Source organism: Ranitomeya imitator, chromosome 2 (genome assembly GCF_032444005.1).
Source record: "Ranitomeya imitator isolate aRanImi1 chromosome 2, aRanImi1.pri, whole genome shotgun sequence".
NCBI classification, from domain to species: domain Eukaryota; kingdom Metazoa; phylum Chordata; class Amphibia; order Anura; family Dendrobatidae; genus Ranitomeya; species Ranitomeya imitator.
Window position 1 is genome coordinate 67,469,106 of NC_091283.1, and position 127,311 is coordinate 67,596,416.

Below are 127,311 nucleotides of genomic sequence, written 5' to 3' on the forward strand. Positions count from 1 at the left end.
AACTTAAAAAAATGGACATTGAAATGTGGGTATTGCCAGCTGTACTTGTACATAAAACTTACACACTTTGGCTACGTTCACATTAGCGTTTTGCGTGTTTGCGTCGGGCGGCGCAGCGGCGACGCATGTGTCATGCGCCCCTATATTTAATATGGGGGACGCATGGACATGCATTGTGCTGCGTTGTGCGACGCATGCGTTCTTTTTGCCGCAAGCGTCGGGCGCAGAAAATGCAACAAGTTGCATTTTTCTTGCGTCCAAATTTCGGCAAAAAAGGACGCATGCGTCGCAAAACGCAGCGTTTTTGCGTGCGTTTTGATTTGCGTTGTGCGTTGCGTCGCCGACGCAGCGGCGCACAACGCAAATGTGAACGTAGCCTTTGCTGCACTTCCAGCGAAGAGTCCTATACCCGGGAAAGGCTCATTGTGCAGACTTCAAAAGGAATAAAACGTATTTACAATCCGCACCCAGCGATCACTACGCAAAGTAACAGTACAATACCATAGTCAGAAGGTAAAAAGTCATCAAAATAAATACGTGAAACCCTGTCCAGTGTGTGAACGTAACAGAACTGACGGCACGACGCCTCCGTCCAGCATCGACGACGTCAGTGACACAGGCACTTCACATGTAAACAGTCTACAACTGAAAGAGAGGTTTTGGCACCAACTCAGACTATAAAAATAAGCATTCAAAAAAATTACAAGTATATATACAAATATAAAACCAGAAAAAAAAAAGGAGTCAGTATCATCTTGGAGCAGTCAGAAAATGAAAATAAGGGATACCCCCCCAAAAAAAGAATATAAATTACTAAAAGTGCAATACATAATCCAATGTCTAAAACAGGATCCCATTGGTTTGTATTAGGGCGGACAGAAAAACTCTGCAGTAGCAGAAAACGACAAGAGCTAAACGTGTTACAGCCAAGGTCGTATTTAAAGAGGAATGCCCACTCCTAAACACCATTTGTATCTCCAAATCTACATTATAGACAGTTTAAGGGGAATCCTTCCTAATTTTCATGCTATGCAATGTGAGATATACGGGAAGAGACCCTGATTCCAGCGATGTGTCACTTATTTGGCTGCTTGTTCCAGCTTGGATAAAACCATTGTTTTCTCTGCAGCAGATCTAGCAGTTCTCTGAATGCTGAGCTCTGTATACACCCCCTACCCTGCACAGAGAAATCCATCAGTGGTGAGGGTGGGCTTATTCAGAGGACTACATTTCGGAAGGTTTACTAGTCCCTCTAGTGATAATTTTCTGCTGATAAAACAGTGATTTAAAAAAAAAAAAAAATACAGCAAGCAGCTCAGTAAGTGACATATTGCCGGAATCAGGGTCTCTGTCTCTAAATTAGGTGGCAAAATCCTTTCTTGACAGATTCCCTTTAAGAAAAAAACCTGTTTAGTTTCCATCCAGCCACCACTAGAGGGAAGTGAGGAGCTTCCAACAAACTGCCCATACATTGAACTCAATGGTAAGACTGTATAGAGTAACAAAGTTCAGCTCCCCCTGGTGGTGGCTGTAGGTAGCTATTTTTTTTTTTTTTATATATATAACCTAACATTTGTACACAGGTTTTAGAAAACTGTTAGAAAAAGAGTTCCAGATGTGATAAAGTTATATTACGGATAACCTGTGAGAAGGGTTAAAACCAAACACTGCCACCAACTCAGGTAAGGTAAAAAAAAATAGCATGACAGAAGTATTTTCAAAATAGCACATGCTATTTTCTACTGATTGGTAGTCATAGGGGTGGAGCCAATCCTCTGAAGAGTCATGCTGGCCAGTCCTCTTTGTGACTTGATTGACGCCGTGCTGGTACATGATTAAAAGCCATCACCAGCATTCAGTGCTGGCACAGTAAAGCAGGGCGTACGCTGCCCACATTATGTTACATTGGCCAGAATAGGAGACATCATTGCCAGCCTAAGACTATCACAGAGGACAGGATGATGGCAGAATAAAAGTGTAAACCCTCCTGGAAGAGCCCTCTCATCATTCCTAACAGCGTGGTGTTACGGAGGTGGGCATTTACGGCTTTCTTTCTCAGACTGATGGCATTGCAGGCAGACATCATTAGAGCCACGACCATTTCTGCAACGCACAATGGAGTCGCTGGGAAGGAGCGAGCAGCGGCCAGGACAGTTCTGACTCGCCTCTGATCTATCGGCTATACTAATCTATTCTTACATAACCCTTCCAGTGCGTAACGTCAGGCTATAGCTGCAGGGTAAGGCTACTTTCACACTAGCGTCGGAATCTCCCCGTCGCATTGCGTCGGGCAGAGATTCCGACGCTAGCGTTTGACGCACTGCACAACGGGTGCAGCGGATGCATTTCTCCGGCGCATCCGCTGCCCCATTGCGCGGTTGGAAAAAGCGGTCCGTCAGGAGCAAAAAACGTTACATGTAACGTTTTTTGCTCCCGGCGGTCCGCCACAACACGGCGCAACCGTCGCACGACGGTTGCGACGTGTGGCAAAGCGTCGCTAATGTTAATCTATGGGGCAAAAACGCATCCTGCAAACAACTTTGCAGGATGCGTTTTTTGCCATAAACGAGGCATTGCGAAGTCTGGCAAAAAACGCCAGTGTGAAAGTAGCCGAATATGTCACAGAAGGCCGGTTATAGTCCATGGCAATGCAAATACCTTAGAGGCAACCTCAGTTGTTACGTGGGACAGTATTGCCGGCAGGACTAAGCGGGAACCAGGTGTAGGATGAGTGTATACTGCCTGCGGAGCATTGATCATCGAGCACGGTAATATTCTTTACTACTGCAGGACACATGACCAAGGTAAATGACAGCGCCTCATCTAGGATACGCACATACCTGCAGAGTGGGTATGCTAGGGAGAGGACACCATTTATTTCAGCTGCTTGTCCAAAACCAGAAATTACCCAACGTAGTCAGTCTGCACAAGAAGGCGATAAAGGGGTCGTCCAGTGCTTTAATATTGGTGGCCTATCCTATCGACACCTCCGGTCAAATAGTTCATCAGTCGCGGAGATGAACAACACAGCGCCATCAACTGTATAGTGGCCGCGGTGGGGTACTGCACATCCACTGATGAATATAGACAGGCGAGGATGTGCAGTACCCGGCCTCTATAAAGATGACCCCATCCGGTAGTAGCCAGCATTGGGAAAAGCGGATTCGTAACGGTGCCAGGAACCAAGACCATCAGGAACTCTTTAAAAGGGTCGTCCAGCAGACAATTTAGATTTTTGGGAGAGTTAGTTGGCAAAGAACTTAGATCAGTTAAAAAAAAAAAAATAAAGTATCCACATCTCCCATCTGATGCTTATCCAATCCTTGCAAATCTCGACACCCAAAAAGTGACCTGCCTCCGCCAGTGACTGGTGAAAGCGAGGCCGGGGATCGCTTCTTTGATGGATTGATTTCTTGACTTTTGCATTGTCCATGTTACTAAACCTTGCCCGGCTCTGTGTCCATGAAATCACATCCACAGGCATTCACAGATGTGCAGTCAGTGGTATTTCACAAGTAAAAACACCAATAAAAACAGGTTGAGAAATTAAAAATATTAAAAAAAAAAACCCCTTCACCGTAATTGAGTATATTGAGTGAGGGGACAGTAGCTGTGCGCAGTTCACATGTCAGGGCTAACGTCACTCAGGACAAGTCTTGCCAGTACATCCACCACTGAGGCTTTAGGACGAGCCTGAAGAAGGTGCGTGCTCGTCATCCATGGCAGCTCACACTGATGAAAGCTGGGAAGTTCTCAATAAGGGAAGTTCTAAGAGTGCTTGTACGGTGACCCCAACTTTCACCAGTCCCCTCTCTTCTAAGATATGGTGGGGTAAACACAGCCGGTCCTGGAAGAGACGAGAGGAAGAGATGATTTACTACAAACCTGAGAACGTCCGCCACGTGTAGGTAGGAAGGGAACATATACAACTCACTTGTGGAACGCCCAGTTTCTTACATGCCTCCAGAAAGTTTTCTACATTACGCCTGCATTTTGCCATGCTGAGCTTAGGCTAGGAAAAAAAGAAAAAAAACCTGATATTTTTACACATCGGACAGAATTGGTGATTACACAGGAAATCCGGCACATTTATATAGTCATAATCCATCAACTTCTGGCTTAACCTCAACATGGTATTATCCAAACATCAGACAAGAACACTTTTGGTCTTGCGGTGACGCGTTATCCGTCCCACAAGACATTTCCGCAGCAGAAAGCGAGCAGCAATGCCGCACACTTTACCCTCTGCAGGAACCAAAAAAGGTGAAATCCGCAGCAATATCGGAAGCTTAAAGTTGCACCGGTCAAATTTACACTCTGGATTTTCTCAGTGACAAGTCAATGAGATTTCAGGAAAGGTCATGCATAATATTTACGGGTCCGCAGGTAGGAATATGCTCCGTAGAAGTGGACTCTTTAGAACATGCGCACGGGTTTAGATTTTGGTGCAGAAAAATCTACTGTGAATAGTCAATTGTTAGTGCTTTTGTTTGTTTTTTGTAAGCATTTTGATGAGTTTGTGTGCTTTTTTTAATTATTTTTTTTAAGTCATTTGAATTGGACAAAAAAAAAAAGCTGCAAAAACACCGAAATGACTGACAAGCTGCAAATTTTAAGAAATGCAATGATTGTTCAAATCCACAATGAAAAAGTAGGCAGAGTGTGCGGGGGACTGTCATTTCTCATATCAGATTTTAAATGTGGATAATGAAGAGGAGTGACATGTTAGGGATATTTGGCTTTCGGGCAAAATTAATGAAAAACGTAAAAAGTTCCCCCTCCTGTGTTATTTTATCATGCCAATCGGGCATTTAAGTAGCAGCACGCAGTGATGATTTCCTCATCTCAAACTATTTATTGAAACAAAAGCCAACAAATGTCAATGTCTCAATAACTTGTCATGTGGCCTTGCAGATCAATTACAGCTCGACAATGACATCTCCTGCTGGTCACACGTGGAGTTACTGTCTGCTGAGGCATGGCGTCCCACTCGGGCTGGCCACTGAAGTTCTGGGGTACAGAGGTACGAGCCTTTTAATCTTTATGTTAATGACTTCTTCCCGGCTCCGGGGTGTGCGCTGCCTGGAAGAAAGAAATCTCTGCCTCCTGTATTCATTATCATAGCACCACCGTCCTATGCACATCATAGAGCCATGCAGTTGTGGTGCTGGAATCTCGCACCTGCATCCTGCACTCGCGTAGTTATGGATACCTTTTCTGCCCTTGGGTGGCGGTAAAGGTACTAATGATGACTATGCAAGGAGGAAGGAAGTGGAGAGAGCACCTTATCGCCGGAGGTCACTGGAGCAGAAGTCGCAGTGGACGCCTGCGCAGAAGACACTGCCCACAGAAGGGTGGAGTGCAGGGCGCAGGCGCGAGATTCCGGAACAACTAAACATCACATTGCACTGTGACGTGCATGGGAGGGGGGTGCTATGATAATGAAGGCAGGAGGCAGAGTTATCTTCCAGGCACCGCATGTGGGGGTGACAGATTCTGTTTATTACAAATTCACCCCTCAAAATGTATTAGTCGACTAATGGATCAAACACCTGTAGTGAATTTTGCCATTAAGCTCCTTGTTAGAGAACAGCGAGATGCGCAAAAAGTTCTGAAACACTGAACAGTTGGACATGTGCCTCCAAAAGTTTAGAGGCGGTCACATTAAGTTCATCTGAAAAGGTTAGAGGGCGTTTTAGGTTCACTCTGAAATTTTGCCCGAAACCCAAACTTTGTGTGACTAGTGTACTTTATGAATGTTGAACGCACTCTAAACTACAATCCACGCTATATTCTGCGCTCGTTTCTGGCTTGAGATGATTATGTCCGGGGTACGCCAGGACACACAACCTACAGCCAGGAACCAGAATTGAACAGATCTATAAGATGGTACAAATCATGGCCAACAATTGGGAGTAACGAGGTTTTCTCCACAGCACCAACGCTGGATTCAATTATGGAGTTAAACAATTTAATGTGGTCGGTGGCAGACGGCCATTAGTATTTTTCAGTATTTCTGAAGGTTTGTTTCTATTTTTTGAAGACAGTGCCAATCTGGACATCCACTAAGGACATCCGCGAAACTAAATACAATTTCTGTATAAATAATTTAGAAATCGTCCCAGAGACTTCACAGTTGTTGGATTTCAGAATAAATTTACAGCTGTATCCCAAGAAACAATTGCCGTAAAAGAAATCTTAAAAGCATGACTTCATGAATGACATCTCCTCCCTACATTGTAAAACAATTAGATTTTATGATAAGACAATAAAAACGGTTTTGCATTTTCTTTTTCCTCATTTGCAGATTTATTCCCAGAGAAGGGATTGTCTTAGGATCTCTCTTGGGGAAAGTCACCCCTCTTTGCCCTATCTATATAAAAACATGTCTGTATCGATGATGATATCAGAATGGTTGCCATGGCGAAGATTATGTCATAATGATTGCCATGGCGACGATATCATAATAGGCTTCAATGGTGACTTATGTCATAATGGTTGCCATGGCGACAATGATGTCATAATAGGTTGTAATGGTGATGGTTATGTCATAATAGTTGCCATCGTGACGATGAGGATGTCATAATGGGTTGCATTGGCGACGATGAGGTCATAATAGGTTGCCATGGGGAAGATGATGTCATAATGGGTACATGGGCTCGGAACTGTGGGATGGAGGATTTATGATTGGTATATGGGCACGGGACTATGGGATGGAGGATAATCATTACAATTTGTTATAACTAACCACAGTTAGTTACTATGCCCGGGCAACGCCGGGCTCTTCAGCTAGTTCAAAATAAAACCAAACCATATGTAAAAAAAAAAAAAAAAAAAAAAATACACATTTGGTATCGCTGCATTCAGAATTGCACAATCAAAATATAAAAAGGATAAATATGATCAGTAAACTGTGTAGCCAGAAAAAAAAATAAAGCCAGAATTACATTTTTTGGTCGCCGCAACATAGCAATAGAATTAAAGAGGCGATTAAACATTGTATCTACACCTAATAAGTAACAAAAACGTCAGCTCGGTACGCAAAAAATACACCCTCAACCAGCCCCAGAGTCATTTTTTTATTTATTTATTTTTAAACAAACTTTGGATTTTTTTTCACCACTTAAAACAGGATTTTTGGTTGCTTACCGTAAAATCTGTTTCTCGGAGCCTTCATTGGGGGACACAGGAACCATGGGTGTATGCTGCTGCCACTAGGAGGCTGACACTATGCAAATAAAAAAGTTAGCTCCTCCTCTGCAGTATACACCCTACCGACAGGAAGTAGGATATTCAGTTAGTGAGAAAGCAGTAGGAGAAGCAACGTGTAAAAGAGGAATAATAATAATAATAAACTTTATTTACATAGCGCCAACAAATTCTACGGCGCTCCATAGACAGTTTCAAACACTCGAAGAGTATTCAAAGAACTCAAACGTAAACAGTAAACAGAGCTGTTCAACTTGGGAGGGTGCTGTGTCCCCCAATGAAGGCTCCGAGAAACAGATTTTACGGTAAGCAACCAAAAATCCTGTTTTCTCTATCGCCTTTCATTGGGGGACACAGGAACCATGGGACGTCCCAAAGCAGTCCCTGGGGTGGGAAAAACAGACTTCCATCAGGTCCGAGGACTCACCACTGCCGCCTGCAGGATCCTTCTGCCCAGGCTGGAGTCCGCCGTAGTTCGGCGAAACGTGTGGATGGAAGACCAGGTGCCGCTTGCAAAGCCGTCAGCGATAACCCTGTGACGTACCGCACTGGAAGCGCCGACTGCCCGGGTAGAGTGAGCCTTTATCTCAGGAGGGGGCACTCTTGTTCTTGACCCGGTAAAGCTTCCAAAATTGCCGATCTGATAGAGCGAGCAATAGTCGCCATTGCCGATCTGATAGAGCGAGCAATAGTCGCCTTGGAAGTCGGCAGGCCTCTACGCACGCCATCAGGGATGGCAAAAAGAGAATCCATCTTTCGGAAAGCGGCTGTGCTAGCCAGGGAGATCCTCACTGCCCTGACGAGGCCCAGCCTGTTCAACGATCACTCCAGAGGATGAATCGGAGCTGGACAAAAGGAAAGGTATAACGATGTCCTCGTTGAGGTGGAAAGATGAAAACCACCTCGAGAAAGGAAGGAAGGCAGAGGCCTGGGACCACCTTGTCCTGGTTTAAAATCAAAAAAGGAGGTCGGCAAGAAGCGGCCGCCAACTCAAAAACGCGGCGGATCAAAAAGATGGACCTGAGAAAAGCCACCTTCCGAGATAGAACTGACAGGGAAAACTCCCTGAGAGGCTCAAAGGGGGGAACCCCTAAGCACAACCAATCCAACCTTTAAATCCCATGAATCCACAGAGGCCCTGTACGGAGGGACAGCGTGGGCTACTCCTTGAAGGGAGGTCTTAACCTGTGGCTGAGAAGATAACGTCTTCTGAAAGGGAAGAAGAGCGCAGGAACCTGGTCCTTTAGGGAACTAAGAGTGAAGCCCGAATCCAGCCCTGCCTCAAGGAAAACCAAATGGAAGGCAGGGAAAAAGGACATAGGTGAAAAGTGGTTGGACTCGCATCAACGAAAGTAAGCCTTCCAGGTACGATAGTAGATCCTGGAAGAAGACAAAGGCTTCCCAGCCTGGATTATAGAGTGACTCATCTGGGCCGAAAGGCCGGACGCTCTTAGAACTGTGGAGTCCACAGCCACGCCGTTAAACTGAGCGACCGATAATTCGGGTGGCAGATCGGACCCCGAGACAGCAGATCGGGTCCGCCCGGAAGACACCAGGGGTGTCCGCGGAAGATTGGCGATGTCTGCAAACTAAGACCTCCTGGGCCAATCCGGGACGATCAGAATGACCGGCACCCATCCAGCCTTGATCTTTTTCGACAGCTTGGAGAGCAAGGGAAGGCGTGGGAACCGATAGGGGAGCCCGAACTGCGACCGAGGAATGGCCAGAGAGACAACACCACTGAGAGGATCACAGGACCCTAGGCCGACCCGAGGGACCTCCTGTTCAATGGGGACGCCATGAGGTCCACCTCTGGAGTCCCCCATCGAAGAGCAATCCGATAGGAAACCTCCTGAAGTACCATTCCCCTGCCGCGAGGCCCTCGCGGCCGAGGAAGTCGGCGGCCTAAATGTCCACGCCGGGGACATGCACAGCGGAGCTCACCAGGACCGTTGCCTCTGTCCAAAGGAGGGTCCTGGAATCTCGGCCGAGGCCAGCGAACGCCGAGTCCACCCCTGGTGGTAGACATATGCACTGCTGTGTCATTGTCTGTCTGGATTCGAATTGGCAGGCTGCTGAGAATCCTTACCCAGTGAAGGAAAGACAGAAAAGATGATCCGGGACTCGAGGACATTGATCGGCAAAGGAGGCTCCTGCACCGACCAACAACCCTGAAAGAACAGGAGACAAAGCCCCGCGCCTCCGCGAGCGGACGGGCGTCCGTCGTCACCACCTGCCAGGGAACTGGAAGGAAGGATATGCTGTGAAGGATCTACTCTGGGATAAGAGAAGTGACCTCGGCCACCAGTCGAGGAACCATTTGACCTGGGAGAAAGCCGGATCGGACGATGCAGGGAGAAGACAGACCTGTACCCTGCGATAAAATAGCCTGCTGAAGAAGTCTTGAAAGAAACGGGCGAAGGGCAAACTGCTTCCGATGTTGCAACCAAACCTCCTTAGGGCCGAGAACCCTGGAGCAAGCGAACTTCCTGACAAAGGAGGGATATCCTGTCCTCGGGAAGGAAGACTCTGGTCCGACAAGTGTCGAAGAACATGCCCAGAGATACGAGACGCTGAACAAGACGGAACTTCTTCCTGTTGATGAGCCACCCGCAACGGTTAGAATGTCGGAAAAGATGGATAGACTTTCGGGAGCCTGAAACCGAAATTCCTGAGCCTCCATGAAAGTGATTACTGAACGAGGGAATATCATCCTGAAGTGCCTCCGACGAAACTTCCTGTACAGCAAATGGAGATCCGGACTGGGACGAACCTTGCTGTCCTCTGTCAGTACAGAAAGATTCGAAGAGAAGCCTGTGAACCGATGAACCATTCCTGTTCTGGGACGGGAACGTTTACCCCAGATTTAAGGAGGGAAACAATGGCTGTAAAGAAACCCGGGACTAGAGCGGGGTCTCTTGGAGGTTGGGATTTGAAGAAAACGATCCCAGGACCGTGAAATGAAGATTTTGTATCTAGAGGATACAAGTGCCCTGGCCCATGCGCCCTCTACTGAGGAGACCCAGACGTCCCTGAGGAACAGCAGACGGTTGCCCGGTCTGAGAAACGGGCTGGGGTCTAGTCGTGGGTCATGCCTAGGTGGAACTTCCAGTCCTGGACCTGGAGAATCCACCTTAGGAGTAGCAGGCACGCCAGAAAAGAGTGAGTCGAAGAATACCTTCTTCCATCTAACGTGCCAGTGGCCTCTGCTGTTGCGAAGAGGAATCTGATGCCGCAAAACTACGAAAAAGGTCAAAAAGACCGAAGTAGCCGCCTAAGGGGAAGTAGGCGAGGTCTGGAGAAGGGGACTGGTGCCGCCAGTGTCGTCCTTAATAAATTTGGTCCAGCTTGGAACCGAAAAGGACGTGAACCCTGAAAAGGCAGGCTCGTAAGGGACTTCTTTGATGACTCTTGAGCCAAACAGTGCGACAGCTGGCAACAACATTACTGGACGCCTGTGCGGCAGAAGACGCGACGTCCAGGACACAAATTATTCCCCGGCGTGAGAAATCTGGGAGGCAAGTTCCGCCAGCCGACCTGATGGAGCTCCAGCTTGAATGCCCCAACGGAGTTGTTTAGCCCCTCGGATACAGACTTCGAAACCCAAGTGGAAGCCCAAGCTGGGCATTGGGATGATTCGGCAGTTTTGAGAGCCGACTTCACGAAGGATTCCATGATCCTATCGATGGAATCTTTCAGAGCCGCCCACCGGACAGCGTAAGGACTGTGTTGGTGGCAAGTTTAGCAGCCGACGGATCCACAGGGGGAGAGGTCGTTCTCTAACGCCTCTCATTCCGGTTGGCAATGAGATCCGGAGGAAAGAGATATGAGACTCCAAGACGCTTGTCTCTTTGAGAACGTCTGGTCGAATTCGCTCTTTCTCTGGACAGAAGCTCCTTGAATTCAGGATGAGGAGCAAATACCTTGGGAGGTAGAATGGACCGTCTAAACGAAACCGCCTGATCTGCGGGTTTCGTAGAGGAATCTTTGATGCCACAGGTCTGATTGGTCGCTCCAATGAGGCTTTGAACCATATCCCTCATGTTAGCGATTTGGTTCGAATCTGGCCCCAAATTATCCTCCGAAGGCGTATCAGAGAAAGCCTCGCCTGACTCAGGGGAGGAGAATCGGGAGGACGCCGACTGCAGAGGAGGACCGAGTGTCGAGATGGAGCGAGAAGAGGACTCAGACTGGCATTCCTGTCTGGACCTTTTTCAGCTAGCCTTGGAGGGCTCGGACGGAGCTTTCAGCGACCCGGTGGCTACTGCGGGGGTCTGCAGGGGTAACCGATCCAGCACGGACACCAGGGTTGAGACACCCATGTTAGATTGGCCACCGATTGAGACGGAGAGGAGGCCCAGCCTGGGACTGGGGAATCACTCTCGGGCGGATCGGCCGGGGGATCCTGGGCGGTGGGCACAATCGGGTTGCTGCAGGAGTAGGAAAACGAGAATGGCCCCCTTTTTTGCCCGAGTGGATAGAGGGCAGGGGGGGGTGGGGGCAGAGGGGAGTGTCAGTCTGCAGAGCAGAGCTACTCACGGTAGACGAAAAACGGGATCCGGAGGACGCTGTTCGGCTTGATAGGATGGGCCTCCGGTAAGAAGTCGTCTTTTAGGCAGGAGGGTGATATGAGCTCCTGCCGCAAATTGGACCGATCTGCGGATGTGACCGCGGTATGGGCTCCTGAGATGTGGTGACGGATGTCTGTCATGGAGGAGAGGTGCATGTAAAGGAGTCCCAAGATGGCGCCAGTGGGCGGAGAGAAGGCGGGCCGCAGTGAAAATGTCGGGCGGGAGAAAAGCCTGCCCGATGAGAGAAGAAAGGGGGCGGAGTCCGGCACCGGAAGTAGGCCCAGGCAGAAGCCGGGGCCTAAATTAGCGATCGGTGCCGGCATGGAAGGACCGCAGCGGTGAACAGTGCGTCGCAGAAAGCGATAGGTGAGCGGCCGCCTACAGCGGCGGGAGTAGCGCAGCCGCCGGTCCAAAGCGGTGAGGCGGTCTGGCAAGCCGACACGCTGAGGGAGGATGCGCGGCGCTGTAAGCGGCCAGAGGGACGCAGCTGCAGGGGGCCCGATTAGCGATGCGGCGGCCGCGCTGAAAAGAAATGAACAGCCGCATACAGCGGCCGGAGCAGGGGAGCCACTGAGGGCCGCGCTGAAGCTGGGGCTGGATAGAGGGCAGGGGGGGGAAGCCTGCAGGACCCGAGGCGGGAATGTCCCCCCCTGAGCACGGCCACGCAGATAGCGTGCCCGGACAAGAAGCGGCGCAGTGTTCCGTAAAGGCAGCCGCGCCGGAACAGGGGACAGGGAGGCCGTATCCACGGAAGTGGCGCGGCTGAAAAGAGATGCGATTCGAATCAGAAAACCCCTAAATAGGAACCCCCTTTTTAGGATCCAGGGAAGCCACAGGGTGGGGAGGGAAAATACTCACCTAAACATCCCCCGCCGGTACTAACCTGGAAGGAATGAGACGTCCACGGAGCTGATGGACGTCCTCGTCTCCTCCGACCGACAGGCTCTGGTGGGCGAGTGGGTGGGGGACGGAGCCAGGACCTGACTTCTAAGCACGCTTGTGTGCTAGGATCTTGGTCCTGGTGAGGGATCTATGAGGATACGGGGTGGCAGTACACGCCGTACTCATAGTCCGTATTGTGGGACTACAGGTGTGACTGTTCACCCTGTATCCCTCCGGAAAACCTGAAAGAAAACGACGCACATTGAGGTAAATAAGGGTCTAATGAAAGACCCGTGTCCACCTCCTACTGACACTAAGCTAAACTGAATATCCTACTTCCTGTCGGTAGGGTGTATACTGCAGAGGAGGAGCTAACTTTTTTATTTGCATAGTGTCAGCCTCCTAGTGGCAGCAGCATACACCCATGGTTCCTGTGTCCCCCAATGAAAGGCGATAGAGAAATAAAAACAAAAACCTACACATATTTGGTACCTACAAACTCAGGATGACCTGGAGAATTATAATATCATAATGGCAGGTCAGTTTTAGCATTTACTGAACATGGTTAAAAAAACCATTTTTTTTTTGCAATTTCACAGCACTTGGGACTTTTTTCTCCCCGTTCCCCAGTAGATTTTATGGTAACATCAATGGTGTTGTTCAAATGTAAAATTTGTCCTGCCAAAAATAAGCGCTCACATGACCATATTGATGGAAAAATAAATAAGATATGGCTCTGGGAAAAAGGGGAGCAAAAATAATAAAAAAAAAAAGAAAAAGGGAAAATGGTCTGGGGTGAAGGGATTAGTAAGGGGTAAATTGTAACTGTGTTTCTACAAGCATTTTTACAAATTTCAGATGATGAAAATTCCTCTTTAACCCCTTCATGACCTTGGGATTTTTCATTTTTCCGTGTTCGTTTTTCACTCCCCTCCTTCCCAGAGCGATAACTTTTTTATTTTTCCGTCAATATAGCCATGTGAGGGCTTATTTTTTGCGGGATGAGTTGTACTTTTGAACGACATTATTGGTTTTAGCATGTCGTGTACTAGAAAACGGGAAAAAAATTCCAAGTGCGGTGAAATTGCAAAAAAAGTGCAATCCCACACTTGTTTTTTGTTTGGCTTTTTTGCTAGGTTCACTAAATGCTAAAACTGACCTGCCATTATGAGTCTCCAGGTCAGTACGAGTTCATAGACACTTAACATGACTAGGTTATTTTTTATCTAAGTGGTGAAAAAAAATTCCAAACTTTGCTAAAAAAAAAAAAAAAAAAAAAAAAAATGGCGCCATTTTCCGATAGTCGTAGCGTCTCTATTTTTCGTGATCTGGGGTCGGTTGAGGGCTTAATTTTTGTGTGCCGAGATGACGTTTTTAATGATAGCATTTCGGTGCAGATACGTTCTTTTGATCACCCGTTATTGCATTTTAATGCAATGTCGCGGCGACCTAAAAACGTAATTCTGGCGTTTCAAATTTTTTATCGCTACGCCGTTTAGCGATCAGGTTAATGCTTTTTTTAATTGATAGATCGGGCGATTCTGAGCGCGGCGATACCAAATATGTGTAGATTTGATTTTTTTTTTATTGATTTATTTTGATAGGGGCGATTTAAACTTTTATATTTTTTTAAATTTTTTTCACATTTTTTTTTAACTTTTTTACTTTTGCAATGCTTCAATAGCCTCCATGGGAGGCTAGAAGCAGGCACAACTCGATTGGCTCTGCTACATAGCAGCGATCTGCTGATCGCTGTTATGTAGCAGAAATGGAGGTGTGCTGTGAGCGCCGACCACAGGGTGGCGCTCACAGCCACCGGTGATCAGTAACAATAGAGGTCTCTAGGACCTCTATGGTTACCATCCTGACGCATCGCCGACCCCCGATCATGTGACGGGGGTCGGCGATGAGGTCATTTCCGGCCGCCTGGCCGGAAGCGGTAGTTAAATGCCGCTGTCTGTGTTTGACAGCGGCATTTAACTAGTTAATAGGTGCGGGCAGATCGCGATTCTGCCCGCGCCTATTACGGGCACATGTCAGCTGTTCAAAACAGCTGACATGTCCCGGCTTTGATGCGGGCTCACCGCCGGAGCCCTGCATCAAAGCAGGGGAGCCGACATCGGACGTACTATCCCGTCCGAGGTCAGAAAGGGGTTAATTATGATGATCGTAGTGATAAAATGAAAAGCACAGTGTTCAGGATTTTATGGATGGCGGAGAACGGACTCTTACTTCTGACAGTCCATCCCTGTAGGTGGGACAGGAGGCAGGATTATCACACACAGTCCTTGGGGTCCGTGCACATAACAGTCAATTGTGGACACATTCACCGTGGCAAGTGACAAAAGGGGGCTCTGCTATGTCACCATTTATACTGACTGATAGGAGGGGAACTAAGCCTTATGGCGCTTCCTTAGTTCTAAGTCTTAGGTCTAAAACAACCAGCACTGAGACAGTAAGTGGTTCCTGCCCACATAATAACGTGGATGTATGTGTACAGGTAGGTGCTCTCTTTTATGGTCCCTGCAATCAAAGACCAAGAATAAAAGAGTCAAGCTCATCAAATGAAAATTTTCAAGAAAAGTATTCTAAAAAATGGCCTAACCATTCCCGGAAACAGAAAAAGCCTGAGAACAACTTCTGCTGAATGTAGTAGAAGAAAAAGAATCTGTCACGTAAGAAAAGATTTATCCAGAATCCTACATGACCCGATGACACCGGTGCCGGCCATGATGAGACACTGGACGTGCTGCGTTACATACAGGAACTCATATCTGCCGTTAGAGGAAGGAAGGAAGGAAGGAAGAAAAGAGGCCGAAGGGTCCTAACTGTGCCACACCGTACCGACACTACCGGACCCAGCTATAAATGATAGGAGAATCACCAGCGATAACACAGGGAGGACGGATGGCAGGGGACAAAGGAAGCATCTCACTTATTTATCATTTCTAATACCCTTTGTTTAATCATTTCTCGCATTTTTTTTTTCTCTTTGCATTTTTTCTCTCTTTTAAGATTTGTGTTTGCAGTCATGGAATAAAAACATTCTTGTTGAGTCCAACTGAAACAGCATCCTACAAGGTGAATGGGATAGGATCATTCAGGTCAAAGGGTATTTTTTAGACTGTGGAAAGACGCAAAAATGCTCTCATCACATGCCACAAATAAACTGCAAAAAAAGAAACAAAGTGGCACAAATGTAGAAACGAATCAGAACCAAAATACCAGAGATGATTTTGCTTTTCTTAGTGCATGTGATCAGTGATTAATAAGGAATTGACAATCATCATAACAACGCGAGTCCTTACCACTGCTGGTGATGGAACGTGAATACTTGCAACTGAACGCGGTCGTATATGATTGGCAAGATGGCACAATACTACGCCGTCCATGAGGGCTCCTCCAATGTCTTCTGGCAGGATGACCTTCAGTCTGGACTCCAGATTCTGTGGAAATAATGCAATTCTATAAATGGAGGTCCGTGACCTGCCGGTATCTATGTATATGGGGGACGGAGAGAGCGCAAACTCGTACTAACACTTACCAAGAACCAGTTGTTGTTGTACAGAAAGAACGGTTTGTAGCATTAACGTGGCGAAAATTCACACAGATATGGTTTACCAATATATATTAAAAAAAAAAAAAAAAAAAAAAAAAATCAAGAAGAGGTTTGCTATACCCTTAGCTGTAAAAATGCAAAATTAATGCAAATAGTAATTCATTACACTGGCTGCAGCTTTGCAGCGCTGGAGTCCTGGGTTCTAATCCCACCAAGGACCTTTTGGAAGGGGTTTGTATGTTCTCCCCCATGTTTGCACAAGTTTCCTCCCAAACTCCACAGACATACTGATAGGGAATTTAGATTTTGAGCCCCAATGGGGACAGTGATAATGTCTGTAAAGAGCTGTGGGATTAATGGTGCTCTATAAGTGAGCATAATAAATAATGTACTTGCAATGTTTGCTTCCTGCTGTAATTATGTCCTGTACATTGAGCCCATGCTTCGCTTCCTAAAAAAAAAAAAAAAATCACATCCTTGATATGTCAGTGACAAATCAAACTGGATTATCTAGTGTCAGTGATCTAGTGAGGAGGATGGGGGGGGATCTGTTCAAATAAATAATGGGTGTCTTAGGGTACGTTTACCGATACATCACCAATCAGAAAACTTTTACTGATCGGCGGTCATTTAAAAAAAGTCCGTTCACACAGGCAGGCCAAAGTGAACCATAGTTTTCGGCGCTGCTACCATAATTTTGGGTAGTAAGTGCCATTAACACACCGAGAGTGAAGATGTTTTGTGCGGCACCTGATGATGGAGCGTTTTGCTTGCTCATCGGGTGATCAGCAGCCCGTTTATATGGAAACCATAGTGAAACAAGGCAGAGTCATGATTATCTGGCAGTGTAAATGCCCCTTTAGGGATCAGACATTTCACACCCATCTTGTGACAAGGTGATTAAAGTCCACTAGGGCTCCAAAGGGAATATGTCAGTAGGATCAACCCTCCTAATCCACCTATATGGGCACGGAGGTCATAGGACGTTGGATAAAATGATACCTTGATATCCGTGATCAGATGTCTTATTCCAGAGAAATCCACATTTTTCTTATATGTAAATCAGAAGCAACAGCCTTAATATCTCAATGTAAGTCTATGATGGACAGGACAAGGCTCTCAGACTCACACAAAGGCAAACACTGGAGCGACCGGCAGGTCACAACCTGCTGGAGACCGACAAGAGTGGCGCTGATAGAAGAAGACGGCAGCGGGTAAGTATGAGACTAGGAGGCCGGGAACTTAAATTAGAAGCACCACTCCAGCGCTGCAATAAGAAAAAATACTCACCGGCGTGGGGCTTTAAAGGGAACCTGTCAACAGAAAAAATTATATTAACCTGCAGATTAAAACCATATCTGCAGGTTAATACCATTTTTTTTTCTGATGACAGGTTCCCTTTAAGTAATACATGGAGCTAGGATTCTTGGTCGAATGACAGGACATTTAGCAATTTAAACACACGCAGTGTTACTTTTATCATTACTGGGCTGCCTAAATATTTCTTGCATCCTTTTCTGCAAAACATAAAGCCTTTCTTTTAATTCGGTTATTTACTTTTGTAGTGTAAACGTTCTAATAAGAATAATATATATTTTTATTTTATTGTTTTCTAGGTTTTTCTTGAACAGTACGGGAGAGTTTTACTGTGTTTTCTTGAGAATAAACGTTTGGTTCCAGGAAATTATAGAAGGAAGGAATATGGAAAAAAAAGGTTTGTGCTTCATGACTATTTAAACAATGAGACAGAGCTCTGAGAATAAACAGTGGTGACGGAGTAAAACTTACTAACGAGTTACTTTCCTAGCCGCTAGGGATGCCTATAAAATCGAGAACGCCTGGGTCGTGATGGAAATAATTAAAAATTGGCCAAAGCAGCAGAAGAGCCAGGGAGGGCGACCAAGGGTCAGGCCATGACAGCGGTCGCAGCTGTATCAGATTGTGAGAATTGCCGGCAACACGTGTGTTACATGACAGCGCCCTTCAGCCTGTCGCAGTCAGAATACATGGCGGCCCCAGGTCAGACGTGGCGTGACAATAGACCATTAACCATTTATCAGTGTGTGACATACAATTGGCATCTGTCTTTCTAAACTGGACTATGTGATCTCCTATTATTACAATGTGCAACTGTCCTCATTTATTAAAGGGAACCCGTCACCCCCAAAATCGCAGGTGAGGTAAGCCCACCGTCATCTGGGGCTTATCTACAGCATTCTGTAATGCTGTATATAAGCCCCCGATGTTACCTGAAAGAGGAGAAAAAGAGGTTAGATTATACTCACCCTGGGGCGGTCCCGCTGCGGTCCGATCAAATGGGCCTCTCAGGTCCGCTCCGGTGCCTCCTATTTCATTCCATGACGTCCTCTTCTGGTCTTCACGCCGCAGCTCCGGCGCAGGCGTACTTTGTCTGCCTTGTTGAGGGCAGAGCAAAGTACTGCAGTGCGCAGGCACCGGAAAGGTCAGAGAGGCCCAGCGCCTGCGCACTGCAGTACTTTGCTCTGCCCTCAACAGGGCAGATAAAGTACGCCTGCGCCGGAGCCGCAGCGTGAAGACAAGAAAAGGACGTCATGGAATGAAGATGGGAGGCCCCGGACCTGAGATGCCCACCGCAGCGGGACCGCCCCTGGGTGAGTATAATCTAACCTCTTTTTCTCCTCTTTCAGGTTACATCGGGGGCTTATCTACAGCATTACAGAATGCTGTAGATAAGCATCTGATGACGGTGAGCTTACCTCACCCGCGATTTTGGGGGTGACAGGTTCCCTTTAAGACACAGGAAAAAAAAGCAGCAAAAAAAAAAAAAAAAACGTTGTCATGCTCAGGGAGAGCAGACATGTCTGTGCATTACCAAGACAGCCCACTCAAGTAATACCTAGCCTTGCTGCCAGTTTTTCCATTAGATTACAGCTGATGGTCACAGCAGTGGTAAGTCTAAGGGTATGTGCACACGTTCTGGATTTTTTCACGTTTTTTCGGCAGTTTTCCGCGGCAAAAACGCTTAAAAACCGCATCCCATCATTTTGAATGCATTCTGCAATTTTTGTGCACATGCTGCGTATTTTTCCGCAATAAAAACGCATTGCGGAAAAATACGCGGCATGTTCATTAATTTTGGGGATTTTTCGTGGATTTCCCGCTATTTAATGCATTGGAAAGCTCTGGAAAAAAAGCAAAAAATCCACGTGAAAACAGCAAGTAAAACGTGAGGAAAAACGCATGGGGATTTTAGGCAGAAAATCTCTGGTTTTGTTCAGGAAATTTCTGCATAAAATCCTGATGTGTGCACATAGCCTTATAGTCAACTGGCTGATGGAGGATACTTTGGGAAAAAAAAAAAAGCATGCTATTTTTCAGAGCTAAAAACAGGCATAGATAGAGAAGCAACAGATTTTTCTTTATAAATTTTTCTTTTCAGATGCACTGTTGATTTTGACCCAAAAAATTCTACAAGTATCAATTGTTAGATCAGCACCAATCACAGTACGAGGACCCCCACCAATTGATTAAACGAGGGACTTCGGTTTCCCCATCTCCCATGGCAGAAAGACTACATACAGTAGAAGCTGCGTGGAGCGATCGGTCGCACCCCTTCAACTCCATTTATTTTCTAAAGGACACATTGCGCGCCATTTTTGTCAGAGCCATACACTTCATATCTAGTAGCAGGGCGTATTTGTACAGGCAGCTCCATTCTTCTTCTTACTGCAGTCTTGCTGCCACGGGAGAACAAGAAACAGAAGTCTGGAAATCAGGCGAAGAATGGTGGAGGTAGAAACTTTTTGGTTGTCCTGTTTTGCGGAATCCTCCTGACACATGGCGCACACTCCCATTAGACTATGGTATTTTGGCGTTTTCTACTCCTGAAGTGGCAGCTTAGCCCCCCAGGCTCACATACATTTCGCAGCTGCTTTATCTGCTCCCTTTCTTCTCTTAGATGTTCCATTTTTCTTCGCATTGTGAAACCTGGATCTAATGACCCGCCTTCTTGACGAGAAGAGCGACTAAAAGCTGAAATAAAAAGGAACAAATGTCATATGAAGCTGTGATATGTGTATTTTAATATGCAAAAAAAAAAAAAACACAACTCAAAAATATCAAACAACTGAAAGGGGTTATCCTACAAAAGGAAAAAAATGTATCACCTATTCTCAAAAACATAACAAATGTACAATTATTGGGCCCCAGAAGAACGCTGGTACTAAGCCCACCACGGCTCCTCACCGCATAGACAAAGCAGCGGAGCACAGGCACATTCCTGGCTATTAAATCATCAGGATGTTAAAATTAAAGAATGGCCATAATTGTGCTATTATACTGATTTAATAGATACCTGTAGGGAAGAAAACGACAAGTTAAAGACTTTCCTAAAATATCCTTTCCAAGCCTTGTGGCGGGACTGTGGGAAGGTCTTCGGCTCTGCCGCGCCCCTTCTGTGTTTGAGTCTTTTTGTTTTTACATGTTGGCGCTAGCTCTGCCCCTGCCGTGCTTCAATGATGGTCTTCATCAAGATGAACGTGTGAAAGCCCCACCCACGACAAGGGTGGCGTTAGCGCGAATTCTAAAAAAAAGGAGGCTGGTACAAATGCAGAGGGGCTGCGGCAGAGCCGAAAACCCGCCACACAGTCCCGCCCCAATGCACAAAAAGGATATTCGAAACTTCTAAAGTGCATTAAACGAGAACCAGGAGACGGACTTCTTCCCTACAGGTATCTATTAAATCAGTAAGAGCGCCATTATGGCCATACCTTTATTTTAAACACAATTATGATGACAGTTCTCTAAGGAGCCAACAGAAACAGCCACACACCGCAGTCAAACACTACAAAATGAGGCAGGGCACATGTGTCACCTCCAAAGCATTCACTGCCACTCCTATCTGTGGTCAGGCATTGAAAACAGTGAAAACTAACCAAGGGTGGAGACCTGGAAATCAGAGAACATGCTCTTCTCCCATTTGTGTACACGTCCCATAAGGTCCAGTTGTCAGGATTTCCTTCGTATTGCACAAGTGGGAAAACCTGTAGCAATTTCTGAAACCTTGATAATTCCATTGCCTGTGCAATATTAGGGCAATCCTGGTGCATATCAATGGTTCGGACAGCAGGAATCAGGCACCCGGTTCACCTTAATTGGCTATGGACAACTTTGCATCGTTTAATTGTTCATTTGCTTCTTAATTGTAAACAGAGGACTTGTCCATTACACCCCAAAAAATGTTGTTAAATACCTTTTAAGAATCCTCGAGGTTCCCAGATTCTGCTGTGTTTTTTCCACACATTGTGCGGCTTTGCGCCACTGCAGAAATTTGCGCACTATGTGAAATCTCTGCCTATAGTGCAACTGTGAGTTCCTTCATAGTCTTCTCTGGGGGCGGTTGTTTTCACAAGCTCGTCAGCATCTGAAACTGTTCGATCAACGTGCGAGGAAGGGGTGTAGGCGCCTGCCCCAAGAGAAGACTCTGAACACACACCACTTGCACTACGAGAAGAGATTTCATATATTGCACTCAAGTAGCAACAAATGTGAATAGAATATATCTCTGCAATAAAGCAAAGCAGCAAAAGACAGAAAAAGAATGTCAGAATCAAGGGAGCTCGGTTTATTACAAGGTATTTAACGCAAAATTGAAAGAAAAATGCTCTTGGTCGAACCTTTAGGCCATGTGCACACGCTGCGGATTCCGTTGCGGAATTTTCAGCAGCGGATTTGATTAAATCCGCAGTGCAAAAAGTACTGCGGATTTATCGCGGTTTTTTTGTGCGGTTTCCACTGCGGTTTTAGACACCTGCGGATTTTTAATATGGAGCAGGTGCCAAACCGATGCGGATTCCGCACAAAGAATGGACATGCTGCGGAAAATAAACCGCAGCGTTTCCGCGCGTTTTTTTCCGCAGCATGTGCACAGCAGCTTTTGTTTTCCATAGGTTAACATTGTACTGTACACCATATGGAAAACTGCTGCGAATCCGCAGCGTCAAAACCGCTGCAGATCTGCAGCAAAAAACGCAATGTGTGCACATACCCTGATGCGTTTGAGAAAATATCAGAATTTGAGAAAAAGGTTTATATCCTTAAACTAGTTATTGCATGTTGTACTAATTAATTTATAAATAAAATTTTCACAGGTCTACTTTAAGGCTATGTGCACACATCCGGAATTGCCGTGGAAATTTCCGCGGCAATTCTGGAACTCCCTGTTGCGGGATAAAGGCATGCGGCATTGGCATGCGTTTTCCCGCTAAACACTAGCGTTTTACAAGCATAATTAGCTTGCAGAATGCTAGCGTTTTCCAAGCGATCTGTAGCATTCCCAATAATGCCAAGCGGCAATGACCCCAGATGACGTAGCATCACGCAAGACTGCTACGTCATCACAGGTCATTGCCGCAAAGCATTACTGGGAACGCGGGCATTTTACAGGTATATGGTTCCCCGGGCCTGAAGGAGAGTCTCCTCTCCTCCACCCTGGGTATCAACCGCACATGATCCGCTTACTTCCCGCATGGTGAGCATAGCCACATGCGGAAAGCAAGCGGATCAATGCATTCCTATGTGTGCGGAATTCCCGCGATTCCCCAAATTAATGAAGATTCTGCGCTTTTATCGGAATGTGATTCCGCTGTGGAAAAAAAAACGCAACATGTGCAGGTTTTTTTTTTTCACGGTTTTATCTAGTTTTTATAGCAAAAAACAAAAAAACAAAAAAAAAAAACGTGAACATTTCTGAATGTGTGCACATAGCCTAAATCAGCATGACTTTCGAAACTTTTTTGTTGAGAAATTTCTGGAACAACGTTTATAACCCTTCCAAGTTCCCATTTTTCCCTCAAAATTTACATAACTTTTTTCTTTTTTTTTTTTTTTAGAGATTACATCACTTCTTAAGTTACTTTGAAGAAACACAATTCAGAAAGGTAAGAAGGTGGATCCAGGGAACTTCCGTCCGGTAAGTCTGACATTAGTAGTGTGCAAAGTTTTCGAATGCAGTATATGAGAGAACCTGCAGAGAATAATACAATAACTGACAACCGGCATGGAGTCATGAAACATGGGTTGTGTCTAACCAACAGATTGGGTTACAATGACAAGGCCGGTACAAATCTGGATGTAGGTAATGCGGCTGATGTGGTTTATCTGGACTTTGAAAAGGCATTTGATACTGTTCCATATAACAACCTTATACTGAAGGACTGGGGGAATCTATATGAAGATGAGTAACAAAGTGACTAAATGACAGCAAGAGAGTTGTCAAATGTTACGTTCTCTAAATGGGATATAGTCATCAGTGGGGACCGCAGGGATCTGCGCTGGGAGCAGTGGGGACCGCAGGGATCTGCGCTGGGAGCAGTGGGGACCGCAGGGATCTGCGCTGGGAGCAGTGGGGACCGCAGGGATCTGCGCTGGGAGCAGTGGGGACCGCAGGGATCTGCGCCGGGAGCAGTGGGGACCGCAGGGATCTGCGCTGGGAGCAGTGGGGACCGCAGGGATCTGCGCTGGGAGCAGTGGGGACCGCAGGGATCTGCGCTGGGAGCAGTGGGGACCGCAGGGATCTGCGCTGGGAGCAGTGGGGACCGCAGGGATCTGCGCCGGGAGCAGTGGGGACCGCAGGGATCTGCGCTGGGAGCAGTGGGGACCGCAGGGATCTGCGCCGGGAGCAGTGGGGACCGCAGGGATCTGCGCCGGGAGCAGTGGGGACCGCAGGGATCTGCGCCGGGAGCAGTGGGGACCGCAGGGATCTGCGCCGGGAGCAGTGGGGACCGCAGGGATCTGCGCTGGGACAGATTCTTTTTAACCTCTTTCTCAATGACATTGGGGATGGGATTGAGAGTAAAGTGTCAGTCTTTGCCGACGACACCAAACAATTTAGGCAGACGCGCTCTTTAACCAGGTACATTACTGGCCAAGAATAACTGGCTTTCAACCAGTTTAAAAAAGAAGCTCCATGAAAAGCTCTTGCTTACCAGATCTTGGCTTCAATCCAAACGGCGTTGGCGAGTTACTATGCGACCTTTCACAATCCTATCATTCAATGAACACAACATATAAAAATAAATAAAGTCACAATTTAGGATTGAAAAAAATATATTAAAAAAGTTTTAACTCTTAGTTACAAGCTACATTACGGCAACACCTGGTAAGGATTTAACTTATGACTAGTGATGAACGAATGAGCTCGAATTAGGTGTCATCTGAGCATGCTCATGTGCAGATTGTCTTCAGTGTGCTTGTATACCATGTTCGAGTCGCAGTGGCTGTTTGACAGGCAATCTCTGCATTTGTTGTAGCTGTCGAACAGCCGCAAGACATGCAGTCACGGTGATTCGAACATATATTGTTGGCGTGCTCGAATGCTATTAGTACATGAGCATGCTCAGATAACACCTTATCGGAGCATGCTCGCTCATCACTACTTCTGACCAAATACAAGAGGATTCGTTTTTTTCTATCGGCTGATTATCGCAGGACCTGCATCCCTAAACTCTGATGATTAGCAGCATCTCATCAGTCATTAAAAAGCCATTTTAGAACTTCAAGTCCAGCCATTTAAAAAGGATACATCACTTGCTCAGTTACACCCCTGGTAAAAATCCTGACCTCTCCCGACTGCGCCGCTTTTTTCAATTTGCGCCGTGTTACTCCACTGCAGAGATATTGCACTCCAAAATCAACAAAAGAGAAAGTGATCAATATGTACGATAACACGATATCAGGCTGCGCTGCCGTAATGGAGAATCCTCAGGACCAAGGTGAGTTGACTGGTTTTTATTTTCACAATGCTTTTCAAATGTGAATACAGGCAATCTCTGTGTTACTTCTTCAGAGTCTTCTCTAGGGGCGGGCCTTTTCACCCCTTCCTTCCAAATGCTACCAATCACAGTTCGGCAGCTCATCTATCAGTCTGTCGTTGCAGAGCTGTGATTGGCAGCGTCTGAGATGGAGGGGTGAAAAAGCACGCCCCCCCAGAGAAGATTCTGAAGAAATTCTTAGTTGGCCTGCAGAGCAGAGATTTCACATTGTGCGCAACAAGTGATAAGATCTCTGCAATGGAGCGACGCTGTACAAAATGGTAAAGGGTGAAAGAATGGGGGGAACTCAAGGATTTTTACAAGGTACTCAACTCATTTTTTTCTTTTAGCAAATGACGGGTCCACTTTAGTAAGGAAGCTACACGCTAATCTCAAGCCTTGCCCAAAGAATCTATAATAGATGTGCCCCTACAGCTTTACAGAATGCCCGCATGTCTACTATTACTTGCTTTCTAAGCAATCCTTGGTACACAGACAACGATTATGAAGAGCAGCTAACAGGCAAGGCAGATGAAGATGAGGTTTCTCTGCTAGACCGATTAATTCCATTTTGGCTGGGATCTATGTCTACAACAGCACAACAGACTACAAAAGCTGAATCCACTGTCATTCTACCCTCTGTATAAGTAGTAGTTCAGTACCGTGTGCTTGATTCTGCTAAACCTCTGCCGTCACATTGTCTTAACATGCAAGCTCCGATCAACAGAGCATGCACGCTTATTGCCATTGCCGACTATCGAGGACGCCATGGCAAACGCACTATGAATGAGAATGAAGAAGGGGTTGGGGGGGGGACTGACCGCACTAGCACGTCGGGTTGTAGCAAAGAGACAATGCAAATCGTAAATAAACTGCATTAACAAAGCGCTGGTATTATTGAAAATGACAAAGGCGACCATGCGACATAACAGACTGAATAGAAAATCAAAAGGAAAGAAAGCACAAGATGTACCTCTGATGAGACAGGAGATGAGGGTGACACATTTGCACTATCACTGTTTTGCTAAAAATGAAATGAGAAAAAAAAAAAAAAAAAGTTAAAATGAAATAATTCTGTATACAAACCTTACAGGTAGAAACCCCTGATTTCATACGGACTTGTATCTAGCCATCAGTTCAGGTAACATTTCAGAATAGGCTGCTGTGTGGATACATGAGGATTAACACCATCTCCGGACATTATACGATTTCTCCTACATTTCTTCACAAGTTGAGACAATCCCCATTTTTAAAAGAAAACTGTACTTTCGACAAACTTTGCATAAATCAGTAGTACGGGCGTCGATAAGAAACTTTGTAATGCATCTTATCAGAGAAGCCATGTTCTTTCTTCATTTATCAGACCCTTCTTCCCTCCCTCCTGAACTCGTCCACGGTGAAATAGTAGCTCAAGTCCTCCTTGCTCAGAGGAGATGGACTACAGGTGTGATGTGACACAGCCCACTATCCTCTATGGAGAACGGAGGGATGAGGAGTGAGGAGCAAACAGAAAAAAAAAAACACATTGTGCAGAGCTTTGTAATAAGTGTTTAACCTCACAGCAGAGCTGGATACAGATCAAGACACCTCAGCTCTGCTGTAGAACGTCCCCTATCTGTGCTGTGCTCTCTATGGGAGGAATCACTGCAGCTCATCTCCTGCCCCCCAAGCAAACAGTGGAATGGAAGTCACAGATCGAGAAAACTGGGGAGAATACAGGACAGAAGTCACATGATGGCCAGAACCATTGTAATCCCTCATGTATACACACTGGACAGATTATTCTGAAAAGTTTCTTGAAAAGTAGCGTTACCCTTTAAGTCTGAACTATTGGGTGGTGATCGCTAGGAGATCTTCCATATTATATATGCAGATTAACGCTATATTTGCAGGTAAATAACGTTTTCGGAGGAGTCAGGTTCCTTTTAAAAACGGTTTAAAGACCATTTAAAGAAATGGTTGCATATTCAGTTTGAGACCACTTAAAAAGGCCTCCTTAAAGAGGTTGTCCGGTCGAAAATTAAAAAGGTCTGCAGTCACTGTAGACTTTTGAATCCCCCCTTCCCCAGTGCACGCGCTGCAAGGATTCACCGGTGTCTGAGCAGGGAACGCCAGTGAAAAATGCTACATGCATACTCCTGGGCAGAAGCCATTTATGCATATCACATACGGCAGGGGTCCCCAACTCCAGTCCTCAAGGCCCACCAACAGGTCATGTTTTCAGGATTTCCTTTGCATTGCACAGGTGATGCAATTATTACCTGGGCAAGACTAAGGAAATCCTGAAAACATGACATGTTGGTGGGCCTTGAGGACTGGAGTTGGGGACCCCTGACATACGGCACTGCTGTTCCTGACTCAGAAATCAGCGAATCCTTGCAGCGCACAGTGTGTTCGCTGGTGGGAGTCACAAGTCTGCAGACACACAGTGACTGCAAGCTTTTCATTATAGACCAGACAGCCCCTTTAAATCTGAAGTTAAATGGGGATCCTGACACTCAAACCCCCACCGTGTAGGAAGAGACGGCATGCACTAGCGATAACACGAGGTGGATACCCTGATTTACACAGATATTAGTCTGGGCGTAACCTTTAAAAACACAATAGAGAAATGTCTGTGTATTAAAAGGAAAAGCAAGTATAGAAGAAGCAATGGATTAAGTGATCGAGCACATGCATTTCATGTGGATCTAGTGCGAAAATCAGAACAGGCAGAATATGGAGGAAAAAAAAAAAGACCGTCCTTGGCGTCTCACCTCATCATTGTCATTTCCGGTTGAACACTTTCGAGAAGATTTGTACTGTGGAAAAAAAAAAAAATAAATGACAGAATTAGATATATTGTTCAAAAGGTCAGAGACGTGGTTGTTATAAGATACATAAACTTAGAGATGTTTTGTGAATAATACTGCATTGTCTATTCACACATTCCATTCTCAAAATTGACAAGAGGATGTTTTTTTCCTGAATAAAAATGTTTTCTGATGTCTATGCCCATTAATTTTCAATTTTAGATTAATCTCCCAAAACAGTGTTTGTGGGAATTTTGTGTGTTCCAAATTTTAAATGTATTTTTTCGAAACATTACCTTTAATGGGTGGCCCAAGCTTGGGGTTCAAGTCTGCAGTCATTCCATGTGACTGCAAACTAGTGTAATCTCACAGTGCACGCTGTCAGGATTCTTCGGTATCGGCAGCGGGTGGGCGCGTAACCACAAGTATGCGATTTGCATATACGGTCATGTGCCAACTAGACGTGCAGGACCTTGCTCAATACAGGGGAGCTGAGAGGGGACGGACATTTCTAGCTGCAATCCTGAGAATCCTGACAGCGGTTCTGTGCACGCTGCGAGCACTCACCTGTCTGCAGACACAGACTTGAGTCCCAAGCCTTGGCAACTCTTAACATTGATATGTGCCAAAAACGTATTACCTCCATTTCTCTAGGATCACATGACATCTTAGGCCGGGTTCACATTTGCGCCTGTGTGCACAGCGTACGATCCACATCGATCTGCATGAGGACATATCTTTAACATAGTGTACACAGTGAAATGTTTTTGCATGCGTTCGCTTGTGGATGCGTAGCTTTGAGGTGCAAGAGCAACATTTGCATGCGGACGATTACATCAAAACAATGCATTAGTGACTATGGGAACGCATTGGTACGCAATGACGAACTTTAGACTGCGCATGTCCAGAAAATTACGTCACCGCCCCCACCATGCGCATAAAAACCGCAAACGCAAGGCAAAATGCATTTAAACGCAGCGTTTTTGTTTGCGTCATGCGCAAGATCATGTGCAGGTGTGAGCATGCTTTTGTATGAGTTTGCGTATGCAGACGATACGCTGTGGACACATACGCAAATGTGAACTTAGCCTTTTTCGCTCCTTAAACTGTGGCGCATTTTATGGAATCCTGAAAAGTTTTACATATCACTATTAAGTACAGCTGATAGATGTTTGACCAATCAAAATAATAACAGACTAATCTAATTAAAATCTGCCTCATCCGCCAGTAAACGGATCCAAATTTGTTAGACAATCACTATGATTTAAGTTTGTAAATGGATGTCCGAAAGACAACATCATTGCATGCAACGGGGACCTTCTTCAGGACAGAAGAGAAGAGGAAATGAGAACAAGGCTATAAATGTCTGGATTCACACTTCTCATGGTCCGTGTATAGATTTCAGTAATATCCTTATAAACACAAACAATGCTGCTAGTTTGGGTTTGTAGAGGCGCTGCGGGAGCGAAAATCACGGGCTGTACACAAACGGTGAAACGCAAGTATATGAAGACGGACTCAAATCCGTGTGTATAAATCCAGAGTGCAAGACCCCAACAATCCTGATAGACACCGCTGTACACATCCTGATGAGCCGCATGTCCGGTTACCTTGAAGTACTCTCTCCTGGTCTGTTTGGATCGCCGCCTCTCCTCTGCTTGCCACACTGCGCACTCTGCGGACGGCCATCCTTGCTCATTAATCCGGTCCTTCTCCCCATCCTACAAAAATATAATATATACACACACTGGTCAAAAAATAAAGAGAACACTCAAACACATCCTAGATCTGAATGAATGAAGTATTCTCATTGAATACTTTGTTCTGTACAAAGTTGAATGTGCTGACCACAAAATCACACAAAAATCATCAACGGAAATAAAATGTAGTAACAATCGGAGGCCTGGATTTGGAACGATACTCAAAATATAAGTGGAAAATCAAATTACAGGCCTGTCCAACTTCAGTGGAAATGCCTCAAGACAAGGAAATGATGCTCAGTAGTGTGTGTGGCCTTCCCGTGCCTATATGATCTCCCTACAATGCCTGGGCATGCTCCTGATGAGTCGGTGGATGGTCTCATGAGGGATCTCCTCCCAGACCTGGACTAAAGCATCTGCCAACTCCTGGACAGTCTGTGGTGCAACGTGACATTGGTGGATGGAGCGAGACATGATGTCCCAGATGTGCTCAATCGGATTCAGGTCGGGGGAACGGGCGGGCCAGTCCATAGCTTCAATGCCTTCATCTTGCAGGAACTGCTGACACACTCCAGCCACATGAGGTCTGGCATTGCCCTGCATTAGGAGGAACCCAGGCCAACCGCACCAGCATATGGTCTCACAAGGGGTCTGAGGATCTCATCTCGGTACCTAATGGCTGTCAGGCTATCTCTGGCAAGCACATGGTGGGCTGTGCGGCCCTCCAAAGAAATGCCACCCCACACCATTACTGACCCACTGCCAAACCGGTCATGCTGAAAGATGTTGCAGGCAGCAGAACGTTCTCCACGGCGTCACCAGACTCTGTCTCATCTTTCACATGTGCTCAGTGTGAACCTGCTTTCATCTGTGAAGAGCACAGGGCGCCAGTGGTGAATTTGCCAATCCTGGTGTTCTGTGGCAAATGCAAAGCATCTTGCATGGTGCTGGGCTGTAAGCACAACTCTCATCTGTGGACGTCAGGCACTCAGACCACCCTCATGGAGTCGGTTTCAATGTTTGTGCAGACACATGCACATTTGTGGCCTGCTTGAGGTTATTTTGCAGGGCTCTGGCAGTGCTCCTCCTGTTCCTCCTTGCACAAAGGCTGAGCTAGCGGTCCTGCTGCTGGGTTGTTGTCCTCCTATGGCTCCCTCCACGTCTCCTGGTGTACTGGCCTGTCTCCTGGTAGGGCCTCCAGCCTCTGGACACTATGCTGACAGACAGCAAACCTTCCTGCCACAGCTCACATTGATGTGCCATCCTGGATGAGCTGCACTACCTAAGCCACTTGTGTGGGTTGTAGAGTCCGTCTCATGCTACCATGAGTGTGAAAGCACAACCAACATTCAAAAGTGACCAAAACATGAACCAGAAAGCATTGGTACTGAGATGTGGTCTGTGGTCCCAACCTGCAGAACCACTCCTTTATTGATTGTGTCTTGATAATTGCCAATAATTTCCATCTGTTGTCTATTCCATTTGCACAAAAGCATGTGAAATTGATTGTCAATCAGTGTTGCTTCCTAAGTGGACAGTTTGATTTCACAGAAGTTTGATTTACTTGGAGTTATATTCTGTTAAGTGTTCCCTTTATTTTTTGAGCAAAATATATACACATACATATTATATACATGTACATACACACACACACACACGTATAGTATAGTATATAGTGTAAGTCAGGAGCAGACGACCGTATTTTCAATCTGAGTGCAACCCAACAAAACATCGGGACTGATGCTATTCTATGACATACAGGTCCTTCTCAAAAAATTAGCATATAGTGTTAAATTTCATTATTTACCATAATGTAATGATTACAATTAAACTTTCATATATTATAGATTCATTATCCACCAACTGAAATTTGTCAGGTCTTTTATTGTTTTAATACTGATGATTTTGGCATACAACTCCTGATAACCCAAAAAACCTGTCTCAATAAATTAGCATATCAAGAAAAGGTTCTCTAAACGACCTATTACCCTAATCTTCTGAATCAACTAATTAACTCTAAACACATGCAAAAGATACCTGAGGCTTTTATAAACTCCCTGCCTGGTTCATTACTCAAAACCCCCATCATGGGTAAGACTAGCGACCTGACAGATGTCAAGAAGGCCATCATTGACACCCTCAAGCAAGAGGGTAAGACCCAGAAAGAAATTTCTCAACAAATAGGCTGTTCCCAGAGTGCTGTATCAAGGCACCTCAATGGTAAGTCTGTTGGAAGGAAACAATGTGGCAGAAAACGCTGTACAACGAGAAGAGGAGACCGGACCCTGAGGAAGATTGTGGAGAAGGACCGATTCCAGACCTTGGGGAACCTGAGGAAGCAGTGGACTGAGTCTGGTGTGGAAACATCCAGAGCCACCGTGCACAGGCGTGTGCAGGAAATGGGCTACAGGTGCCGCATTCCCCAGGTAAAGCCACTTTTGAACCATAAACAGCGGCAGAGGCGCCTGACCTGGGCTACAGAGAAGCAGCACTGGACTGTTGCTAAGTGGTCTCAAGTACTTTTTTCTGATGAAAGCAAATTTTGCATGTCATTCGGAAATCAAGGTGCCAGAGTCTGGAGGAAGACTGGGGAGAAGGAAATGCCAAAATGCCTGAAGTCCAGTGTCAAGTACCCACAGTCAGTGATGGTGTGGGGTGCCATGTCAGCTGCTGGTGTTGGTCCACTGTGTTTCATCAAGGGCAGGGTTAATGCAGCTAGCTATCAGGAGATTTTGGAGCACTTCATGCTTCCATCGGCTGAAATGCTTTATGGTGATGAAGATTTCATTTTTCAGCACGACCTGGCACCTGCTCACAGTGCCAAAACCACTGGTAAATGGTTTACTGACCATGGTATTACTGTGCTCAATTGGCCTGCCAACTCTCCTGACCTGAACCCCATAGAGAATCTGTGGGATATTGTGAAGAGAAAGTTGAGAGACGCAAGACCCAACACTCTGGATGAGCTTAAGGCCGCTATTGAAGCATCCTGGGCCTCCATAACATCTCAGCAGTGTCACAGGCTGATTGCCTCCATGCCACGCCGCATTGAAGCAGTCATTTCTGCCAAAGGATTCCCGACCAAGTATTGAGTGCATAACTGAACATTATTATTTGATGGTTTTTTGGTTTGTTATTAAAAAACACTTTTATTTGATTGGATGGGTGAAATATGCTAATTTATTGAGACAGGTTTTTTGGGTTATCAGGAGTTGTATGCCAAAATCATGAGTATTAAAACAATAAAAGACCTGACAAATTTCAGTTGGTGGATAATGAATCTATAATATATGAAAGTTTAATTGTAATCATTACATTATGGTAAATAATGAAATTTAACACTATATGCTAATTTTTTGAGAAGGACCTGTATAGGAGCCCACTTTCCCTAGAGCTCAGGCACAATGCAGTATCAAGCCTCCATATTGTACAGAGCAGGATTAGGACCCCACTGTCATTCACTGCGGTATTACTGTATGCCTCCGTCCCCTGCAGGGCTCCAGTGCGCACCTCCTTCACATCTGAGCAGCGCAAAAGTAGAAACTTTTATTTCTTAACTCGTATCTAAATTTTAGCTCCTCAGATTCATAAAGGAAGAAAACTACTAAGAAGTGTATTAAGAATTAAAAGGTTTTACCTGCCAATTGCATGGAGATAATTGGGAGTGATCCCCTGAAGAACAACTGAAAATATAGAAACAGGGTGTAAATGTATACATCTGGTAAAGTCAGAATACCTATAGACGACAGAAAAAAACGCATCATAAACCGTTGCACAATTAGATGAAGCAGATTTAGAATGCAAAACCGCCTGCAATTATCTGGGATTTTCCACCGATAACATCTGTTCTATGAGCAATACAATTGAACAAATCAGTATTAGAAGCCATAATAGCAGTGAACAATTATACTAGACTTTCAGGTATACGGTGTGCCTTACACCACTGGCAGACACAGAGAGTAGTCTGCAATCCAATAACTCATAATGCACAGCTGCTCCTGCTTTGGAGGTGGCAGTGGCCCCTCTTCCCTCTTGGGCCCCTGAGCGGCGGTGCAGGTTGCACCAGTGATATGTCCGCCCCAGCCTCACACAGCAGACTGCCTGCCACATGGAGAGCAGCAGCATGAGAAAACATCGCTTCACATGGCACAATACTGCCACCTGCTGGTGAATACAGGTATCCGCAGAATGCATTTTTCTTAATTAGGCTGCTTTGATACATTGCAGCCGCAGCGCGAGGGGTTTCATTTTTGTTTTATTTGTAGCGATTGTGGTAGAACTGCATCAGTTTCCATCATTTTTTATTTATTTATTTTTTTAACTGTTGATGATGCGGCACTGCCACAATTGCGGCAAAAATATGCACCGTGGAGGAGGCATTGTGAATGCAGCCTAAGGATATTCCTAGTATGTTTCTGAAAAGTTGAGCGGAAGAAGAGGGCTACATGCATAGCTGTAATGTTATAAGGACACAGTCCATAACCCACCCAGCAACATTTACAGCAACAAGCTTCATAAGTTCCAGGATCTTTACATGTGTTGCCCAAGCCTAGGCCGTCACTGAGATTGGTTGGGTCTGACACCCATTCATCTCTGGTGACAGCTAGATGTAAGCGTCAATGGAGCCGAGCAGCGTCGCTCTGTAGACTGCGCCACGGCCGACGACGGCCGCCGCGCTCCTACAGAAATTAATAGCACCGGATCTGCATTTCTCCGATGGATCTGCACGGTTCTGGCTCCATTCACCGCTTACCTCTGGCCGCTCTGGAGTTGGAAATAGCAGATTTGAAATGGAAAAAAAAAAAAACGGTAAAAGTGACAAATACCCGACTGGTCACTTTATTAGAGACATTTGCCTTTTTCACTAGCGGAATTCTCCTGAATGGAATTAGGACACGAGACCCCGGAGATCATCACAACAATGGAAAGAGCGAGTGCGTGAGTTAGGGTTAGCGTGAAACCACGTCAGACTGGGAAAACTGAGTGATCAGACGGGACTCGGGTCATGTGCTCTAGAGCAGAGGTCCCCAACTCCAGTCCTCAAGGCCCACCAACAGGTCATGTTTTCAGGATTTCCTTTGCATTGCACAGGTGATGCAATTATTACCTGGGCAAGACTAAGGAAATCCTGAAAACATGAAATGTTGGTGGGCCTTGAGGACTGGAGTTGGGGACCCCTGCTCTAGAGTAGCCGCAAGCATCGTTTCCAGAATTGATCCAATGAGGCAAACTGCGCCAAATGCAACGCTCTACAGCGCAGATCACTAATCCTTAGCAAAGATGGGCTTTATCAGGTGGCCAGTGCCATGGCCATCTATGGAGACAGAGGCTGAGAGGGCAATAACTGGAGCACTGAGCAGTGGCAATACATTGCTTGGCCAGGGGAACTATCATGAGGGTCACAATTTGGCACAAGAATCATGAATTGATGGCTCAGGCTGGAGGATGTGGAATAATTGTGAGGGGAATGTTTTTCTTGGCGCATCCTGTGTCCTCCAATACCTGTGGATGGTTATATCATGTCAGCACCTCCAACATGAGGCAAGCAGGGCTGTGGAGTCAGAGTTGGAGTCGATATAAAATGGACCGACTACTGAAATATATAATAAATAGGGTAGAGTAGTACAATGCAGGATGTGCTGTAAATGTTTTCAGAAGAATTTTGGAAAGTTATGAAATGTCCTATAAATGTCTGTTCTGTTCCTGATCTAAGGATCTCGGCTTGTACTTGAGATCTTGAGATGAATCTGTGCTGCACTTTATGTACATGCCCAGTATTGACCAGTGCTGTGGAGTCGTAGATGAGATGAATCTGTGCTGCACTTTATGTACATGCTCAGTAGTGACCAGTGCTGTGGAGTCTAGTGGAGATGAATCTGTGCTGCACTTTATGTACATGTTCAGTAGTGACCAGTGCTGTGGAGTCTAGTGGAGATGAATCTGTGCTGCACTTTATGTACATGCTCAGTAGTGACCAGTGCTGTGGAGTCTAGTGGAGATGAATCTGTGCTGCACTTTATGTACATGCTCAGTAGTGACCAGTGCTGTGGAGTTATAGTGGAGATGAATCTGTGCTTAATGCACATGCTCAGTAGTGCGGCAGTGGGGTGGAGTCAGAGTTCTGATATGTCCTATAAATGTCTGTTCTGTTCCTGATCCAAGGATCTCTGCTTGTACTAGAGATGAATCTGTGCTGCACTTTATTCACATGCTCAGTAGTGACAAGTGCTGTGGAGTCAGAAGTTGAGGCATTGGAGTAGGTTTTTTGGCTTACTAACTCCACATCCCTGGCGGTAAGGCAAGACGCTATGCAGTCATGGAGCAATATTCCTGCAGGACAACTTCAGCATTTGCTGGGTGCTGTGGCGCACACCTGTAATGCTAGCTACTATGGGAGGCTTGGGCTGTTGGATCACTTGAGCTTGTCAGTTCTGGTCCATTCTGTGCTATGTGGATCAGGGGTCTTCTCTGTCCTCAGCATCAATATGGTGACTCTGAGCCAGCTGCTGGGAGACACTATGTTGATGGGGGATGGGATGTCCTTGATCAAAAAATAAAAAAAAAGGGGTTCTTAACATGTATCAGAGCACTAAAGAAAACTAAACAAACTTCAGCTTTTAGTAAACTCTACACCACGGTGAATTACTGCGGTTCTGGAAGTCTAACATGCAGCTGGAGTCTCTAAAAAAGTGCCTTATCATTGTGAGCATATACAAAACATAACGTACAATAACAAATTATACTGTGGCACTGGGTTAGCCAGAAAAATCGATGTGAATACTTTTCTGCCCAATAATGACAAAAGTATTCTCGGAGTGATTCCTTTATTGGCTAACCAGAAAATAATATGTTTGCAGCTTGGAGAGCACAGAGGCTCCTTCTTCAGGCAGGATTATAAATAAGTTAACAAAAAAGTCACAATCTGTGGAAGAATTCCTCAATATCACTACAAAACTGAGCCATATCAAGCTCTTTTGTGGGACAGAATGTTAGTCCCTTTGTTAGTCCCACGCCTGTGGGAAAACTTTTCTCTGGACCTGGACATTGTATGACAGACTTAAAACTCTTAATACTAAAAATTTGGGAATTCAAACAGATAAAGAAGTTTTATTCTTTGACACTAGGACTCAAGTTAACACCTGGATTTATGATTCACTACATGGATACAATTCACATCTCCACCAGACGGACTCCAGATAACCAAGATCATCATTCCCACTGCCTCTTCATTTGTAAGAAAATGCCCGATTTGATTTCCTTGGCTTATTTTTAGGAGGCTTCGCCTCTCCCACCTCATGAACTAATGTCCTGCTGTAATATCCCTTAAATATTGTGCTTTTTTCTTATTAATCTATTTGTAATCCTGCCTGAAAAAGGAACCTCTGTGCTCTGAAAGCTGCAGACATATTTTCTGGTTAGCCAATAAAGGAATTGCTCAGAGAGTACTTTTGTGATCATTGGGCAGAAAAGTATACAAAACATACAAAGAGAACGGAAGCTAAAGGTACCTTCATGCTGAGCAACTTTACAACGAGAACGACAACGATCCGTGACGTTGCAGCGTCCTGGATAGCGATCTCGCTGTGTTTGACAGGATCCTGCTGCGACATCGCTGGTCGGAGCTAGAAGTCCAGAACTTTATTTGGTCGTCAGGTTGGTGTGATTCGTCATGTTTGACAGCAAAAGCAACGATGCCAGCAATGTTTTTTCATGGAGCGAACAACCAGCGAGAACAATAAGTGCGTCACTGGATCGCTCCTGCATCGTTCTGGAGCTGCTGTGTTTGACATCTACAGCGACCTAACAGCGACGCTCCAGCGATCTAGTTTAGGTCGGATCGTTGTCTATATCGCTGCAGCGTCGCTGAATGTGATGGTACCTTAAGAAATCCCCTGTGAGACGGCATGCAATAAAAAGCGATGGTTATAAGATAACAGCAATTTGGAAGTAGGGGCCACACTCACACGCTTCGGACGAAACTGACATTTGGAAGAAGTCAGAGGACAGCACTTCTCACTTCTTTCAGATGTCAGTTTCATCCAAAAGCAATAAAAGTAGAGCTCAACATAAGCGGCAGCTGACAGAGTCACACGAGTCCTGGTGCCGCCATCACTGGCATGGCACCGGATCGGAGTACATACTGTTTTTTTCTTTTAGATGGGGGAATATTGTAATTGAGAGGGAATTGGCCGAGTAATGGACCACCCCTTTAAATCCGTCAGAACAAGACACAGTGGCTCTCCTTTTTGGCACATATCATGGGGCATCCCATCCACCAAGTCCTTTATTATGGCCAAATGCCCCAATTGCACATATAAGTTGTCTTCGTAAGACCGCCAGGTAAAATGAAGGTGATGTAAAATGGCACAATAATGCGTTCAACACCGGAGTTCACCCCTAGTAAATCGCTAAGCATTAGATACCTTGACACCCGCCCCGCGGCTCTCGTCCTCTGGAAGAGCTTTTCACTGAATGACGTTCTATAACTTAATGGCCTCCGTCTGTTCCACAAGAATCAATCAAACCAACCAAACCCAAAGACGAAGAAGGCAGGAGGAGAGAGTTAGGAAAGTGGAGAGTTGTTAGTTTTGTCAGGAAAGGGAAGAAACAGATTAAGATTAAATGTCTATTCTACAGACAGCGGAGAGCAGAAGAAGTCAGAGTAGTGTTAAATAGTTATTAAGGGTAATGAGACTTTTAGGGGGAAAATTCTTGCATTTTTCTAATACTAAAATGCATCCATTTTTTATTACTAATTGTTCAGGCTGGAATAAAACATTTCCATCAGTTTTGCTTGTGCAGCTTCTATACAGCACAATACACAGCAAGCTGCAGAATGCCACGAGCAGATCCATTACACTGTGACAACGCCGGTCTGTACCCTTATCTCTCCTCTCCTGGACGGTTCTTTAAACAGATTTATGAGCACAGCAAATCTCAGCTCTGATCTGAACATAAATCAGCCTATGAAACCAATCAGGAGAGAAGAGATCGGGGATGGAGACAGGGATCTGCTAGTGAAAGGAATTCTGCAGCTTGTCACGTGATACATATGCAGGAGAAAACAATATGTTCAAACCAAACTCACAAGCCCCCAAAAGTATCCGTAGCCTTTACAGACCTGCGAAGATGGCATGCAGTGCCAATATTGGAGTTCTAAACCATAAAAAAATAAAAAAATATTGATCATTGGGGGGGGTCCGACCACTGCTACCCCCAGGGATACAAGAACAGATCTCTGGATTCAGACCCCATCTTGAACAGAGGAGAAACCTCACATGGGACTGCAGGAGAAAGCAGGGTACAAAACCCCATTCTCAAAATTACTGGGGTTTCCCAGGTGTAGGACCCCCAGTGATCAGTAAGTTATAGGGGAAGGATATAACTTACGGTTTTGAGAATCACTCAATAAAGCTCAACTCCAAATGTATCTTACCCCTACTTTACTGAATAAATGTGAGGAGTATCTGGGTATGGGGCTGTTAACATCACGACATTGTCATCTACGGATCGAGCACATGTGAGAACTACAGAAAGAGACTGGGCATAATTGTACTACGCCCAACCATTAGGGGCTACAGCTCGGCCAAGCGGCATCATTAAATACCTGTTTTGTGGTTTTAAAACGTACCTCGCACTAAATGTGAACAGGCTCCTTGCACATGTTAGAGTAACAACCACCTCGAGGAAAACGCGCCTCGGGGTTGCGGGCCCACCTCTTGGCACAGAGTAATAGGTAAGCAATAATATGGTTGACATGCAGTGCACACGGTTTTAGCATTTTCATGGCTGCTGTGTGTGGTCAGCACGGAGATCCATGCCTTGATCTCCATATATTCACAGGCCCTGCGCAGTTATATACGTGTATATTTAGTACGGCTATTGCAATATTCACAGCTATAGTATATGCATATCCTCATGACTCTTGCTGCCCCTCGGTGTGCCCCTTTATGCTCCAGTCTTCACCTTTCATCCTGATTTTTATCATACCCTTCTTGATATATTCTGCAGTGTTTTCTGTCATTTAGTAAATTGATATTTTTTTGTATATTTTAGGGAGTGGGGGGGTCTATGGGCCCCGTATTTTCCTTGACTTCCCATGTTCAGATGACTGTAATAGTAATTATTAGGCATTTACAAGATCCTGTATTATTTTAGTGGTGTAAGCAGGCAGAGGGGGTGCCGACACTCAATGGTTGGCATAGGGCACTATTCCCAGAATCAAGGCAGTGCGACATGGTGTGTTCTCCTTACTATGTCGATTTGCGTGACCTCTTGATGATCTGCGACTGCTGACATCTCACTTGCACATGCATGAAGCAATACAAGTTCTAAATGCATGCTAATTCTGATTATGCAGTCCTATAATATAATAAAATGGCTTTAAAAAGGGAGTCTGACACCAGGTCGCCTGATCGGAGATACATTCCAACCCAAGAATTCCAGAGTGGAAAGATTTAACGGATCCTCTGCAGCTTACTTATGTCATACTCTAGTTTGGCCAGCAGATGTCGCCATTGCTCCCCTGGCTTTGCATGTGGTTTATTATTTCTGTGAATAAAGATTGTACTTTCTTTTTTTAACCATTTGTGGTCACGCCCGGGCGTCACTGGTTGGTAGATTACATACGTTATGTGGCCGGCAATATCAGTCCTTGGTGGTGGCATTATGTGGTTCCGATATTACGGTTTGCAGCTTTGGTGTGGGTACATAAATGTAAAAATAGCTCTATAAAGCACAGGCTATTGATCACACACATCCTGCAGTGTAAAAGGGCGTGCTACCTGTTGTGCTTTTCTTGCTGTAGTAATTGTGCTGCTATTTTCCTCAGGTCTGTTACTTCCTTTATTTCATCCTCTTCTTCCTCTTCTAACAACTGCTCCTTCTGAATCCTGACATGAAAAAAAACACAAGAAAATCACGCTCCCGGACAGGATTGGTTGATTCGCGTCGCTGCAGCGGAAATAATGTTTTGCAAATATACAGAAATGCAAAGCCCATAAAATGTGTTATACAGGTTATACAGACTCCATGGAGGTCTCTGAAAAAGGAAGATCAAATATACATGTGCAAACAAAAGCCTGCAAACCCCTGGGGGGTAAAGGCGGTAGTCTCAGCAAAAACTGCACAGGGGTAAGGAACGGACCACCCCGAGAGTCTGGCACCCAAAGCAAGAGGACCCCACAGCCAGCCAGGAATGTAAATGGTTTACGCATACGCTTTGGCTGGCCTTGCCCAGCAGGGCTAATGGTTTACCATGGCAGGCACTGCCATCCTGCTGCTCCTCTTCATAGGAGATCATTACTTTCAATGTAGGCGATTTTTTTTTTAGTTCCTGAAGGGGTCAAGTACTATGTAGAAAGTGGAAACAAAAATCCTAATCCAGAAATCGGTTAAAAAAAAAAAAAAAAAAAATAAGTTGTCAGTGTTGCCACATCCATAGAAGAATGATTTATCCAGATGTTTAGTTACTGGTTATAAATCCATAAAATAAAAGCTCCAGAAAAGTCACTTTTTGGTCACCACTCCTCCCATTAAAACATTGTACGTACTCCAAAATGGTACAAAAAAAAAAAAATTACAGCTCTACTACATAGATGGAGGAGCACACAGCAGATAATGATGCACGACAAAGAACCCGTTTGTTTTGTCAGCACCATTATGGGGGTTCGGACGTAAGCCCCGACGGGACAACAAACAGGTTCCAGAACACTGTGAAAGCCCCTACAGGAGACGTCAGGGAAAAGGACGGACGAGCAGTCGGAATTTCAATGCCCGATCCTTTTGTCTTCAGCAGAGATAAGCTGCAGTCAGCGTTTCTCAGCGACTTTCTTAGCCAGATCTAACCCTAACAGATCGTGTTTTGATCTTAAATAACCAGTCACAGTTTTTACGTATCTGCGAGTGCATTTGTTCAGCTACCAAAATCAATCTTTGTCCTTTTTTTTCCCCAGTGACAATTTCATATATATATATATTTTTTTTTTTTTACCTGATATAGAGATCAGATATATAGATATTATATACCGGATTTTTCATATTATTAGACACTTTATTCCCCTCAAATTTTGGGGGAAAATGGGGGTGCGTCTTATAATTCGAATATACTTTAACGGCCACAGGGGAGCAGGGTCCCAGGATCGCTGGGAGGAGGTAAGAGTGGCGCGTTGCTGCAGGCCGGGATGAGATGTTTGGAGGTGCGCCACTGCGGGTGTTCAGTGGTGCGGGGGCTCCTCCAACATGTTGTTAAAGCCTGGAACCCCCGTACTTCCAAGGTTTACACTGCGGTGGACTCTGGGAAAATGACTGCCGGGGCAGCGCATGCAAAGATGGAGATGAGATCCCCGAACACCCAGAGCGTCGAACATCCAAACACCCCTTTCTCCCAGTCTGGGGTCCACAGCATCGCCCCACTCCTGCCTCTGCCAGCAGCAACCCTGGGACCCTGCTTCACTACAGCCACCACCCCCGGTAAGGAATAACACACATGGATTGTAAGAAAAGACACCATTTTATTAAAGGAAAGGGTTTTTTTTTTCCAATTTTTCTCCTCAAATTTTGGAGTGCCTCTTATAATCCGCAAAACACGGTGTGTCAGTGTGTGTGTCAGTGTGTGTGAGAGAGATGTATGTATGTATGTATGTATGTATGTATGTATGTATGTATGTATGTATGTACTGTATATACTCGAGTATAAGCCGAGATTTTCATCCCATTTTTTTGGGCTGAAAGTCCCCCTCTCGGCTTATACTCGAGTCATACCCGGGGGTCGGCACGGGAGGGGGAGCGGGGGGCTGTGTAATTATACTTACCTGGTCCCGGCGCGGTCCCTGGACGTTCCTGCTTCTTCCCCGGAGCTGCAGCTTCTTCCTGTATTGAACGGTCACATGGTACCGCTCATTACAGTAATGAATATGCGCTCCACCTCCCATAGAGGTGGAGCCACATATTCATTACTGTATATGAGCGGTAACGCTGCCCGCTCACTACAGGAAGAAGATGCAGCACCGGGGAAGAAGCAGGGACGCAGCGCCAGGATCAAGTAAGTATACGGGGAGGGGAGCGCTGCGCTGCGCGATAGTCACCTGCTCCTCAGTCCGGGTGTCGCTCTGTCTTCAGCAGTGACGCTCAGGTGAGAGGGCGCGGTGACGTACTCAGTGCGCGCCCTCTGCTGAACGTCAGTGCCGAAGACAGAGCCGCACGAGGATCAGGTAAAAGTGCCGGGGTCCTGAGCGAAGAGAGGTGAGTATGTGATTTTTATTTTTTTTTATGGCAGCAAAAGCAAATTGGGCAAGTGGCTGTACGGAGCATCTTATGGGGCCATAACACTTGTGCAGCACTATATGGGGCAAGTGACTGTACGGAGCATCTTATGGGACCATAACACTTGTGCAGCACTATATAGGGCAAATATCTCTATTGAGCATCTTATGGGGCCCTTATTACCCTTTATGGAGCATTATATGGGGCATATTTTAATATGGAGCATCTAATGGGCCCATCAAACTTTATGGAGCATTATATGAGGCTCCTGATTCAATATGGATATTCAAAAACACGTAACCTACTGATGTCTCAATTAATTTTACTTTTATTGGTATCTATTTTTACTTTTGAAATTTACCGGTAGCTGCTGCATTTTCCACCCTAGGCTTATACTCGAGTCATTAAGTCTTCCCAGCTTTTTGTGGCAAAATTAGGGGGGGTCGGCTTATACGTATGTATGTATGTATGTATGTATGTATGTATGTATGTATGTATGTATATATATATATATATATATACACACACACACTCACAAGTGTGTGTGTGTGTGTGTGTGTGTATTTTTTTTTATTTTTCCCTGATAATCTGATAATTATCTGGAAGCAGCACACCATCTCAAGTAGAAAAACTGCTATTTAATAGCCCATCATGTGACGTTTCGACTGTGTAAGCCTTTCTTAATATGATATATTTTTTACATTTTAAACTTAAAAGTAGACTAAGAGCGTAAAAAATACCTTTGTTCCTCTTCCCACTCTTCGTTTTCTTCAACTTTCTCGGATTTATCACTTAGTTTCCCTCTTTCCTTAAATAAATAGGGAGACAAAGACCTCAGAGATGCAAGACAGTGAAAAGAGGGACCATCGTGCAGTTTACATCTGTACAACAAGTACCTTAATATAAGAAACAAAGGGACCAGTGAGCTGAACGTCACTGTGATCTGTGTCTTCAGCGCTGGGGTCGTAGTCATAAATCTCCTGATCGTGACCTGAAAGAATAAAAAAAAATGATATACAGTCAAAATCAGAATTTCACAATGACAAAAATCTGTATACAAACACCCAAACTCTCATAAGTATGTGTCTTGTGTTGGGTGTTTTTTAGGGAATTTTTGCAATGTATTTATAAAAATAAATGGGGAAAAAACCTTATATGAAAATCTTTACAGAAATAGAATATGAATGACGCTGAGTGTCCACTTTGCAGCACTGATGTGCCTGAAGAATTTTTTTTTCCTTTTTATACACTGCTCAAAAAAAATAAAGGGAACACTAAAATCCCACATCCTAGATATCACTGAATGAAATATTCCAGTTGTAAATCTTTATTAATTACATAGTGGAATGTGTTGAAAACAATAAAACCTAAAAATTATCAATGTAAATCACAACTAATATCCCATGGAGGTCTTGAGTTGGAATGATGCTCAAAATCAAAGTGGAAAATGAAGTTACCGGCTGATCCAGCTTCAGTGGAAATGCCTCAAGACAAGGAAATGATGCTCAGTAGTGTGTGTGGCCTCCACGTGCCTGTATGACCTCCCTACAATGCCTGGGCATGCTCCTAATGAGGCAACGGATGGTCTCCTGAGGGATCTCCTCCCAGACCTGGACTAAAGCATCCGCCAAGTCCTCGACAGTCTGTAGTGCAACATGACGTTGGTGGATGGAGCGAAACATGATGTCCCAGATGTGTTCAATCGGATTCAGGTCTGGGGAACGGGCAGGCCAGTCCATAGCTTCAATGCCTTCACACTGACACACTCCAGCCACATGGTCTGGCATTGTCCTGCTTTAGGAGGAACCCAGGGCCAACCACACCAGCATATAGTCTCACAGGGGGTCTGAGGATCTCATCTTGGTACCTAATGGCAGTCAGGCAACCTCTGGAGAGCAAATGAAGGGCTGTGCGGCCCTCCAAAGAAATGCCACCCCACACCATTACTGACCCACTGCCAAATCCGTCATGATTAAGGATGTTGCAGGCAGCAGGTCGCTCTCCACAGCATCTCCACATGTGCTCAGTGTGAACCTGCTTTCATCTGTGAAGAGCACAGGCCGCCAGTGGCGAATTCGCCAATTCTGGTGTTCTGTAGCAAATGCCAAGCGTCCTGCACAGTGTTGGGCTGTGAGCACAACCCCCATCTGTGGACGTTGGACACTCAGACCATACTCATGGAGTCGGTTTCTAACCGTTCGTGCAGACACATGCACATTTGTGGCCTGCTGGAGGTCATTTTGCAGGGCTCTGGCAAGGCTCCTCCTGTTCCTCCTTGCACAAAAGCTGAGGTAGCGGTCCTGCTGCTGGGTTGTTACCCTCCTATGGCCCCCTCCACGTCTCCTGGTGTACTTGCCTGTCTCCTGGTAGCGCCTCCAGCCTCTGGACACTACGCTGACAGACACAGCAAACCTTCTTGCCTCACCTCACATTGATGTGCCATCCTGGATGAGCTGAACTACCTGAGCCACTAGTGTGGGTTGTAGAGTCCGTCTCATGCTACCACGAGTGTGAAAGCATAACCAACATTCAAAAGTGACCAGAACATCAGCCAGAAAGCATTGGTACTGAGATGTGGTCTGTGGTCCCGACCTGCAGAACAACTCCTTTATTGAGTGTGTCTTGATAATTGCCAATAATTTCCATCTGTTGGCTATTCCATTTATACAACAGCATGTGAAATTGATTGTCAATCAGTGTTGCTTCCTAAGTGGACAGTTTGATTTCACAGAAGTTTGATTTACTTGGGAGTTATATTCTGTTAAGTGTTCCCTTTATTTTTTTGAGCAGTGTAGAAAAATCCAGACTGTATTCCTCCACCTTTGTAGTGCATGTCTAAGTCTTCTGTTGGATGTCTATTTTTGACATTCAAAAGTTGCTGAACATTTTCTTTTTTTTTTTTTTTTTAGTCTAGATGGCGCTAGACCGCCATCAACACAATGTGAACATATCTGTCCTGCAAGTTTGTCCGCATCACACTGCACTGGAGAAGCAGCTTACCTTTATGAGAGTCCAGCTTACTCCCTAGTAAATGATTGTCATTCTTCAGTGCCTGGTCTCTTGATTCGGATACCTGAGAGTGAAGGCTGATTGTATCGTCGTCAGAAGGCTGCACGCGAGAAGAGAATAAAGGGTGACAGGTCACTATAGTAAGAAATATCATGCGCCATAGGCAGATTTCACTCTCTGCGGAGATACAAGTAGATGGCAGACATGATGGCTGGACGGGCTGCGTCCACCTTCAGCCTCAGTGGCCACGTGGCGCCTATGTGCACTTCACAATCGGATCAATAGACAAAAACACATTATAGATTTATAAGACTTCTCATAACCAGAGAGGAGCGTTACACCACGTACTTCGGTTGTGGACAGACGCTTATCCCCGTTGTCACTGCCAATTCCAGAGTCGGGTCCATGGTTTTTACTTGGGTAAAAGTCTTCAATACTAGAAGTGGGAGAAAACAGAAAATAAAACGTGCTACATGTCATGATGGTGGACGTCCAAATCTTTAAAAGGAACTTATCAGGCGATTCATGCTGCTCAAACTGTGGGCAGCCTGGTATATCACTCTCCGAAACACTCTGGCATTTCAGACCTGTCTGGCGGGCTCCTCCCAGCACTGCTAGATGCCAGCGACAGGTCTCCGTCTATGTAGGCACGAGGGAGAGATCGGTCCCTCACATCTAGCAATGCCAAGAAGAACCCGGCGGCAGTGGAGTCGGACTAGTCTGGTCTCCAGCTTTAGGCCCCTGGCTGGATCTTCAAAGTATATTTTCTATGAACCGCCAGTGTTCATCCTGCCGCAGACAAAATAGTGAGGAGGTGAGCGGGCATGGCTGTGCCCCTGGGTCACAATCCATTGCATTTCTATATTTGGAGTTTTTTTTTTGCACCATATCATTTAAAATGGTGCACGTCATTCATGAATGTTGTGCGAAAAAAAATAACGCACCTTTACTTCCGGTCTTTGATCTTTTTGCATAAAGCCGCCCATTTTACTAAATGGTGCAAATTACCTAGTGTATATAAAATCACTCCAGGGTAAAAAATAGAAAACAGTTGCACAAAAATTTTCACAACTTTTTAGAGACGATGTAATTGATGAATGAAATGAGAAGTTAGAGAAAAAAAAAAAAAAAAAGTCAAAAAAGGCGCAAATGATATAGTTAATGTTTCCAAGTTTTAGGCCAGTTTCCCACAAGAGTGAAACATCGACCATTGAAAAAAACCTGGTCCGAACACCAAGTCTCTTGTCCTTAGCCATTTGCTTCATAGGCCGAAGCAACAACGGTGCAAGCTGCACGAATGTGTGAAAATGGCTTTGATCGCAATATTAAAAATAGGGTTAAAAAAAAGAGAAATTCCTGAGATATTTGTGAATTTTCTGCATTTTCCCATAAATATTGTTCTGATCTGGGGTTGTTTCATAGCAAGTTCTCATTGTGAATGACCGCTTTGACCTGTCTGTACGGCTGTGTACACACAGTGCAAGACTGACAGAAGGCAGAGTCACCAAAAAGCAGTTTCTGCTGCGCTTATTAGTCAGCCATCTTTTGTTCTGATCACTTCTTGAACTTTTTTCCCTTTTCTTTGTTTCTCACAATTTGAATTCAGGCTCAAGTATAGTGTAGGCCTGTAAACTATCATAGAAAGAAAAATAAAAAAAACCTTTTCTAAACCATCATTTTTTATTATGCTTAAGTCCAGTGTACCCCCTGCACCTCGGGAAAGCCGCATGACTGCATCAGAGCACCAGGGCCCAGCTGGAATAGTGAGCTCGGGTATTGGTTGACAATGAAAAATATTAAATATTAGTAAATGATTTTCTTTAAACAATTTAATAGTTTAGTTTCATGCAGAAAAAACAATAATGTTGGGAGAGCGCCGGGCACATACCTGTCTGTTAGAGGCTGAGAAGGGAGTCTTTTCACTAGAGGCGGCAAGTCCAGAGAGTCCGGCTTCTTCTCTGTCCGGCAGCAAGCGTGAATATTCAGAAACTTAAATATGTGAACTTTCCCTTTCAGGCAAATCTGTATCCGTACAAAAAATAAAAAAGATTATTCAATCTGATGAATTGGCAATAGATCTATTTAGATAATTTTGTAGACAAACTTCAAGAAAATATTGCTTAGCCTTCTCCTTATCTGTTCCAACTCTTGTTACGGAGCTTGTAAAATTCAAGACTTTTCAGTTCTGCATTCTTTATTCTCAGAAATTAAAATCGAAGTTATCCCCTCATCCATAGGCTCTGCACAGCCCAGTCCTGAAAGAAGGTGCACGCTCAGCCTTCACCTTATTTTCTATAGGACTGTAGATCACTCGACTATCACACGCAGTCCAGTAGACAATGATAGGTGTGGAGGCCGAGCTACATTCACAACGGGGCTGTATAGCCTGGTTCCAAGATTCCCGTTCTCGGCAACACTGCAGACCAGTAAAGATCAGCAAGATATCCACGATAATATAAATAAATTATACCTTGATTTTTGGAGGAATTAACCTTTAAAGGGGTAGTCTGAAACTAATATTCATTTTAATCCTAAAATGTCCAAATAATGTAATAGTCCAATCAGTTTTCTAATATAGTTTAATTAAAAAGTCCACACCGTTCCGGCTCTACTCTGCCTTTCTTTTTTCTTTTACTTAAGTTTTGATGGCAATTCGTTTGAGTATCCCTCATGTACTGGGGACTCTCAGATGGGATTATATAAAGGGGTGGGGGCTGCAGTCACTGCCGCAGGTTCTGTCCCCACCCTGAAATGAAACTTCATCAGCAACATCCATTTCAGGGACTGGGCTAGTCCCTGCTCTATTGAGCATGCGTCTGTTGCGAATTCCAAAGTACTGTGAGATTCTTTTCAATGCACAGTGACAGTGCGCTCCTTCGCTGGTTCTAATGGAGCAATCAAGAAAGCACAGTGTCGGTGTGCATTGTAAGGAGAGAACATAGCAAGAAAGGAGAGCAGAGACCAGTTTCACCCCCCAAAATTATTTTTCGGGGATAGACATGGTCTCTGCTGTCCTTGCTTGCCACGTTCTTGCCTTTCAATGCACTGTGACAGTGCGCTCTGTTACCAGCTTGTTACTTCTTATTTGAGCTGGTGAAGGAGCGCTGTGCATTGAAGAGAATATAGCACAGGGAGTTAATACTTAGCATGTCAGAACTGCTACATGCTCAGCATAACAGGGACTAGCCCAGCCCCTAAAACTAATAAGGTTACTGATGACGCTTCATTACAGGGTGGGCGCGAAGTGTGCAGCAGCGACCGCATCATCTGTTCCAATTATGTCCGGCTTGAGTATCCCAGCATGCACTGGGGATTCACAAATGAAAGGTCAAAAAGGAAGTAGGTAAAAAAGAAAAAGCAGTTAGGGTAGAGAGGGAATGGGAATTATTAATCCAAGTACCGTATATACTCAAGTATAAGCCGAGATTTTCAGCCCAAATTTTGGGGTTGAAAGTGCCCCCTCAGCTTGTACTCAAGTCATGGTCGGCGACAGGGTCAGCAGGTGAGGGGGAGAGAGGACTGTCGCATACTCACCTGCTCCCGGCGCTACTGGCACTGTCCCTGCCTGTCCCATGGTCTTCGGGTGCTGCAGCTCTTCCTCTGTCAGCGGTCATGTGGTACAGCTCATAAAAGTAATGAATATGGACTCCACTCCCATAGGGGTGGAGCTGCATATTCATTCCTGTAATGAGCGGTACCAGTGACCGCTGACAGAGGAAGAAGCTGCCGTGCCCGGAGACCATCTGTCCGGGAGAAGGAGCCAGGGACCGCGCCGGAGCAGGTGAGTATTTCATATTTACCTGTCCGCATTCCACCTGCCGGGCGCCGCTCCGTCTTACCGTCCTCTTGCTATGACTGTTTAGGTCAGAGGGCGCGATGACGTATTAGTGTGCGCGCCGCCCTCTGCCTGAACAGTCACTGCGGAAAGCCGGGACGCAGAGGAGCAGCGGGCAGAGACGAGAGGGGAGTATGTCATTTTTTTTTTTTTTATTGCAGCAGCAGCATTACATGTGGCACAGTTTTATATGGAGCATCTATGGGGCCATAAAGAACTGTATGGAGCATTACATGTGGCACATTGTTATATGGAGCATCTATTGCGCAATGAACGGTATGGAGCATTACATGTTGCACAGTTTTATATGGAGCATCTATGGGGCAATAATGAACTGTATGGAGCATTATATGGGGCACAGTTTTATATGGAGCATCTTATGGGCCCATCATGAACTTTATGGAGAATTATATGGGGCTCCTGATCCAATATGGATATTCAAAAACACTTAACCTACTGATGTCTCAATTAATTTTACTTTTATTGGTATCTATTTGTATTTTTGAAATTTACCGGTAGCTGCTGCATTTCCCACCCTAGGCTTATACTCGAGTCAATAAGTTTTCCTAGTTTTTTGTGGCAAAATTAGGGGGGTTGGCTTATACTCGGGTCGGCTTATACTCGAGTATACAGGTCCTTCTCAAAAAATTAGCATATAGTGTTAAATTTCATTATTTACCATAATGTAATGATTACAATTAAACTTTCATATATTATAGATTCATTATCCACCAACTGAAATTTGTCAGGTCTTTTATTGTTTTAATACTGATGATTTTGGCATACAACTCCTGATAACCCAAAAAACCTGTCTCAATAAATTAGCATATTTCACCCATCCAATCAAATAAAAGTGTTTTTTAATAACAAACAAAAAAACCATCAAATAATAATGTTCAGTTATGCACTCAATACTTGGTCGGGAATCCTTTGGCAGAAATGACTGCTTCAATGCGGCGTGGCATGGAGGCAATCAGCCTGTGACACTGCTGAGATGTTATGGAGGCCCAGGATGCTTCAATAGCGGCCTTAAGCTCATCCAGAGTGTTGGGTCTTGCGTTTCTCAACTTTCTCTTCACAATATCCCACAGATTCTCTATGGGGTTCAGGTCAGGAGAGTTGGCAGGCCAATTGAGCACAGTAATACCATGGTCAGTAAACCATTTACCAGTGGTTTTGGCACTGTGAGCAGGTGCCAGGTCGTGCTGAAAAATGAAATCTTCATCTCCATAAAGCATTTCAGCCGATGGAAGCATGAAGTGCTCCAAAATCTCCTGATAGCTAGCTGCATTGACCCTGCCCTTGATGAAACACAGTGGACCAACACCAGCAGCTGACATGGCACCCCACACCATCACTGACTGTGGGTACTTGACACTGGACTTCAGGCATTTTGGCATTTCCTTCTCCCCAGTCTTCCTCCAGACTCTGGCACCTTGATTTCCGAATGACATGCAAAATTTGCTTTCATCAGAAAAAAGTACTTGAGACCACTTAGCAACAGTCCAGTGCTGCTTCTCTGTAGCCCAGGTCAGGCGCCTCTGCCGCTGTTTATGGTTCAAAAGTGGCTTTACCTGGGGAATGCGGCACCTGTAGCCCATTTCCTGCACACGCCTGTGCACGGTGGCTCTGGATGTTTCCACACCAGACTCAGTCCACTGCTTCCTCAGGTTCCCCAAGGTCTGGAATCGGTCCTTCTCCACAATCTTCCTCAGGGTCCGGTCTCCTCTTCTCGTTGTACAGCGTTTTCTGCCACATTGTTTCCTTCCAACAGACTTACCATTGAGGTGCCTTGATACAGCACTCTGGGAACAGCCTATTTGTTGAGAAATTTCTTTCTGGGACTTACCCTCTTGCTTGAGGGTGTCAATGATGGCCTTCTTGACATCTGTCAGGTCGCTAGTCTTACCAATGATGGGGGTTTTGAGTAATGAACCCGGCAGGGAGTTTATGTAAGCCTCAGGTATCTTTTGCATGTGTTTAGAGTTAATTAGTTGATTCAGAAGATTAGGGTAATAGGTCGTTTAGAGAACCTTTTCTTGATATGCTAATTTATTGAGACAGGTTTTTTGGGTTATCAGGAGTTGTATGCCAAAATCATCAGTATTAAAACAATAAAAGACCTGACAAATTTCAGTTGGTGGATACTGAATCTATAATATATGAAAGTTTAATTGTAATCATTACATTATGGTAAATAATGAAATTTAACACTATATGCTAATTTTTTGAGAAGGACCTGTATACGGTATATTAGAAAAGAGATTAGATTACAATAGACAGACATTTAGGATTAAAATCAATATTAGTTTTAGATCACTCCTCTAAGTACCGCTTTTCAGTATTCAGTACACAAACAAAAAAAAGGGTATGTTCAGCTGACCACCTACTTGTGCTGGAGGCATCTGCATAGGATTATTATCCAAAATTAATACTTCAAGCTGCCGAAGCTTCCTGTAGCTTACTGGGATTTCTGTTATCTTATTACACGAAAAGTCTAGTTTTACCAGTGGAAGTAATGACAAATCTGTAGAAAATACACACGTTTATAAGCAGTTTTCAAAGGAAAGGGACAAAGATGAAATAAAAAAAAGTTGTCTTTGTATGCGTTTTTATTGCTCATTTTCTCACTTCACAATACTAAGTGACTGAAAACACAAATAAAAAATTAATTGCGCTTTAAATATACAACAGTTTTAACCTCTTGAAATGAACCAGTCAGAACCTATTTTGTACATGAAGGTAGCGGTATTGCTGTTTCAGCAATGGTCCCACAACAAAAATTACACTTTTTTTTAATCTTTTTTGTTTCCCCAGATCTGATGTGTCGGTCTTGAGAAATCTACCAATGAATCCATAAGTAAATTAGACGGACAGGGCACTGTTGGCGAGTCACTGCACTGACACACCCCCGTGCCATTCGAGCCTAATTAGAATATAGCTCTGACCCACTCATCTAGCCATTGCAAATTGCCCCTTGCCATAATCGATCGTATCCTTTCACTTACCCATTTTTTTCTTATCAACCTCAAGAACTGATCATTATTGCTATCGTGTATATTTCACCCCCTTATTAACGTCACTTGGTCATGGCAGATCGATCTACAATGGACATTTGGCCAGATCAGGCCACGAGAACTAAGATATTCTGTCAATATCTCAACATAACTTCAAGACTTTTAGAGTACAGTAATAAAGTAGCAGCCTGCAAAGAAGTTCTAGATGACAAACAAATATTGTTCCTACCATGTTGTAACACTTCCTTAATAGGTAGGGAGGTGTTAGGTTCTCCAAGAATGTAATACAATGGCCCAAGTCATATAGCACCCAGTCTTTGTCACATGTCAGGAATGGTTGCAGCCTGAAGAAACACTGCTCCAGAGACCTGTGTCCTAAATGCGGAGGAGCACAAAGGATTTTTTTTTACTGCCCTAGTCCTCGATGATCCATCAGAAAAGGAGAAAATATATTTCTTCTCTTGTCACAGCGTTTCCATGTCATCTCTGGTATGTCTGCTTACGATTCATTGCCTCTGACAGTTGAGACACAGATCTCGGAAGCGGCGTTTCTTCAGACGGCAGTGGGTCCCGACACCTGACTAAAATGCAAATTACATAATAGCGCCATTTTATTACGTTCTTATAGAACCCCTTTAACTGCATCTAAGTCTCAGGAATGGCAATACAAAGACATGAAGTATAAAAAAAAAAAAAAATAAGCACATGGCAAAAGTTCCAAGATAAAATGGAGACTTACCATCTGGCAGGACTTGAAGATTATTTCTTCTCAAATTTAGTTCCCTAAGGGAATGGAGCTTTCCTACTTGTGATGGAAGAATCTGAACTTCGTTGCAGCTGACATCCTAGAATAAAGGTTAAAAAAAATGAAAATAAAATAAATGGAAAAAAAAAAAAAAAAATCAAGGTTACAAAAAAAAAGTAAAAAAAAAAAAAAATTTTTAAACAGGGAAGTTTACATACCAGTTCCATTAAGTCTTTTAATTTCCCAACCTCTTCAGGAATGGAAACTAATTTATTATTACTGACAACCAAAACTTTCAGTGGCAAGTCAAAAAGATATTTTGGCAACGTTGATAAAAGATTTCGACTAAAAAAGAGAAAATAATAAGGTTAGATTGTAGAATAAAAATCAAAGCCAATAGCACTCTACCAGTCCTGTGGTGTTCTGTCAATTTCACACTAGTAGTAACTTAGGACTTGTGATACAGATTACGCTCTGTACTCCATGTAGGACAACAAATGTGAATGCTGCCGATACAACTCAACTTTCTACAGGTATGAAAAGTTATCAGAACTTCTACTTCTGTGTCTACTGAACCTGAACATTATTTTGATTAAATCAGTGAAATACTACAATTCATTGATCTCTTATACCCTGAACTGCAATATTACGGATAGTTTTATTACAGAATGTTAGTACTACAATACCACAGCATTACAGTATAGAAAGCACCTGCAGTTCTCTTATGAAGCCAAACCTGTGGCCGAGCTTCAAAGAAAAGCAAGGTGATAGCCCCGAGAGCGTTCAGCCGGACCCTGGCTGCCACGGCATCCCACTCAGGTCTCTGAGATCACACCGTCAATCAGGCCAATTAACAGGGGCATCTAAATGGTTAACAGCAGTGATCAAAGCTTGCTTTGGCCTGTGCTGTTATAGGCAGATGCTTGCTGTGTAACACAGCCGGTATGTGCTCGGTATGGAGCAGGCCGAGCTCCTGAGCCTCCATAAGGCCCATGGTGACATTCACATCACAGGTCATTAAAGGGTAGGAGCACACAATATTAATAAGATTGTCCCACAATAACTACTAATCACTGAGGGCCCCGATGATCATAACCAGTTCGGATGGCACAGTAGTAGCGCATGCACTCATCTGCTGCAATCATGGTGTACAGGAATGATGGCAGAATACAGAACTTGGCGAATTCTCCCTCTACTTCGTAGACAGCGGAGCGGAGAGGACAGCAGAGAGTAATAGCAAATACCGCTCCTTGAACACAGGTCTGCCATTCTTGTGATGTTTGTATGCCCCCTGTGGATCGGGCCGATATCATGCCCCCTGTGGATCGGGCCGATATCATGCCCCCTGTGGATCGGGCCGATATCATGCCCCCTGTGGATCGGGCCGATATCATGCCCCCTGTGGATCGGGCCGATATCATGCCCCCTGTGGATCGGGCCGATATCATGCCCCCTGTGGATCGGGCCGATATCATGCCCCCTGTGGATCGGGCCGATATCATGCCCCCTGTGGATCGGGCCGATATCATGCCCCCTGTGGATCGGGCCGATATCATGCCCCCTGTGGATCGGGCCGATATCATGCCCCCTGTGGATCGGGCCGATATCATGCCCCCTGTGGATCGGGCCGATATCATGCCCCCTGTGGATCGGGCCGATATCATGCCCCCTGTGGATCGGGCCGATATAATGCCCCCTGTGGATCGGGCTGCATGTCTTCGTTGTCAGGCTCCCCTTAATATTGGCTCCAGGCAGAACTTTATTACTATGTCAGTGTAAGATTACAGACCCGAGCCCACGTACCTGATATTTAAGTAGGTTAACATCTGGAGATTTTTGATGGTCTCTGGAATGCACTTGATGCAATTGTGATATAAATTTAAGGTTTCAAGCGGTGCAAACAGGCAGACATCGAGCGGGATCTCTGCAAAGCGGTTTTTGGATAAGTCTAAAAACAAGAAATGGTTTGTCTTATTATGAGACATGCATACGAATAATAAAAACATCTTTATTCATTTAATTCACTTTATGACGAAAAAAACGTATTAGCTACAATAAATAATGGAAAGGAGAGAGAGGGAAGTTCAGATGTTCGGTAAAAGCTAAAATAAAACACTTTAATTCTAGGAAATCCAACATCCCTGTCGCAGAATCAACAGGAAAACCCCCATAATCAGAGATCACATTTATATAATCTGTCTTGGTAGATGCGGATCTTTCCACTGCCGATGTGCTAATCAGTTCTGATTTATCTTTCGATCACCCACAGGACACATCTACCATGAAGGTTTATTTTGGGGACTGTCATTACACGCCGGCATAATCCACTATGACGGATATGTCAGCGCCATTATCTACTAAAGCCCGTCATGCAACAAGATGATGAGACTACACGCGTGTATGCGTGAAACCCACGACTACAGGAAAATATCAATATTGCTTCACGCGGGTAAACCTGTGAGCTTGTAGTGACGGCTCGTGATGCTGGCGTTTAGTAGAAGACGAGTAGAGGCAAATGAGGCAAGAATGATAAATGTAAGGATGAGTACGAGGAAAGGGAATACAAGCCAAGGCTTCTAGCCAAAAGGGAGAACCGGCCAAATATAAAAAATATACGCAGTTTCACTTCAGGTGACAAATTTCAAGCCCGGGGCCTTCATTTCCTTCCTTCAGAGACAAGATTACGAGTTATCGGTCGCCAATCCTGGATTTTATTCTGATGACCAGATGTGGACTTGGGAAGGATGTATTTTTTCCTTAGATTAGCCAACGCCATTTAAGTGAAATTACCATAATTCTGCCAAATATTAATATGCTAATTATTTTATATTAATTGTATCACAAGCAGAATTGAGCATTCAGACATCCCCTATATAAAGCCCGAGCATGAGCCCCACACAGCCTCCCTAAATACAGCATGAGCCCCCACACAGCCTCCCTACATACAGCATGATCCCCCACACAGCCTCCCTACATACAGCATGAGCCCCACACAGCCTCCCTACATACAGCATGAGCCCCACACAGCCTCCCTACATACAGCATGATCCCCCACACAGCCTCCCTACATACAGCATGAGCCCCACACAGCCTCCCTACATACAGCATGAGCCCCCACACAGCCTCCCTACATACAGCATGAGCCCCACACAGCCTCCCTACATACAGCATGAGCCCCACACAGCCTCCCTAAATACAGCATGAGCCCCACACAGCCTCCCTACATACAGCATGATCCCCCACACAGCCTCCCTACATACAGCATGAGCCCCACACAGCCTCCCTACATACAGCATGAGCCCCACACAGCCTCCCTACATACAGCATGAGCCCCACACAGCCTCCCTACATACAGCATGAGCCCCACACAGCCTCCCTACATACAGCATGAGCCCCACACAGCCTCCCTACATACAGCATGAGCCCCACACAGCCTCCCTACATACAGCATGAGCCCCACACAGCCTCCCTACATACAGCATGATCCCCCACACAGCCTCCCTACATACAGCATGAGCCCCACACAGCCTCCCTACATACAGCATGAGCCCCACACAGCCTCCCTACATACAGCATGAGCCCCACACAGCCTCCCTAAATACAGCATGAGCCCCACACAGCCTCCCTACATACAGCATGAGCCCCACACAGCCTCCCTACATACAGCATGAGCCCCACACAGCCTCCCTACATACAGCATGAGCCCCACACAGCCTCCCTACATACAGCATGAGCCCCACACAGCCTCCCTACATACAGCATGAGCCCCACACAGCCTCCCTACATACAGCATGAGCCCCACACAGCCTCCCTACATACAGCATGAGCCCCACACAGCCTCCCTACATACAGCATGAGCCCCACACAGCCTCCCTACATACAGCATGAGCCCCACACAGCCTCCCTACATACAGCATGATCCCCCACACAGCCTCCCTACATACAGCATGAGCCCCACACAGCCTCCCTACATACAGCATGAGCCCCACACAGCCTCCCTACATACAGCATGAGCCCCACACAGCCTCCCTACATACAGCATGATCCCCCACACAGCCTCCCTACATACAGCATGCGCCCCCCACAGCCTCCCTACATACAGCATGCGCCCCCACACAGCCTCCCTACATACAGCATGCGCCCCCACACAGCCTCCCTACATACAGCATGAGCCCCCACACAGCCTCCATACATACAGCATGAGCCCCCACACAGCCTCCATACATACAGCATGAGCCCCACACAGCCTCCCTACATACAGCATGAGCCCCACACAGCCTCCATACATACAGCATGAGCCCCCACACAGCCTCCCTACATACAGCATGAGCCCCCACACAGCCTCCCTACATACAGCATGATCCCCCACACAGCCTCCCTACATACAGCATGCGCCCCCCACAGCCTCCCTACATACAGCATGCGCCCCCACACAGCCTCCCTACATACAGCATGCGCCCCCACACAGCCTCCCTACATACAGCATGAGCCCCACACAGCCTCCCTACATACAGCATGAGCCCCCACACAGCCTCCCTACATACAGCATGAGCCCCACACAGCCTCCCTACATATAGCATGAGCCCCACACAGCCTCCCTACATACAGCATGAGCCCCACACAGCCTCCCTACATACAGCATGAGCCCCACACAGCCTCCATACATACAGCATGATCCCCCACACAGCCTCCATACATACAGCATGATCCCCCACACAGCCTCCCTACATATAGCATGAGCCCCACACAGCCTCCCTACATACAGCATGAGCCCCCACACAGCCTCCCTACATACAGCATGAGCCCCACACAGCCTCCATACATACAGCATGATCCCCCACACAGCCTCCATACATACAGCATGATCCCCCACACAGCCTCCCTACATACAGCATGAGCCCCACACAGCCTCCATACATACAGCATGATCCCCACACAGCCTCTCTATATACAGCATGAGCCCCACACAGCCTCCCTACATACAGCATGAGCCCCACACAGCCTCCATACATACAGCATGCGCCCCCCACACAGCCTCCCTACATACAGCATGAGCCCCACACAGCCTCCCTACATACAGCATGAGCCCCACACAGCCTCCCTACATATAGCATGAGCCCCACACAGCCTCCCTACATACAGCATGAGCCCCACACAGCCTCCCTACATACAGCATGAGCCCCACACAGCCTCCATACATACAGCATGATCCCCCACACAGCCTCCATACATACAGCATGAGCCCCCACACAGCCTCCATACATACAGCATGATCCCCCACACAGCCTCCCTACATACAGCATGAGCCCCACACAGCCTCCATACATACAGCATGATCCCCACACAGCCTCTCTATATACAGCATGAGCCCCACACAGCCTCCCTACATACAGCATGAGCCCCACACAGCCTCCATACATACAGCATGCGCCCCCCACACAGCCTCCCTACATACAGCATGAGCCCCACACAGCCTCCCTACATACAGCATGAGCCCCACACAGCCTCCCTACATATAGCATGAGCCCCACACAGCCTCCCTACATACAGCATGAGCCCCACACAGCCTCCCTACATACAGCATGATCCCCACACAGCCTCCCTACATACAGCTTGATCCCCACACAGCCTCCCTACATACAGCATGAGCCCCACACAGCCTCCCTACATACAGCATGATCCCCCACACAGCCTCCCTACATACAGCATGAGCCCCACACAGCCTCCCTACATACAGCATGAGCCCCCACACAGCCTCCCTACATAATAATAATTTTATTTATATAGCGCCAACATATTCCGCAGCGCTTTACAAATTATAGAGGGGACTTGTACAGACAATAGACATTACAGGATAACAGAAATCACAGTTCAAAATAGATACCAAGAGGAATGAGGGCCCTGCTCGCAAGCTTACAAACTATGAGGAAAAGGGGAGACACGAGAGGTGGATGGTAACAATTGCTTTAGCTATTCGGACTAGCCATAGTGTAAGGATCGGGTGTTCATGTAAAGCTGCATGAACCAGTTAACTGCCTAAGTATGTAGCAGTATAGACACAGAGGGCTATTAACTGCATAAAGTGTATGATAACATGTTGCGAGGAACCGGATTATGTTTTTGTTTTTTTGTTTTTGTTTTTTTGAAAGGGCCACACAGGGATAGTTAGGTTAATGCGTTGAGGTGGTAGGCCAATCTGAACAAATGAGTTTTTAGGGTACGCTTAAAACTGTGGGGATTAATCGGATTAACCTAGGTAGTGCATTCCAAAGAATTGGCGCAGCACGTGTAAAGTCTTGGAGACGGGAGTGGGAGGTTCTGATTATTGAGGATGCTAACCTGAAGTCATTAGAAGAACGGAGAGCACAGGTAGGGTGTAAGGCTGAGACCAGGGAGGAGATGTAGGGTGGTGCTGAACCATGGAGTGCTTTGTGGATGAGGGTAGTAGTTTTGTACTGGATTCTTAAGTGGATGGGTAGCCAGTGTAATGACTGGCACAAGGTAGAGGCATCGGTGTAACGGTTGGTGAGGAATATGATCCTGGCTGCAGCATTCAGGACAGATTGGAGCGGGGAGAGTTTGGTAAGAGGGAGGCCAATTAGTAGAGAGTTACAATAGTCCAGAGGAGAATGAATAAGTGAAACAGTAAAAGTTTTTGCAGAGTCGAAAGTAAGAAAAGGGTGAATTGTGGAAATTTTTTTAATATGCAGATAAGAAGAGCGAGCCATTGATCGGATGTGGGGGTGAATGAAAGCTTGGAATCAAGTATGACCCCAAGGCAGCGGGCATGTTGCTTTGGAGTAATGGTGGAACCGCACACGGTGATGGCAATGTGAGGCAAAGGTAGGTTAGTAGAGGGAGAGAACACGAGGAGTTCAGTTTTTGACAGGTTCAGTTTCAGATAGAGGGAGGACATGATGTTAGAGACAGCGGTAAGACAATCACTGGTGTTTTCTAAAAAGGTCGGCGTGATACATACAGCATGATCCCCCACACAGCCTCCCTACATACAGCATGATCCCCCACACAGCCTCCCTACATATAGCATGATCCCCCACACAGCCTCCCTACATATAGCATGATCCCCCACACAGCCTCCCTACATATAGCATGATCCCCCACACAGCCTCCCTACATATAGCATGATCCCCCACAGCCTCCCTACATATAGCATGAGCCCCCACACAGCCTCCCTACATATAGCATGAGCCCCCACACAGCCTCCCTACATACAGCATGAGCCCCATACAGCCTCTCTATATACAGCATGAGCCCCACACAGCCTCCCTACATACAGCATGAGCCCCACACAGCCTCCATACATACAGCATGCGCCCCCACACAGCATGAGCCCCCACAGAGCCTCACTACATACAGCATGAGCCCACACACAGCCTTCCCATATACATAGTAACATAGTAACATAGTTAGTAAGGCCGAAAAAAGACATTTGTCTATCCAGTTCAGCCTATATTCCATCATAATAAATACCCAGATCTACGTCCTTCTACAGAACCTAATAATTGTATGATACAATATTGTTCTGCTCCAGGAAGACATCCAGGCCTCTCTTGAACCCCTCGACTGAGTTCGTTATCACCACCTCCTCAGGCAAGCAATTCCAGATTCTCACCGCCCTAACAGTAAAGAATCCTCTTCTATGTTGGTGGAAAAACCTTCTCTCCTCCAGACGCAGAGAATGCCCCCTTGTGCCCGTCACCTTCCTTGGTATAAACAGATCCTCAGCGAGATATTTGTATTGTCCCCTTATATACTTATACATGGTTATTAGATCGCCCTCAGTCGTCTTTTTTCTAGACTAAATAATCCTAATTTCGCTAATCTATCTGGGTATTGTAGTTCTCCCATCCCCTTTATTAATTTTGTTGCCCTCCTTTGTACTCTCTCTAGTTCCATTATATCCTTCCTGAGCACCGGTGCCCAAAACTGGACACAGTACTCCATGTGCGGTCTAACTAAGGATTTGTACAGTACATTATACAGTATGAGCCCCACACAGCCTCCCTACATACAGCATGAGCCCCACACAGCCTCCCTACATACAGCATGAGCCCCCACACAGCCTCCCTACATACAGCATGAGCCCCACACAGCCTCCCTACATACAGCATGATCCCCCACACAGCCTCCCTACATACAGCATGAGCCCCACACAGCCTCCCTACATACAGCATGCGCCCCCACACAGCCTCCCTACATACAGCATGATCCCCCACACAGCCTCCCTACATACAGCATGAGCCCCACACAGCCTCCCTACATACAGCATGCGCCCCCACACAGCCTCCCTACATACAGCATGAGCCCCCACACAGCCTCCCTACATACAGCATGATCCCCCACACAGCCTCCCTACATACAGCATGATCCCCACACAGCCTCCCTACATACAGCATGATCCCCACACAGCCTCCCTACATACAGCATGATCCCCACACAGCCTCCCTACATATAGCATGATCCCCCACACAGCCTCCCTACATACAGCATGAGCCCCACACAGCCTCCCTACATACAGCATGAGCCCCACACAGCCTCCCTACATACAGCATGAGCCCCACACAGCCTCCCTACATACAGCATGAGCCCCACACAGCCTCCCTACATACAGTATGAGCCCCACACAGCCTCCCTACATACAGCATGAGCCCCACACAGCCTCCCTACATACAGCATGATCCCCACACAGCCTCCCTACATAAAGCATGATCCCCACACAGCCTCCCTACATACAGCATGATCCCCACACAGCCTCCCTACATACAGCATGATCCCCACACAGCCTCCCTACATATAGCATGATCCCCCACACAGCCTCCCTACATACAGCATGATCCCCACACAGCCTCCCTACATACAGCATGATCCCCACACAGCCTCCCTACATATAGCATGATCCCCCACACAGCCTCCCTACATACAGCATGAGCCCCACACAGCCTCCCTACATACAGCATGAGTCCCACACAGCCTCCCTACATATAGTATGAGCCCCACACAGTCTCCCTACATACAGCATGAGCCCCACACAGCCTTCCCATACACAGTATGAGCCCCACACAGCCTCCCTACATACAGTATGAGCCCCACACAGCCTCCCTACATACAGCATGAGCCCCACACAGCCTCCCTACATACAGCATGAGCCCCACACAGCCTCCCTACATACAGCATGAGCCCCACACAGCCTCCCTACATACAGCATGAGCCCCACACAGCCTTCCCATATACAGTATGAGCCCCCACACAGCCTCCCTACATACAGCATGAGCCCCACACAGCCTCCCTACATACAGCATGAGCCCCACACAGCCTTCCCATATACAGTATGAGCCCCACACAGCCTCCCTACATACAGTATGAGCCCCACACAGCCTTCCCATATACAGTATGAGCCCCCACACAGCCTCCCTACATACAGCATGAGCCCCACACAGCCTCCCTACATACAGCATGAGCCCCACACAGCCTTCCCATATACAGTATGAGCCCCACACAGCCTCCCTACATACAGCATGAGCCCCACACAGCTTTCCCATACACAGTATGAGCCCCACACAGCCTCCCTACATACAGTATGAGCCCCACACAGCCTCCCTACATACAGCATGAGCCCCACACAGCCTCCCTACATACAGTATGAGCCCCAACAAAACCCTCCCTTATATAAAGGAGAAGTGTAAATGTTGCAGAGGTCCCAGGACCTATGTTATCATCACGAGTGTCCCGGAGGTCAGATAGGTACATTTTGTTCGAAGCATAAAGCTTTAGGGTAAAAGGAGCTAGGATTGGTTGTCAAAAGATCAACACTTCTGACATTCAGAGACAGATGTGGAGTCGGAGTCATGGAGCCAGAGTCAGAGTTGGACATTTTGGAGGAGGCGGAATAAAATGGGACGGACTCCAAAAATATATAACAATGCAGGATGTGCTGTAAATTTTTTCATAATAATTTGGGAAAGTTATGAAATGTCCTATAAATGTCTGTCCTGTTCCTGATCTAAGGATCTTGGTTTTTAGTTCAGATGAATCTGTGCTGCACCTTATGTACATGCTCAGTAGTGAGGCAGTGCTGTGGAGTCATGGAGTCAGGGGTTTACCAACTGCACAGCCATATCCACAGGAAAGGTAATATGTTCTGATTGCTGGGGGTCCCACCAATAACAAGAATAGGGATTCCATGCCCCCCAATGTTGCGATTGTGCATTGCTGCTCCATTTACAGTTTATGGGACTGAGGAGGATAATAATGTTGATCTTAGGACAGCCTATGACAGTCTATGATCTTTGAAGGTATAGACCTTCAACGCAGGATTTGACTTTACTGCCTTGGATTTGATTAACATGAAAGGTTCCTCTATGGCAGACCTGGGCAAAGTGCAGCCCGAGTGCCACGTCCAGCCCTCTGGCTGTTCCTGTCTAGCTCATGGACGGAGACATCCGAGGGGCTGAAAACGGTGGCCCTGACCCATGGGCAGCACCATGCACTCCCCAGCCTGTCCGCTGCCCACTGTCATTGATACTGCATCCTTGGGATTCAGACAGCGGTGAATGCATTGGTGGAAGAGGGGCTGCCAAGCGGCTGTCAGCTGTACACTGCGGAAATTCATTGTATCGGAAAAAGCAGAGTCAAAACAGGAGTGATATGAGTATGGTTTTTTTTTTTTTTTAGGTGTATGGGATGTTTGGCTGATCGTGGGGATGCTATGTGGGGTCTCTTATGATAAATAGAAGGGGCTGTGTGTATGCTCATACAATAGAAGGGGCTGTGTGTATGATCATACGATAAATAGAAGGAGATGTGTGTATGATCATACGATAAATAGAAGGGGCTGTGTGTATGATCATACGATAAATAGAAGGGGCTGTGTGTATGATCATACGATAAATAGAAGGGGCTGTGTGTATGATCATACGATAAATAGAAGGAGATGTGTGTATGATCATACGATAAATAGAAGGGGCTGTGTGTATGATCATACGATAAATAGAAGGGGTTGTGTGTATGATCATACGATAAATAGAAGGGGTTGTGTGTATGATCATACGATAAATAGAAGGAGATGTGTGTATGATCATACGATAAATAGAAGGAGATGTGTGTATGATCATACGATAAATAGAAGGGGCTGTGTGTATGATCATACGATAAATAGAAGGGGTTGTGTGTATGATCATACGATAAATAGAAGGAGATGTGTGTATGATCATACGATAAATAGAAGGAGATGTGTGTATGATCATTCGATAAATAGAAGGGGTTGTGTGTATGATCATACGATAAATAGAAGGAGATGTGTGTATGATCATACGATAAATAGAAGGGGCTGTGTGTATGATCATACGATAAATAGAAGGAGATGTGTGTATGATCATACGATAAATAGAAGGGGCTGTGTGTATGATCATACGATAAATAGAAGGGGCTGTGTGTATGATCATACGATAAATAGAAGGGGCTGTGTGTATGATCATACGATAAATAGAAGGGGTTGTGTGTATGATCATACGATAAATAGAAGATGTGTGTATGATCATACGATAAATAGAAGGAGATGTGTTTATGATCATACGATAAATAGAAGGGGCTGTGTGTATGATCATACGATAAATAGAAGGAGATGTGTGTATGATCATACGATAAATAGAAGGGGCTGTGTGTATGATCATACGATAAATAGAAGGGGCTGTGTGTATGATCATACGATAAATAGAAGGGGCTGTGTGTATGATCATACGGTAAATAGAAGGGGCTGTGTGTATGATCATACGATAAATAGAAGGGGCTGTGTGTATGATCATACGGTAAAGGAGAAGGGGCTGTGTGTATGATCATACGATAAATAGAAGGGGCTGTGTGTATGATCATACGATAAATAGAAGGAGATGTGTGTATGATCATACGATAAATAGAAGGGGCTGTGTGTATGATCATACGATAAATAGAAGGGGCTGTGTGTATGATCATACGATAAATAGAAGGGGCTGTGTGTATGATCATACGATAAATAGAAGGGGCTGTGTGTATGATCATACGATAAATAGAAGGAGATGTGTGTATGATCATACGATAAATAGAAGGGGTTGTGTGTATGATCATACGATAAATAGAAGGAGATGTGTGTATGATCATACGATAAATAGAAGGGACTGTGTGTATGATCATACGATAAATAGAAGGGGCTGTGCGTATGATCATACGGTAAAGGAGAAGGGGCTGTGTGTATGATCATACGATAAATAGAAGGGGCTGTGTATGATCATACGATAAATAGAAGGGGCTGTGTGTATGATCATACGATAAATAGAAGGGGCTGTGTGTATGATCATACGATAAATAGAAGGAGATGTGTGTATGATCATACGATAAATAGAAGGGGTTGTGTGTATGATCATACGATAAATAGAAGGAGATGTGTGTATGATCATACGATAAATAGAAGGAGATGTGTGTATGATCATACGATAAATAGAAGGGGTTGTGTGTATGATCATACGATAAATAGAAGGGGTTGTGTGTATGATCATACGATAAATAGAAGGAGATGTGTGTATGATCATACGATAAATAGAAGGGGTTGTGTGTATGATCATACGATAAATAGAAGGGGCTGTGTGTATGATCATACGATAAATAGAAGGGGCTGTGTGTATGATCATACGATAAATAGAAGGGGCTGTGTGTATGATCATACGGTAAAGGAGAAGGGGCTGTGTGTATGCTCATTCGATAAATAGAAGGGGCTGTGTGTATGATCATACGATAAATAGAAGGGGCTGTGTGCGGGCTCAAACAGTATATAGAAGGATGTCAGCATTCTGCTCAATATTAAGTGATACAGTATTAATATAAAATACTTATAATCTATGTTAATATTAATAATTAACAGACTTTCAGCCTATTGGTTTGGCAATCCACAACAGTCACAGTTTTGCATGTGGCCCCTCGTGAAAATTAATTGCCCACTAGTATGATCTTCAGGCAGGATGTAATGTGCCATCTAAAATTCAGAAATATGCATTCACATCTGCTCTCCCCCCCCCCCCCATCCCCATAAAAAAGAAATAAAAAAGAAAAAAAAGGGAGGGGAATACGTGAGAAGGGGTTACATACAGGATACAAAAACGCGGTGTACAAACTAACAATGGACAGTGATACATAAAGGAGAGGACCCCGCGCTGGCAGCTTACAGTCTGCAGGGTTTGAACAAAGATAACGAATCATGGGGGACGGCCGGGTCTCTAACAATTCATTACAATATTCCTCCACTGTGTATAAACTTGTGAATGCCCTGAAGGTGCAGAAATAACCAATTACTGCAGAGAACAGGCAGCTACATAGACAATTTAATTATATCTGGATGTATAAAAGCCAAGGAACCATGATGGAAGATCCCCATCATCTGATAACCCTAGAGAATCATTCATACAGCATTTCAGGTTGGATTCCAAGTGCCAGCGGTTGACCCAGGTGGTGAACCAAGCTCCATCTTAGCACAAGGAAGGAAGTCGTTCGTTCATGAACATGGAATATGTACATAGACATCTATTGTTACATAATGGAAGAAGTTGGGCAAAGACTCATATGAGATGCCATGTACAAAAATCTAATGAATATTCATAACATGTAAATGGAACCTGTCAGCAGGACTGTGCTCAGTAACCTACACAGTGTCAGATCAGCGTCGTTATACTGATTACAAAGATACCTGGTGATGAAATCTGTCTTGTGGTTGTTGTTTAATCTTTACTTTCAGTTTTTATTTAATGATATGCCCGTGCTCCGGGGAAGCCTGTGGGGGTCTTCTTGTGGTGCTCTCATTATTCATAATGCAGGTTGCTGTGCACAATCCTGCCGACAGGTTCCTTTTATGAACATGCACAACACTTGTGTGCTTTTTGTTTTTTTCTTTAATGAGGTTTTCCCATTTTAAAATCAGCAGATTTTTGGAATAATTCCCATGATGTGTTTAAAAAAAAAAAAAAAAAGTTCCTGTGCTGTAGAGAGATGGACGAGAGACTGAGTAACTGTGAGCAAACACCGCCATCTGCTGGACGAAAGTGAAAGTAAAAAGAAAGAATTGTGTGCTAGCAGGAACCAAGAAGGAAGTACATGGCCCCCAGGGGAAGAGTTTCAAGGACAACACCAGGTCAGGTGACACCTGAGTCGCAGTGACTAAATATAAAAGGCATGGCCAGGCTGAGAAGAGGCAGTTGGCGCAAACGGACGTGACGGTTGGTCCTGGTGCAGCTCCAGCAGCCGTTAACGGTTTGGCCACAGACGTGTGGACCAGCCAGGCCCAGACTCAATGATAGTCAAACGCCAAGGACCCGAATGACGCCAATTCAACAGCCAAGGAGACACTCGTCGTCGGTCAAGTACCGAGGAAGCCCAGAGGATATCCGGCCAGAGACCCGAGCCTGGGCCGGACAAGGAGGAAAAGCGTGGGACGGACCGTTACTTTCAGCAGAGTATGATACATTGTTATGGGCAATGGAGAGACTGCAGATGAAACAGGGTCCGGCTGACGCCTAGGCTATGTGCACACGTTGCGGACTTGGCCCTGTGGATTCACAGCAGTTTTCCATGCGGTTAAACGCAGGGAGTTTTATCTGCGGATTCTGCGGAAAAATCCGCAATGGAATCCGCAACGTGTGCACATGCCCTAAAACGGGCGGGAAAGAGTTACTAGACTTTGTCAGGGCCAGGAATGTTGCAAGACTGTTTCCGCTAACCTCTTCCCGGTTAGACCAAGGTTGGATTGTAGACCTCAAACTGATCTTGAGGACATACCGTATATCTTGTAATGTACTAACCAATATATCTCTATGCCCGTAATTGCTTGTAAATGATACTGTGAATATTGTTCTTGTGCGATTTATCTGTGATAATAATCTTTCCCGTATTTAACCCTGTTAAGTAAATAAAGTAGAAGTAAATTGTTTATCCTGCCTGTCGACTCCGCTGTTGCATTGTAATGACCTGCTTACAGTGCTGCGATAATCTTATACACGCGCCCCTGCTGTGTACTGTGTAGTGGCCGTGTCTGACGGCACAGGGACATGGTCCCATCACACCACAGCTCCTGGGCAGGGGAGGAAGCAAAAGAGTATACTGACATTACAGCACGGGATCACAAATCATTTTTTCTTTGGAGGTAAAACATTAAAAACAGGCAATGACATGCTTTCTCTCACAAAGAATCTGCTGTGATCCTGAGCTGTCCTGTCTGTACACTCTTTCTTCCCCTGCCCAGATGTGATATGATCAGACACAGACATTACACAGTACACAGCAGGGGCACATTTATAAGATTATCTCAGCACAGGAACATTTTATTTAAATCACATCCAATTGTGGAGATTATTATTCTTCCAATATCCATTGATTAAAATCAACTCTAAAATTAACTTTGCTCCCGGAAAAAATCCTTTAAAAAGGCATATATAGGGTTTTATTAACCCCTTCCCGACCCATGACGCCACGTAGGCGTCATGAAAGTCAGTGCCAATCCGACCCATGACGCCTATGTGGCGTCATGGAAAGATCGCGTCCCTGCAGATCGGGTGAAAGGGTTAACTCCCATTTCACCCGATCTGCAGGGACAGGGGGAGTGGTAGTTTAGCCCAGGGGGGGTGGCTTCACCCCCTCGTGGCTACGATCGCTCTGATTGGCTGTTGAAAGTGAAACTGCCAATCAGAGCGATTTGTAATATTTCACCTATTATAACTGGTGAAATATTACAATCCAGCCATGGCCGATGCTGCAATATCATCGGCCATGGCTGGAAACATTAATGTGCCCCCACCCCACCGATCTGTCCGGTACACTGCTCCGGCTCCCCTCCGTCCTGTGCTCCGCTCCCCCCGTGCTTCAATCACCCCCCCGTGCTCCAATCACCCCCCCTGCACTCCGATCCACCCCCCTCCGTGCTCCGTTCCACCCCCCCGTGCTCCGTTCCACCCCCCCGTGCTCCGTTCCACCCCTCCCGCGCTCCGATTCACCCCCCCATGCTCCGATCCCCCCCCCCCCTGTGCTCCCCCCTCACCCCATCATACTTACCGATCCTGCTGGGGTCCGTCCGTCTTCTCCCCGGGCGCCGCCATCTACCAAAATGGCGGGCGCATGCGCAGTGCGCCCGCCGAATCTGCCGCCCGGCAGATTCGTTCCAAAGTGCATTTTGATCACTGAGATATAATCTATCTCAGTGATCAAAATAAAAAAAAATAATAAATTACCCCCCCCTCCACCGGTATGTGCACACGTATTCTGATCCTCTGCGGATTTTTCCGCTGCGGATTTGATAAATCCGCAGTGCTAAACCGCTGCGGATTTACCATGTTTTTTCTGCGCATTTCACTGCGGTTTTACAACTGCGATTTTCTATTTGAGCAGTTGTAAAACCGCTGCGGAATACGCACAAAGAAGTGACATGCTGCGGAATGTAAACCGCTGCGTTTCCGTGCAGTTTTTCTGCAGCATGTGTACAGCGATTTTTGTTTCCCATATGTTTACATTGAACAGTAAACTCATGGGAAACTGCTGCGGATCCGCAGCGTTTTCCGCAGCGTGTGCACATACCTTTAGAATTAGGCCATGTGCACACGGTGCGGATTTGGCTGCGGATCCGCAGTGGATTGGCCGCTGCGGATTCGCAGCAGTGTTCCATCAGGTGTACAGTACCATGTAAACATATGGAAACCAAATCCGCTGTGCCCATGGTGCGGAAAATACCGCGCGGAAACGCTGCGTTGTATTTTCCGCAGCATGTCAATTCTTTGTGCGGATTCCGCAGCGCTTTACACCTGTTCCTCAATAGGAATCCGCAGGTGAAATCCGCACAAAAAACACTGGAAATCCGCGGAAAAGGGGTGTGTTGCGGTTAGGGTTGTGATTAGGGTTATGGCTACAGTTGGGATTAGAGTTAGGGGTGTGTTGGGGTTAGTGTTGGAGGTAGAATTGAGGGGTTACCACTGTTTAGGCACATCAGGGGTCTCCAAACGCAACATGGCGCCACCATTGATTCCAGCCAATCTCGTATTCAAAAAGTCAAATGGTGCTCCCTCAATTCCGAGCCCTGACGTGTGCCCAAACAGTGGTTTACCCCCACATATGGGGTACCAGCATACTCAGGATAAACTGCGCAACAATTACTGGGGTCCAATTTCTCCTGTTACCCTTGTGAAAATAAAAAAATGCTTGCTAAAACATCATTTTTTAGGAAAGAAAAATGATTTATTATTTTCACGGCTCTGCGTTGTAAACGTCTGTGAAGCACTTTGGGGTTCAAAGTGCTCACCACATATCTAGATAAGTTCCTTGGGGGGTCTAGTTTCTAAAATGGGGTCACTTGTGGGGGGTTTCTACTGTTTAGGCACACCAGGGGCTCTGCAAACGTAACGTGACGCCCGCAGACCATTCCATCAAAGTCTGCATTTCAAAAGTCACTACTTCCCTTCTGAGCCCCGACGTGTGCCCAAACAGTGGTTTACCTCCACACATGGGGTATCAGCGTACTCAGGAGAAACTGAACAACAACTTTTGGGGTCCAATTTCTCCTGTAACCCTTGGGAAAATAAAAAATTCTGGGCTAAATAATTATTTTTGAGGAAAGAAAACTTATTTATTATTTTCACGGCTCTGCATTATAAACTTCTGTGAAGCACTTGGGGGTTCAAAGTGCTCACCACACATCTAGATAAGTTCCTTTCGGGGTCTAGTTTCCAAAATGGGGTCACTTGTGGGGGGTTTCTTCTGTTAAGCCACATCAGGGGCTCTGCAAACGCAAGGTGACGCCCACAGAGCATTCCATCAAAGTTTGCATTTCAAAACGTCACTACTTCACTTCCGAGCCTCGGCATGTGCCCAAACAGTGGTTTACCCCCACACATGGGGTATCAGCGTACTCAAGAGAAACTGGACAACAACTTTTGGGGTCAAATTTCTCCTGATACCCTTGGGAAAATAAAAAATTGCAGGCTAAAAGATCATTTTTGAGAAAATAATTTTTTATTTTTATTTTCATGGCTCTGCATTATAAACTTCTGTGAAGCACCTGGGGGTTTAAAGTGCTCAATATGCATCTAGATAAGTTCCTTGGGGGGTCTAGTTTCCAAAATGGGGTCACTTGTGGGGGAGCTCCAATGTTTAGGCACACAGGGGCTCTCCAAACGCGACATGGTGTCCGCTAACAATTGGAGCTAATTTTCCATTCAAAAAGTCAAATGGCGCGCCTTACCTTCCGAGCCCTGCCGAGTGCCCAAACAGTGGTTTACCCCCACATATGAGGTATCGGCGTACTCGGGAGAAATTGCCCAACAAATTTTATGATCCATTTTATCCTATTGCCCATGTGATAATGAAAAAATTGAGGCGAAAAGAATTTTTTTGTGAAAAAAATACCGGATTACGTACCGGTAATGCTCTTTTATAGAGCCCACGACAGCACCCACTAGAGAGAGGGGCTCCGCCCCTAGGAACAGGAAACCTACAGAGATAAAAGGGGCGGCCCCCCCTCGCTCCTCAGTTGTTTTACAGAGAATAGGAGGAACCGCCGCCAAGTTTTAGTTAACAGGTTCAGGTATATACATATATATATACATATTTACAACCTCATATTATATCTTTCTAATATTTACACCTCACCAAACAAGCACCATGTGCAACTATATACAGAAAAGGGAGGGATGTGAACGGGTGCTGTCGTGGGCTCTATGAAAGAGCATTACCGGTACGTAATCCGGTATTTTCTATTCGCCACGACAGCACCCACTAGAGAGAATTGCAGAGACTATAGACTGGGTGGGTTTACCGAGTCAAGGACCGATACACCAAAAGTTAGATCAGAAGTAGAGGATAGATCTAATCTATAATGTTTATAGAAGGTATTTGGTGAAGACCAAGTTGCAGCCTTACATAAGGTCTATTGGCACATTCGCCCTTTCTGCCCAGGAAATCGACAAGGCTCTTGTAGAGTGCGCTCCCACTTGCATTGGAGGATCTTTCCCTCCAGCTTTATACGCCAAGATTATGGCCTCTCTGATCCAGCGAGATAATGTGTTCTTTGTGACTCCGGCACCCTTGGTTTTACCCTGGAAAGACACAAAGAGCCCTACTCTTCCTCCAGTCCCTAGTTCTCTCTAAATAGGCTAGGACAGTCCTTTTTACATCTAGGGTGTGAAGTCTTTCTTCTTCTGGAGTTGAGTGGTTCTCATAAAAGGTGGGTAACAAGATCTCCTGGGATCTATGAAAGGTAGAAGCCACCTTAGGGAGATAACAAGGATCTGTTTTTAAAAGTATCCTATCTGATGTTACCGTTAAAAAGGGAGGATCTATAGATAATGCATGGAGATCGCTCACTCTTCTGGCAGAGACTAACGCCACTAACAAAACCGTCTTCAAAGAAATATTCTTTAGTGAGGCTGTATGGAGAGGCTCAAAAGGTGGTTGTGTTAATGCATTTAAAACTATCGAAAGATCCCACTGAGGAACCCGAGGAATGTTAATTGGTTTTGATCTTTCACAAGCGGATATAAACCGGGATATCCATTTATTTCCTGCAATGTTATGATTAAAAAGAGCTCCTAATGCTGAAACCTGCACCTTCAGAGTGCTCACGGAGAGCCCCAATTCCAGCCCTTTTTGTAGAAATTCTAACATTGCAAATATAGGAATCTCAGAGGAAAATTGTGTAGTATGAAATTGAAGGAATTTCCTCCAAATTCTAACATAAATCCTGGTAGTTGAAGGTTTTCTGCTCTTCATAAGAGTATCGATTAATCCATTAGAAAAACCCCTGAGATTTAGTAACCGCCTCTCAAACTCCAGGCAGTTAAGTTCATGCCCTTTGCCTGAGGATGGAGGAATGGACCTTGAGAGAGTAGGTCCTTGGACTGAGGCAGAATCCATGGATCTGACACTGACATCGCCCTCAGCCATGAGAACCATGGCCTCTTGGGCCAGAATGGGGCTATCAACAGAACTTTTGCGCCCTCCTCCCTTATTTTTCTTATTACTATAGGTAATAGATTCCATGGAGGGAAAGCATAGGCCAGATCGAATGTCCATGGCGTCTGGAGGGCATCGAGTATGTCTGGCTTGTCCTCCCTGTTTAGAGAGGCAAACATCTTGACTTGACGGTTGGCTCTTGTGGCAAACAAGTCTATTTGAGGAACACCCCATCGAGCTGTTATTGCTTTGAAAATTTTCCTGCTCAGCATCCATTCCCCTTGATGAAGAGTATGACGGCTCAGGAAATCGGCACGAAAGTTGTCTGTGCCTCTGATGTGTACTGCCGATAGTGATAGTAGATGATCTTCGGCTAACTCCATGATGTCTGATGCCACCTCCCTGAGTTTGTCCGACCTTGTACCTCCCTGATGGTTCAGATAAGCCACCGCAGTGGTGTTGTCGGAGAATACTCTTGTATGAGAGCCGCTGAGCTGGGGAAGAAAGTGGAGAAGGGAGTAATTTACCGCCCTCAACTCCTTGACATTCGAGGAATTATTAAGATCTGAGCTGGACCAAAGATCCTGAACCCATTGATCCTGAAAATGAGCCCCCCAGCCTTCAGGACTAGCATCTGTGGTCACAACACTAGAAGGAGTGATTACCCATAGAACCCCCTTTGAAAGATTATTCTGATCCAACCACCACCTAAGGGAGGGTAATACTTCCGATGTTAGGAAAACTGTTCTATCCAGACATCCTCTATTCTTAATGTCCTCCAATACAAATTTTTGTAGCTGCCTAGTATGGAACTGTGCCCACTGTACCGCAGGAATGCACGATGTTAGAGAGCCTAGCAATGACATGACCTGTCTTAGTGACATACTACGTCTTTTTATTGCTGAGGACACCTTATCAACTATGGAGAATTTCTTATCCTCAGGCAGTTTACAAATCTGGTCGACCGAATCTAGAAGGAGCCCAAGGAATTTCTGACACGTTACAGGCTGAAGTCTAGATTTTTCCCAATTAACTAGCCAACCCAGGGATTGTAAGGATATCACTACTTCCCGTAATCTCTGCTCACACTGTAGGGGGCTCTTTCCTACAATCAACAGGTCATCTAGATATGGGATGACCAAAGTATCCTTTACCCGTAAAAAAGACATTACTTCTGATAGTAACTTAGTAAAAATCCTTGGGGCCATAGATAACCCGAAGGGCATTGCTCTATATTGTAGATGACGAATTTGCCCCTCTATACAAACTGCTACCCGAAGAAATTGTTGGTGTCAATTATGAATGGGAATATGGTAGTAAGCATCTTTAAGATCCAATACTACCATGTAACAATTTGGAAATAGATTTTTTATAGCTGAACGAATGGATTCCATTTTGAATGTTTTAGGTTTTATAAAGGAATTCAGCTTCCTCAAATTGATTATAGTTCTGAAAGAGCCATCCTGCTTACTAATCAGAAACAAGGGAGAGTAAAAGCCTCTCCCTATCTGGGAAGATGGAACCTCTACTAGGACATGTTTGCGTAGGAGGGATTTAACCTCGGTTTCAAGTGCCTCTTGCTGAGGCTTGGATCTTAAGGTGGTAAGAAGGAAAGAATCCGGAGGAATTTTAATAAAGTCTAGTGTGAGGCCTGAGGATGTTAATTTAATAGCCCATTGATTAGTTATTTCTTTCCATTGATGACTGAATTGTTTTAGTCTTCCACCCACCGGAGAAATATCACTGATGGAATTTATCGGTTGGCTTGAAGGGGCGTTTATTAAACAGATTTCCTTTTTGTTTGAAATCTTTATTATTCCACCTGTCTCTGAAGCCTCCCTTTCTTCCGAATGGTGGCTTCCTGAACGCCCTTCTGTAAGACGGAATAAAGGGATTAGGGAATCCTTTCTTCCTCTCGCCCCTTACAAATCCGGCGTTCAGAGTAATGGCACCGCATGGGGGAATCCAATATGGCGGTTCCCCCCGGAAATGATCTCCAACACCGTGCCCCGGAAATTCATCTCCATTTCCGGGACGCCGACGCTACTGCGCATGCGCCCGCGTCCTGTATGCCGGGAGACGCCGCTGCCTGCTGCATCCCACCATGTCACCTCTTACCTTGGAGGGACAGGAGGGCCTCGGATCGCGGAACCGTCTCACCGCTGCTCAGACGCACACCGGAGGACGTCCTCTATTACCGGCCGCACCAGGTACCCGCACTGTCGGCGTCTCCACAACGGTGTCCCAGCAGGGAGACCGTTGGATATCTTCAGGCTGCCTGTCAGCCGCACCAGATGAGGGGGGAGCCCGCAGGATCCTTCCCCCGACTGTCTACCTGCTCTGGAACCCCTGCCGCTCAGCAGAGTCGTACAGGCGGTAGTCCAGGCAGGTCTTCCTCTTGCTAAATCCATAGAGTCTTCTCTGTGGGTCTCCATCTAGGAACAGGAAACCAACTGAGGAGCGAGGGGGGGCCGCCCCTTTTATCTCTCTGTAGGTTTCCTGTTCCTAGGGGCGGATCCCCTCTCTCTAGTGGGTGCTGTCGTGGCGAATAGAAAAAAGTACTTTTTCATTTTTACGGATCAATTTGTGAAGCACCTGGGGGTTCAAAGTGCTCAATATGCATCTAGATAAGTTCCTTGGGGGGTCTAGTTTCCAAAATGGGGTCACTTGTGGGGGAGCTCCAATTTTTAGGCACACGGGGGCTCTCCAAGCGTGACATGGTGTCCTCTAAAGAGTGGAGCCAATTTTTGATTCAAAAAGTCAAATGGCGCTCCTTCCCTTCCAAGCCCTGCCGTGCGCCCAAACAGTGGTTTACCCCCACATATGAGGTATCAGCGTACTCCGGACAAATTGGACAACAACTTACGTGGTTCAGTTTCTCCTTTTACCATTGGGAAAATAAAAAAATTGTTGCTAAAAGATAATTTTTGTGACTAAAAAGTTAAATGTTCATTTTTTCCTTCCATGTTGCTTCTGCTGCTGTGAAGCACCTGAAGGGTTAATAAACTTCTTGAATGTGGTTTTGAGTACCTTGAGGGGTGCAGTTTTTAGAATGGTGTCACTTTTGGGTATTTTCAGCCATATAGACCCCTCAAACTGACTTCAAATGTGAGGTGGTCCCTAAAAAAATGGTTTTGTAAATTTCGTTGTAAAAATGAGAAATCGCTGGTCAAATTTTAACCCTTATAACTTCCTAGCAAAAAACAATTTTGTTTCCAAAATTGTGCTGATGTAAAGTAAACATGTGGGAAATGTTATTTATTAACTATTTTGTGTCACATAACTCTCTGGTTTAACAGAATAAAAATTCAAAATGTGAAAATTGCGAAATTTTCAAAGTTTTCGCCAAATTTCCGTTTTTATCACAAATAAACGCATAATTTATTGACCTAAATTTACCACTAACTTGAAGCCCAATATGTCACGAAAAAACAATCTCAGAACCGCTAGGATCCGTTGAAGCGTTCCTGAGTTATTACCTCATAAAGGGACACTGGTCAGAATTGCAAAAAACGGCAAGGTCTTTAAGGTCAAAATAGGCTGGGTCATGAAGGGGTTAAAATTGTAGAGGATATAAAAGATGAAACTCTAATGTGTAACTGTACGTAGATGGCTACAGGATGTAGAAGGGCTAAGTCAGATGACAATGATTATTCTCGTTTGCAAATTACGGTCTGATTTTCATCAGGGTTTGGTCAATGTCTCAGTTTTTACCATCAGTTTTAGGTCCCTTTCACACATCAGTCTTTTGCTATCAGTCGCAATCCGTCGAATTTTGAAAAAAAAAACGGACTGATGTGTTTTTCTTCGCATAGACTTGTATTAGCGACGGACGGCCTCACGTTTCATCAGTCGTTTGCCGGATCCGTCGAAAATTGTTTGTCCGGCGGCCAGAGACGACGGGCAAAGTAATGATTTTTGTCTACAGCAAAATAAAACGGACAGTGACGGATCAGTCATCGTCCGTCGTTTGCTAGAATGGAAGCCTATGGGCGCCGGATCCGTCAAATGGCGGAATCCGGCGATGGATTCCGTTTGTTTTTTTTTGTTTTTTTTTAACTGAGCATGCTCCCATTTTTTTAGGATCCTTTAGCCAGCCCCCCCTAGTCAGATCCATTGCATCAGTTTTTCACAATCTGCGACGGATCCATCGATCCAACGGATTGTGACCGACAGCTAAAAACTTGTGTGTGTAAGGGACCTTACATGGATGAAAAAAATAAATAAATAGTGGAGCTTTCACATGCTTCTCATGTCAAACAGTCCACGATGTCCAATTTTTTTCTCAGACAAATAGACTTAAAGGGAACCTGTCACCCCGTTTTTTCAGATTGAGATATACAGGTAGGTCCATATATATTTGGATAGACACAACATTTTTCTAATTTTGGTAATAGACATTACCACAATGAATTTTAAACAAAACAATTCAGATGCAGTTGAAGTTCAGACTTTCAGCTTTCATTTGAGGGTATCCACATTAAAATTGGATGAAGGGTTTAGGAGTTTCAGCTCCTTAACATGTGCCACCCTGTTTTTGAAGGGAACAAAAGTAATTGGACAGATTCAATAGTTTTAAATAAAATGTTCAGTTTTTGTACTTGGTTGAAAACCCTTTGTTGGCAAGGACTGCCTGAAGTCTTGAACTCATGGACATCACCAGACGCTGGGTTTCCTCCTTTTTGATGCTCTGCCAGGCCTTCACTGCGGTGGTTTTCAGTTGCTGTTTGTTTGTGGGCCTTTCTGTCTGAAGTTTAGTCTTTAACAAGTGAAATGCATGCTCAATTGGGTTGAGATCAGGTGACTGACTTGGCCATTCAAGAATATTCCACTTCTTTGCTTTAATAAACTCCTGGGTTGCTTTGGCTTTATGTTTTTGGGTCATTGTCCATCTTTAGTATGAAATGACGACCAATCAGTTTGGCTGCATTTGGCTGGATCTGAGCACACAGTATGGCGGCTCTGAATACCTCAGAATTCATTCGGCTGCTTCTGTCCTGTGTCACATCATCAATAAACACTAGTGACCCAGTGCCACTGGCAGCCATGCATGCCCAAGCCATCACACTGCCTCCGCCGTGTTTTACAGATGATGTGGTATGCTTTGGATCATGAGCTGTACCTCGCCTTCGCCATACTTTTCTCTTTCCATCATTCTGGTAGAGGTTGATGTTGGTTTCATCTGTCCAAAGAATGTTCTTCCAGAACTGTGCTGGCTTTTTTAAATGTTTTTTAGCAAAGTCCAGTCTAGCCTTTTTATTCTTGATGCTTATGAGTGGCTTGCACCGTGCAGTGAACCCTCTGTATTTACCTTCATGCAGTCTTCTCTTTATGGTAGATTTGGATATTGATACGCCGACCTCCTGGAGAGTGTTGTTCACTTGGTTGGCTGTTGTGAAGGGGTTTCTCTTCACCATGGAGATCATTCTGTGATCATCCACCACTGTTGTCTTCCGTGGGCGCCCAGGTCTTTTTGCATTGATGAGTTCACCAGTGCCTTCTTTCTTTCTCAGGATGTACCAAACTGTAGATTTTGCCACTCTTAATAATGCAGCAATTTCTCGGATGGTTTTTTTCTGTTTTCGCAGCTCAAGGATGGCTTGTTTCACCTGCATGGAGAGCTCCTTTGACCGCATGTTTACTTCACAGCAAAACCTTCCAAATGCAAGCACCACACCTCAAATCAACTCCAGGCCTTTTATCTGCTTAATTGAGAATGACATAATGAAGGGATTGCCCACACCTGTCCATGAAATAGCCTTGGAGTCAATTGTCCAATTACTTTTGGTCCCTTTAAAAACAGGGTGGCACATGTTAAGGAGCTGAAACTCCTAAAACCTTCATCCAATTTTAATGTGGATACCCTCAAATGAAAGCTGAAAATCTGAACTTCAACTGCATCTGAATTGTTTTGTTTTAAGTTCTGTGTGGTAATGTCTATAACCAAAATTAGAAAAATGTTGTCTCTGTCCAAATATATATGGACCTAACTGTAAATACTGTTAAATAGGGTCTGAGCTGTGCGTTACTATAGTGTATGTAGTGTACCCTGATTCCCCACCTATGCTGCAAAATACATTACCAAAGTCGCCGTTTTCGCCTGTCAATCAGGCTGGTCAGGTCGGGAGGGCGTGTTCACAGCGCTGTTTCTTCCTCAGCTTTACGTTGGTGGCGTAGTGGTGTGCGCATGTTGAGGTGACTAATCCACTGTGGGCACGTGAACAAGGAGCGCGCGATCTGCGCTATCACCCCCTGTCATCGGTGGGGGCGGCCATCTTCCTGGGGCCGCGCGTGCGCAGATGGAGTGCTCTGCTGCACGGGGCTTCAGGAAAATGGCCGCGGGATGCCGCGCGTGCGCACAAGAGATCGCGGCGGCCATTTTCCCAAAGCCGAGATGCAAACTCGGCTTTGGGAAAATGGCCGCCGCGATCTCTTGTGCGCACGCGCGGCATCCCGCGGCCATTTTCCTGAAGCCCCGTGCAGCAGAGCACTCCATCTGCGCACGCGCGGCCCCAGGAAGATGGCCGCCCCCACCGATGACAGGGGGTGATAGCGCAGATCGCGCGGTCCTTGTTCACGTGCCCACAGTGGATTAGTCACCTCAACATGCGCACACCACTACGCCACCAACGTAAAGCTGAGGAAGAAACAGCGCTGTGAACACGCCCTCCCGACCTGACCAGCCTGATTGACAGGCGAAAACGGCGACTTTGGTAATGTATTTTGCAGCATAGGTGGGGAATCAGGGTACACTACATACACTATAGTAACGCACAGCTCAGACCCTATTTAACAGTATTTATATCTCAATCTGAAAAAAACGGGGTGACAGGTTCCCTTTAAATTGGTGAATCTGAGTTGGGTTGGGGCTCAACTCAACATCTGTCATGTCTTGGTGATTTTAGATAGACCAGTCAGCAAAAATCACCAATGAACAGCCCCATACATTATAATATGTTTGAGTGCCATCTGTACAAGAACAGCAGAAGTCTGAAAGGGGCCCAACACTTATTTCTCTTCTGGATAATATTCTAAGCTTTTTGTTTTGTTTTTCTTTTTAGAGCTTTGCTATTTTTTGTTTATTTTTTTTTTTGTTGTGCTGCATAAAAAGTGAGCAACTTACAGGCAGGTTATGGAGAGCACCTGCCTGAAAAATAGACATTGTGTGCATATACCTTTAACCCCTTCCCACCGCAGCCCTTTTTTGTTTTTGTGTTTTCGTTTTTCGCTCCCCTCCTTCCCAGAGCCATAACTTTTTTATTTTTCCGTCAATATGGTCATGTGGGGGCTTATTTTTTGCAGGACGACTTGGAATGGTGTCGTTCAAAAGTACAAGTGTGGTGAAATTGTGGTGAAATTGAAAAAAAAAAAAAAGTGCAATCCCACACTAGTTTTTTGTTTGGCTTTTTTGCTAGCTTCACTAAACGCTAAAACCGACCTGCTATTATGATTCTCCAGGTCATTATGAGTTCATAGACACCAAACATGTCTAGATTCTTTTTTATCTAAGTGGTGAAAAAAAAATTCAAAACTTTGCCAAACTTTTGTGCAGATACATTGTTTTGATCGCTTGTTATTGCGACAAAAAAAACGTAATTCTGGCGTTTCGAATTTTTCTTACCACGCTGTTTAGCGATCAGGTTAATGTATTTTTTAATTGATAGATCGGGCGATTCTGAACACGGCGATACCAAATATGTGCAGGTTTGATTTTTTTTTATTTTTTATATTGTTTCATTTTGGATGGGGCGAAAGGGGGGGGGGGGGGTGATAAACTTTTATATTTTTTTTATTTTTTTCATATTTTTAAACACTTTTTTTTTTACTTTTGCCATGCTTCAATAGTCTCCATGGGAGGCTAGAAGCTGGCACCACTCGATCGGCTCTGCTACATAGCAGCGATCATCAGATTGCTCCTATGTAGCTGAATTGGAGGCTTGCTAGGAGTGCCGACCACAGGGTGGCGCTCACATAAGGCCGGCATCGGTAACCATAGAGGTCTCAAGGACCTGTATGGTTACCATCCTAATGCATCGCCGACCCCCGATCATGTGACGGGGGTCGGCGATGCGCTCATTTCCAGACACGTGGTAGTTAAATGCCGCTGTGAGCGGCATTTAACAGGTTAATAGCAGCGGTTGAATTGCGATTTCACCCACCGCTATTGCTGGCACATGTCAGCTGCTCAAAACAGCTGACATGTCCTGGCTTTGATGTGGGCTCACTGGCGGAGCCCACATCAAAGGGGGAGACACGACATGCACTGTACTAGTGCGGCGCATGTCGTGAAGGGGTTAAATAAAAGAGGCTAATGTGTGTGATTTACCATAGAGTATACTGATGAGATATAGAACACTGCTTCAGTGCCACACACGGCAGCCGGTCTATTACACTGGCAGCCTCATAAGAAAAGCAAGCCTCCATTACTGTCAGTAATGGGTACAGAGAATACCCAGAGGCTCTGTTCTGTGCGGGGACTCTGCGCCATCATGTTTACTTATTTTACAATTTCTGAAGAATGATTAACCATCAGAACCGCCTGGCATTTACATTTCGGAGGAAAAGAAGGCGCCTTCTGTGAATGTGCAACTTCAATTAGCATTCAAAGCGTTCCCTGATTTATGTGCCTGGAAATAGTGCCATATCTCAAAACCTGGCAAAGCAAATAATATATGTATAGAATGCCAACATGAGGCCGCTTATCAGCGTTCATTAAAAGTGCTGCCAGGTTCAAAGGAATCCTGCATAATTAGAACTATTTTAATGGGGTTATAGCACAACAGTGATAAAGCAGATCGTCACTCTAACCGTATCAAAGCATAAAACACCACACTTCAATGTATGTTCCCCTTCCAGTCTCTGCAGTGTTGGGCTCTTCTTGGGGGCAGGCACAAACATGTCCTTGGTGGCCAGGAGGCAGCAGAGACCCCCAAGGACTGCAGTCCAGACGGCTCCTGTGTGCCTCCCTTCCCTTACAGAGACTATAGCCCCTCACATACAGCCTCAGTGGGGTCAGCTCATGTCTCGCCTGCCAATCATTCAATTTAGGGATTTCAGTCTCATGAGCAGTCCATCTTCACAATCATTTATGAAAGAATTAACGTGTGATCCTAAAATAGAGGTCACCAGGGTAACAAGTCGGCTTGTGATACTTCTTCTCCCATCACCTGTGAGGCTGTGTGCACACGTCAGGATTTCTTGCTGAAATTTCCTGAACAAAACCGGACATTTTCTGCAAGAAAGCCGCATGCGTTTTTTTCGCATTTTTCATGCTTTTTTTGGTCGCGTTTATTGTTCTTTTTTTCCGGAGCTTCCAAATGCATTAAATAGCGGGGGAAAAAAACGAAAAATCCGCAAAATTAATGAACACGGTGCGTTTTTTACTGCGATGTCTTTTTTTTCCGCAGAAAAAAAAAAAAAGCAACATATGCACAAAAATTGCGGAATTAATTCTAAATGATGGGATGCATAATGTATGAGTTTTTGAATGCGTTTTTATAGCGAAAAAAACGCAACGTGTGCACACAGTCTGAGTGGTTATTACTGATTACTGACTAGAAGGAATTGCAGCAACTCAGCCACAAAGTAGAGAGAGAGTCTTTCACATCACTGTAAAATCAGCCACAGTCTTGCTCCTCTGCAAACTATTCGCATTATTTTTTTTATAAATAGGACTAGGTCAGAAAAAAAAAATTAAATTAAAAACTGGTGACCGATTGGAAGCAGATCATGATGGAATCTGCTTTAGAGCAGTCTCACACGTCCAGATAATTCCGGTACCGGAAAAATCGGTACCGGAATTATCTGTGTGGCGGTGCGTTTCTGTGGCACATCAGTGTGGCACACGTGCGGCACATGTGTGCCGCCCGTGTGCCCACTGGATACCACACGCACCGTGCCGGAGACAGCACTAAAGTATAGCGCTGTCCCCGGCATCGTGCTGAAGCCCCATTCATATCTTCCCTGCAGCAGCGTTTGCTGTAGAGAAGATATGAATATTAGTGTGTAAAATACAGATCCAGGTCATCACCCCCCCCCCCCACCCCACTGTGATTAAAATCCTCACCTAGCTTCCAGATCCCTCGCAGCGTCCTGTCCTGGCCGCACCTTGTACTGTATGAGCGGTCACGTGGGGCCGCTCATTTACAGTAATGAATATGCGGCTCCACCCCTATGGGAGGTGGAGCCGCATATTCATGATTGTAATCGGCGGCCCCACGTGACCGCATACAGTAGAAGATGCGGCCAGGAGAGGAAGCAGCGCCGGCGAGGGAGCGAGCCGGGTGAGTATTTTCAGAACAGCGGGCGGGCGCACAGGGGGTGGGAGGGAGGGCTTGCACATAGATCTTTATTTTAAACACTATTATTCATATCTTCTCTACAGCAAACGCTGCTGCAGGGAAGATATGAATCGCGGCTTCAACACCAGTGGGGGGGAGGGGGGGACAGCGCTTAATGTAGCGCCGTCTCCTGCACGGCACACGGACAACATCCGTGTGCGGTACGTGCTTTACACGGACCCATTGACTTTAATGGGTCCGTGTAATACGTGCACTCACACGAACACTGACATGTCTCCGTGTTTGGCACACGGAGACATGGTCCGCAAAAAATCAATGACATCTGAACAGATGCATTGATTTTTATATGTCTACGTGTGTCAGTGTCTCCGGTACGTGAGGAAACTGTCACCTCACGTACCGGAGCCACTGACGTGTGAAACCGGCCTTAAACAAGGTGTATATATAAATAAGATTATATATAATTATATATATATATATATATATATATATATATATATATATATATATATATCTCACACTTCAAAAATGGGTTCAGAAAGAATTATATATACACACACATTATAAAAAAAATAAAATAAAATAAAAAAAAAAAAAACCACCACAACACTGTTACCCAAGATGGCCTCTGTTTGAAAAAGCTGTTTATGTTCTGCTCAAAACAGTCCACGCGAACATACAGAGCAGGGTCACCGAGTGCTGGGGTACACACGGGAAATAAATGATGAAAATGATGCACAGCAGAACGCACGGTCGCTCTGCCGCCACCATTATATTCTATGGTCTCATCAGCACATACGTCTGAATCCAGTGGGACCACAGAGCATGTACTAGACTAGGGGCCTCATTCCTCGAGGGTCGCAAACCATGCGTGTCTACAAGATTTCCTTAACATTGCACAAGGTGCTGGAATCATTTTCTGTGAAGGTGATTAACCCCTTCATGACCTTGGGATTTTCCGTTTTTCCGTGTTTGTTTTTTGCTCCCCTTCTTCCCAGAGGCATAACTTTTCTATTTTTCCGTCAATATGGCCGTGTGAGGGTTTATTTTTTGCGAAACAACTTGTACTTTTGAACGACATCATTGGTTTTAGCATGTCGTGTACTAGAAAATGGGGAAAAAATTCCAAGTGCGGTGAAATTGCAAAAAAAGTGCAATCCCACACTTGTTTTTTGTTTGGCTTTTTTACTAGGTTCACTAAATGCTAAAACTGACCTGCCATTATGATTCTCCAGGTCATTACGAGTTCATAGACACCTAACATGACTAGGTTATTTTTTATCTAAGTGGTGAAAAAAAAAATCAAAACTTTGCAAAAAAAAATAAAAAAAAATAAAAATTGCTCCATTTTCCAATAACCGTAGCGTCTCCATTTTTCGTGATCTGGGGTCGGGTGAGGGCTTATTTTTTGTGTGCTGAGCTGGCGTTTTTAATGATACCATTTTGGTGCTGATACATTTTTTTGATCGCCCGTTATTGCATTTTAATGCAATGTCGCGGCGACAAAAAAAAAAATTCTGGTGTTTTGAATTTTTTTTCTCGCTACACAGTTTAGTGATCAGGTTAATCCTTTTTATTTATTGATAGATCGGGCGATTCTGAACGCGGCGATACCAAATATGTGTAGGTGTCATTTTTTTTATTGATTTATTTTGAATGGGGCGAAAGGGGGGTGATTTAAACTTTTATATTTTTTTCACTTTTTTTTTTTTCTTATAATTTTGCCATGCTTCAATAGCCTCCATGGGAGGCTAGAAGCTGGCACAACTCGATCGGCTCTGCTACATAGCAGCGATCATCAGATAAGCCAATTACTTTCTCAAAACATCAACTCAGAAAAGTCAAGCGACAAAACATCTGTGCAACCAGGGCTGTGGAGTCAGAATAAAATGGACCGGTCCTATAGTATATAATAAATTGGGTTAGCAGTACAAAGCAGGATGTGCTGTAAATTTTTCATAATTTGGGAGTTATGAAATGTCCCATAAATGTTTGTTGTGTTCCTGATTTTTGTGGAGATGAATCTGTGCTGCACTTTATGAACATGCTCAGTAGTGAGGCAGTGTTGTGGAGCTGGAGTCATGAAGTCAGGGAAATTGAGGAGTCAGAGGTTTGGCTTTTACCGACTCCACAGCCCTGTGTGCAATCTGTCTGCGACAATCTCACAACTATTTTAGATTTTAGAGCCCTGACTTTGCTGTAAAGACAAGCCCGCACATGACATGCAATATGCATATGTGACTTGTCTCGCATTGAAGACTATGGCAAGTGGGTCACTTGCGACCAGTGACAAAAAGAAAAAAAAAAAAAAAAAAAAAATTTGGAAACATTTGGGACTCTGCTGCAGACTGCAACACAACACCATAGGGATCATTACATCCCTATATAGGACGTAGATCTGGGGATTTATTATGATGGAATATAGGCTGAACTGGATGGACAAATGTCTTTTTTCGGCCTTACTAACTATGTTACTATGTTACATACAATGGTGCAATGATTCTAGGCGAACTATTGCTATGTAGCATTAGCTTTTGACTGCAAGCAATGCACCCCTGGTAAAGACCATAAAAATCAGCAGTAAACATAAAGGTCCATATCTCTGGAACTATATGGTGGATTAAAGAAGGGGAAAAAAAGCCACAAAATACTCCGAGGAGTAAAAGCAACAAAAAGCAAAAACTGATACTTTTGACCTTGTTCACAGGTCCTCTAAAAAGCAATGTAAAATAATAACTTTCCTGGTCAGTGGTATACATGGCCATTTAAAAGCAGCAACGCTTTTCAGGCAACCACAACAGGAAGAAGCCCTTGAACTACTAATTTAATAAAAAAAAAAGACACTATACCTTTACCAAACATTTGTAATCCGAGTGCAGTTTTAGAAGGCAACACTGCAAGAGCGGTAAAAACCCTACAGTCCTATCCAAAAGTTCTCGCTTTAGCGTGTACAAGGTAATTAAAAATTCTCGTTTTTCTTGACACGCCTAGAACAATTATAAATCTTGCACTTAATTACATGACATACAAAAATAAACAAAACTTGCGGATGGTCGGACAAAAACGTTTCCTGCGTAGACTTGTTCCTCTTTTCATGCAGACAGGAGAAATGTCAGACTGGAAGATTGTGAGGAGAGGAGGAAGCGCACACGTGAAACATTTACTACAGTTTATAGCCGACTGCCTCAGATATTCCAGAACGGATTCGTATTGTTACCAAGGCCTGGAGGTCACAACCATCGGACATCGTTATGTCCCTGGCCGTAATGTACATGGAACCTCATTGCTGTAAAATAAGCCAATGAACAAAAATAAACAAAAATAGATGATTTCAGGCAACAATTAAGGCACAAAATATAGAAACAGCCTGTTCTACACAGATGGACGCCACACATCGGTTTCCGATTTTACATCCAACCACAGACTTTATCGCTCACGTGTCATCCACATTGCCTAAGTTTTTCATCTCAGCAATGGATCAGTTACAAAGGGATGTAAAATGCATGTATAGATAGACCTGTCCCTCCAGGGCAGCAGGCGGGGAGAAGCTGACGAGGACCACCCTGTCCGACTAGTCTATAGCGGCTTTTACGGTATGTTTTTTTTCTTAAACACAGCAGCGTTTACCGTAAATCAACCGTACCTGGCTGAGATCCGATACATGCTGCCCGTGGATTGTGCAGCATCTCCGCAGAGGTTCACGTTACAGCACAAGTCCATGCATGATCTTCCCCATCCAGTATCACAGCTTGTGAGATCATCACACCTAGTGTTTCACCCAGATAAGAGCGAGTCTCCACAATCTATGCGCAGCGTTTCAGAAAACATCAGCTAACATAACAACATACCCAAATACACACAACCAACGCTCCGTGAACGTTGGGATGCTGCGTCAGGCCTCAGACACCCACGTTGCGCACACGTGTACTGTGTATTTCATGGATACATCACGTACCCATCAAAATCTATGCGGATATTCACATTCTGTGCAAAAATCTTTAAGACATGTCCAATTTTTTTTTTTTTTCAGGTCGCAGGGATGAAAATGTGTCAACATCAATCTATGGATCAGTGAAAACCACAGACGGTACACGGATGGCATCAGCGCACAATCTATGTACAGTCCGTGATGATCTCTGCAATGAATAGAAGTTAGGTAACTTATTTACCATAATAATCCATAAGTGAAAAACACTGATGAAACAAGTACCATTTTATTCGTTTGTGAAAAAACCACAGATGTCTGAACGAGGCCCAAGATGTAGAGGGAAAAAAAAAAATAACCACAAGAATGCAATGATTTGGAAATCTTACAGCCACATTTTATTCCCAGCAAAACATAGAACACAGATCAGAAGATGAATTCTATAGAATTGGAAAAAATGTCTAACTCCTTGAGGAATTCACAAAAAAGTTGGGATAGGACCACGTCTGCCATTATGTAGCAGCTCCTCTACTTTTCACAACTGTCTGTAAGTATCTGGGAAGTGAGGTCAACGTCTGGAGCTTTGGGAGAGGAACATCTCCCATTCTTGTCTGATGTAGGAATCTCGCTTCTCCACAGTCCTACGATTTTCATCTTGAAGACACAAAAGCGCACAGAGAGGCCAAAAAATACTCTGTTGTAAAAAAGTCACAGTAAATAAGCAAGCACTTGCTTATTTAGGCCACATTCACACGTTGCGATCTGTCCTGCGTGTTCTCGCGCAGCGGATTTGATAAATCTGCAGGGCAAACCCGCTGCAGTTATCCCTGCAGATTTATCACGTTTTGTCCTGCGGGTTCCGCTGCGGGATTTTACCCCTACTATTGGTGCTGCATGTGCAGCATCAATAGTAGTGTTAAAAATAATAAAATAATTATATACTCACCCTCTGACGTCCCGATCTCCTCGGCGCTGCAGGCGGCGGTCCAGTTCCAAAGATGCTGTGCGACCAGGACCTTCGTGACGTCACGGTCATGTGACCGCGACGTCACCGAAGGTCCTGGTCGCATAGCAAACCTGAGACCGGACGGCCGCGTGCAGCACTGAGACTTCAGAGGTGAGTATAGCTAATTTTTTATTTTAATTCTTTTTTTTTTTACCACAAATATGGTTCCCGGGGCCTGGAGGAGAGTCTCCTCTCCTCCACCCCGTGTATAACCCGCACATTATCCGCTTACTTCCCGCATGGTGGGCACAGCCCCATGCGGGAAGTAAGCGGATCAATGTATTTCTATGGGTGCAGAATCGCTGCGATTCTGCACAAAGAAGTGACATGGTCCTTTTTTTCCGCAGCAAGTCTGCGCGGTTTTTTTCGGGATTTTCCGCATCATGTGCACTGCGGTTTTTGTTTTCCATAGGGTAACATTGTACTGTACCCTGCATGGAAAACAGCTGCGGACCCGCAGCGGCAAAATTGCGGCGGTTCCGCAGTTAAAACCGCATAGTGTGAACATACCCTTACTGTGACTTTTTTACAACAGAGTATTTTTTTACCTCTCTGTGCGCTTTTGTGTCTTCAAGTTCTTTGGTGGTGTGAACAGGTTTCTACAGACTTGTTCACTTTGCAAGTAGCCCATGTGTTTTTGATTTTCATCTTGAGTTGAATTTTTTGCTTTAAAATGTGCCTAATATTTTCTATTGGTGAAAGGTCTGGACAGCTGGTTCATCACCCGGACTCTCCTTCTGCGAAGCCATGCCGCTGTGATGGATGCAGTATGTGGTTTAGCACTGTATAACTGAAACTAGACGGTGGCCTGATTCTAACGCATCGGGTATTCTAGAATATGTGTATGTATGTATGCATGCATGCATGCATGCATGCATGCATGCATGTATGTATGTATGTATGTATGTATGTATGTAGCAGCCACATAGTATATAGGAGCCATGTAGTAAATAGACAAATACTACATGGCCTGTGCTATATACTATGTGGCTGCTATATACATACATACATACATACATATTGTAGAATACCCAATGCGTTAATACAGGCCACGCACTATATAACAGTGGCAGTATATAACACAGCCCAAACAGTATATAACACTGCCCACGCAGTATATAACAACTTGCTACGTAATATATAGCACAGCCCTCGCAGTATATAACACAGGCTACACAGTATATAACACTGGCCAGGTAATATATAGCAGCCACGCTGTATATAACACAGCCCACGTAGTATTTAGCAATGTGGGCACCATATCCCTGCTAAAAAAAATAATTTAAATAAAAAATAGTTATATACTCAACCGCCGGGATCCAGCGAAGCTGTCCCGATGCACGCACGGCTGCCGCCATCTTCCGTTCCCAGGATGCATTGCGAAGTTACCCAGATGACTTAGCGGTCTCGCGAGACCTCTAAGTCTTCTGGGTAATTTCGCAATGCATCTCTGGGAACGGAAATTGGCGGCAGGCGCGCGCGCCTGGGCGGACTACAGAAGGTGAGAATAGCAGGTTTTTTGTTTTTTTATTGTTTTTAACACGACATCTTTTTACTATTGATGTGGCATAGGCAGCATCAATAGTAAAAAGTTGGGGACACACAGGGTTAAAAGCAGCGGTAACGGAGTGCGCTACCCGCAGCATAACGCGGTCCGTTAACGGTGGCATTAACCCTGTGTGAGCGCTGACTGGAGGGGAGTATGCGGACGCTGGGCACTGAGTGCAGGGGAGTAGGGAGGGACTAATTCTTGGCCGGACTGTGCCCGTCGCTGATTGTTCGTGGCAGCCAGGACAGGCAGCTGGCGAGACCAATCAGCGACGCGGGATTTCCGTGACGGAAGTTGCCAACAGAAAGACGGAAGTACCCCTTGGACAATTATATAGTAGATATGCAAGACCCTCCCTGAAATGGACATCGTCTGGATAGAGAAAATGTTCTAAAATCTCTACATAAAGCTCAGCATTGAGAACACCTCTGAAAATATTTCAGCTGCCTTTGCCATAGACATTAATGCAACCCCATACCATCAGAGATGAAGGAACTGTGCACTGAACCTGAATGGACTTCTCAAGTCCACGGGACACGGCATCTGTGGGTTCTATGAGAAATTTCCCAGTTTGATTCATTTGGCCATAGAGCAATTTTCCATTTTGCCTCAAACAATTTTAAAATGAGTTTTGGCTCAAAGATGACGGTAGCATTTCTGAATTGCGTTGATTTATGTCTTCTTGGCATGATTGAGCTTCACCTTCTATTTGTGGATTGCATGGCAAATTGTGTTCACAGAATGATTTCTAGAAATATTTCTGAGCCTGTGTCACACTTTGCACAACCAAGTCATGTCTGTTTTCCACGCAGTGCCATCTGAGAGCCCGAGGATCCAACATTTACCGTCGGCCTTGTTTCTTGTGCACATGGATTTCTCCAGAATCTCTGAACCTTTTGTGGATATGTACTGTAGATGGTGGGATATTTAAAGTCTTTGCAATTTTACATTGAGGAACATTTTTTCTAAAATAGATGCAGATATTCACTGCTTCCCCCTTTGCTTCCGAGAGGCTCTGCCTCTCTACCATGCTCTTTATAGACAAATTCCTTTAAAAGGGGTAGTACAGTGAAAACAAGGTATCACTTATCCACCGGATGCCTGACTCCACGCCATTTATTCTTTTTTGTACTGTAGGAAAAAGTCAGGCGCAGCACCAATGGCGATGAATGGAGCGTCGTTCTGGCGTGCACACTTCCGGTCAATTATTATGAGGCTAAAAGAGCGCCATTTTGCCGATTGGTGCCAGTCCCAGCAGTCTGACCCCACAGATCAATAAGCTATTAGTTATCCTATAGAAAAGTGATAACGTGTCTGTAATGGAAAGCAGCTACGACGTGAGGCGTACTGTACAACGAAAGCTCAATTAAAAGGTTTCTTTTTCGAACATATGAGAAACTAGAGACAGATACAAGCTATTTTTTTTGTTCTAAAATGCTTATCCGAAACGTTTTTCACGGGTGCATACAGATAAGCAATCATCCACTGCATCCAAAAATAAGGATGAGAACTGGTCGCATAGAGAAGCCAATGTTACACGGATACACTCTGCTAATCTCAGAGAAATGTTACAATGTAGCATGCATCTAGGGCTTCACTGACACAGGCTGGCCATGGAGCAGCCGCTCTCACTAACAATGACTGGCTGCTTTAGAAATCAGGACGTTATTTTTGGATGTTGCTATGCTGGATTTACCAGATACATCATCCTGAAGCCACAGCTGTAAAAAGCTTCCCCCTTCATTTCCTAGACACAAAAGAGGCTGGAGAAAGAGCGGGGAGCAGCGGCAATCAACAGTATTTAAGCAGTGCCATTAATGTGAATCAGCCATGGCAGGCAGGCTCAGCAGATAGGGAACCAAGCCCGCAGCGTATGCCTGCACAATAGTGATCGTAATACATCGGATACCCATCCTGCAACAAAATTACTGGGCAAGACTACATGTCATGGTGCATAATAGCAGTGCACATACAGTCGCCCTGCACTCAGCCCTTACAGACGCTGACACTACTGTAATACGAGCGTAGTGTAGAGGCCACAGCACAGCGCTGGGATCCAGTGTAATCTGCAGACAGGAGGGATTCCAATCATCCATTCATGGTATACCTTACCACAGGGGTGCAACATCTTTTTGGATCCAAAGGCCACATTGTCAGATCAAACAAACCCCATGTGCCGCACTGTTACACCAGTATTATTTTACCTTCTGAGCTCTTTACTGCATATTGAAAGTATGTGTCATAAATGTCCAATGAGTGCAGGCTCCATTTATAGGGCTTCCACCTACCAGGAGGGTAGAGGTGGCCTTCTAATGGGTTTACTGTCAAAAAAAACACATGTATCTAGATCTCTACATTGCTGACTAGTCAACCATTCTTCCATAAACTACAATGAATATAGCAGCAGTAATACCTGGCCACTTCTGTCCCTCATCTACTCCTTTTGTGTTTTAAGAGTCAGGACTCATCCATTCAGTCAAAAAATTAATAAATAAATAGCTGGCCCAGATAAGACCACATAGCTCACCATTTATGATTACCCGCTCCTATGGTGCTGGGCTCCACTGAGTCTTCTCCATGACATGGAGATTATATGAGACCAAAACAAAGCAGATACAGGTGCTTCTTACAAAATTATCATATCATCAAAAAGTTCATTGATTTCAGTTCTTCAATGCAAAAAGTGAAACTCATTATATAGAGTCATAGCGTGATCTATTTCATGTGTTTATTTCTGTTAATGTTGATGATTATGGCTTACAGCCAATGACAACTCAAAAGTCATTATCTCAGTAAATTAGGATACTTTATGACACCAGCTTGAAAAATTATTCTAACATCCGAAATGTTGGCCTACTGAAATGTACGTTCAGAAAATGGGGCCGACCCTAGCATGGAGAGACCACCAGATGCTGTGGAGCGTCGGCACATCCGGAGGTGGCATCACCCCAAACAACCGAGGACTTCCTGCTTCCGGTCATGATGGAATGCATGCGTTCCACCCAGCCATAGGCGGACAGAAGTCATCGCTACCATCCGTGACCAAAGACAGGAACGTCCAGCGCGTGACGCAAACCAGCGCATGCGCACAGCCCAAAGACATTGGGGACCTTATTGCCAGGAACCAAAAACCTCATAGAAACCAAGGATAGGGGTTTAAAATAAATTGTATATACCCAATATAAATGTATTGAATGTTGGTGAATGAATAAAATAGTGACCTGGAAAGTTTGAAATGGGTGAGAAAAAAAAAGGAAATTCCTAGTGCTAAAAGGAGAGGAGAGCAAGAAGATATGAAACAATTAATATTAAAAGGTGAGTAGAGAAAGTGACCATGGGGATACCATGTTCACATACATGACAAAAAGATGAGTGGATAAAATGATGTATTGAAAGTGAACGGGAAATATAACCATGGGGGTAACATGGTCATAAGGCTAGGTTCAGATTGCATTAGGGGCAATCCGTTTAGCGCTAAGCGCTAGCGGATTGCGCTAACTCAATGTCTTTTTCGGGGTCGCGTTGAACGTCCCCGCTCTCGCAGATCCACGATCTGCGAGAGCGGGGAACGGACCTCGGGTGCGCCGCGGACGCTGCAAGCTGCATCCGAGGCGCGTCACAAAACACCGGCACATCGCTAGCACGTGCCAAAAATGGCACGCGCTAGCGATGCGCGTTCCCATTGCTGCCAATGGGCGCGCTAACGGAAGCGTTGCACGGCGTTAATTTCGCCGTGCAACGCTGTTTGTTAGCGCGGTCCCATTAACGCAATCTGAACCTAGCCTAATAAGTGATGACACATGATGCTACGATAAAACAAAGCCGATAAGGGACCACCCAATGCAAAAGAAGCAAACAAATATATAAAAATAATACATTTTAATAATATACCCAAGAGATGTTAAACAATCCTCATATTGGTGAATGGAATGATAGAAGTGATACAGTGCATAAAGGGAGGATCGTGCACAACAGGTTAGAAACCATCAGATAGTAGTGCCTATGTTATGTAATGTAATGTTTTGTTAATCTGGATTGTGTGTTACAGTGCCTTCGAAAGTATTCGGCCCCCTTGAACTTTTCAACCTTTTCCCACATATCATGCTTCAAATAAAGATATCAAAAGTAAATTTTTTGTGAAGAAACAACAAGTGGAACACAAATGTGAAGTTGAATGAAATGTATTGGTTATTTTAAATTTTTGTGGAAATTCAAACACTGAAAAGTGGAGCGTGCAATATTATTCGGCCCCTTTACTTTCAGTGAAGCAAACTCAGTCCAGTAGATCACTGCGGATCTCTGAATGATCCAATGTTGTCCTAAATGCCTAATGATGATGAATATAATCCACCTGTGTGTAATCAAGTCTCCGTATAAATGCACCTGCTCTGTGATAGTCTCAGGATTCTGATGAAGCACAAAGAGAATCATGAAGACCAAGGAACACAACAGACAGGTCCGTGATACTGTTGTGGAGAAGTTGAAACCCGGATTTGGATACAAAATGATTTCCAAAACTTTAAACATCCCAAGGAGCACTGTGCAAGAGATCATATTGAAATGGAAGGAGTATCATACCACTGCAAATCTATCAACACCCGGCCGTCCCTCTAAACTTTCATCTCAAACAAGGAGAAGACTGATCAGAGATGCAGCCAAGAGGCCCATGATCACTCTGGATGAACTGCAGAGATCTACCATAGGACAACAATCAGTCGTACACTGCACAAATCTGGCATTTATGGAAGAGTGGCCTTCATTAACGTCCCCAGTGCCTGCGCTGTAAGTTCCTTTTTCGGGCAAGCGCAATTTGCGCTGCCCTTCAACGCGCATCACATGATGGGAATTTACAGCGCAGGCGCCGGGGACATTAATGAAGGCACAGAAGGCGGCGCACGGAGGGGCTGAGTGATGGCTGGGAGGCGTTTATGTCCGGGGGGGGGGGGGGGGGAAGACATGCCCCCCGGACAGACTACAGGTATTGCAAGCAAATTAAAAAAACGAATATTGCAGCATTAGAAGGGACCCCAAATAAAAGAGCCACCTTGACAGAATGCAGCATTAGTGCTGCACAAGATGGCTCTTTTAGTTAGAAACGCCAGGGGTGGGTGACAGGTTCCCTTTAACTGGCCTTTCATGAATGCATACATGACACAGGCTAATGTGCCGTCCACATAGCAGATCTCTCCCGACTTCCGGTTCCCAATCCCCCACTATTATTTTAGGTATAATTACACTTGGCTTAATATAAAGCTAAATAATAAACTAGGATGTAAATTTCATGACACTAATGCTCTTAAAGAAAAAAAAAAAACCAGCACCAGCAATTGCCAGGCCCCATCCAATAAAATCCATCTCTTTGGAATTCCACAAAGGCCATAAATATACCCCTGCCTCCAGTAACAAAGGCGCCTCGTGCGGGCCAAGAAACATGGAAGTGGTTGGAAAACACTCATATGGGCGACTAGAACACCACAGTCAGAAAACAGAACTAGATGGAGGTGCGTGTACATGACTACAGGGACAGGGGAAGGGAAGACAACCCCTAAATATGAAGGGGAAGGTAACGACACAAATATAACGAGCGATAGGCCGGGAACATCAGAGCCCTTTGTGCTTTGTACCCATCACTTATCGCAGGCGTCTTACTGTATCTACATCACCCGTCCTCATTTGTCAGGGAGCGATGCTGTGAATGGAATTCTTATTCCCTCGCACATGATTTGCAAGACTGAACAGCGCAGAAACCAATAGACAGCGCCGACACAGACAGCTGGAAATGAATTAAAGGGGCAGATGACTATTCAACGGCAAAGCACCTGCCGACACAGCAATAGAGGCAACCAAGCACGGAGCGGCTCTGGATTGATTCTCGTAGGAGAAGACGACCCTGCCAGAAATGCATCCAGCCCACTGCAACGTGAAGGGAAAGAAAAAAAAATGGTTAAAAGAAGAGATGTCTCTATACTTTAGATATAGCTGCACATAAAAAACAAAAAAATAAATAAATTGTTCTCAAGGGTTCCATGGCACTTTATGTTCGTGAACCAGACACCTCAGGATGAGCAGCTTTATAGATGTGAGCAGCTGATCAGCTCTTTGTCTTTTATGGGGGGGGAAGATACAGGAGTAGGGTAAACATGGCAGCGGCTGTTAAAGGGGAAGGAAGAATGAGGAATTGTGGACAAAGCACGGCTCCTGAACACTGCACGCATTTCAAGACAAGGTCAAAGCTGCAAAACTTCTGTAATATGGCATAAAGCCTTTTTATTCTAGTGCTTCCATGTAAAATCAGAGGCACAATGAAGATACAGAACAGACCAGTAGAAGGCTATGGGCGCGTATTTGGGTTAAGTGCACTGTGGACCAATTATACCTTTTTACTTGAACACTTGCAGGGGAGTAGGCTCCGTTCACAAAACTATGATGGCCCAGTTCCTAACCATGACAGATATGACGCTCATTCACCATTCTTGCGGGGTCTTATTATTTCTGACAGCGTCGCAGCTACAGCCACAAAATTTTGCACAGTCACACGTCTGGACCCCGAGAGCGTCATAGGTTATGTTGTGAGGCAAAATTTTAACCCCACGCGTTCCAATTCACCAAACAATTTTGCTCCTATCTACATAATGGGGAAAAAGTGAAAGGAAAAGTGTTGGAGGCAAATTGACAGCTGCCAGATGTGAACAAGAGCGATGGCGCCAAAGAGTATATACCGTACAGTTGCTAAGGTGGGGCCCCGACATGGGATACTCACAACACACGGGGATAGGAACACACACACAAAATGCGCCACACACTGCCACGTGCTTGAACACATATCACCCTCAGCGCACATTTCACCACACATACACCAACCTCGCCACATAAAAGTCGAAACACAAAAGTCGCCGCTCAAGACTCACCTAATGGAAAACTCGCCACACGCAAAACTTGCACACGCGGAAAAATTGCCACATGCACAAAAGTTGCAACACATGCAAAAGTTGCCTCACACAAAACTTGCACATACTCAAAACGCGCCACACAACTTGTTACACTAACCTGTCACATGCAACTCGACACACACAACTTGACGCATGAAACTCGCCCTAAAACACACACAAGTCTGGTATTATCCTTCAAAAAAAAAAAATCTGATTAATAAGCAGACAAACTAAAAGAGCAACACATGTACCATATAGGAAATACGTCAGCGGTCAGTCACATGACCTGTCTATTATGTGTGAGCTAATATATTCTGCCAGGGGGAGGGCTTCCTGTTGGCTGGGGATTTATCAGGCTGCCAATTTAGCTTACATATACTGAGGTAAAAATACTGAGCAAATAACGTGTGAACGAGGTCTAATACAGGAGGAGATGACACACAGGTATATACTATATACAGGGGAGATGACACACAGGTATATACTATATACAGGAGAGAAGACACAGGTATATACTATATACAGGAGGAGATGACAGATATATACTATATACAGGAGGAGATGACATATATACAGGAGATGACACAGGTATATACTATATACAGGGGAGATGACACACAGGTATATACTATATACAGGAGAGAAGACACACAGGTATATACTATATACAGGAGGAGATGACACAAATATATACTATATACAGGAGGAGATGACACATATATACAGGAGATGACACAGGTATATACTATATACAGGGGAGATGACATACAGGTATATACTATATACAGGAGGAGATGACATACAGGTATATACTATATACAGAAGGAGATGACATACAGGTATATAGTATATACAGGAGGAGATGACATACAGGTATATACCATATACAGGGGAGATGACACAGGTATATACTATATACAGGAGAGATGACAGGTGCATACTATATAAAGGAGATGACAGATATATACTATATACAGGAGGAGATGACATACAGGTACATACTATATACAGGAGGAGATGACATACAGATATCTACTATGATTGTCTAAGGGTCACTTCCGTCTGTCTGTCTTTCTGTCTGTCACGGATATTCATTGGTCGCGGCCTCTGTCTGTCATGGAAATCCAAGTCGCTGATTTGCCACGACCAATCAGCGACGGCCATGGTCTGGCAGCGAAATGGCCGCTGCTTTAGTGCCCTGCAGTCAGCGCTACGCGCTCACACAGGGTTAATGCCAGCGTTACCTGAGCTTGGTGTAACGCACTCCGGTTACGCAGCTATTAACCCTGTGTGACCAACTTTTTACTATTGATGCAGCGTATGCAGCATCAATAGTAAAAAGATCTAATGTTACAAATAATAATAATAATAATAAAAAAAAAAAAAAAAAAAAAAAAAGGTTATTCTCACCTTCCAACGTGGCGCGCTGTCCTCGGCAGTGCAAGTGGCAGGTTCCGGTGCCAAGGATGCTATGCGAGAAGGACCTGCCATGACGTCACGGTCATGTGACCGCGCCGTCATCACAGGTCCTGCTCTCATACCAACCCTGGAACCGGAAGCTGCCGTGTGCACAGCACACAGGCGACAGGACTACAGAAGGTGAGTACATGTTTATTTTTTATTTTAAGTCTTTTTAACCACGCATATAGTGCCCACATTGCTATATACTATGTGGGCTGTGTTACATACTGCGTGGGCTGTGCAATATACTACATCTCTGTGCTATAGACTATGTAGCTGGGCAATATACAACGTGACTGTCCAATAAACTACGTGGCTGTGTTTTATACTACGTAGCTGTGCAATATACTACGTAGCTGTGCAATATACTACGTAGCTATACACTAAGTCTCTGACCAATATACTACATAGCTGTGCAATACACTATGTGACTGTTATATACTACGTGGCTGTGCAGTATACTATGTGATTGTGCAATATACTACGTGACTGTTACATACTACGTAGCCATGTTATATACTACGTCGGTTGTGTTATATACTACGTCACTGTGCAATATAGTATGCAGCCTGTGCTATATACTACCTACATATTCTAGAATACCCGATACATTAGAATCGGGCCACCATCTAGTATACTATACACATGACATACAGGTACATACTATATATAAGGGAGATGACAGTATATACAGGGGCGAGGTAAAAATGAGAGGTGCGAGATGAAAATTAAAAGGTGTGAGTGCAAAATGAGAGGAGTGAGGGAAAATAGTGGAGTGATCGGAAAATGACAGATGTGAGGTCAAAATGACAAGTGTTAGGGGGGAATGAGAGGAGTGAGGGAGAAAATGAAAGATGTGATTGGGAAAATGAGAGGCGTGATGGGAAAAGAAGAGAAGTGAGGTGCTATAACTAACCACAGGCATTTACTATGCCCAGGCAACGGGGTGTGTGTGGGCGTGTGTGTGTGTGTGTGTGTGTGTGTGTGTGTGTGTGTGTGTGTGTGTGTGTGTGTGTGTGTGTGTGTGTGTGTGTGTATCCATACATACACGCACTGCAAAGTTCCTTTACTGAATGAAAAGGATTGTGAATAAGATCAGAGCCCAATACAGAAAGTGCAGACAGAATATTAGAGGAATTTGCCCATGAACAACATTTATTACTTGGTTACCACTTTGGGTCCATCAATAGGACCTCCAGCACAGAAACGGTACACTGGGAGCTCGAATCTCGGCTTCAGGAAAATGGCCGCCGCGATGTCCATCTGCGCACGCGCGGCATCCCGCGGCCATTTTCTTGAAGCCCCGGGAAGCAGGAGACTCCATCTGCGCACGCGCGGCCTCAGGAAGATGGCCGCGCCCGCCGAGAAACCGCTGAATAGCGGCGAGCGTGCTCTTTTTCTACAGCTGCGCAGTGCATTCGGCACTTGCGCATGCGAGAAGCACTACGCCACCAACGGGAACATAAGCAAGATGTGGGGGAGAATGACCACGCCCATCTGACTTGACCAGCCTGATTGACAGGCGAAAAAGGACACTTTTGTAAGGTATTTCGGCAGCATAGGTGGGGAATCAGGGGACAAAAAATACCCTATTGTAAAGCACAGCTCAGGCCCTATTTAACGGTATTTTTATCTCCTACTGAAAAAACAGGGTGACAGGTTCCCTTTAACATCAGTTAATCTGGTAGAAACCTTCCCAGAGGAGCGGAAGCTGTTATTGTTGCAAAGAGAATGGGGTTCTCCATATTAATGCCTATGAAGAATGCACACTATTTTTTTTCCCTTCATATAGTTCACAAGATAAAAGTGACTAATAGTTCAGCGATCGGCGAGATCATACAGTTTGTGAACATTGGTGTCATACAAGTAAATATTCTAACGCTATGATTTATCATTGGACCCTCACATACGCATGTTCACGTACTGTAAAACATGTCATTGTATATTGCTTGTGCTTTTCAAAAGAGTTAAGTCAGTTTATATGTGTATGTCCCCCCGCAGGGTTAAAGTAATAAAAGTAGGGAGGGGGCTTCCTGACAAAGAAAACTAGTACATGAAATAAGTGCTAGTATTTCCCAGGGCAAGATACCAGAAGGGATATCCTGTGACATAGCTGTACTCTCGGGAATGTAGTAATTGGGAAGAATGCACCGATAACAATGATGGAGAATCAGCCCTAAAGGTACAAGAGCTATAGGGGGATTACTGGGACGGACCCCACTATGTACAGTAAGTGGGGAGCATTCCCACAGAGTGATCATCTGTAGTACAGGCAGTATATAGAAGCTGTGCAACTGGATGGATGAAATTTGTATCCATCTTACAAAGAATATAAATAAGATTCCCAAAAAGAACAACTCAAAAGTTGCAAAAATAAAACTGATTGGCTGTTGATAACTCCATTGTTTTAGTGATATAGTTTGGAGTCCCTAAATTATCAAGGAGATCCTTCACAAACCACTGCAATTTCTGCATAGGTGAAAGACGCAGATCCAAAAAATATACTTTATATTTGGATACTGTAAATCCAGGACTCCTACGCTCGGCCATATAATGAAAGCTGTTGGGCAGTAGGGGGCCCAATATAAAATGACATATTTGGCCGCTCACCTCACCTACACAGACAACAGTTTTTTATTGTGACAGGGTCCTGTGAAGGCCACACATGACAGCTATTAAGTCAATGCTCTGTCCATGTAAGGCCATGTTCACACCATCCTTTTTTTCATGCGGAATCGCCGCGATTTTCCCGCTGCGGGTCCGCAGCTGTTTTCCATGCAGGGTACAGTACAATGTACCCTATGGAAAACAGGAACTGCTGTGCCCACATTGCGGAAAATCGCGAAAAAAGCCGCACTGAATAGCCGCGGTAAAAAAGAAGTACCATGTCACTTCTTTTTGCGGAACTGCAGCGGTTCTGCACCCATAGACCTCCATTGTGAGGTCAAACCCGCAGATGAAAAAAATATCTGCGGGTTTTCTGCGGTTTGTGGTGCAGAACCGCTGCAGTGTGGCTGCCCCCCCGTGCCCCAATCCCACCCCCCCATGCTCCGATGCCACCCCCCCGTGCTCCGACGCCCCCCGTGCCCTCATCTCCCCCCCTTATACTTACCCGGCCTCCCGGTGTCCGTCCGGCCGTCTTCTCCCTGGGCGCCGCCATCTTCCAAAATGGCCGACAGATTTGTTACAAAGTGCATTTTGATCACTGAGATATAACATCTCAGTGATCAAAATAAAAAAAATAGTAAATGACCCCCCCCCCTTTGTCACCCCCATAGGTAGGGACAATAAAAAAATTAAGAATTTTTTTTTTTTTTCCCACGAAGGTTAGAATAAGGGTAGGGTTAGGGGTAGGGTTAGGGGTAGGGTATGTTCAGCCATTTTAACCCTAAAAAACTTCCTAGAAAACACACAGACTCTGCATAGAAAACCGCATAAAAAAAAAGGACCTGCGTTTTCTGCCAAGAGCTGCGGTTTTTAGTCCTGAAAAAAAGGAGGGAAATCAGGAACGTGTGAACATAGCCTCAGGCGTGGACAAGCTGGGCCCTCTTTAGGGCCACTAACCATTCCAGCAAATTCCGTGTATTATTCCCAAGTCACAATTCTCTACCCCATCATGACGACTGCTGTCTAGATGTACTGGAACCTACAGTTTAGAAGATGCTGGACAGGCGCATGGTGAAAGCGAGAGTAATAACAGCTGGTTAAAAAGTATCCTGCGCAGCCTCCTGTAATATCAGTGCTACATCAATACTGTGGTGTCAGATGATAAGACAGGCTGGAGTTGTAGGGGGTCCTAATCAAAGACCACCACATTTTGTATAGGTTTCTCATAACACAATGATACCAATGCCTGTTATATGCCCTTCATAGTAACAGACCGCTACCGGTTACATGGCCTCCCCATGATAAAAAACTAGTACTGCCTAGTAACAGGCCTACCTCACTACAGACGGATACCACTGCCTAATCTCCAGCCTTCACCATGACAGAAGAAGGCCACGTCACCAAGACCTGATACCCAAACTTTGCCAAGACAGAAGAAGGCCGCCACCACTGCCTGATACCCAACCTTCACCATGACAGAAGAAGGCCGCCGCCACCACCACCTGATACCCAAACTTCGCCAAGACAGAAGAAGGCCGCCACCACTGCCTGATACCTAGCCTTCCCCATGACAGAAGAAGGCCGCCACCACTGCTTTTTAGCCGGCCTTCACCCTTCCCCATGACAGAAGAAGGCCGCCACCACTGCCTTTTAGCCGGCCTTCACCATGACAGAAGAAGACTGCCACCACCGCCTGATACCCGACCTTCGCCATGACAGAAGAAGGCCACCACCACCGCCTGTTAGCCGACCTTCTCCATGACAGAAGGCCACCGCCACCACCGTCTGATACCCGACCTTCTCCATGACAGAAGAAGGCCGCCACCACTGCCTGTTAGCCGGCCTTCACCATGACAGAAGTCCGCCACCACTGCCTGAGATCCAGCCTTCACTATGACAGAAGAACTCCGCCACCACTGCCTGATATCCAGCCTTCACCTTGACAGAAGAAGGCCACGTCACCAAGACCTGATACCCAAACTTCGCCAAGACAGAAGAAGGCTGCCACCACTGCCTGATACCCAACCTTCACCTTGACAGAAGGCCGCCACCACCGCCTGTTAGCCGACCTTCCCCATGACAGAAGAAGGCCGCCACCACCGCCTAATACCCAACCATCCCCATGACAGAAGAAGGCCACCATCACCGAGTGTTACCCAGCATTCCCTATGACAGAAGAAGAAGGCCGCCACCACCTGTTCCCTGGCCTTCCCAATGACAGAAGAAGGCGGCTACTGGTGCCACACTACCCGACCTTCCCATGACAGAAGACCACCACTGCCGCTTGATGCACAGCCTTCCCCATGACAGAAGAAAGCCGCCATCTACTAGCCGGCCTTCCCTATGACAGAAGGCTACCTCCACCCGTTACCCGGCCTTCCTCATGACAGAAGACCATCACCACTGCCTGTTACACAGCCTTCCTCACGACAAACCACCACTGCCAGTTACACTGCCTTCCTCGTTACAGAATACCACCACCGCCTGTTACATGGCCTTACTTGTTACCACCGCTATGCATGTACAACTGGGCTCCCCGGGTCACATTCCTCTTTCCAAAAATCATAACATCACATTGTTGGAGGAAACAAAGAACAAATGGAGGCATCAGCACAAGTACAATGTTCTCCGCCAGATCACACATCACAGCAATTACAGAAACCTGGTATTTACAGCGTATCCATGTATAACACCTGCACCAACTCACATTAGGGTCACATTACCAGCACCGCCATACAGGTCAGTCATGTTACTGGCATATCCATACAAACACCCACACCGCCTGACAGACGGGTCACATTACTGGCACCATCACATCCACACAACACCCGCACCCCCTGACAGACAGGTCACGTTACCGGTACCACCACAGCCACACAACACCCGCACCCCCTGACAGACAGGTCACGTTACCGGTACCACCACAGCCACACAACACCCGCACCCCCTGGCAGACAGGTCACGTTACCGGTACCACCACAGCCACACAACACCCGCACCGCCTGGCAGACAGGTCACGTTACCGGCACCACCACAGCCACACAACACCAGCACCGCCTGGCAGACAGGTCACGTTACCGGCACCATCACAGCCACACAACACCCGCACCATCTGGCAGACAGGTCACGTTACCGGCACCACCACAGCCACACAACACCAGCACCGTCTGGCAGACAGGTCACGTTACCGGCACCATCACATCCACACAACACCGCCTGACAGATGGGTCATGTTACCGGCACCAACAGAGCCACGCAACCCCCGCACCTCCTGACAGACGGGTCACGTTACCGGCACCACCACAGCCACACAACCCCCGCACCGTCTGGCAGACAGGTCACGTTACCGGCACCATCACATCCACACAACCCCCGCACCGTCTGGCAGACAGGTCACGTTACCGGCACCATCACATCCACACAACACCCGCACCATCTGGCAGACAGGTCACGTTACCGGCACCATCACAGCCACACAACACCGCCTGACAGATGGGTCACGTTACCGGCACCAACAGAGCCACACAACTCCCGCACCCCCTGACAGACGGGTCACGTTACCGGCACCACCACAGCCACACAACCCCCGCACCGTCTGGCAGACAGGTCACGTTACCGGCACCATCACATCCACACAACACCCGCACCTTCTGGCAGACAGGTCACGTTACTGGCACCATCACATCCACACAACACCAGCACCGTCTGGCAGACAGGTCACGTTACCGGCACCATCACAGCCACACAACACCCGCACCATCTGGCAGACAGGTCACGTTACCGGCACCATCACATCCACACAACACCGCCTGACAGATGGGTCACGTTACCGGCACCAACAGAGCCACACAACCCCCGCACCCCCTGACAGACGGGTCACGTTACCGGCACCACCACAGCCACACAACCCCCGCACCGTCTGGCAGACAGGTCACGTTACCGGCACCATCACATCCACACAACACCCGCACCTTCTGGCAGACAGGTCACGTTACTGGCACCATCACATCCACACAACACCAGCACCGTCTGGCAGACAGGTCACGTTACCGGCACCATCACAGCCACACAACACCCGCACCATCTGGCAGACAGGTCACGTTACCGGCACCATCACATCCACACAACACCGCCTGACAGATGGGTCACGTTACCGGCACCAACAGAGCCACACAACCCCCGCACCGTCTGGCAGACAGGTCACGTTACCGGCACCACCACAGCCACACAACCCCCGCACCGTCTGGCAGACAGGTCACGTTACCGGCACCATCACATCCACACAACACCCGCACCATCTGGCAGACAGGTCACGTTACCGGCACCATCACATCCACACAACACCCGCACCATCTGGCAGACAGGTCATGTTACCGGCACCATCACATCCACACAACACCCGCACCTTCTGGCAGACAGGTCACGTTACCGGCACCATCACATCCACACAACACCAGCACCGTCTGGCAGACAGGTCACGTTACCGGCACCACCACAGCCACACAACACCGCCTGACAGACGGGTCACGTTACCGGCACCATCACACCGCTATACTAGCACTACGGGAGCGGTGACCCCATGCCTAGTGGCCAGCTAGGTCTCCCGTGGGCCAGCATCGTCTATGTGCCGCCTCTGGTACCCCAGCTAGGTCTCCCGTGGGCCAGCATCGTCTATGTGCCGCCCCTGGGTCCCCAGCTAGGTCTCCCGTCGGCCAGCATCGTCTATGTGCCGCCTCTGGGGCCCCAGCTAGGTCTCCCGTCGGCCAGCATCGTCTATGTGCCGCCTCTGGGGCCCCAGCTAGGTCTCCCGTCGGCCAGCATCGTCTATGTGCCGCCTCCGGGGCCCAGCTAGGTCTCCCGTGGGCCAGCATCGTCTATGTGCCGCCTCTGGGGCCCCAGCTAGGTCTCCCGTCGGCCAGCATCGTCTATGTGCCGCCTCTGGGGCCCCAGCTAGGTCTCCCGTCGGCCAGCATCGTCTATGTGCCGCCTCTGGGGCCCCAGCTAGGTCTCCCGTCGGCCAGCATCGTCTATGTGCCGCCTCCGGGGCCCAGCTAGGTCTCCCGTGGGCCAGCATCGTCTATGTGCCGCCTCTGGGGCCCCAGCTAGGTCTCCCGTCGGCCAGCATCGTCTATGTGCCGCCTCTGGGGCCCCAGCTAGGTCTCCCGTCGGCCAGCATCGTCTATGTGCCGCCTCCGGGGCCCCAGCTAGGTCTCCCGTCGGCCAGCATCGTCTATGTGCCGCCTCCGGGGCCCCAGCTAGGTCTCCCGTGGGCCAGCATCGTCTATGTGCCGCCTCCGGGGCCCCAGCTAGGTCTCCCGTGGGCCAGCATCGTCTATGTGCCGCCCCTGGGGCCCCAGCTAGGTCTCCCGTGGGCCAGCATCGTCTATGTGCCGCCTCTGGGTCCCCAGCTAGGTCTCCCGTGGGCCAGCATCGTCTATGTGCCGCCCCTGGGGCCCCAGCTAGGTCTCCCGTCGGCCAGCATCGTCTATGTGCCGCCTCTGGGGCCCCAGCTAGGTCTCCCGTGGGCCAGCATCGTCTATGTGCCGCCTCCGGGGCCCAGCTAGGTCTCCCGCGGGCCAGCTAGGTCTCCCGCGGGCCAGCATTGCCTATGTGCCGCCTCCGGGGCCCCAGCTAGGTCTCCCGTGGGCCAGCATCGTCTATGTGCCGCCCCTGGGGCCCCAGCTAGATCTCCCGTGGGCCAGCATCGTCTATGTGCCGCCCCTGGGGCCCCAGCTAGGTCTCCCGTGGGCCAGCATCGTCTATGTGCCGCCTCTGGGGCCCCAGCTAGGTCTCCCGTGGGCCAGCATCGTCTATGTGCCGCCTCCGGGGCCCAGCTAGGTCTCCCGCGGGCCAGCTAGGTCTCCCGCGGGCCAGCATTGCCTATGTGCCGCCTCCGGGGCCCCAGCTAGGTCTCCCGTGGGCCAGCATCGTCTATGTGCCGCCCCTGGGGCCCCAGCTAGATCTCCCGTGGGCCAGCATCGTCTATGTGCCGCCCCTGGGGCCCCAGCTAGGTCTCCCGCGGGCCAGCATCGTCTATGTGCCGCCCCTGGGGCCCCAGCTAGGTCTCCCGTGGGCCAGCATCGTCTATGTGCCGCCTCCGGGGCCCAGCTAGGTCTCCCGTGGGCCAGCATCGTCTATGTGCCGCCCCTGGGGCCCCAGCTAGGTCTCCCGTGGGCCAGCATTGCCTATGTGCCGCCCCTGGGGCCCCAGCTAGGTCTCCCGTCGGCCAGCATCGTCTATGTGCCGCCTCTGGGACCCCAGCTAGGTCTCCCGTGGGCCAGCATCGTCTATGTGCCGCCCCTGGGGCCCCAGCTGATCACTGTGTACAGACCGGTGACAATGGCCGCACCTGCTTGTGTGGTGTCCGTCAGGTCGTAGCCGGTACCCGGGAAGTCTCTCAGCTTGCGGCCGCTCAGGTTCAGGATCCCGGACGTCCCCGCCTCCTCCAGCGCCCGGTCCAGGCTCCTCACCGTGTGCTGGTGCAGGGTCCCCGTGCTCCAGTGCGGTCCATTGGGGAAGCTGGGGAACATGGACAGCGAGCCCGGGCACACCGCGGCGGTCGTACTCACAACACTCCCTCCTCCAGTGCCTCCTCCTCCGCTCTGCCCACCGGGGCCCCCCGCAGCGGCAGCAGCCACCGCCGTCTGACTCGCCGCCATTTCTGCCAAGGAATAGCCCTGCTATAATGACACCGTTAGCAAGTGCTTGCTCGTCTCTGTGCGCAGGCGCAGTAGCCGCTGATAGAGGGGGCTGTACCAACAGGGGAGATGCGATGGGGAGGCGTTACTGAAACCTGTGCGCGGCGGAAGGCGAAACCAAAACAGAAGTGCAGCTCTGGGGGCAGATAATGAGCAGCGGGGGCAGAGCCGCTCCTGAGCGCAGCACCGGCGGATAAATGCAGGAACACTGGGGCTGTGCCATGTCCTGCCATACCAGAGGGGGTATGTGGGTGATACTGGCAGGACAAGGGGCCAGTCAGCTTTAACCTCTTCAGGCCCTGACATTTTTTATTTTTGCGCTTACATTTTCTTCCTTCCAAGAGCCATAACTTTTTTTTAACAAGCCGGCTTGTTGTAGCTGTGAATGGCACCGTCCCTTTTACTAGGTACCGAAAAAGCATAAAAATATTCTACTATTATTTTTTCTGGTGTTCGTTGTGGCCCTAAAAATACCGAGGACACAGGATTCTCCAGAACAGTACGATTAAGGCAATAACAAACGTGTATATTTTTATTATTATTTTAGCGTCTGAAAAAAAAACTTTGGAAGGCCTCTTTCACGCGTCCGCGTCTCCGGTACTTGTACTGACAGTTTTCACACGTACCGGAGTCACTGACACACGTACACCCATTCAAATGAATGGGTCTGTGCACATGTCAGTGTGTTTCCATGTGTCCGTGGGCAAAACACGCAGACGTGTCCGTTATTTACCAGCAGCACGGATGATGCACAGGGATGTCATTCTTGTGACACTGCCCGGTGCCTGAGAAGCAGCGGTACAGTAAGCGCTGTTCCCCGACGCCGGGTGCTGCAGACCGCTCTCATCATTCTCCCCTGCTCTGCTGGCGATCAGCGCGAGCAGGGGAGAATGATGAGAGTTATATTCAACTGATATCAATGAGAGCAGGTGTCTGCTGATGGGACTATTACTCCCATCAGCCTACACCTGCTGGCACTAATAACAGTGACAGCAGGATCCGCTGATGGGAGTATTCATCAACTGACTCCTGTGCTGTAAATAAATAATAATAAAAAAAAAAAAATCCGGCATGGGTTCCCCTCTATTTTCTATAACCAGCCAGGCAAAACTCACAGCTGGGGGCTGCAACCCTCAACTGTCAGCTTCAGCAAGGCTGGTTATCAAAAATAAAGGGGTCCCCGCACTGTTTTTTTTATTATTTAAAAAAATAATTAAAACAAATGGCGTGTTTTCCTCCCCATTTTTGACAACCAGCCTTGCTAAAGCTTACAGCTGAGGGTTGGTATTCTCAGGCTGGTAATGGGCCATTGATATAGGCCCCCCCAGCGTAAAAATAGCAGCCCGCAGCTGCCCAGAAAATGCACATCTATTAGATGCACCAATTCTGGTGCTTTGCCCGGCTCTTCCCACCTGCCCTGTGGCAAGCGGGGTCATATTTGTGGGGTTGATGTCAGCTTTGTATTGTCTGGTGACATCAAGCTCATGGGTTAGTGATGGAGAGTCGTCTATAAGACACCTATCCATTACTAATGCTATAGTTACTTGGTAAATACACAGCCAGAATAAAGTCTTTTATTAGAAATAAGACTAAACACAGTTTTTCATTTTTATTTAAAAATACCAAACACAGTTATACTCACGTAACGCCTAATTCCACCAAAGCCCTCATTCTCCTGTAATAAAACAAAAATAAAAAACAACCATATCCCTCACCTCTACATCATTCTGTCCCACGCCATAATCCATGCCTGGGGGATAAATAATCTTGACACCGTCCAGGCTGAGAACCACTGGCGATTGATCTGCTTCGAGCGTCGTTGATCAGCAGTGACATCATCGTGGTTACCGTCGGTCAGTGAGGCTGCGATCCCATCAGGGCTGAACTGCAGAGACCTCAGTACCACTGAAAAAAGGCAGTGATGAGGTCACCGCAGTTCAAAAATAAAATCTCACAGTGATCTTCTGTGAAGACACTGAGCTTGAACTGCGGTGACCTCATCTTGTCTTTTTCCCATGGTGCTGAGGTCACCGCAGTTCAGGCCTGCTGGGGACGCAGCCTCACTGACTGGCGGTAACCTCGATGATGTCACCACTGGTCAATGATGCTGCGCCCGCCGCAGCTCATTCATCAGTGGTCCTCAGCCTGGACCATAGAGAGATGGAGAGGTGGCCTTGAATGCATGGTTCTCTATTCAGTTGTATGAGAGTTAGGAGAATTCCAGAGCCAATTCCTATACAAATGAATGGAGCAAACCATGCATGCACAACACACCTCTCCACTGACACTCGGGCTCATCAGGACCTGTTCCTGACATATGTAGATATGCTGGTCCTAGGTGTGGAATCCACGTCTATTAGACATTTATGGCATAGCCCGTAGATGAGATATGCTGTAAACGTACAAGATGAGACAGACTCATGGATAAACGAATAGATCACAGACTGCACATGAGTCAACAGTGTTATGCAGCAGCAAAAAAGGCGAGCACCATCCTGGGATGTATTAAAAGAAGCATAGAATATCACATGATGTAATTATCCCCCCTACTTCTCCTTGGTCAGGTCTGGAATACTGTGTCCAGTTCTGGGCACCACATTTTAAAAAAATACATTGAAAAACTGGATCAAGTTCAGAGAAGAGCTACCAGGATGGTGAGCGGACTGCAAAGTATGTCCTACGAGGAATGGTTAAAAGATCTGGGATTGTTTAGCTTGCAAAAAGAAGGCTAAGAAGAGACATAATAGCTGTCACAAATATCTGAAGGGCTGCCACAGTGTAGAGGGATCATCCTTATTCTAATTGGCACACGGAAACACGAAAAGCAATGGAATGAAACTGAATCAATATTATAGAGGAGAAAATCCTGTACCGTTGCAACACCTGAGCCCATATATCCACTGCGTGTGATTACCTCGTCAAATACACCGCCCTTTCGGATTCATTTGTGCCAACCCATATAAACAATTGCATAAATCCATATACTGAAGAATAGAAAGGGTGGCACTCACGGTTTCTAAAATCCAGTCTTTATTGTGACAAATTAAAACATCTTTAGCGGGGGGGGTAGAAGGGGAAGAAAAAATCGGAAGACAGCCATTTCGCGCTCCCTTGCGTGTCCTGGTGGTACTGGGAAGTGCTGAAGATGTTTTAATTTGTCACAATAAAGATTGGATTTTAGAAACGGTGAGTGCCACCCTTCTCTTCAGTATATGGATTAATGGATTGAAACTGAAAGGGAGAAGATACAGATTAGATATTGTTAACAACTTTTTACAGTGGAGGTGATCAATGAGTGGAACAGGCTGCCACGAGAGGTGGTGAGTTCTCCTTCAATGGAAGTCTTCAAACAGAGGCTGGACAGACATCTGTCTGAGATGGTTTTGTGAATCCTGCATTGAGCAGGGGGTTGGACATGATGACCCTGGAGGTCCCTTCCAACTCTAATATTCTATGATTCTATGACTCTTTAAACCTTTAAATTCTATGTAAACTGCACAACTCTTTTTAAGAGCTCCATGACGGACAGATTTACTATGTCATGTTATTTGGGCATGTACTGTATCTATGGCCATGTGATCAGCACCAGTAGCCCCAACTAATATACATAGGCTCCTGTTGAAACTGCAGGGATCAGCGATAACACAGTGAAACACTTTAATGTTGAGGTCAGTAGCAGCCACGGCTTGTAGGTGGTTAGACAGAGGGAAGGTATTTCTTCTGTCAGCCCATTGACCCCTGCCTCTTCATCACTAGGGTGTCATGGTAATGGGGGTCTAATAGGCAGAATCTAATAGAATGCCTGTCGACATTAGGCCCAATCCAGAGGTTTGTGATTAGGGCTCGTACCACGGCGTACGTCCTGGTCATGGGCCTCCTTTCTTGATTTCTATAGCCTTGTATGTGGCCATTAGGCTGCCTAATTTAGGTCAGGAGACCTGTGACCAGTTTGTGCATCGTAGTTTTAAGCACTGACCGCGAATCCCAGCCTTGTGAATCTGTCCTAATGTGAGGAGACCTAATACACCGCAATCCAGAGCTATTCCCAGTTTTGCTGAGGTAAATGTTTGCTACTCCTTTATGGGAATTTGTACTGTAAGGCCCCGTGTAGTGAAATGTGTATAGGTATGATTGTGTGACTTCCAGTGATTTAGCATCTGCCCTGAAGGCTGCAGGTCTCACCAAGGTGTTAATCTGTATTATCCTGAGAAAGCAGCCTTCTGTCTCCAATCTCGCCAGGGGGCCTAGCTAAGGACCAGGAAGGAGAGGAAGCGCTTCACACCTTCGGCTCTTTTGAAGAGAGATGTCAATTACAGCTTGACACTATCTATCTGTGAGAAACTTTTACACAGGGAATCCCAGAAGAAAATAATATATTCCTTGGTGGAGGGGCCATGGTCCAATCAGAGACAAGCAATTATAATATCAACATGAGAGGCTGGTCTAGAAATCTGACCTCCAGGGTGACTCTATAAATTAGACCTACACTCAAAGGGGGTTTCACAGATTGAGGGGCAGCCGAAGCTGATGTGTTCCAGTCCATATTCATCCCCCCCAGGGAGCAGAAAGCAGACTACAAAGTTGGATTTCTGTAAGTTTTCTCCTGTTTATTTTGATAACTGTTTTGTATAGTTGTATGTCTTTTTATCACCATTTTTTTATACCTTTTTGCTTTACTGTAAGCACTGTACCTTTTTGTATTAAAGTAAGCAAAAACCCTGATGTAACTAAGTAAAAAAGCAAAAGTGCATTTAAATAACACAGAGTTTTTAGTAATACTGTTTTTTGATTAAAAAAAAATAGCACACAAGCCATCACACTGCGTCAAGGTAACTCTGATCGAGACAGTCCTACACTGTCTAATATTAAAACCTTGCCATGTGTCAATGTTGACCTCAGGGTGAATAAGGGCAGACAAAAAGGGCAGTCTGGTGTTTCACTGGTTGGGCCCAGTCTTTTTTGTCTGCACTTATTCACACTGAGGTCAACATTGACACATGGTAAGGTTTTAATATTAGACAGTGTAGGACTGTCCCGATCAGAGTTACCTTGACGCAGTGGGATGGCTTGTGTGCTATTTGTTTTATCAAAAAACAGTATTACTGAAACTCTGTGTTATTTAAATGCACTTTTGCTTTTTTACTTAGTTATATCAGGGTTTTTGCTTACTCTTTTCTCTTGTAGGTTTTAATGTTTTGTGACCAGTTTGAACATGTGTTTAACTTCTGCATGTGTACCAACTCAAGTTAAGCAACATTTTTGTGTTTTTTTTTTCTTTTTGTATTAAAGCATAAAACTTTAACAAGTTGAACCTTGTATGTTCTAAAGAATCCATAGCCTTAAACTGTTTGATCCTTAGGAGTGGTAGACAGTAGTAGTAATATTTCCGAGACTCATCTCCCGTGTGTTCATTGAGTGGTGGCAGCGTGTATGACCGGGTGTGTGGCCTGGGTCGGTGTGTGATTTATGCTCCCATTACAGCATAGGACAGAGGTTGAATGCTGGATTGAGAGAGAGGAGATAGATTAACCCTTGCAGGCGCAACCCCAAGTCGTGTGCTGAGAGTGGGTACGCGATAAAATAGTGGCAGCACGGAGGGATATGTGACAGCACGATTGTTTAAAACTGGCGTTTTGTACGGCAATCTTGATGGCAGGTCCTCTGGAGTAAGATGTGTAAAATTTTTAAGCCTCGTAATGAATTTGTCGTATCTTTCAGCCGCTGTTCACTACTGGAGTACATTTCTGTCGTAATGGCCGCCATTTATTGGAATAATGATGATGCATTTGACAATGCCCCATCCCACCTCTGCAAAGAGTATATAGAGAAGGCTGGGTCTGGCATAAAAAACACCAATAGTCACAAAGTTTTGTGCCAACCATGCAGTTTTAGGTCAAAATCCTGACAAAGACTGGTGAATCGGGGCCTAAAAATGTGAGAATGATCCTTGAGGAGTGCTGCTATATGCACTCGTACGGTAAGAATGACACAGGATCAGCTACCAGGCCGGGTCCATGTTCTCATGGAATATATAGCTCACGCTGTTGCTATGCCAACACACTTATACTTAATACTAGCTTATCCGATCCGTTGTGCAATATTCAAATTGCATTCATCCAGATTGTATAATAGCGGTAAATTATTCTGAAAATCGCTTAGAAACAGATGTCATTTCATCAGGAATTTTTTATGTGCTAGGAGATAGTACGTTACCATGTTAACCCTCTCTTCTCTACGTCACCGGCGAGCCTTCTGCGCCAGTACCCCACTACTGCCAGGCCTATTACCTTTTTCTATATATTTATCCTGGATCTAATTTCCATAATAACGCATACTAATAATTAGAATGACCAGAATAATACACTGCGTCACCGGCGGACACAGACAAAATAGGGCGCCAGTTCAAGAACAGTAAATGGGCCCCTTAAAGTCCAATAATGTGTCTATGGCAGAAGCTTCTTGCTACTTTGGAGGTGGAAATGGGTCCCATTACCAACAGGCCGCTGTGAAGATTGCACCAATCATATGCCCACTCCTGCAATGTGTCATCGCTGGAATCAGGGTCTCTGCCCCCACATCAGGTTGCTGTTAATCATCTCTATAATCTGTCAGCATGTCTTAGCTACATCATCTGAGAGTAAAATAGATTACTGATTCTAGAAACCCATTATTTAGCTCTCAGTAGAAGTTTAATGCAAGATCCCAAGCAGTTCTGAAGCCTAAAAAAAAGGAAATCCAAAGCAAAAAGTATTTAAGGGGAATCTGTTACCTAATCTGTGAGCATTATAATGTAGAGACAGAGACACTGATTTCAGTGATGTATCACTTACTGTAATATCATCAGGAAATTATCAGTAGAGAACGAATAAACCTGCTGCCATGTCCTCCATTTTAACCCCTTTCTGACATTAGACGTACTATCCCGTCGAGGTGGGCCCGTATGACCACCAACGGGATAGTACGTCATATGCGATCGGCCACGCTCACGGGGGGAGCGCGCCGATCGCGGCCGGGTGTCAGCTGACTATCGCAGCTGACATCCGGCACTATGTGCCAGGAGCTGTCACGGACCGCACATTACCCCCCGGCACACTACAATCAAACATGATCGCAGTGTTCTGGCGGTATAGGGAAGCATCGGGCAGGGAGGGGGCTCCCTGCGGGCTCCCCTGAGACCCCCGGAACAACGCGATGTGATCGCGTTGCTCCGAGGGTCTCCTACCTCCTTCCTCCCTGCAGCAGGCCCCGATCCAAGATGGCCACGGCATCCGGATCCTGCAGGGAGGTGGCTTCACTGCGCCTGCTCAGAGCAGGCGCCGGGAAGCCTCCAGGAGTGCACGTCAGATCGCTGATCTGACACAGTGCACAGCAAAGTGTCAGATCAGTGATCTTACACTATAGCATGAAGCTCCCCCCCCCCCGGGGCAATGTTATAGTGTAAAAAAAAAAATATTCACGTGTAAAAAAAAATCCTAAAAAAATATATATATTGTTCCTATAAATACATTTCTTTATCTAAATAAAAAAAACAATAAAAGTACACATATTTAGTATTGCCGCATCCGTAACGACCCGACCTATAAAACTGTCCCACTAGTTAACCCCTTCAGTGAAAAAAAAAAAAAAAAACGAGGCAAAAAACAACGCTTTATTATCAAAAAAGTGGAATAACACACGATAAAAAAAAAGACGGATATAAATAACCAAGGTACCGCTGGAAACGTTATCTTGTCCCGCAAAAAGCAAGCTGCAATACAGCATCATCAGCAAAAAAATAAAAAAGAGCTGAAAGTAGGCGGCTTTAAAGCAGACAATTCACTCTTAAGCGTAGGATTCTATTTAAGACATATATGGCACAAAACTGAAGCAGCAACTTATGGGTGGTGCTCAACCACAAGGTATTGTAACAATCCACGCAAAGAAAATATAAAAGTGGCACTCACCCTGGTGTTGCTGAAAAATAGTGTCCTTTATTCAGAAAACGAATGAACAGACATAAAATGGAGAGGCGGCTGGTAGAAGTTTAGGGTGCGGGAGGGAAGAAAAGGACGACGGCCGTTTCGTGCTTATGCGCTTTTACGGGTCCAACATAAGCGCGAAACGGGCGTCGTCCTTTTCTTCCCTCCCGCACCCTAAACTTCTACCAGCCGCCTCTCCATTTTATGTCTGTTCATTCGTTTTCTGAATAAAGGACACTATTTTTCAGCAACACCAGGGTGAGTGCCACTTTTATTTTTTCTTTGCGTGGATTGTTAAAAAAATAAAAAAGTTATAGTCTCAGAACAAAGCAATGCAAAAATAATTATTTTTTCTATAAAATAGCTTTTATCGTATAAAAGCACCAAAACATAAAAAAATGATATAAATGAGATATCGCTGTAATCGTACTGACCCGAAGAATAAAACTGCTTTATCAATTTTACCAAACGCAGAACGGTATAAACGCCTCCCCCAAAAGAAATTCATGAATAGCTGGTTTTTGGTCATTCTGCCTCACAAAAATCGGAATAAAAAGCGATCAAAAAATGTCATGTGCCCGAAAATGTTATCAATAAAAACGTCAACTCATCCCGCAAAAAACAAGACCTCACTTGACTCTGTGGACCAAAATAGGGAAAAATTATAGCTCTCAAAATGTGGTAACGCAAAAAATATTTTTTGCAATAAAAAGCGCCTTTCAGTGTGTGACGGCTGCCAATCATAAAAATCCACTAAAAAACCCGCTATAAAAGTAAATCAAACCCCCCTTCATCCTTCATCACCCCCTTAGTTAGGGAAAAATAAAAAAATTTAAAAAAATGTATTTATTTCCATTTTCCCATTAGGGTTAGGGCTGGGGTTAGGGTTAGGGCTAGGGTTAGGGCTAGGGTTAGGGTTAGGGCTAGGGTTAGGGCTAGGGTTAGGGCTAGGGTTGGGGCTAGGGTTGGGGCTAAGGTTAAGGCTACAGTTAGGGTTGGGGCTAAAGTTAGGGTTGGGGCTAAAGTTAGAGTTAGGGGTTAGGATTACATTTACGGTTGGGAATAGGGTTGGGATTAGGGTTAGGGGTGTGTCAAGGTTAGGGGTGTGGTTAGGGTTACCATTTGGATTAGGGTTAGGGATGTGTTTGGATTAGGGTTTCAGTTAGAATTGGGGGCTTCCACTGTTTAGGCACATCAGGGGCTCTCCAAACGCGGCATGGCGTCCGATCTCAATTCCAGCCAATTCTGCGTTGAAAAGTAAAACAGTGCTCCTTCCCTTCCGAGCTCTCCCATGCACCCAAACAGTGGTTTACCCCCACATATGGGGTATCAGCGTACTCAGGATAAGTTGTACATAAACTTTTGGGGTCCAATTTCTTCTCATACCCTTGAGAAAATAAAAAATTGGGGGCGAAAAGATCATTTTTGTGAAAAAATATGATTTTTATTTTTACGGCTCTACATTATAAACTTCTGTGAAGCACTTGGTGGGTCAAAGTGCTCACCACACATCTAGATAAGTTCCTTAGGGGGTCTACTTTCCAAAATGGTGTCACTTGTGGGGGGTTTCAATGTTTAGGCACATCAGGGGGTCTCCAAACACAACATGGCGTCCCATCTCAATTCCAGTCAATTTTGCATTGAAAAGTCAAATGGCGCTCCTTTGCTTCTGAGTTCTGCCATGCGCCCAAACAGTGGTTTACCCCCACATATCGGGTATCAGCGTACTCAGGACAAATTGTGCAACAACTTTTGGGGTCCAATTTCTCCTGTTACCCTTAGTGAAATAAAACAAATTGGAGCTGAAGTAAATTTTTTGTGAAAAAAAGTTAAATGTTCATTTTTATTTACGTACAGGAAAGAAATATATCTTGGTACCGTGTTAGCCAGTAGATAGAAAAATATTTAGAATTGAGAGTCCTCAGTGGTTGATACCTTTTAATGGCTAACTGAAAAGATGGTAACAAATTGCAAGCTTTCGAGACTACATACGTCTCTTCATCAGGCAAAGACTAAAACAAATATGTGATTCTGAAGAATCACATATTTATGCACAACTTAGTATAGAAAAAAAAAAGGGAAAAAAAACATGGATAAGCCACGTGACATGAAGCAGAATTACCATGTGTGATAAACAGTTACGTCCATAAATATTGGGCCAGTTCTTAGATAAGGATTGTTTTATTGTCCTGTGATTAGGGTCTCTGTTGTGATGACCCCACATGGTCTGAGGGGCAAGTTCCTTAGTTGATGTAAAAAGACATAAATCCGTGTGACACATTCATTCCTTCAGTGAGAGTGTCAAAGGTCGTCATCAGTTTATATTCCCAGATTCTTCTGTCTTTCTTAAATTCCCATTTAAGGTATGTTGGACGGTCGATTGGCTTCTGATACAGGGATACCAGAATGTACCGCATCTTTATGGAACTAAAACCACTTCTCCCTGTATCAGAAGTCAATCGACCGTCCAACATACCTTAAATGGGACAGTTTCCATCCAAAACACATAAATAACTCTATTGTCTACAGCCAAGCCATCAGATACAATCGTATATGTTCCAACCCAATGGATAGGGATGAACACCTTGGTCGCCTCAGAAAGACCTTTTTGAACCAGGGCTACCATCCAAGAACAATTGAAAACCAGATCACAAGAGCCACCAGAATATCAAGGAATCACCTTCTACATTACAAAGCTAAAGAAGAAAATAACCGGGTACAGAGGCGTAGCTAGAGCTTTTGCCGCCCGGGGCTGGTCCCGAGCTTGGCGCCCCCCCCCCCCCCCAGCAGGAATAAGACCTCAGATGTAGAACTTTAATTGTTTCGCCGGTGAATGTTACCATCACATGATCGGGACTGCAAAAATAACCAAGTTCTGCTTACCTGACCGCGCTCCTGCTCTCTCCACGCAGCTGAAACGTGCACTCGCCGGCGACTGACAATGATGTCAGACGCCGGCGACATGCACACTGGGACTGACGTCAGCTGCCAGCCTCAGATTGGCTGGCGGCTGTTAACTATTGACGTGCGGGCGCGGGCCCACACGTCAATAGCGTTAAACAGCTGCAGCGCCGGCCGCAGCCCGGTGACCCACCCCCAGGGCCGGCTCCAGGTTTTTGAGGGCCCCGGGCAAAAGAGTCTCAGTGGGTCCCCCCCCCCCCTTTAACACATACCACGATTCATGATGCCCAGATACGGCAGAGAAATCTAGGTATAGTCCAATGCCAGATTTCACTTCTTATATGAGTGACAGCTATTGCAAATTCTGCAGTGTATATATACAGGACAGGAGGAGTGGTACTGTGCAGTGTATATATACAGGACAGGAGGAGTGGTACTGTGCAGTGTATATATACAGGACAGGAGGAGTGGTACTGTGCAGTGTATATATACAGGACAGGAGGAGTGGTACTGTGCAGTGTATATATACAGGACAGGAGGGGCGGTACTGTGCAGTGTATATATACAGGACAGGAGGAGTGGTACGGTGCAGTGTATATATACAGGAGGAGTGGTACTGTGCAGTGTATATATACAGGAGGAGTGGTACTGTGCAGTGTATATATACAGGAGGAGTGGTACTGTGCAGTGTATATATACAGGAGGAGTGGTACTGTGCAGTGTATATATACAGGAGGAGTGGTACTGTGCAGTGTATATATACAGGAGGAGTGGTACTGTGCAGTGTATATATACAGGAGGAGTGGTACTGTGCAGTGTATATATACAGGAGGAGCGGTACTGTGCAGTGTATATATACAGGAGGAGTGGTACTGTGTGGTGTATATATACACAGGAGGAGTGGTACTGTGTGGTGTATATATACACAGGAGGAGTGGTACTGTGCAGTATATATATACAGGGCAGTGATGGTACTGTGCAGTGTATATATATACAGGGGCAGTGGTACTGTGCAGTATATATATACAGGAGGAGTGGTACTGTGTGGTGTATATATACAGGAGGAGTGGTACTGTGCAGTGTATATATACAGGAGGAGCGGTACTGTGCAGTGTATATATACAGGAGGAGTGGTACTGTGTGGTGTATATATACACAGGAGGAGTGGTACTGTGTGGTGTATATATACACAGGAGGAGTGGTACTGTGCAGTATATATATACAGGGCAGTGATGGTACTGTGCAGTGTATATATATACAGGGGCAGTGGTACTGTGCAGTGTATATATACAGGAGGAGTGGTACTGTGTGGTGTATATATACACAGGAGGAGTGGTACTGTGCAGTATATATATACAGGGCAGTGATGGTACTGTGCAGTGTATATATATACAGGGGCAGTGGTACTGTGCAGTATATATATACAGGAGGAGTGGTACTGTGCAGTGTATATATACAGGAGGAGTGGTACTGTGCAGTGTATATATACAGGAGGAGTGGTACTGTGCAGTGTATATATACAGGAGGAGCGGTACTGTGCAGTGTATATATACAGGAGGAGTGGTACTGTGTGGTGTATATATACACAGGAGGAGTGGTACTGTGTGGTGTATATATACACAGGAGGAGTGGTACTGTGCAGTATATATATACAGGGCAGTGATGGTACTGTGCAGTGTATATATATACAGGGGCAGTGGTACTGTGCAGTGTATATATACAGGAGGAGTGGTACTGTGTGGTGTATATATACACAGGAGGAGTGGTACTGTGCAGTATATATATACAGGGCAGTGATGGTACTGTGCAGTGTATATATATACAGGGGCAGTGGTACTGTGCAGTATATATATACAGGAGGAGTGGTACTGTGCAGTGTATATATACAGGAGGAGTGGTACTGTGCAGTGTATATATACAGGAGGAGTGGTACTGTGTGGTGTATATATACAGGACAGTGGTACTGTGCGGTGTATATATACAGGAGGAGTGGTACTGTGCAGTGTATATATACAGGAGGAGTGGTACTGTGCGGTGTATATATACAGGAGGAGTGGTACTGTGCGGTGTATATATACAGGACAGTGGTACTGTGCGGTGTATATATACAGGAGGAGTGGTACTGTGCAGTGTATATATACAGGAGGAGTGGTACTGTGCGGTGTATATATACAGGAGGAGTGGTACTGTGCGGTGTATATATACAGGACAGTGGTACTGTGCAGTGTATATATACAGGAGGAGTGGTACTGTGCATTGTATATATACAGGGCAGTGGTACGGTGCAGTGTATATATTCAAGGGAGTGATGGTACTGTGCAGTGTATATATACAGGGGCAGTGGTACTGTGCATTGTATATATACAGGGCAGTGGTACGGTGCAGTGTATATATACAGGGCAGTGGTACGGTGCATTGTATATATACAGGGGAGTGGTACTGTGCAGTGTATATATACAGGGGCAGTGGTACTGTGCATTGTATATATACAGGGGAGTGGTACTGTGCAGTGTATATATACAGGGGCAGTGGTACTGTGCATTGTATATATACAGGGCAGTGGTACTGTGCATTGTATATATACAGGGGCAGTGGTACTGTGCATTGCATATATACAGGGCAGTGGTACGGTGCAGTGTATATATACAGGGGCAGTGGTACTGTGCATTGTGTATATACAGGGCAGTGGTACGGTGCATTGTATATATACAGGGCAGTGGTACGGTGCAGTGTATATATACAGGGGCAGTGGTACTGTGCATTGTATATATACAGGGCAGTGGTACGGTGCAGTGTATATATACAGGGGAGTGGTACTGTGCAGTGTATATATACAGGGGCAGTGGTACTGTGCATTGTATATATACAGGGCAGTGGTACTGTGCATTGTATATATACAGGGGCAGTGGTACTGTGCATTGCATATATACAGGGCAGTGGTACGGTGCAGTGTATATATACAGGGGCAGTGGTACTGTGCATTGTATATATACAGGGCAGTGGTACGGTGCATTGTATATATACAGGGCAGTGGTACGGTGCAGTGTATATATACAGGGGCAGTGGTACTGTGCATTGTATATATACAGGGCAGTGGTACGGTGCAGTGTATATATACAGGGCAGTGGTACGGTGCAGTGTATATATACAGGGGCAGTGGTACTGTGCATTGTATATATACAGGGGAGTGGTACTGTGCAGTGTATATATACAGGGGCAGTGGTACTGTGCATTGTATATATACAGGGCAGTGGTACTGTGCAGTGTATATATACAGGGGAGTGATGGTACTGTGCAGTGTATATATTTCAGCAGCCGCCCAGCCCAGGCCCCCAGCACTTGTCCTGTATATATATTATATATACTGTCATGCAGGCTGTATAGATACAGTATATACATATACAGGACAGGTGCTGGGGACCTGGGCGGCTGCTGAAGTATATAATATACAGTATATCAGCTGTGGCCGCCCCAGGTCACCCAGACTGTCAGAATACAGGGATACATCGCACTCACTCAGGGCGGCAAGGCTTGCCAAGGAGTTCCTCCAGAATCTGCCTGTCCTGATGTAAGTTCAGCAGTCAGCGAGGGGCGGGCGGAGGAGCAGAGCAGGAGAACTCTCCGCCCACAAAACAATGTCACGCTGGCTGCCTTGTTAACCCCGATGTGCCTGCACTGCCTGGCCCTGCACTGACTGAAGAGATGCTTGTGCCAGCAGGGCTAGATGCCCGCCCCCCGCATTGTGCCGCCCGGGGCGGCCCGCCCCCCCCGCACCCCCCTTCCTACGCCACTGACCGGGTACCTCTAGTAGTTACCTACAATCCAAATCTGGAGGTGCTAAGGGAAGCTGCACGGAAATTACAACCTTTACTGCAAAAAGATGCCCGATTACAATCCATTTTTCCAGACCCCCCACTACTGTGTTTTACATTTCAAAAACCTGACCTGCACATCCAAACATAGACTCAGTGTGAACAGGTGCTGAACCTAGAGTCGCCAACTCGTATATAGTGAAGTAAATAAGGCAGCACACTGCAGCGCTAGAACATACAAACTTGAAAACACGAAATTTGAACTGCATTACTGCACTAGAAATATGAAAAATGAGAGCTTTTAGCGCATAAAAATGGCCAATTTTTTGGCTACCAGATATACATAAAATTGGCCATTTTTATTCGCTAAAAGCTCTAATTTTTCATATTTCTAGTGCAGTAATGCAGTTCAAATTTCGTTTTTCAAGTTTGTATGTTCTAGCGCTGCAGTGTGCTGCCTTATTTACTTCACTACTGTGTTTTAGGCAGCCCCCAAGTCTAAGAAGCATCATTGTCAAGAGCTCCCCGTCCTCTCCAACAGCTGCAGGTACCTTTCCTTGCAACCAGAAAAAATGTAAAACCTGTCCATTTATAATGACCATGGACAAGATAAAGATCCCCAACTCACATCAGGACTACAAGATCCCAGGTACTTTCAGCTGCGACAATTCTAATGTGGTGTACCTAATTACTTGTACTAAATGTCCAACTGGGGGTCTGTATGTGGGGGAGACAGGGCAGAAACTGAGAACAAGGATGAATTCTCACCGCCACACAATAAGAGAAAAAAGAATGGATCTACCTGTGGCAATACATTTCTGTCTCCCAAATCATAACATTATGGACATGAAATTACTTGTACTAAAAGGTAACTTCAAATCTCGGAGAGACAGAAGAGTCTGGGAATATAAACTGATGACGACCTTTGACACTCACACTGCAGGAATGAATGTGTCGCACGGATTTATGTCTTTTTACATCAACTAAGGAACTTGACCATCAGACTATGTGGGGTCATCACAACAGAAACAGACCCTAATAAAACAATCCTTATCTAAGAACTGGCCCAATATTTATGGACGTAACTGTTTATCACCCATGGTAATTCTGCTTCATGTCACCTGTCTTATCCATGATTTTTTTCCCTTTTTTTTTTCCTATACTATGTTGTGCATAAATATGTGATTCTTCAGAATTTGTTTTAGTCTTTGCCTGATGAAGAGACCTGTGTAGTCTCGAAAGCTTGCAATTTGTTACCATCTTTTCAGTTATCCATTAAAAGGTATCAACCACTGAGGACTCTCAATTCTAAATATTTTTCATTTTATTTAAACACTCCAAAAATTCCTGTGAAGCACCAGAAGGGTTAATAAACTTCTCGAATATGGTTTTGAGCACCTTGAGGGGTGTAGTTTTTAGAATGGTGTCACACTTGGGTATTTTCTATCATATAGACCCCTCAAAATGACTTCAAATGAGATGTGGTCCCTAAAAAAATGGTGTTGTAAAAATGAGAAATTGCTGGTCAACTTTTAACCCTTATAATTCCCTAACAAAAAAAAAATTTGGGTTCCAAAATTGTGCTGATGTAAAGTAGACATGTGGGAAATGTTACTTATTAAGTATTTTGTGTGACATATCTCTGTGATTTAATTGCATAAAAATTCAAACTTGGAAAATTGTGAAATTTTCAAAATTTTCGCCAAATTTCCGTTTTTTTCACAAATAATCGCAGGTAATATCAAAGAAATTTTACCACTATCATGAAGTACAATATGTCACAAGAAAACAATGTCAGAATCACAGGGATCCGTTGAAGCGTTCCGGAGTTATAACCTCATAAATGGACAGTGGTCAGAATTGTAAAAATTGGCCCGGTCATTAACGTGCAAACCACCCTTGGGGGTAAAGGAGTTAATGAGCTCTATATAAACTCTCTGTCACTATTGATTGGCAGCTTTCTGCCTATGCACAGTGTACACAGAAAGCAGCCAATCAGTGATGTGGGCGGGGTTATACAGAGCTCAGCATTCTGAGCACTGCTAGATCTACAGCAGGGAAAACTGTGATTCTCTGAAAACTGCAGCAAGGGACCCAGTAAGTGATATGTTGCTGGAATCAGCGTCTCTGCCCTTACATCATACTGCTTTCTGATAGGGCAGCAAAAACCTGATGACTGATTCCATTTCATTGAGAATAAATTCACTTTTTGCATCACAAAGGATGAAATACGCAAGCACAGGATAAATAGAAGTGTTGCTGATATAAAATCCGCAGCACTCGTCCATTTAAACTGTGGATTTTTTTATGTGGGGTGTGAATGAGATTTTAAAAAATCTTGTGTACCATGATGGTAGTGTAATTTTTTTTATAGCGCCAATATATTCTTCAGCACTTTGCAATTTTTGAGAGTGTGTTACCGTTACCTCTGACTTCTGGTCCGTCACAAGATGGCGGCTCGGGACGGGCGCGATGCCGGAAAGAGAAGAAGACACCTGCTGGCAATTATATCAGTACGGGCAGGGAACTTAGATTAGTAGCACCACTCCAGTGCTGAGATAAAAAAATGCTGGAGTGGTGCTTTAACAGTATTTACAGTTGTATTTCCATAATGGCGCCATCAGACTGTTAAATGGACGAGTCTGATCTTAAATGTGGATTAAGGCAGCACTCGTTGCAATATTTTGCATGCAGACTATCGGTCCATTGGTAAAAATGTTGATGCGAACTGCCACATTGACTTGCATTGGTGCTTGTGCTGGACGTATGCTACTCGTTTTGCGTACAGAGAGCAACAAGAACTTGAACAAAACCTTAATCTGATCATCTTGAAAGGGTATCTGCCATCAGGTGTGTAGTCTGACATCGGCATGATAGGGACAGAGACCCTGATTCCAGTGATGTGACATGTAGTTTACTGTGTGCAGGAGATGTGATGAAGTCATAGATTTCTTTTCTGCAGATCTAGCAGAGCTCAGTCGTTGAGCTGTGTATAACCCCCGCTCACACCACAGCTTTCAGTGGCAGAGGGGAATGGCTGGACTAGGAGGCACGAGCTCGGTTGTCCTGCTGTGATAATCCCCTGCTTATAAATCACTGATTGTATTGAAAAAGCAAATTGTAGCCTGATAAGTGACACATCGCCGTAATCAGGCTCTCTTCCTCTACATCATGGTGCTCTAAGTTTACATAGCTGACAGATTCCCTTTAAATAAACTATGTCAGTCCTTCTGAAAACAGAGAGTTGTCCTGTATGTGGGTTATATAAGAGTCAAGCCTTTGCAAAATATTATGTTGGCATTGTTACTGTGTAAATATAATTAGGGGGAAATGAATGCAGCTTTACTTTGTGCTATCAGTCACATTACACTGTACGATACATGGCAAAATGTCAGATATTTAAAGTACTCGCCAGATGAATAGCGTCCATTGTCCGCTGCGGCATCAGTTCCCCTATAACTGCAGCATAGGGTAGGAAAAAGTTACCAAAACATTCTGTGCAAACCGAGTCACATGGACAGGGCTAGTCATTGTCTGTGCCATCCTGGCCCGTAACAATGTGACAGCGGCCGGCGGTGGCGCTACGGGCTATGTTTAACCATAGTAAACACTGGAATAGTTTGGAAGGAATATATCACCATTTTTTAAATTAATGAAACCTACGGATTTTCCGCATCTTATAATGCAACTCTATGGGGAAAATACGTACTTAAATCTCAGAGTACCCACAATGGAAACTGACATGTTGGGGATCTCAGAAATACACAATAGTTTTTTTTTCCTTTTTGTGTATTGGAACAACGCAAAAAAAAAAAAAACATAGGGAAAAAAAAAAGGCAAATTGGACATCATTTCACACAAAATCCCCAAAAATGGTCCAGACAAAATTTGTATGCCTGGCTTCAGGTGTGATATTCATATTGCCCACAGCTGTTACTTGCCACAGGTGAATTTGAACGAGCATCGCATGCTTGAAACAAAGTTGTTCACATTTTTGGAAAGGTGCTAACAATTTCATCCTGCCCTTGTTTGAGGTTTTTGTATGAAATGACGTCCAATTTGCCTGTTTTTTTCTCAGTTTGTCTGTGTTCTTCCAATACACACGAAGGAAATAAACGTGTGTAACAAAACATGTGCAATTGCAATAATCTTTTGAGAGAAATTCTTCATTTTCTGACACATAATAATGTATGGAAAGCGCTGCGGCATATGATAGCGCTATATAAAAATAAAGATGACGATGATGATTTTCTGGAACAATTTCAAGGGTGCCAACACTTTTGGCCATGAGCGTATATATATATATATATATATATATATATATACATATATATATATATATATATTTTTTTTTTTTTAATGGAGACTTGATAAATCCTGAATATACAAATATTTGGATGAAACGTAACACTGCAAAGGGTTTGTACAGTGGGGCAAAAAAGTATTTAGTCAGTCAGCAATAGTGCAAGTTCCACCACTTAAAAAGATGAGAGGCGTCTGTAATTTACATCATAGGTAGACCTCAACTATGGGAGACAAACTGAGAAAAAAAAATCCAGAAAATCACATTGTCTGTTTTTTTAACAATTTATTTGCATATTATGGTGGAAAATAAGTATTTGGTCAGAAACAAAATTTCATCTCAATACTTTGTAATATATCCTTTGTTGGCAATGACAGAGGTCAAACGTTTTCTGTAAGTCTTCACAAGGTTGCCACACACTGTTGGTATGTTGGCCCATTCCTCCATGCAGATCTCCTCTAGAGCAGTGATGTTTTTGGCTTTTCGCTTGGCAACACAGACTTTCAACTCCCTCCAAAGGTT

At 45.5% G+C, this 127,311-nt stretch overlaps 1 protein-coding gene across 4 annotated transcripts; it reads right to left on the reverse strand.

The window, feature by feature from the left end:
- Window positions 1-1,555: 1,555 nt before the first annotated feature.
- On the reverse strand, window positions 1,556-107,844 carry LRCH2 (leucine rich repeats and calponin homology domain containing 2). Of its 4 annotated transcripts, XM_069746906.1 has the most exons (21): window positions 107,467-107,844; window positions 55,175-55,319; window positions 53,590-53,716; window positions 53,366-53,471; window positions 52,000-52,136; window positions 47,663-47,796; window positions 46,123-46,210; window positions 45,766-45,874; window positions 43,662-43,756; window positions 43,506-43,573; window positions 40,287-40,394; window positions 37,926-38,003; window positions 33,140-33,185; window positions 29,413-29,523; window positions 27,767-27,811; window positions 25,984-26,034; window positions 24,186-24,243; window positions 20,120-20,232; window positions 15,971-16,108; window positions 3,935-4,012; window positions 1,556-3,847 (listed from the first exon to the last, which is right to left on the reverse strand). In XM_069746906.1, exons 1-21 carry the CDS (start codon window positions 107,774-107,776, stop codon window positions 3,728-3,730), a joined length of 2,265 nt encoding a protein of 754 aa, XP_069603007.1. In that variant the 5' UTR covers window positions 107,777-107,844; the 3' UTR covers window positions 1,556-3,727. The 4 variants fall into 4 exon arrangements, with proteins under 4 accessions (XP_069603007.1, XP_069603008.1, XP_069603009.1 ...); XM_069746907.1 differs by lacking the exon at window positions 25,984-26,034 and having other exon boundaries at window positions 107,467-107,834; XM_069746908.1 differs by lacking the exon at window positions 37,926-38,003 and having other exon boundaries at window positions 107,467-107,828.
- Window positions 107,845-127,311: the final 19,467 nt, after the last annotated feature.

Excerpts from the sequence above, each read along its gene's own strand:
- LRCH2 (XM_069746906.1), bottom strand. The coding sequence starts at position 107,776 with ATGGCGGCGAGTCAGACGGCGGTGGCTGCTGCCGCTGCGGGGGGCCCC. Across the intron at positions 53,717-55,174 it reads TTAACCTACTTAAATATCAG|TCGAAATCTTTTATCAACGT; the intron begins GTACGTGGGCTC and ends TCTCTTTTTTAG. Across the intron at positions 16,109-20,119 it reads AGATAAAGCAGCTGCGAAAT|AATCTGGAGTCCAGACTGAA; the intron begins GTATGTGAGCCT and ends TTATTTCCACAG.